Source organism: Pteronotus mesoamericanus, unplaced genomic scaffold, assembly GCF_021234165.1.
Source record: "Pteronotus mesoamericanus isolate MK-2021 breed Mesoamerican mustached bat unplaced genomic scaffold, CSHL_Meso_final scaffold_54, whole genome shotgun sequence".
Classification (NCBI taxonomy): Eukaryota; Metazoa; Chordata; class Mammalia; order Chiroptera; family Mormoopidae; genus Pteronotus; species Pteronotus mesoamericanus.
Window position 1 is genome coordinate 15,757,936 of NW_026555321.1, and position 144,179 is coordinate 15,902,114.

The following is a 144,179-nucleotide window of genomic DNA, read 5'->3' on the forward strand; positions in this document are numbered from 1 at the left end:
AACTATTAGAATTTGCAAATGACACATGGAAATAGGCACTTGACCTTTCCTGGGACATTCTGCTTTTTTGGACATCTTTCCCCTTTGGAGACCCTTCCCATTATACATTTCTTATTCACAGGATAAATGTTCCCAGAATCCCCTGATATTATGGCAAACATATGTGACAAGATATGTCAATCGAACACATGTGTAAGACAAACTGGGAAGTGGAAAAATGACCATCAGGGGTCACTGGAGTTCCAAAGGGATTAGTTGCGGCCTGGCCCCCAGCTTGCAGTGGGGTTTATAGGATTGGGTGATTGGGTGTCTGTGCTAAGTAGAAGCAGGACTGTGTTTCACTAGTGTAGCCATTGCAGCGTGGTTTAGTTTTTCCTGCTAAGCAAGCCTTGAGCCTGATTTTGTGATCTACACACTCTCTGAGCTATCTAATACCCTTAAAATTTTTCTATTATGTTATAACTAATGAATTTCCAACTGGTGTTATTTTCATCTAAAAACCCTGAGATACACCTGAAAAGTAAATGATTTGGAAAGATTGTGTGATAACAAGCTAAAATTATTTTGGATAAATTGCTGAAACCATGAATATTACATTTCAAGGTGAGGTACTAGATCAGGTTGAAATTTTCAAAAGGGTGACCAAAATCTACTTATACGAGCCTTCCATCTCCTAACCACAAGAAAGATATAAAAGGGTTAGTTTTATAGATGAAATAAGTAGAGGATTTTTAGAGAAATCCATCCCACAAATGAAAAAAACCTTGAACAAGATTACTTGGAGAACTTATTATGTGAACCCCAAGAATTTAGGGGACACGATATATCTGATTCCATCTTGGGAAGTCTAAAAGGCAAGAGATGCATTTGGTAGTTGCACTGAAGATAAGTAAAGAAGCAGGCTTCGTAGTGTGGCCTTTATGTGTGGAGTGTGTCAGAGAAACAGATGTAGAAATGCGTCCTGTGAGTCCAACTGCGGGCCATACAAAAGAAAGAGCAGAAGTTATCTTAGCTCTTATACAAAAGAACCCTGAGAGATGACAGACCATGTATAGAGAAACCGGATTTCCCTGAATAACTGTAGATCCAGGAAAGACAAAGTAACCAGCTAGAATAGCGATGGATTTGCCTACATCAAAGAAATGTACCTGCATTTAAGGTTTCTTCGTATCTTTTTGTGGCTTGAGCTCATTTACTTTTATGCTAAATTCTATTCAATTGTGCTGGTATACAACAGTTTACCCAGTCCTCTATTAAAGGACTTAGTTGCTTCCAGTTTTGGCAACTATGAATAAAGTTACTATAAACATTTGTGTGCAGATTTTTGTGTGATAATGTTTCCACCTCATTTGGGTAAATGCCTAAGAATGCAATCACTGGGTTGTACGGTAAGCCCGTGTTTAGCTTTGTAAGAAACTGCCAAACTCTTACAAAGTAGTTATGTCATTTTTTCATTCCCATGAGATTTCCTGTTGCTCTACATCCTTGTCACCATTTAGTGTTGCCAGTGTTTGGATTTTAGCCATTCTAAAAGCTGTGTAATGGTATCTCATTGTTTCAATTTGCCATCCCCTAATGATATTTAATGTTTTATATCTTTTTATAGGTTTATTTGACATCTGTATATTTTTTTGGTGAGGTGTCTATTCAGATCTTTGCCCATGTTTTAGTTGGGTTGTTTTCTTATTAGTGAGTTTTAAGAGTTCTTTGTAGATTTTGGATACAAGTTTATTTTTAGATCTGAGTTTTACAAATATTTTCTCCTAGTCTGTGGCTTGTCTTTTTACCCTCTTAACAGTGTCTTTTTAAAAGCAGATTATTTTCATTAACCTAAGTCTGACATCAACTTTTGCTTTCATGGATTGTGCTTTTGGTGTTGTATCTAAAAAGTTATCTTTAAACCCAAGCTAGGTTTTTCTCCTATGTTATCTTTTAGACGTTTTATAGTTTTGCATTTTACATTTAGGTCTACGATCCATTGTAAGTTCATTTTTGCAAAGGTGTAAGGCCTGCATCATTTTTCACCATGCGGACATCCAATTGTTCCAGTACCATTTGTTTAAAAAGATTATCTTTTTCCCATTTAATTGCTTTTATTCCTTGTCAAAGACCAGTTGGCTATGTTTATGTGAGTCTATTTCTTGGCTCTCTATTCTATTCCATTGAATTATTTGTCTATTATTTGCCAATATCACATTCTCTTAATTACTGTATCTTTATAGTAAGTCTTGAAGTCAAATAGTATCAGTCTGCTGACTTTGTTGTTCTTCTTCCCTATTGTGGTGGCTACTCTGGGTCTTTTGCTTTTTAATATAAACTTTACAATATGTTTTTCAATATCTAAAAAACAACTTTATGAGATTATGATTGGATGGATTGAATTTTTAAATCATACAGGAGTGAGCAAACATAGGTTTACATCTGTTTGTATGGAAAATAATACAATAATGGATAAATAACAATACAAGAATAAGTTGTGTTTTTCATACTCACAACTATAAACCTACTTTTGTTCACCCTTGTATTGGGAAGAATTGACATTTTAACAATACTGAGTTTTTCTTTCCCTGCTAAATCTATCCATTACTGATAGAGGGGTGTCAAAGTCTCCAACTATAATAGTAGATTTGTCTATTTCTCCTTAAAGTCTATGAGTTTTTGTTTCATATATTTTGATTCTCTGCTGTTGGGGTCATACTCATTAAGGATTATTGGGTCTTCTTGGAGACTGACCCTTTTGTCATTATGTAATAAATTTTTTGTCCCTGAAAATTATCCTTGCTTCTGAAATCCAGTTCATCTGCTATTAATATAGCCACTTCAGTTTTCTTTGATTAATATTAGCATGATATGTTCATCTTCACCCTTTTATTTTTTATTTTTTCATAGCACACTGAATTTTAGTGTTCGCCTTTTGGGGAAAGGGAAGTCATACAACTCACTTTTGGAGATACCTCAAAGGTTGTCTGTTCCAGAAAATATTTGGTTCAATTTCTTGCGGGCTCAGGCTACTGAAAGACATGTAACATTGGTCGCTCATACCCCTCTGGGCTGATGTAAGGCAGAAAGTAGACAAGGTGGTCATCTGAGACAGGTGGGCAGAGCATGGGCACGGGCTCAAGTTATTGTCGACAGAGGGAGTCGGTCCTGGTTGCTTGCTGGGGCTATGGAGGGAAGCCCGAGGGCTCTGGCAGGGTTGCTGTGTTGCCTTTCATCTGCCCATTCCCCCAGCTCACTGCTCTGGAAACACAGCTCGCTCTCCCTCTGGGCCCCTCCCACAAGGCGCTGAAATGAAAGATGTTCCCAAAGCTTCATGGACTAACCCAGACCATTTTGGGGAGCCTCATTTTCCCAGCAGTCCTTCTGTGCCAACCGCTTAGGGTGTCTGCAGATGTAGACACTGAAGTCTCCCTGGATGGTGGTGTGGGGCAGCCTCAGCCTACTTGGTTTGTCCTATTATGGTCCTTAGGTGCCGACCACATTGTGGCCTTCCCAGACCATGACCACCCCTGGACCAGAGCTCAAGTAGCTGATGAGGGCTGAGTAGGTCTTTCTCCTCGGGTCTTGTCGGTGCTCAGCCAGCGTGCTCTCTGGTGCCTGTAGCATCTTGATCACCAGCAGCTTGAAGCCTCTCCTCTCAAAACTCTAGATCTACTGCTGCAGCCCATCTGGCTTCACCTTGATCACTGGCAGCTCCAGGGCTAGGAATTCCCTGACAAGCATGACATGGCTGGACCAGGAGACCACCCCCCCACCGCCACAGCAGCCCCTCTGGCTCCTTTCACAACTTTCCTTTTTCTCTTTTCTTTTTTCTTTTCTTGTTCTTCCTTCCTTCCTTCCTTCCTTCCTTTCTCTCTCTTTCTGTCTTTCATTTATTTATAGTTTTTCGTTTCCTACAACTTGAAAACAATATGCCTAGGTATAATTTTTTAAAATATATTTTGATTTATTCTGCTTGGCATTTTCTAATTCTTGATCTGAGGTTTGGTGTCTGTCACTAATTTTGAAAAATTCTCAGTCATTATTACTTCAAACATTCCTTCTGTTCCTTTCTCTCTTTCTTTTCCTTCTGTTATTTGTATTCGATGTGTGTTATCACTTCTGTAATTGCCCCACAATTCATGTATATTTCCTTTTTCTCTGTCTGTTTTCCTTTTACTTTTGAAAGTTTCCACTGACATCTTTATATGTGATTCTTTCCTCAGTTATATCCAGTCTACTGAAGAGCCATCAAATGCATTCTTCATTTTTGTAATTTTTTTTTTATTTCTAGCATTCAGGTTTGATTGTTTCTCAGGGTTTCAATCTCTCTTCTATTAACCGTTTGTTCTTGTATGTTGTTTATTTTTTCCTTTACAACCCTTAATGTATTAATTACAGCTATTTTAAATTTGTGGTCTGATGAATTCAAAATATCTTTAAATTATAAGCCTGAATCTGATACCTGCTTTGTATCTTGACTGTGGGGGGAATGTGTGTGTGAGTGAGTGAGTGTGTGTGTGTGTGTGTGTGTGTGTGTGTGTGTTTATTGGAGCTTATAATTGTATATTGAAAGTTGGACATGGTATATTGGGTAAAGAAAACTGAGGTGAACAGACCTTTAGTGTCAGGTTTTACATTGGTCTGGCTAGGAATTAGGCTGTCTTTAGTGATTGCTGTATCTGTAGGAGTCAGAGGTTAACATTTCCTCTAATGTCCTTGGTTCTGTGTTCTATGTTGCCTTTGGGTTTCCCTAGAGACCCTTTCTTAAATAGAGTCTGAGCTTTGCTGTTTTTTCAGATGTAACTCCTTACTATTATACAAGATTTCTGTTGTAGCAGTACAGTGTAAAGAGGAAGTGTTCTATGAGTCTATTATTAGGTCTCAGTCTTTGGTGGGCCTGTGCCCCTGGACTGTGATCTTTACAAGTACATTTTAGCTGTTTCCCTCTCCCCCGCCCTTAGCTGAGACAGGAAGGTTTGAGGGCATTAGAGTTGTGCATTTCCCTTCTGCCATCTGAAAAGCTGGAGAGAACCAGTGTTAGGCGTTTCTGTTGCCACAGGTAAGTTAGGTTCCAGCAAAATGGTTTCCTTTGAAAGGAGGTCTTTGTTAAGGAGAACACAATGCCCTGGGCATATTTTAGAAAGGTTACTTTTCCCTTTGCCAGAAACAATGGAGATTTGTATCGGATCTTCACTGTGAAAAGCTGGTGAACTTCATGAGGATAAAGCTCTGAGAAGTTAGGGGAGCTTCCGAAGGCTGGGCCTCCAGTAGTTCATCTCTTAAGCCAGTCCATGTTCAGTCTCCAGCAATTGGTCAGGTGCCATTTATGTGTTCCCATCAGTTCCTGGCTCCAGGGGTTTCTGTTCCCCATAAACTGTGATACTCAATATCCATCTTTCTGTCTCTCAGTTTTGGGGCCAGTGGTTTGCCCTTGGTTTCAATTCTCCAATGGATCTAAGAAGAGCTGTTGATTTTAAGTTTGTTCATCTTTTTGGTTTTCAGGACAGGGGTGATGCCCTCCAAACTCAGCACATGTTAGATCCAAACAATTTTATCAATGAATTCTCCTAAACTTAAAAGATCAGACTCCAGTGGTATGAAAATTATTGAAATCATGAAAAAGCTATGATTTCAACATAATGTATAAATCTATTATAAAACCCTCATATAAATATCAAAGTTAACACAAAACTTGACAATTGTAGTTCCTTCTCTCTTATATAAAAACATAGAGATAAATGTCCTAAACAAAATATTTAAATGTGATAAGATAGATTTTTTATAACTATTTTTCCCTTAATATTTTTGGAGAAACAGCTTAGCTTTCCTAATAGTTTTGTTACCACAAATGAGAAGCTTTTCATTTTCAATTCTCTGAATTACTTATTCAGAAGAGGCTGGGCACAGAAGAGATATGCGATATACGTTTTCAATGAATGGATGATTATCATATATACGAAGTTCTATAAGGAGAATTGTGAGAAACACAAAAAGAATAGGGCAAGGCCACTACTCTTAAGGAACTTACAGTCTCTTGGGGACTCGGCCACAAACATAAGACTCACCCAAATTGGACTGTGATAATTGCTACTATGAAGAAAAAAAAATCACATTTCTATCTGCGCATGTGGGAGAGAGAGATTAATTCTCTCAGGCAGTGTTTATTTAGATCATGGTTTAAGAAATAGAGGGAAATGAAGCTTTCTGACTAAACTTAATTTCACAATTACCAAGAATCATAGAATTAGATTTGCACAGTAGTCTATCAGAGGCTTAGTTATTGCCAATTAGATCATAGAATTGTTTTAGAATGCTTATTCTAGATTTCAAAAATTTGATTTTAGAACCTAAATTTTCCCAGGCTTTATCACTCTGAAAGTATACTGTGTCACTTTTATGGCAAATAAACAATGTCCTCGGTATCTTGTCTCCATGTGCATACTTGAAAAACCTCAGCCTCTCAAAGTCTCATCAAAATGATTCTGGAGATCCCCAGGAAGGTTTCATCATCTTTTCTGGATCTTCTGCCCTGCCCCTCCGTCCTGACGCAGTCCACGGTTCTAGAAGCCTTGCCTTGTCACTGCTGCTAGTGCCTCCTTAACCTTCAACAGTGTTGCCTCCTACTTCTTTCTTGCAGCAAAATTGAATTTTTTATATGAGAGAGAAAAGGTCTTAGTTCCCCATACTGTGTGGCCATTTGTGAAGTGGGCACTGGTACGGCTTTGTTGTCATGAGCCAGAGTGAATCTTTCTCTCTCTCTCTCTTGCGCGCGCGCGCGCGCACACACACACACACACACACACACACACACACTTCTTTCTCCACCTCCCCTCCCCCTTTTTCTTTTGTTTTTACAGAAAACTATGTAGTTTGGAAATGGGACCATCATCAAAAACTTTCTCTGTTCTCTTTTCCCATTCCTCATAAATTTTCCTCATTATCCTTTCAGGCAAAAAAAAAAAATTCTCTCCTCTCCGAAACCAGGCAAAAAAAATCTCCAAATCCTGGAAACTCAGCTCATCACTTCCTGAGATATCTCTGATTACTTCTAACTCCCAGTGTAGGATATAAATCACCCTTCACAGACTCAGGGAAACAAGAAAAATTGCATCTCTTTATTTTTTTTTATAAATCCACTTATTTTTATTTTCAGGTCCTTCCTGCTTGATCGTTCTCCGGGGGTTCATGCCATGTTTGGGACATGGGACTATCTTATGGCCTCCCAGAATCCCATTGTCCAGACATACCATCCTTCTCTGGAGACTTACTTCTTCCTTAGGCTGCTGCCAAGGAGGTGCTGACACAGCCTCTTCTGCTTGCACGACCTTCAGATATTTCTCTCCTTTCTTTCCACCTCAAACTTAGTCTAGAGCAGTATTTTTGTAGTTGAGGAGGGGTGTCTCTCTCGCTTCTATTTTTTTTTTCAAGCTACTCTGCTTCTTCCTGCATGCTACTTTGCTTCCTTCCTTTCACCTCTCCCAAATGCATGTGATTTTCTAAAGGGTTGGGAAACAAAGAGCCAAGAAATCTGGTTTCAGTCCCGTAGCATTCATCCCCTGAGGCAATGCGAGACAGCAAGTCTGTGCTTTGAAAGAGAGGAAGGGAAAGAGGCACAATATGGGGATAATCTCATCAAAAAATTATTTCAAATATTGCTGAGCTGTATCAGCTTTGTCTTCAGCGTAGATTCTCCACTACATTTTGGAATTTTGGAATTGTAAAGACTTTTAGAGATGGCCTACTTCTATAGCTGATGAAGAGAAGGAGACTCAGGAAAAAAAAAAAAAAGATGATTTGAAGTTAATTCTGGTAATTTATTACTATGTAGCAAATCATCCCAAAACTTAGTGGCTTAAAACAACAACAATATTTATTTTATTATTTTTATTATCATTATTACCACCATCATCATCTTTAATGGTCCTGGAGTTGACTGAGCTCAGCTGGGCAGTTCTCACTTGGAGTCTCTATACATGGTTGGATCAGACTGTGGGGACTGGGACACCTGAAGGCTTGTTCACTCACACGTCTAAAAGTTGATGCTGCCTGGTGGCTCAACTGAGCGAGGACTGAACAGTTGCAGCTCCTCCAGCTTGTTCCTCTGTCTTTATGTACTCTTTTGATATGGTCTTCCCAGCATCGTTTTTTTTATATTGTGGCTTAGGGCTCCAAAGGTACATGTTGAGAGAGAGTAAGAGAGAGAGAGCTAGATGAAGCTGTGACCCTTATCATGAATTAACCTCTGAAGATAGGTCGCTAAGATTAAGACCAGCCCTTATTTAACGGTGGAAAACTAGAACTTATTTTTTGAAGGAAATGTAAAGTAATTTACAGACATGTTTTTTTTTATTTATTTTTAATTTTTTACTATGATAAAATACACATAACATAAAATTTGACATCTTAATTATTTTTCAAAGTACACCGGTCAGTGGTGTTAAGTATGTTCACCTTGCTGTGCAACCATTGCCACCATCCATCCACAGAACTCTTCTTGCAAAACAGAAACTCTGTATCCATTAAACAATAACTCTCTATTCTCCTCCTCTCCTCTGCTCCTAGCAACCAGCATTGTACTTTCTGTCTTTAGAAGACCTCATATAAGGGAATCATATACTGTTTTCCTTATTTCCCTGAGCACAAGGTGTGCACATGTTTTAAAACCTCACAGTTACATATCTTCTTCCAGGATGTTGATCAAAACCATTTAATATCTCAGATATCTAGCCTTTCCTCCCCAGTCTCTAGTTTATTCCTTTAATATATATGAAGGTCAGTTTTATATATCAATTTGTCTACATTATGAAGTGCCAAATATTTGGTTGAGCATTATTTCTGGATGGGTTTGTGAGGGTGTCTTCAGTAGAGATTAGCATTTGAATCAGACTGAGTAAAGAAGACATCCTCTCCAATGTAGATGGCATCAGCCAATCTATTGAGGGTCTGAAGAGAACAAAAACACAAAGGGAGAAATAATTGGCTTTCTCTGCCTGAATGCTTGAGCTGGGACTAGGGTCTTTTCCGACCTTTGGACTGGGACTTACATCATCAGTTCTCCTGGCACTCAAGCCTGCAGGCTCAGGTTGGAATGGCACCAATAGCTTTCCTGGGTCTCTAGCTGGCAGGCAGCAAACAAACTGTGGGACTTCTCAGCCTCCATAATTGCATGAGCCAATTCCTTATATTCTCTTTATCTCTCTGTCGTCTCTGTCTCTGTCTCTCTCTCCCCCTCCCCTTCTGTCTCTGTATATAGTCTCCTCTCATACCTTCTAATTAATCAGTAACTCCCCTACAACTTTTATTTATATACTCATGATCATTTTAAGGGCATACAATAGACACTTCCCAACTTCGTCCTTCCCAAGACAGAATTACACAAACCAAGAATATACATAATTGTAGATTATGGTGGTTTTCTGACTGGCATGAGGCAGTCCTGCCAAAGGGCCCATACAAGCTGATATAGTCAATAATAACTTTTGTTGACTGTGATATGTGGCACCTTCAAGAAGATGAGGACTTATTCTGTCCTCATCTTCTAAGAGATTAATCACCTTGGGTATATATGGGAACATAGCAGTCTATTGTTCATTGGTTTACTCAAGCTTCCACAACGTGTCATACTAAATGATACAGAAATTGTCTAGTAGCAAACAAATTGATGTAATTGTAGTAAATATGATTCTGTCCTCAAAACACTTCCTTTTTAGACTCCTTTTACTTCTCAGATTTCTTTTACTTCTCCCACATCCATACTTCTGCATAGAATTTAGCACACTGAAGAGGTACAAAAATCAATGATGATGATGTGACAATAATTTTTAATTTCATACCCTTCAACATGCTGCAGAAAAATCAAAAGAGAAATTCAGAAATGTTTTATAAAGCATATTGCATATGTCATTCTGGATACATATTTAGTGTCCTGATGCTGTAGACAACTGCTTAGTTGTTCATTTTATTAAAAAGAAAAACTGAGCCTCTTAAGAGCTAAAACTGAACCATATTTGATTTTAATGTTTAGAAAATCGAAAGGAACATTTTGGCAAGCTTGTGATTATCTCTGATTACCTTAGAGAACTCGTGTTTTAGGGAGGGGTTGGATAAGAAACAAAGTGTAGAGAATCGATTTTGTATGCTATTAACTGAAGGCCAATGCCACACTAAAAAATAACCATTCTGTTTCATACCAGCTCCCCCTACAGAGGGCTCAGTGGAAGGGAAGAAATGCTTGGGAAACCTTTGGGGTCAATCCCTGTGGAAGACCTCAGAAACACATGCTATCTGGGCATGCACATTTATCAAATGATTTACACAACTTTTTTCCTAGCCTGTATTACAGACATGACACAATTACCAGATTTATTAATTCTTTGTTGCAGGGACTAAAGATTTCCCAATGTGATGAACTAATGCATATTGCATTAACTCTAACATCTGGGGCTCTACACCCACCAACATCAAGAGATTAGCTGAAACACAACAATACAACTTTTCCCTTTGTCTCAGTGTCAGTCTCCTCCCTCCCTCCCTCTCCACATCTTGCTCTTTCCCTTGCTCTCTTAAGCACTCAACAGGCTTTTCTGAGCAAGGAAAGCAAGAAAGTGATTTACAACCTCATTTTGTCTTTTCTTGTATTTCACCTTCCATCATCACATTTCTTATTGAAACCAAGATGAATGGGGAGAGACGTATGGACTATCTATTTTCCTTTCAATCTTTCAAGTCTTTGGAGAAGCACCAATCACCATTCAAGTTGTCAAGAATTCTATCAAGATCTAGGAGCAAGGCTCAAAGGAGCACAATAGCATATGGTTCTTACATTAGACCTGGGGTCTGGGGGCTACTTCATCTTTCGGTGGGGCTAAGAGAACAGGCAGAGAATATGATGGTCATATGCCTACTGGGATCATTGTCCTCTCTCATCACACCTGCTCAGATACATACCTTCTGCCATCAGGATTTTTGTTGTCTGAGATCCCTTTGTTGGCAATACTATTCTGTTATTATCTCCTTCTTCCTTTTGTTCTTGCTGTTCAACCCTTGTTCCCTAGGATTTTGGTCCTTAAACAAATGTCTAAGGCAGGTGTGTCAATGTCTTAGGTAGGACTCTCGATCACAGTTACTTGTAAGATTCCCTTTGGAAGTTGGCCAAGTTTTTGAAAAGCAAGAAAGCAAGTGCTCTGATTTAGATGCTAATTGACACATAGCCTCACTGTCAGGGAAACAATATCATAGTCATTATTAACTGGTTACTCTTGTCCTAACTAAAAAGGGCAGCAATAGTCATAGCTAATTTGTTAACATACAAGTATATGTGCCCTAATTTGCCAGAATTTTTTCAAAACATGCCAGAAATATGTATTTTCATGTAAACTGTATTTACGAACATTGACAACTAATTCACACTTTTTTAAAAAAAGCACGATGAAAACCACACAAAACTCATCTGTAGGTGTGATTAGATCCATCGGTTGACAGAAGGTACCTCTGGTTTAAGACTATTTCCCAACTGATGTGGCAGGAAATGCCTGGAAAGTTTGTCTATAAGTTTAAACTTTTTAAATAGCTTTTCCTCTTCAGTGGACTTCCTCTCAATCTACTTTTGCATGAACACCCTTTACCTTCTCACACTATCACCTCATCAATTCAATGTCAATTCACCAAATGTTTAATCAAGTATCTCTGATAAGTGAGATATCAGAAGAGACACTGTGAAAAAAGGTAAAAGTATTAAAAATGGATTCGACTGCTGCACAATTGGCCTAAATTAGTGGTGGGTTAAACAAGACAGGTATTTATTTCTCACATAAAGCTCAGAAGTAAATTGTTTAGAGGTGGTATGTCATCTGCATGATGTCAGGGACCCAGAGCCCTTTTAAACTGTTGCTCTATTACCCCTAAGGTGTTGACCTTGACTTCATGGTCCAAGGTGGTTCATTATCTACTCTAATCAAGTAATACCAGGCTGTGCTGCAGTGGCTAATTGGCTCCAAACCTTAGTTGGCTTAAGTGGGTTTGGTGGTCCTTCTCCTCATTGCTATATATTTGAAACTACTGGCCTCCATGATCATTATGGAAAAGAAGAGAAATGGAGAAGACACATTGGGAGATAACTGGGATAATTGGGAGATGTCTTTCTGCAAGTGACACAACTCATTGCTTTGATCACATTCTGTTGGTAAGAGATAATCACGTCATCCCAGTGTATGGGCATCAGAGGATGACAATGTAGAGGGACACATGAACAATTGCTGATTACTAATATTCTTTGCTATGCCAAGATATTTAAATGAAATCTAGCAGAAATATAAATTGGTAAAATGGAGAAAATGCCCAGAAAGTACATGCATAACTAGCACTCATATTTCACTGGATAAAACTTTATCACATGGTTACTGCTAGCTACAAACATGGCTAGATGAGAAATATAGTTTTAATTGTAGGTGACCATGTGCTTAGCTAAAACTTAAGGTTCTATTTTGATAGTAAAAGGAGAAATCAGATATGAGGGAACAGCTAAAACATTTTGCTACAATGAGCTAAATTTGGTCTTCCCCCCCCCAAAATGTTACTGTTTAGGAGAGAAGATGGATATGTACATAAATGATTATATTGAGGTTACCTATACTTTGCTCTAAAAGAAATAATGTACTATGAGGAGCATAAACAAAGTTAGGGGAGAGGTATTCCATTAATGCAAACTTAAAGTATCAAAAATAAATAATAAGTTAAAGAAAAAAATTATTCCTCAGAATACCCTGGGGTCCTGGGGAAAGTCCTCCAGTCCAATAAGGGAAGCCTTCAAAGCCGAGAAGACAGAACGACATTTCCTATAGGTCTGCTTACAAAGAAAAAGGGTCACATATTGGTAGAAAAACTGGTATTTTGTTTTCTCCAACCCACATAGCCCAGGTCAAAACTTATCATTCCACTGTATTAATAGCATCGTCTTTTGATTTCAAAATGTCCTAATTTGGGCAATAATAAATAATTTGCTTACTTTAGTGATTAAAAGCTGGGTTTTGGGAGGTTAGGAGAAAAATTGGGTAGGGGAGCCATGAAATGGTAGAAGGCTGTGTGGTGAGCAACACGATCTCTTCCCAAGACCTTGTAAGTATTCATCAAAGTTACTGACTTCATGAAATCATGAGTATGGCTGGGTTTCTTATGGAAAGGAGTGAATGGGCTGAAGTCAGTATTCTAGCTGGGAAAAAATCATTCCAAGATGGAAGTAGACAGAGAATCAAAACCTGGGGGACTAAGACGAGGTCATTCTGGAAATTTGTAGAAATCCGGAAGGTACTAGATTTCACAGCTGTGAAATCAATGGCTCAAGTCAAGATTAGGCAGATGTTCAAAAGATAAGGATGTTCTGAGAATCATCAGTGTTATATTCTATATTTTGTACTAGGTACCATCTGAACAGAGTCCTGAAGGACACTTTATCTATGGACTTGGAATTCCACTTGAAGTCCGCAATTACATGGACGGTCAAAGCCTCGTCTCATACTCTCTATTAAATCAGTAACTCCTCTACAAGTTTAATTTTTATAGTCATGATTATTTTAAGGCATACCCTAGAGCCTTCCCAACTTCTTCCTTCCATCTCTAGAATTATACAAACCATCGCACATTACACTTTTCTTCTCCACTTCTCACTCATATGATCAATGATTTGGACAAATGGAATGAAATGAGAAACCACTGGTTAAAGGCACGTTTCTCACATGCCACTCAGTGAAAATGTAAACAAACAATAAACTGGCACATATGAGATCTGGGTTGAGTTTTAATCTGCAGTGACCCACAGTCTTTGTGACAGTCACTTCACCTCTTTGAATCTGAATGTACATACCCATAAAATGATATCTGGGGTCAGATCAGTTCTTGGCCAAGTGGATTTTACAAAATACTCATGCCATGAAATGTTCTGCAAGCAGGAAAAAGTTTCTATCAGAGTACATGGTGACTCTACATCACACATTGAAATGCCTTGAGAAGGTTCCTGACCTAAGAATTCTTTTTTAATTGTGTCAAATCTACCACATCTCACAAAAAGGTGCCTCTTTTGGCATTTCACATAAGCAGTACCAAGCTGGCTTCATAATTTGGATGCTTGTATGAATCAAACATACTCTCCCCTCACCCGCTTCCACCCATCCATATCCATGCTGGTTTATTTCCAGCTCTTGCTTTTCCTGGTTATGCCTAGGATAAGTTACGTCTAAAAATAATTACCCAGGTGGTTCTGGGACACTTTGTCCAATTTTTTGTACATTTCTCCTTTCTTAAGGTCATCCCTACTCCTCTACAGCTTAACATTTAGAGTGTGCTTCTGAATTTTTAACTTTACTCTCTGAATTATACTTTCTCTTATTAAAATAGGATTTGTCTGTTGTTTATTTTGTCTTTTAGAATTTTTTTTAAGAGGATGAATCTATTATGAGCTTACTTTTCAATCAATATTTTTTTCTTTTTAATATTTCCTTCTAGTTCTTTTTTTCTTGCAATTTTTTCTCTTTACCTTCAATGGGGTTACTCTTTGGTTTTGTTGCCCAGATTCAGTTGATATTTTTATGGCTCATTTCTTTATTTAAGCTGTTTCATTTGGAGGCACAAATGGTAGATGGTGAATTTCAGAGGCTCAAAGCTATTTTTGGGAGAAACCAAGTGATGAATTCTTGAAAATTTATCTGATTTTATTTATAATATATGTATTATAACTAAATGGTTTGCTTTTGATTACCAGTTTTACTAATAGCAAAACTAATTATTGACTAAAGGAATACCAAATAATTTTAATCACCTTGTTTATCTGTTGGGGTGGTCTTCTGCCATCTTAGATATGTAGACAAAGATTTTCTAGAAAAAAATTGCATGTAATCTTAGGTTTATGAAGATATCCCATATGACTATTCAGAAAAATCTCCCCCTCAAGCTAGTCTAAGAAAAAGAAAATCGAAGAAATGAAAATCTGTTTTAACAAAAGCATGGGCTGATTGTGTGATGGGTATAATCTATTACATTAAATGAGCTATTTAGTTTGAACAATATACAAATGCTGATCTTCAATCACTTTTGACCTACAAAAATGGCAATTCCACATTTTCAACCCTCCACATAATAAAATGAGCCAGCCATTAGTAATAGTTAAGTCTCTGAGCCTACCTTTTATTATACCATTTCCTCAGGGACCCAGGAACACGCTGCTCTTCTTCCTCTCCGCTTAGGTTCACACATTCTTCTTATTCTCTTCTACTAAAGTTCAGGGATAAAAGACTAAAAATAAAAATAAAAATTTCACAATTCATCTGTCACATTCTTGTAAACTTTTTTCTGATAAGAATAATGCATTTTCTGTAAAACATTAGGAAAATGCAAAAGACTAAAAACACTAAAAATAAACCATTACTCAAAAGCCCTCTCCAAATTCATTACTAACATTTCCAGATATACAGAAAAACATAGAAATATAACATTCAAATATATGGAGGAGGGGAAACTTTTCATTTTAGATTTTCCAAATAAGTTTATTTTATAGTAGTACATTGTACCATTTCTAAATTTAATATATTATTAACATTTTCAATGCCATAAATTATCTTAACATATTTTTAATGGTTGCATGGTATTCTATCTTAAGAGGTATTAAAATTTATTTAAACAATCCCTTGGATATTTGCAGGTGTATTTGGTTCTATATAACTGTAGTGTGATAAAAATTCTAATAAATAAATAAATATCTTCACCTATTCGCAATTCTTTGTTAAGAATAAACTACAAGAGGTGAAAATTGTTGGTTAAAGTTACTTGAAGTTTAATAGTTTTGATCATTTAAATTACCCCAGAGAAAAGTTGTATCAATTTATACCCCCGAAGGCAGTTAGGACAATAGCTTAGTTCCTTAGATGAGCATTTCTCAAATTGTTTTTTTTCAGATCCTTTTAATCTCTGAAAAATTATTGAGATCCTCAAATTGCTTTGGGTCATGTTGGTATTATGTATAAGTTGATATTTACCATTTAGGAAATTAATGCTGAGAATATTATAGACATATATATGAATTGATTATAAAATAACAATAATCAACTTGTTGCATATTAATAAAAGTAGCATATGAAAAATAATTTTATTTTCCTAACTTTAAAATCTCTTTAATATCTGGCTAAAGAGAAGGTTGTTGGATTCTCATATCTGCTTTATAGTCAATCTGCTTTCATTTGAAATATTCATGAAGACAGCCCCAACTCACAGAAATGTAGCTGAAAAATGAAACTATTTGAACATCCCTTTCTTATCATTGTAGAGCCTTTTCTTTGCTACTAACAGAAATTCAACAAGTGGGAGTTTTTTTAAAGGTTATTTGCAATATGGAATAAAATTCGATGTTTTATACTTTGCTGACTTAAAAATCCAATGGTTTACCTTGTACTTTAATGGATCTTACTCACCCACGATGATGGAAAGTCATGTGTTGGTCATGTGTTGAAGAACACTGTTTTTCATAGTTATGCAGATCTTCTAATCTTTGACATATTTCATTATATAATATAAAAAAAAAATCACCCGTTCGACATCACCATTGGTCTTATCAGAACAGTCCTTAAATATTGAAGAGCTGTCAAGGCACCATTGCTTTAAAGCATTAATTTTATTATTGGCCATAAATATTTTGTTTTTTTCCCCTGAAGCCACAGGCTCCCTTCATTCATTGTCAAGGCAATATCTGCAAAATAGAGAGCTTTAAATACCCACAGTTTGCCCATCATGTTTTCAGGTAAAAATGGAGGTCCTTGAATAAAAGGGGACAGTGGAGCTCACATCTCAGTCAACACAAGTGCTTTTCCTTGAGACACCCGGCAACCTCCAGTATGGAACAGATGCACTTTGAATGTTCCTTCCATTTCATCACACTGAGTACAAAAACAGCTTGCACTCAGGGGCTGAGAGTTAATGAAATTAATATTTTTACTACTCCACTAAGGACTTTCATAAATGAAACTGGGTTTTCTTTTTTCTTGCAAGTGAACGATGGTGAAGGATACAATTGCTATCAGTCGAGTTTGTTTTCATGGCCTTAATTTTTGCTAAGGCGCCATTGCTTCTGCACACGCACTGCAAGTGTTAGCATTGCGGTAAAGCACATAGTTCCTCAGGAATGCTTTGAAAGTGGTTTGGCCCCCGGCAAAGGGTAGGGCTCTTGTTACTTTATTATTATAATTATCATTGCTATCATTTCTCTCTCCTTCATAAATGGGGGTAGGAATGGATTGAAAAAGTTATTTTACACCCCACATCTCCCCAGCAATATTTACTTTAATTCCACTTACTAATACCTTAAAAAACAAAGACAAACTTCTCAACTGATTGCACAAAGACACCACAGACACAGGTTCTCAGATCCAAAGAGAAGCAGGAAGAGAAAGTAAACATACACTTACTTTAAAAAAATATTATTTATGTGTTTAAAGTTCAAATTAGTTTGGTAGGGAACATCTTATGTCTGTTTTATTTCCATATCCTTCAGCCTGACAATGGGCTGCCTATCAATTAATTCATTTAGAGAGCCATACACCACAAGAAATAAATTATTTGTCCTCTGGAGCTTGTCACAAGGGGATTTTTAAAAAACCATTAAACAGAGAGACAACTGTTCATCTTAGAAAGATGAAAGGCCAGTTCCTCCTCCTCAGCTGATTGCTTTTTGGTAAAAATTATATCTACTATGTATGGTGGTTCACATATTATAAAACATGTTCATGTACAAGTTGCTTAGTTTCTTTGAACCTCACTTTTCTTATATGTAAAGTTGGACTGATAGCAACATTTTGTGAGTATTTAATAAGACAATGCATGTGAAATGTTTAGCACTTGGCCTGGTTCCTGGAAAGGTGTCAGCAACTGGTCAGTAGTAGCAATAGGATCAGTAGTAAAAGGGCAATGCAGGAGTTGTCATTGTAAGAATTAGTAACTGAGACCTGGCAAAGCAAAGGGACCCTTTTACAGTGGCCGAGAAAGGCAGAGATGGAGTGGGCCTTCATATACAAGATATCTTCACCCCCCCCAAACCCCCCACCCAAATTCTTCCCTCTGGGCCACAGCTGTTCTTCTAGGGCTCTCAGAGAGCGTTCTCAGCTCTCCTCTTGGCTAGATTCCCTACCAGCTGACAGTGGGCTTCTCTCACACAACCTATATTCCAGGTATTTCCAGACTGGGCCTCTCCTCCCCATACATTAGTTCAGTATTCCGAGAGTCCTAACGTAAGTGGTGCATTTTAATGTAAACACAGGGTAGCAAAGTGTTTATAGCAAAGAACTTTGGAGTGAAGAAACTGAGTTAGAAACAAGCTTTCCACTTCCTATATACAAGATATTGGACAAATGACATCATCTCTTCTTTATCTGTAAAAGAATGAGGTGCTAGTATTTGCTTCATGGGATTGTGGTGAAGATTATTAAATTAGGTAGCACCTGGACACAGCTTAGCACAGGCACACAGAGCCAGGCACACGGTGAATGGTAGGTAAATGACTATTTGGTGATCAACTACTATAGAAACATTTGCTCCTCTGGGGCTGATTTTTAGTTTCCTAGACTAAATAGCTTTACTATGTTTCTCCCTGTTCAGTTCCCAGACACATCACAGAATTATAAGAATATTAGAAACTCAGGGATATCACTACACAGAATTTTCCATAACCCTCTTTCTGCTTTGAGCTCCTAAAGCTATTTCACAGAAAAGTGACCTTATTTTTAAACAGAGGGGGCAATTGAAAATCAGCGAACGGACTTACCCCCTAATGGTTTTTTTCTCAGACATAATTATAATAATTAGCATTATAAAGTGCTAATTATCTTTGGACACAGAGGACCTGCACACCAGAGACAGAGGTCCACATTAAGTAAAGTGGATTTCACTTTCTTTGGTTACGAGATTTCTCTATTTTCCTCTTTGCAATGATGCAAAAGATATTAGCCCACCAAACCCTATTTAAAAACTTTTTGCCACTTAAGGAAGCAGCTAGCCACTACAGTCAGACTCCATATTGAACTTATGAATATACAAAGAAATTGTTCCAAACTCCTCACTTTTTCTGTTAAGTGATCATTCTGTAGTTCTAGGCCAGGACCTGGGACCTGGGAAGAATCCAAGACTGTAAAGACCATAACTTTTTTGTTTAGAAGGCAAGTAATTTCTATTAACTGATGAAGAATCAACCACCCTACTCTCAGTCTTGGAAACTTTGGTGGGGCGATTGCTGAATGTGTTAGGCGTATGGAAGAGAAACTCAGTATGTGGTATAGAAGTTCAAGCTGAGGGAGATTTAAGGAATCATCTATTCCAAACATTTAATTTTATAGGGAACAAACTGAGCCACAGAGCTACTTGATAAGAGAACCAGAACTGAAAACTGGAGCTACCTATGGCTGATGCTTTCAATAGAATTTTTATCACACTGCACTGGTCTTTACGTAGAGGGCTGCTTAGGTAGAGTGATATACTAAAGTGTAGAAAAACTTTAGACAAAGGAATGAGTCATTGGTGTAAGGTAGTGATTTTCAACCTTTTTCATCTCATGGTACCCATAAGCTAATTACTAAAATTCTGCAGCCCAGCAAAAAATATATATTTTTTGTCTCTCTGCCATAAAACAAGTATAATTTTGATTTATTCACAGCCAACAGATGGCTGTTGTCATTTTTTATTTGACAATCTAAGAGAAAAGAGGTCAGTGGTCCTGACTAAATAGTCAGGTATTGCATGCTTTAAAAATTCTTGCAGCGCACTGGTTGAAAATTGCTGGTGTAAGCCTATGAAGAGCATAGCTCTGGGCTCGCTTTTATCATCTCTTGTCAGCGACGGAATAATTGTTAGTGTTATCTCGTCCTCACCTCATTAACACAGAGATATTGGATATTGAAGCAGAGTTTAGAACAGAGTATTAGTAATGAAGAACTATACGCAGCCATGGATACTCCGAGCGCTCCTGACAACTACATTCTTGCCTCCTCTTCCCCCGCCCCTCCACTTTCGCTTGGAGATACCCTATCATCCCCAAGCGGGTTCAGTATCATCCCTGGACAGCTTTATTCCATTGAAAGTTCTCACCTGGATGAGGTCAAAATTTGCCTCCTCAAAATGTCTATTCATTGGACCTATTCTGAACTTCGAAGTACTAACAAATAAATAGCTCTCGCTTAAAAATCAAACTGTCAAGTATTTAAAAATGTGAACATTATCTCCTTGTTTTCTCTAAACCAATGCTTCTCATATTCAGCTGTATCAGAATCCCCTGATGGGATTGTTAAAATACGGATTGCTGGTTCCCATCATCAGGGTTTCTGATTCGCTTGGTCTGGAGTGATACCTGAGAACCTGCACTTTAAAAAAATGTTCCCTGATGCTCCCGATATTGCTGAATTAAGGATGACAGCTTGAGACCCACAGCTCTAAGCTGTTATACCTGTGGATGCTTTCCTAACGTGATGCCGTTCCTTTTGTCTTTTCTAAATGCTTTAGAAATTGGGCTGTTGCCTTTTTTATATGTTTTACCTTTGTTCAAGTTTTCTTTAATGAACATATATGACTTATCTACTTGAGGGGAAAAGGTGTACTTAAAAAATAAAGTTAAATAAAAGTGTAATTGTCAATATAAAACAAGATAACTAAAAAAGAATCTGTCTCATTATTAGGTTTTCATAGCCTGTATACAGATTATTTGAACTAGGATGCGTCCATCAGTGAACACTACAGTGATTGGGGGAAAATATGGCTTTTTGGTGTTAGCTTTATTTTTACACTCAGGCATGTGTGGCAACAGGAGAAAGCCTAAATCTGCAAGCAGAAGATCTGATTTTGAAATCCAGGGAACTGGATTCCAAGGATACAAGTGGTGTGTTCTGACTGTGTGTCTTTAGACAACTTTTTTGTTTCCTCACTTCCACACAGCAATAAAATAGTAATAGCTGTTCTTTATATATTCTATACAGAAGGGAAGGAAAGCAAAATAGCACTTGAATATCTAGAGAGGCTTCGCAAATTTTGTTATTATCTTTAATGTTTATTCACATGGCTCCTGCTTTCACTTTCTTATTTGAAATTCCATTTTGTGAGGGGGGAAAAAAATCAAGTAAGAATTCATTCACTTATAAATGCTTCGGGCAAGAGCCCGCCACTGACCAAGTACTTTGCTTACCTCACATCACCTAACTCAAGTGAGCCTCCTGTTAAACCAAGTTAATGATTATGCACTGTCTCCCAGGAATGCCAAGTCTACCGCCCATGAGCACGCTCACTCTGTGCCTCTCGGCTCTTCTGATAAGACAACTGTGGAGATGAGACTTCAAGTTCCCCTTGGAGGCCGCATTTAATACATGGGTTTTAAATGGGTGATTCTACCCAAGTTTTAAATGTGTACTCTTTGTTAAGAAGGAATGGCAAGGATCAGATAATATTTATTCGTCATGACTGGGAGCTAAAAACCTCCAATTTTCTAGAAATGTGACTTCCTGGTGAAGCTCTGATTCAACGAATCATAAGACAAGTTTCGGATGGCAAGGCTGAAGTTGTTTTTTACTACTATAAAAATTTCTACCAACTACTGAAGAAAAACATGGGGAGAAAATCAGTTGAGTGGACTGCGTGTTCCTTCTCAAGCGTGGTACAGACATATCTCATACAACTCTCTCTGGGTAATGCTCTGGGAAAGGTCTATCACTTATTTTTGGACAAATCCTTTTTATTCTATGTAACCACTTTTTTTTAAACCAAAATGACACTAAATATACTTAAGAAGTGATATTTTGGCATTACTGTTTTAAGCAAAGATATACTCAACAATTTACTCCACATGAGTTTCTAATCAGAAAAAAACCAAATGCATCTGTTTGAATTGCTCCCATTCTTGGCTGAGCCTGAAATAATCTGCTGGGTATATGAATACAAGTGAGAAGGTTGGGAAGTGTCCTATGTATGTCTCTTTATTCTGTGGTGTGTTTGTGTGCTATTTCCACATGCTTTGAAAGGCTCTCTGGCTTAACTTTTATTTTCCTTAGCAGATATTTTTTTCTCTGCACTCTAACTTTATTTTTAAGTCCAGTTTGAATTCAAGAAAACCATAAGCTCACTGATGGTTAAAAACAATTCATGAAGAAAGTGATGTAGAAAGAAAAATGTGTTTTCCAAAAAATAAATCCTTTGCAGCCCTTCTCCATTATATACAACTTTCTTTTTATTTTCTATTTTTATTTGTTTTATTTTAGTTTTTTTAGAGAGAGGGGGAGGGAGGGAGAAAGAGAGGTAAAGAAACATCAATGTGAGAGAGAAACATTGATTGGATGCCTCTCATACGTGCTCCAACCAGAGACTGAACCAACAACCTCGGCACATGCCTGACCAGGAACGTTGAGGCCCAACCAACATAACCACATCGGTCAGGACACACACAACTTTTTATTAAGTCTTTTCCCCTTATATTGAGTACTATAAAGTTACAATTCATTATATTTTAAATGAGAGCTATACTTATTAACCTTCACATTAATTTTTGTTACTTGTACAAGCTTGTTTTCATTTTTCAATTGCTGTATTTGTCAGATGAATTTTTAAATTGTATGTTTTAATGTATATTGATTTTACTTATATAATTCAATTGGTATATTTTGGGTATAATGGGTTGGGATGGAAGATGCCATCATTTTTCTACTTAAAATGAAAGAAATCTTTTTACTTAATAACTCTTCCCTTAGAGATAGAATTTTCAGAAACATATGAAAGTCATTAAGCAAGGTATTTGTGTATATTAAAAATACACAGTGAAAAGAAGCGATAATTTATCCAAGGAGAGGGATAGAACTTTGGGCCTCAGTTGCCTGATTCCTGGGATGAAGCAATTTTTCATCCATTGATATTTTTGTTGGACTTTCCTCTCCCCTGTTGGTCTCTAGGTCCAATATTTACACCTGAATGATGCTCAGCTGTTTAAAAGATAAGCTGGCTGGATCAGCTGCTGTCTCAGACAGTCTTTAAATGAATTTCAGCATGTCTTCAGACAGTTATTTTTTCTGTGTTCAATTTTGTTTATCTTCTTACTTAACTTTTCAAGTGCTACTATTTCCTTTTTAAATGTGGTATTCAGACATGCAAACATTATTGAGAGAGAGACTCTTACTAGCATAATTGTACATTTTCTTCCTTTTATATTGCAGATGGAAAACATTAAATCTAAGGAGAATAGAAATCTGCTCAATCAGATATTGATAGTACAATTTCCTTTAAAAATACTTACCTGTGAAGAATAAAAATACTGAATTTTTTAAAGGTGGCAACTTTCCATCATTTTTAAAAAGAACTAAATGGCATAAGGAGTTAGAATCCTGTCTGCTGTGAGCCAGACTTTCTTGCTGATGCTGTCCCTTCCCTTTTGCAATTTGATATTTTAGTTAGGGATTTGGGTGAGGTGGGAGGAAGGAGTACTCCAGTAAGCAGTATATTGTAATTTGGGGATTAGGGGAGTACTTGAAAAGAACACAGTGCTCTGTCTATGGCTTAGATTAAGTTTTAGTCACAATAATTACCAAAGCATTTAATAGGTTTATTAAAGGATAATTGACAAAGAGTAAAATGTACATATTTAAAGTATATAATTTGATAAATTGATCTACTTATAAACCCATTAAACCATTGCCAAATCAGGATAGGGACCATAGCCATCATCCCCAATAATTTCTTTGCCCTCAAACCTGGTATCAGACAATGATTTACCTATTTTCTGTCCCTATAGATTAGTTTATATTTTTTGGTGTTTTATATAGGTGGCATTATACACTATATACTCTTTCTTGTCTGACTCCTTCTATCCTGCATAATTATAGATTAATTCATGTTGTTGCATATTTCAATAGTCCATTCTTTTTTATTGCTAGTCTTTGCATAGACATATGCTTTCATTCATTTCAGGTAAATAAATATGAATGGGACTGCTGAACTATTATGATAAGAGTATACTTTTAAAGAAATTGATCAACTCTCTTCTGAAGTGGTTGAACCCAAGAAAAAAAGTTTGAAAACTGCCAAAATACTTTAAGTAATGGTTTTTAAGAAGGTGGACAGACAAGGTAAGCAGGTAATTGGGCCTGTTACTCTATTTTGACCAGATAATTACTTTTAATTAAAAAAAAACATTCAGGGAGCACATGAGATTTCAATGTTTTTTTTAACAAAGAGCGTGAGACTTTAATTGAAGAATAATGTGCAGAGTGTTAGGAAAACTAAAGTTTTATTCAGCTGCCATGTTCTCAGTGGTTCATATGGAGAACTGAAATTTCACATAACTGAACATTTTGAAGTTTGATAAATGATAATTTTTGCTATAATGATAATTCTGATTCATGATTCTCTTCAAAAATATAAAATTTGCCAGTTAAAAAGAGAAATTATTTTGTGTAATAATTTCCAATGTAAAGGTATTTTAGTAGACTAGCACTTTAATTTCCTGAGTCTTTCTTCCAAACTGGAATCTTGGTAGAAGTCTTTGAAAAATAGTAACATTCAACATTCTCCCTTCTCGCTAACAATATGGTTCTGTTAGAATAAAAATGTTTCTTAGACACAAAAAATATATAATAATTTTGGGAGTTTAGAAGTTAAAATGAAATGAAATCTAGACAGTTGGGCTCATCAGGGCCTTTAGGGAGAAGTGGCTAGCCTAAGAGACCTGTGACAAGAAATGACTAGGTGCTGGCAGGAGAAATGGCTCTTACCTAGCTCCTCTTCTCTCACACTGGAAGTTCACACATGTGTGGAGTATAATTTTAAGGATCTCCAGAAAGACACATGATGTATTGTATTACTTCTTATTAGCTCTTTGTGATATTGACTCTTCATTGTCCTCTCTAATCCTTCTTCCCACTCCCACAAAAATTCTCACAACCAAGTCTTCATTTAATTTCAGGGTATCCATATCCTTTCAGGCAAAATTTCTCTTTGACTACTCCTAGAATTATTTGTCTAGCCCAATCACGCATACTCTTCCTCTGCAATCTTGTCCCTATAAAGGTGGTTATCACTAATTCAGAATGCAATTTCCAAAGTTGAAATCAACTCCATTGACCCAAATAGCTGTCTTAAAAATCCCTAAAATCACTGTTGTTCAAAGATTGACATATTGTCTTCGTTAGCCCAGATGTGTGTCCATCATAAATCCCATCAAAGAGCTGACTATTCTCTCCGCACTGTTTTGAAAGTCTAATTTAAATGTTACTAGCCCAGCAGTAATACAATCTAGATTGTTAACAACTTTCAGACTCAGAGATGGTTCAAATGACCATTATCTGGTAAAACAGATACACGGTGAAAAGTAGTTTATTATGGTCCTGAATTTACAAATTAGATGTTCTCAAGCCTTCATTTCAGAGCTGGCTCTTTTTGGAGCAGTGGTGATGGATAATAATCATTGTTATAAATAATAAAATTGTTTTAAAATGAAGAATGAAAAATAATTATTCTTAAGTTGACAACTTTAAATTTTTCAGTCTTTCACAGCTATGATGAGACCAAAATTGTTGGCGGCACTATTAGCCTATAAAAAAAACATATGAAATAATAATTTACTTAATTTACTTTTGTTTTTTAACTATCACTGCCTAGAATGTATGACAAGTCCATCTTTCTAGATTGTGAAAAAGCCTTTGCTTTTAAACCTGAAAAGAAGTAGATGTATTTGAGATTCATATATTTCTCTTGTTAAATATAAATGTAAGCATGTAAATATATTTTCCTTATATATGTCATTATATACAATTACATATGCAATTATATATAATGTATTACATATACATTTAGCATATAAAATGTCCATGATTGCGAATGATGGTTCTTGCCTTGCTCGTCTCAGAAGCTCAGGATTATTACTATCTGAGGAAAGTTCACTTATTAGACCAATGTTTTTCAAATTTCAGGTTTATACAATAATTTTTGTGGCAGACAGGACATAAGGTGCCTCCCCTCCCCCAAAGCCTCCTGCTTCTGGTATTAACACTCTTGCACAATTGCTTCCATGTGAGTGTGTACAGAAGCTGGGATGTACTTCTAACCAATAGAAAGTCATAAAGGTAACGGCATCGCGTCCATGATTATACATATGTGATTACATTATATAAGATTGTAGTATTTGTTTTACAAGGAGATTCTTTCTCTTGCTGGCTTAAAAGAACAAACAGCCATGCTGTGAACTTCCCTAAGGGAAGGGTCAGATGGCAAGAAACTTGGCCCCTTGGTTCAGCAGCCTGCAAGGAACTGAATGTTGCCAAAACCAAATAACTCAGGAAATGGATCTTTTCCCTGTTGAGTATCAGATGAGACCACAGCCCAGACTGACACATTGATTGCAGCGTTATAGAGGAAATAGCTAAGCTTTACATGCATCTCTGACCCACAGAAACTGTGAGAAAATGAGAGTGTGTTTTTTAGCTCTTAAATTGCAGTATTGTTACATGGCAACAGATAATTAATATGACATGCTATGAAATAAATCTGGTAAGTTGTAGCCTGCAATTTATTTTTTAATTATTTATTACCTTATTTTTAAATTTTATGTAATTTTGAAACCTACAATTTCAAAACCAAAATAGAATAGAGTAAATGAATCAATCAGAATGAAGTATAAGCATATTTCATTAAAATTTTACTTTAATAATAACTTACATATTACTGCATACACATACCAGTATATCCCTATAATGAGTCATGATATAATGAATTTCATAATGTAGGTTTTAATACAAAACTGATTTAAAAATCTCTAGAAGAGACCCCTTGAATTTTAAACATGTATATTCTCTTGTGTCTTTGAAGAATTTACAGGGCCTATGAATCTTGCCAAAGCAGGATTATATGAGCAGCCAGTGAGAAGGTAAAAATATGGAAGACTATGAGCATCTATTATTACATTTAGAGATTTTAGAGGATTGTTAGGAAGGTTATATCTGGTGTAAATTACAGCATTACCTCGTGTTCAGTAGTTAAGTTTTAAACAGACAGAGACAAAACTAGGTAAGACTTTAGGTTCTTCCAATTTAGGCCATTTCCCCCCCAAAGTGAAGTACTCATCTCACAGGTAATACTGCATGATTTGAGTTTGCACATAGACAATTAAATTTTTTTAACATTATGCATCTATCTTAATAAGTATTAAAAAATGGCAATGTTACTGTTAAGGTTGAGACTAATATTACATAGTGACTCCCTATCATCTCTGCTTTCTTTTTAGCAACTCATTACATGCATTTGTGATGGTATGTGTATAAGTCAAATCGTGATGGTGACTTGCAAATGTCTGAAACTTGAAAGTTAGGAAACCCTTTTGCAGGTTGAACACTGTTTTAACAGAAGAATGGAAGCCCTGAGAGGTCAAGAAAACTAGTCTTGCTCAGTGTTACTCATAGAATCACACAATGAAGAAAAGGAATAAGCTATTGCCTAAGTTTACATAATTATAGACTGCTTTGAATTAATTAATTTATACTGTAGGAATGTATACGTGTTTGTGATCTGGATAAGTGTGTGAGGGGGGATATGAGGTGTCTGTATGCATGTTTTCAGTTATTCTTTATTCTTGTGTCAGACATTGTGCTAGATATAGTCAACAAGACAGCTAATAGGGGATCATAGTTAGTATCCCAATAATAAATAAATTGATGACATTAGTGATTGTTAGAAGCCTCTTTTGAGAGTCATATAAAAGTTTCAAAAGCACATTGGCTTTCACATCAGAAAATGAGAGTTCCTATTCTATCTCCACTGTTTACTGACCTTAAGATCTTGGATTGTGAAACCTCCGTGAACTTCATTTTCCTCACCTGTATAATAGAGATCTGAGTCCCTTCTTCACTGAATTGAGTTTGTGTGTGTGTGTATGTGTGTGCACACATATATACATATAATGTGCAGGGTGTATTAGCGGACTGGAGAACTAAGGAAGAGCCAATGCTACAGTTCAAGTTCAAATCCATTTGCCACACAATTTCATTCTGCTTGGGGGACATTAATCTTTCGCTCTATTCAGATCTTCAACTGATTGAATGAAGTCCACCCGTGTCATAGAGAGGAACATGCTTTACTCAAGATTCACTGATATAAGTGTTAATCTCATCCAAAAACACCCTCTCATGAACATACAGAATAATATTTGACCACCTATCTGAGCATATGGCCCAGTCAAGTTGACACATTATAATTAACCATCACTAGTCTACCCCCGGCAACTTCTTACCCATATACATCTCTCAAACCATATTTTATCTTCAGCTAAAGATATTAACAAAGGCATATTTCTGCCTAACATGATGTATTGATAATTATCCTACGTGCAAGTCAAAACACAGTAATCCTTTCCTCAGAAAAAGATGCAAAGTCCTTGGGTGATGTCTCACTTTCTCCCTGATATCCCATGACTTAAATACTATGATGTAAGGTTAGCAACATGCAAATGCTATGATGTAAGGTCAATACATCTTATATAACAAAAGGATAAGAGGAAAAAGAAAACATTTATGTACTATTATATTATATAATATATATAAATTATGAAGATTAAGTGAAATAAAATATTTATGGCACCTAGAATTTTCTAGCACATGACATGTTACTAAATGCCATTTCTCCACACAGTACTGTAATTTAGGATCAGTCTCTAACTGCATAGTGTTATACATTAAGTATGATGAGAATTAGGTGGTGTACAAGTGTGGGCATAAGATTTTGTGTGTGGTGTGTGCCCACACATTTTGGTAAGTAACAGATTACATGAGCAGTAATTAGGTATCTGTTTGTGGTTTGGTTTTTTTGTGTACAATATCATTTTACTGAATTTCTTGCATTTTAGACCATGTAAGCACAATTGTGGAATTCTTGGCAGAGGAAATAAGGGCTTTTATATTTGTAAGAATCTGAAACTAATTTCTTAAAATTCAACATGAAGATATTGAAATAGGCCCAAAAGACTGCATGGGAATTAGGTAGTTATATACCTATCTGACCTATTTGTCCTAAAATGATGTTAATGATAAGTATGTGTGTGCACACATATGCATATATACACATATGTATAAATGTGCATAAAGAGCTGAATTTAAATCTCTTGCAATTAATACCTGAAATTTATGTAATTCTTTCCAATGTTCAAAATAACTGTGTATTCACAAGTCAATTGAAAACAGTATGTATGTTACCCTTGTTCTAGCCTAGCTAATCTGAAATATAAAGAAAAATATTGGACTGAACATTTAATCCAGATATAAGATAAAGAGTTCTATCTCCACATACCTTGTATTTATATTCTTTTCCACTTAAAAAATGTCTTTTCCTCAATAAGTCAATAAATATATGTCTATGCTAAAATTCTATTTCTTCTTTCATAACACTATCGTAATTCTACTGCATGAGTGTAATATGTAGCAAATATTTTCTCTATTAATTAAAGTCCTTCACTTTTGGAATGATTTATTTAAAGCTCTCCAAACCTCTCATGCTCTTTAAAATAGTCTCCTCACATAGATATACTTAATTCGGTACTTGATACCAGAAAAATTAAAAAAGTATTTATTCAAATGGGTTTATTTTGCCTTTTCCTCTTCAGTACTCACTATCCTTCCACCTTGTAAGCTCAAACAAATACGATGAGGGGAGCATAGTGTCACTCACACATCTGCACACAAGTCTATAGAAACTCTTCCATACCAAGAACACTGGTCCACATTATATCTTTCCTCCCATCCGAAATTATGATAATCAGAATGGTAAATGATTAAGATGTTAAATTCTGCTTTCTCTTCTCCAGTCATTATGCTAAGATCCCAGAGATAAATAAACTTTTAATAGCGTTTAAGGAAAGAATAGCGGTTCAAATCCATCCAGTCGAGTTATTCTGAATTCAGTCTTTCCATGCCTTTCAAGATCAGCTATAGCTGGTTGTTTTCACAATTTCCTGATTAAATCTGTCAGTAGATTTTCTACTGCTCATTCTGTTATTTATCCAGAGCATTAATGAACTTCTCTACTTCCTGTGGATCCATAAATATTTCTGTTTTATTATCAGAAACAACCCTTAATTGGACTAAAAATAGGATTGTAGATTTATCTGCTCCACCTAAGTAGTGAATTAACTTTTCTTTCTCCAAAGTCACCATTTATTTATTCATTATTTACCGACAATTATTGCGCACTTACCACATGCCAGGCACTGTTCCTGGGGCTCGGGATTAAATGAGGCAAAAGGCAAGCAGGGTCACTGCCCTCATAGATCTTAGGTACAATCAGAGAGGTAGTTAATGAACATGTCACCAAATAAAGCAGAAACTCCCTATTATGGAAAGTTCTACAGGAACATAGAAGAGGGAAGCGGGAGCGTGGTGACTAGATGGAGGTGAGGAGAAATGTTTGCCAAGGAAGAGTAAACTCAGAAGTCCTTTTTGAAGAGCTAACATCAAAGCTGATGCCAGAATAATGAGAAGGTGCCAGCCAGGCAGAAATCCAAGGAAGGGATTTTTGTAGACAGTGGGAACAGCAGATGCAAAGGCTCAGAGTCAGAAACTTGGTGTGTTTGAGGACAGTAAGAAAAAGACATGTGTTTGGAATGAAGTTAACAAATAACTACCACTAAATTGAGATTAGTAATTTTTTAATAATAATGGCTAAAATGTATTGGCCCTAAGTATGAGACAAGTACCAAACATACTCAGTCATTATCTCAGTTAATTGGAAAGATAACATCATAAGGAAGCTAACATTTATTATTTCTATTTTACAACAGACTAAATTGAGGTTCAGAGAAGTGAGTGAGTTGCTGAAGGATATTTAATTAGTAAGTGGACCAATCCAAACTAAACCAAGCCCAAGTACTTAACCAGTAAGTTACACTGCCAACCTGACATGTTTTCTACTAAATATTTGAATTACTTTGACCTTGCTTAATGTATTACTTTTGCAACTAGAGTATAGCAACTTTTGTTTCAGGAATACTATACCTCCTACCTTCAGCATCTGTATAATACCTTACCTACTAGGAAGGAGCCAGCAATATGCTGGTAACTTTAGCAGCTAATCCCAGTCTTCTCCCAAGAAAGCACTGATTTATGGGATTTGTTGATTTCCATGGTGTAAACACTCTCACGATGGCCTATTTCAAGGTAACAATGAGTCATCACCTAAATGTGTAGATTGAGAAGAGATGTGCCCAATCAGCTCCTCTGAGCCAGTACAAACAAGCACCAATGTACCACTGCTAGGAGATGCCCAATGCTTATTCTTTTGAAAGACAACCTACTTGCAGGAAAAGACTTTGGAATCCCTTCGATACAAGTCAGAATCACAAAGGCTAAAACAAAATGCATTTTATTACTCTCCATCCTCTAAGTTTCCAAGTTGGGAGAAAGGTAGGAAGCAGTGCATGAAAAAAAATGGATGTCTTTTCCCTTGATTTGTGCCAGTGAGATTTGTATCATTGCCACCTGACACATTTTGCCATTGAGTTTGCACATTGTGGAGCGAATCGTCTCTTAGAATGTAGTGCACACAAATGGTTACTTCAAAATGAAGACGCGCAGCACCTGAGGTACCTATACAAGTTCAGGATGATTTTGCAAATTGAGAATTTAGGAGACCAAGCCCCTGGATGCAGTACCTAAGGAACTGTTTTACAACTTGGAAGCCATTAGACAATATGGACCCTTTATGAATGAGCAGGAATCTTTGCAGTGGGGGTGGAGAAACTGCCTTCCAAGTGCAAATTCCAACGTGGAATCACCAAATAATAATTCATGGCAGAGATACAACATATGCTCTCATGATAGAGTGGGAGTTACAGGACACAGAGAGCAAGTAAGCAGCAGAAACTCCGTGAGTTACGGCACCTCATTGCCATTATAAAACATCTTTATTGGGCGGCAAAACGCAATATTTTGGTAGAAGGAGATGAAGTAGGTAGTCTAGATGGCTCACTTATGGTAGAATGTGCAATTTTACAGCTGGGATATGCCTCTCTGCTTTGTGCCTTCTCTGACTCACAGCCTATCCTGAGCAGGCGTTGAGTATACACAGTTTAATCCATAAAGCAATCAAGGTGTTTAGCTAGAACTTGGGAAATGGAGGATTTTATGAAAGGGAAGCCTATATTTTCTACACGAAGTTCTCAAGTGCCATTCTCTCTCGCTCTTTTTAAAAGTTCATTTGATTTGTGCAGCTTTTGGGAAGCTGTGTTCGTGGTCACCACCTGTGTTTTCTTGGGGCAATCAGATTAATTCACCTGAATAAAATACATTTTTTAAATGGTTAGAATTTCAGAGGTGCTGCCATTTTTTTAAAGGAAAGTCTTAATTCTAAAAACACATCATTGGAGTCAGGTACAGAAGCCTAATGCCCTCGGATCATTGAGGCTTACAGCAAACATCTGATTTATTTTCCACCCATCACGCCAGAGAGGTTGGCTTATAGACCCATCAGAGAGATCCATATTCAACCCAAATTTTTACAGCTAAAAAGAAGTTGTCCAGGAAAATCCTTCAGGAAGGTTAGTGTGTGAGAAGAGATTTTTTTTTTTTTCCCTAGGAGCAAAAGAAGGAAACTCATACTCTCAACAAAAGGAACTTCCAGTCTACTGTCTCTCTGAGGACGAGTGAGGAGATTTGAACTCTTCAGCTGCTTGGCAAACCAGAATATCAAAACAACATGAGGAAGTTTTGTAGCCAAAGAGAGAAGTCTCAGGGACTGGAGATGAGACTAGAGCCCTTTGGTGAAAACATACAATATTTAAAAGTCTCTACTCTATACCTTATCATTTTCACCAACATGAATATAATTTCTCTATTCAAACATGTAAGAGTGAATTTGTATATTCATTCTTTCTTAAATGACTTGCTAGTTTTGTTGAAATGCCCCTTTAAAGCATTTTGAATCTTAATCATATGTTGAGGTGTGCTTTTTTTTTTGGAAGATGAGAGGAGGACATCAATTTCATGATATCAGTGATATGACTCTAGAATGTCATTATTTTTCTTTTATAAATTTGATCAGTAAAAAAATGCCATAAAATGGTTGTGGATATTCTCTAAAGGTGGTCTCCTAACATCTATGTTTAGAAAAAAAAAATGTTTCAGGGGTACTTTGAGTGGATATACATTGCTGGTAAGTCTTCTTTATTTGTTATTGTCTTTTAAAAAGCATGAAAATGTCTTTCTTATTTGGAGTTCTTTTCAGGAAATATGGACTCTTCTCTCTCTGTCTCTCTCACTACCTCCTGGCTGCACTCACTTTCTATGCTATTTGTGTATCTGCATTATTCATGCTTACAAGCCCAGCTGTAAAATAAAAATAGAGGGAATGAATGAGTTCTAAGGATCAACATAAAAATACGGCCTGAACTCCAGCCAAACCTTGAATCCAATTTATTGTGCATGGTTCACCACTTTTTTATTTTATACAAAATTCTATTAGCCAAACTACTTCTCTTCCAAAAACCTCGTGATCTGAAATTACACTTTATGCCTAGGACTCTTCTTAATTAAACTAATAACAACAATAATAGTCCACGTCTTCTGTAGATCACTAGAATTCCCATAAGACCTGGGAAGTTTTCATAGCAATCAAAAAGGAAGAAAAGCACTTGGTTTTGTTTCTCTGTTTCGGAAATTTAGATGCCTTTATTTTTATTTACTCACCAGTATGAAAAATATTGTGTGGTTTTCTTTGAAGCTATTTAAAAAATTAATACAGAATGGCCCCAACTTTTCTGTGCTAATGTTGTGGGAGTCACAGCCCTCAGAGACCATCCTAGGCTGGCGGCTGCTGCTTCTTATACTGGTAAAATTGAAAAGCAAAACACCATTGATACAGAGAAAAAGCATAGTCAACTTTATATCAGATTTCATTGTTCCTACTAGGGCATGCTGCTTTCCACACATAATAGTGACTGATCTGGGTGATCTTTTTCACTTAGGGGGGGAAACATTTTAAACTCATTTTATCAGCTTCGGAGTTTCATGTGTATATAACAGAGAATTATATATATGACAGGGCTCAACACTTGGACTAAGAGGTCTCCAAGTCTGGGATGAAAAACATATATAGTTTGCTTGCAATTTGAGCCTTTGTAAATTTTCCTCTCAAGCTGATTCACATGGCTGAGTAGAAAAATGTGTACTCCTCATTGAACTCCAACCGGCAGCTTCCTAGCTTTCTGCCGTCAATTGTAGTAAAATCATTGTCAATTAATCAACTGGAAGAGCAAACACCTGCCCAATTTATTATTATTTTTTTACAAGTAATTAGGGGGTCCAATAAAGCAGCAGGAGTAGATACATTTTCAGGTAAAAGCATATGTCAAAAACTGCATGTTTCTAAGTACTCCCATACAAGAGAGAGAGAAAGGGAGAAATATCTCTTCTGACAACAAACAACCACAAAAAATTCTGAAATGTGCAACAAAGAGGCTTGTCAAGCAACAATCTTTATTGCCTGGGATCTTAGCACCTGCAAACACATTTAAGAGCATCATGTGTGAGAAATGTATGTAGGTCACTGCTGTTGTGTAGGTGGCATGGGTACCGTTAGCCTGGGTACAATGAGCCATTATCTACCAGTTTTATGCATTTTTGGTCAGCCAGACAACAGAAACAGACTCTAAACTTTGTGTGTGTGTGTGTGGAGAGAGAGAGAGAGAGAGAGAGAGAAAGAGAGAGAGAGTGAGAGAGGAGCAGCCGGGTGGCAGAAGCCCATGTACACTTGCACAAAACAGGTGGTGTTCTAGTTAGGATGCCATATTTGCTATTTAGGGTTCCTGTGATCTCTGGAAGGATGGGTAAGCTATAGGGTGCGTGGGATGAATCTACACAAAGAATCCACAGCTCTCCAAGCCTACAGACTCAGTGCGACCTGGCACTCCGTATACCGAGATGGGTTATCTCAGCAAGCCTGCCACCGAGGCTCTCTGAAATTTGGGTTACCACATTTAGCAGTGGGATTAGAGTGCATAATACCACAGATAGGAGATAATGCCTCAGGCGTGCGGCTGTGGCAATGTACGCCTCACAAGAAGAATAATGGCAGATTCGGGGGCTGGGGGCGATGGAGGTGAGGCAGGACGTGAAATGGGTAATGTGACGTGGCTTGCGGCTTGCTAGTGGCTGTCATGGCATACCAGCTCCCACAGCCTGGTGCCACACCTATACTGACAAAACCAAACAAAGCCATAAAACATACTGTGCCTCCATCCTTCTTTCTCAGGCAGACAGCAGTAAATCAGAATTTACTTTCCTCCACAGGAGTCCAACAGCACATAAAAAGGGTAGAATTTATTTTTATTTTTTCCCTTACTTTTAACTGTTCTTTTGGTGACTGAAGTGATAGGTTAAAATTTTCTCTCCAATAGCACCATGTGAATTTTTTCTTAATGATTCAGTGCTCATTGCTTCCAGTGGCCAGAAGCTCTCGAAGTATTTACGAACCGAATTGCCACCTCACCAAAACTTCATTTCTTCACATTTTTGTTAGTGAGCTTCATTTCTTACTTTATTTCTGTTGTGTAATCTCCCCAACACTTGTGCAAGTCCTGGACAAATCTGGTAGAATTCCGAATGAAACTGATCCGTGATAATTCTTGGTAGTCCAGCTGCCTCAGATTTTGAACCTGCTTACATTTCCCATATCCCGGTATTTTCTTCTGATTTACAAGGACCATTTAAATGCTATGTCAGCTCACAAGGGTCATTTCACTTGTCTCAATTTTCTCATAAGAAAAAATTTCTTATCATAATCTATTCTCTACTCATGTTATTGGGTTGTTATGAAGCTCAAATGCAAAAAGGTATTGCTCACATAACTGAAGTATTTCCAATGTAATATTGTAGTCTCTTCTTCCTTCTCCAAGGTGCAACTCTCCTTGATCTTGGAAAAATGTACCATGAGATTGGAGTACCTAAGAGTCATAGACTGTCCAAAAAGTCTTAAAATATATTCTGAAATATAAAGATGTGTTAGTCATCAGTGTTATTCCTAAATGATTTTAGGGTCACTGCCTTTGGGACACATGTTAGGATTACATTTTCTTGTATCCTCGTGCTTTGGCTGAAACTCTCTCACTAAATTTGCACAATTAATTGTGATCAGAAGTGCCGTGAATCACCTCTCATCCAGGGCAGTTAATGGTCAATGTGTGTATGAGACTTTCCAGAGCCTTCTCTTTTCCCTCCAGCATGACAACTAGTCCACTTTATATACTAGCTTTTTCTTCACGTTTGGTGCAGGAGTGACTATTATGAACACAATATTCCAGCCACTCCCTAGGGACATGCCGGACATGGAGCATGAGCAGAAAATAAACCTTTATTAAAATAAACTGCTTGGGAAGCTTTTTGTTACGTCAGCTTAAACTAGCTTATTCTGACTATTAAACTCTTTCACTGGGAGGGCAATACATGTGAAGTGAAACAACAGATGTAAGAACACCAAACAAGCTTGGGAAAAGCTAGTTTGAACAAAATTAAATAAGACTACTTTAGGTTGTTTCAGATTCATTAGTGGTTGGTTTATGAATCTATACAAGCCTATTATTGTAAAGAAATGGAAACATTTGCCATGGAGTACTCTCTATCTAAGGATATATGTACCAAGGTGCACATGCCTGCTCTCTACTTCATCACCAGGCTTTGTCCTCATGCGACTAAATTAGGACACGCCTCTCTCCTTGATAACACTAGCTGCTGGTGTGGTGCTGGCTTCAAAGCTGCTCCAGGTTCTCTGTAACCCATTTATTTGAGGAAGTCTATAAATTCATTCTCTTCTTGAATGTTAGCTAGTTTTAAAGGCAATTGTATAATATTTCGCACATGGAAGAAAGAATGGTGCTATTCTCTACAAGGTGATATTTTTTAAGGTAGACTTTGACATTTTTCTGGCTCACTAAGTTCTTTTCTTTTTCTGAATAAAAACATGCACTTTGCTTATAAGAAAAAATATATTACCATACGTGCTACAAATAGAAGCCAGCACACCAAGAAAGTAGCTGCTGCTAAAAGCTGGCTAATGGAAATGTAATTTGTTAGTTTCAAACAGAATCCGATCTACATGCACATGCACACAACACACATACACACAACACACACAGCACACATATACACAGAATTTTTGCCTCACAACCCTTTCCAAGGTTGAATTTATGCTTCTTTATCTGGCAGACCTTTTTTGCTATACTTCAGAAACTGGAAAAATCCATTGCATTGAAATCTAAAGGTCACTCACATATGAAGTCAGTAGCTATGCTTTTTCTATGACTTTTTTTTTTTGATGTGGGATGATTGTATAGATGCCACCCTAACAAAGCATTCTGCCTGTCCGCCATGTGCTTGCTGTATTTGGAGAAGATTGAGTATCAGGACTTAATTCTCAAAATGTTACTCTGATGCAAATTGAAGCCATTCTATTTCAAGAGATTCTAATGGTTTCTTTTTGTTTTTTCCAAACTCACCTTCTATTTTTCAAGCTAATTTTGTCTGCAAAGTAACTAGTTAGGTAAAGCATCCATGTTTCCAAGACTTAGGCTGCAGGCGTCTGAGATTAAAGTCCCAAATATTTTAGAGAAAAGGAGGTGGAGGTGGAGAGAAAAAAGAAAAGAACAAAAAAGGAAAATGTAAAAGGAAGAAAAAAAAGAAAGAAATGAAGAAAGGAAGGAAGGGAGAGAGGGAGGGAAGAAGGAAGGAAAAAACCCTGCTCATGGACTCATTTACTTTCTGAATTGACACATGAGCAGCCCAGATCTTATCAGATAATACACACATTTAGAAATCCTTCTGCACGTGTCTATGTTCCTACCGCCCATTCTGCCTAGCTAAAACAACATCTTTTTTTTTCCCCAAAAAATCTGTTTCCTTCTTACATAGTCCAAATGTTAGAATGTGGTTTGAATTTTTTTTTAACATTAATTTAAACAGTATGGGAATAGATCAGCCCTTATAAGTCTAAATAAATCTTCCTTCGACATATATAATATGGTGCTTATTTGGAGGGCTAATGGAGTTGGAAAGAAAAAGTGGGAAAGAGTTAAATACAGAAAGAATAAGCTCCATGGGAGCTTTTTTAATATAAAAATTTAATTGCTGCTTTTCACCCCCATCCAACCTATTTAGCAGAAATTTACAACAAAGCTCTAAACTGGTTTTTATACCAGCACTCCAAATGTTTAGATATTTGACCTGATCGGAAAAAATGCAAATAACACAGTGCCACTTAGTGGAAAGGGGGAAATCATTGTGGATGAGAAAGGAAGTCAACAGGCATCCAAATATTCTGGAATTACAGATACAAGTCATGTTTGACATTCAGATGCTTTGCCTTTTGATGGCTTTCAATCACATTAAACTTCTGCCACAATAATAAGTAAATTGTGTCATACGCTATCACAACAAACATTTCCAAAAAGAGCACGGTTGAATCCATTCAGCACTGGTAGTGTAGGAACATTCTAAACTCTATTTGCTCAAGGAGAGAAATTTTAGTGACTTCTTAAGGTGAGACAGTCTCATAAACGGTTTGGTAGCTATGTGAATTATGACCAGACACTTCTCATGCTGGGCTCCACAGAGCCCCTTTCATCTCTGCCTTAAGGTAGAAGTCACATTCTTAGTCAAGCTGGTGAATCATTCACTTGCGTAGGTCTTAAGGACCTTGAGGAAGCCAGTGCTGGGGCAGAAGCACATCTCTCCAGCTTCTGGTCAGGCAGGGACCAGGACCACCGCTCAGGTTTGAAAGCTGAGCCGAGTGTTTTGTTTCCCCTAGCAATCAAGGTCACTCTCTAAGTGAAGCTTTTTGTAACTATTGTTGCATTGCCCCTGGGGGTAAATTTTAAAATACCTTTTGGTATCTCTCTGTGTAACCATCTATCAAGCTATCAAGTAGCATTCCTTTAGTCTAATATTTTGCAAAATTCACAGCAGGCTTTGTCAAAAGCACTGACTCTATTTATGTATCTATAACTTGACACACCCAGTAAAGAGCATCAAGGCGCTTTCCCTCTCCCACTCCCTCCTGTTCTCTGTTGGAGTTAGAGCTTATTTATCTAGCGGCTGAAGTGCTCTGAAAGTCTGCTTCCTCCCACCAGCTCCTAGATTCCCAAGACTCCCACAAAAATGCTACCTTTGGATACTAGGTTTTTTATTTTGACAGCCAACCCCCCTGGACACATGCTTTAATCCTCACCTAAATAACCCAGGGCAGGATATATTCAAAAGTATACACCTTACATTGGGCGGAGTTGTGATCTTTTCAGGATAGGAGGTGCTGAAGCAAAGGCAGCAATGATAGTTACACAAAAAGTATCTGAGACATCCCAGACAGCACTTGGGGAGTCAGCAAGGAATTAAAGATGAACAGCACTCACAGCTCTTAATCAGAAGCTCTTTCTACAAGAAAAAAAGAGAAATTAAAAAAAATGTTCCTACATTACCTACAGTGTTGTTAATGTAACTTTCTATTTACATAATATGCAAAAAGGGCTGTCTGCAAACTGCAGTAATCTATATGGAATGAGGACAAAAGATACTGATTTCTCTAAAATGTTCTTGTTAAGGAATAATCAAGAAGTTAGAACCTCTAATCTTGCAGTCAAAGCAGAAGTTTGGGGGATTTTTTTTTCTCTTTTTTTCATTTTGCTCATGTATATACATTCATATCCACAGACGAGTTCAGACAGATTTACAGATATCAAATATATCATCTTTAACATTCAGAAACTAAATTAAACTTCAAAGAAAAAGTTAAAGTTCTCAGTAAAGGAAACATGCATTCGCTTTTGATATAGCCTTAAGTACTTCCAGCAAGTGTGCTCTGAGGTGTCTAAGGAAAAGTTAAGGATGTATGCGTGTGCGTGCGTGCGTGCGTGCGTGCGTGTGTGTGTGTGTGTGTGTTCCTGCAGGTATAAAAGGTGGAGAAACAGGGAGGGTGGGTGCAAAGGGAAGGAAAGGGATGAGGAGAGGAAGGGAGCGAAGGAGAGGGAGAGGAAGAGAGAGGATAGACTAGAGTTAACTGGAATGGAATCAAATGAAACATTGGAATGGAGTGGAGTGGAGTGGAATGGCATGGAGGGCAGAGCAAGGCATAGTGAAGAAGAGAGAGGAGGAGAGGGGGAAGGAGAAAAGGAAGGAGTAAGGGAGAAAAACATTCCCAGATGCATTTTCTAAAAGACTGGAAGGATCCCTGAACCTTCCAGTCTTTTAATCAGTGTGAGTATCATCCATGTGTTACAACACAGTGAGCATAAGGAAGCTTCTGGAGAAGGAAATTCCAAGAACAAGACTATCTAAGAATATGTCCAACTGCTTGTTAATTCTATCTTCCATCTCCAGATGATAATAAGGACAATTTTGGTTGACATCAACTGCTAGGGGAAAACATGTAGAGAAAACAGTCTCTAAGGCAACTCACCAAACTAGCAAGGGATGACTAGATGAAGTCTCAGCATGTGAAATTGCATTTGCAAGCAGCCACCTAGAACACAATCTTATTGGGACCACTTTGTAAACTGCTGCATTTTATACCAGCATGAACTTCCTAGAGCAGGGAGGGTAAGATTCAATGAGCTGACAGTCCAGAAAGGCCACTGAATGTCTTACTGACTTCCATGTCCTTCAAGTCCAAAAGTATGCTAAGTTCAGGGGTAAAAATGTGAACCAGAGAAATTTCAGACTGACAAATGCTTGTTTTAGGACTAGATTTGCTCTTAGATCTTGACTTGGAGTTTTACCTGTTGATCAATTTCATTCTGAAATATAACGATAACTTTTAAAAATTCATATTAGCCTAATATTATGTTTCAAGATTTTCATTATGGATATGGTTCAAGCTTTCCGCAATGAAATGGCAGAGTCATAGGTTTCTATGGTTGTATAGATTTCCTGGTATGAACCCCAGATCTAGTTTGGACCAGCTCTGTGTTGGTGTTCAAGTATCAAATTACTCTGAACCTCAATTTCTTCCTTTCTAAAATAAGAGTGATCATATCTATAATGTCCATATCTCACAGAGTCTTCATAAGGGTCAAATGAGCTCATCTTTGTGAAATATCTTTGTCAATTATGATTAGCATTTCCATAGGGCCATTTTTAAATTTAATTATATGTGAGGCTGATAACTGGTGACATTTCTGAAGATTATACATTTTGAAGTTTTTTGTAGCATACTTTTTGGCCTATAGCAGGTCTCTGAACCACAATGAAATATCCTATCTACCACCAACTAGTCAGGATCCTAAAGCTGAGTGCTGCATTCTTTTGGCCAGTATTATAGGGCTTTAAAATGAGCTCTTTATTGCTGCAGGTGCTGCTCTTAGCACTTTATATGAACATTTTGTTTAATCTTGCTGAAAGTCCTACAGGAGAGGCTATATATTATTATTATCCCCATTTTACAGATGAGGAAACTGAGGCTTAAAACGTATTAGTCTAGGATCACCCAATCAGTGACAAGCGAGGCCATAATGAGCAGCAAGTCAGATTCTAAAGCCCAAATTTTTGTCCACTTGTCATTTAGTTCATCTTATTTTTCCCCTCCTCTGGATCCTATCAAATGTTGTGCCAGGAAAAAGAAATGCATTTGGAAGATAGCATGTAAGAGAGAAATAATAATTGTGTGTATAAAGCAAATTAAATATATGTGTATAATATAATATTTCAAAAATAAAAGCTCTATGTGTATGTATGTATAAAAGCTCCAGGTAGAAAGAGAAAAAAAATGTGAAGATGGTCTGAAGAAATATATGCACATCAAACTTAAATGGTGATGTGAATAGATATTAGTAGGAAAGAAGTTTAAAATTTTATTACGTCTTATTTTTTTAAAATAAGCATGTATGATTTTGCTTTTAAAGAAGTTAAAGAGTGTGTTATACAACACTCTGACATTTAAAAAAATTCTATGTGTGGAAAAATTTAAATAAAGGGACAGCTATATATTTGAACATCAAAGTATTCACTCTTTGCTCCTCCATACTGATTTAATATTAAGTCTTCAGCTTCTATAAAAGCCATCATGAGAAAGACCCCCTACTCTCCCTATAGAGTGTTTGTCAGGACATTATTCATTGTGTCATTCCCTTGCCTTGTTAGCCCCATACACTTACTAGAACCTGGTGCCTGGGAAAACTATGTTTCTTCTAAACTATTAATGTGACTTCTTCTTTCTAAGAGTATAGTAGATAGTACAACCATCAGGTTTTCTCTGTGCACGGATGCTATAGAGCTCATCCAGATTTGTTCTTTCAATAGAATTGTATTGATCTTTATACCCCATTTAATGATTTCCCACATCTCCCCTCAGGCCTGGTTTCCTTTTTTCTTTGCTTTTCTTACTCTTGCAGATATATATTCTTTGTTCTAAGCTTTTTAAAATTATGTTTACAAAGAGGCATTGTATGAAGTTCTTAGTAGTAAAATAAAAAAAGTTAGTTATGCATTTAGGAGGTAGGGCAATGGAACTGTCTAAAAAATAAAAAAAATAAAAAGACTCCCATTATGTTTTATTTATAGACAAAAAAAACCCTGAACATAAAAACATGTTATCTAACCTTTTGGATAACAACAAATAGAAAAATATAAATAATTAGGAAGTATGTCTAACCATGACAAACTTGGTAGGGTAATCAGTAGAAAATCACAGAAGCTCTATATTTGCATGAATTGCAGTCAACTAGTTCAGTTACTCAATTACATTTTTGAAATTGGACTATAGATGGCTTCGACCATGGATTAAAATTAATGTCTGGGTTCTGCGGGAGGCTTAAGGCAAGTATGCTGCAGTTAAAAAGGTGAATTACTGAGGATATTTGTCAGAGAGGGGTTGAACAAGCCTTCTCAAGATGGATTTGAAAGAAACGACCGAGTTGAACAAATTCCAGAGAGATCTGGGCTTTGTAAAAGATGGAGATGTGATCTGTCCTATGAAAAGAGACAAATATAAGACAAGAGGCAGAGACAAAAAACTCTAGCATGTATCTAGCGAGTATCACTATGGATCATGTTCCATGCTCTGTGCTGTGTAATTGTGGTGAAACAGACTCACGTTGCAAAAAAAGGGCACATGATAAAAAGATGGATAGATGAGTGCAGACCTCCCACAAAAGTTGCCAAGACTTTGGGATGAAGGCAAAGGAGGGTTTTTGCCATAAGCATGTTACTGGATCAAACTGGGAAAGTGCTTGGATGCTAAGAAGTTATTCTAACTTTCTTTTCTCCTTTAGGGGATTATGGAAGATTTTTATCATCTGATGTAAGACAGTAAGAGGAGGAGTCATAACAAAGGAGAGGCCATTGTGTCATCAGAATATGAAGATACTTGAAAGCCTAGCATTGAAAATGCTATTGATTCAGAGTGCTAGTGGATTGGGAGGCTTTCTTCACATCCCTTCCTTTGTCACTTTATCGACACATAAGGGGAGACCCAAGAACTATGTGGTGTTGCATTAGATGTTCTCTGTGTCCTGTGCTACATTCCCTCAGTTCAACTCCTAACCCATGCAGCTGTGGTGGGCAATTTGTGCACACCAATGATGGCCCGCCACGATCTGCCAACTCAGCATCTCTTTGCCTTCCTGTCCTAGGTCTTCACCAGAAGCCAAAGAAGTATGCTCAGGAGGCAATTAGATGCTCCCTGGAAGTGAGGGGAACTAACACCCTTAGGAGCATCCCTCAACCAATGAGGAGTGGGTGTTAGTGAATATTTTCCCAGGCCTCTGGTCCTCAGAGGCACAATTCTGATGAACTTTCTATACAGTTCCTCATAGTTCCCCAGCTACATTGACTCCCAATTGCTCACAGCAATAACCAGCTCAGTAATGTACAGTTTATTAACTTTGCTAGTTTCCCATCTTACTCTCCCCTGGTCCCTCATCCCTGCTGCCTGGGGTCACTTTGCACATAAATGTATCCAACTTTTTGTGTTGCCTTTGCTTTTGAAGGAACCCAAACTAAGACAGAGCTCAAGATGGTTCTCTAGATTCTATCTTTCCTACTACTTTTTACTTCCCCAACTTATTTTGGCTCTAATTTCATAGCAGTGAATCTTGTTATAGTTCTGAAAAACCCTAAAGCTACCTCCAGTTGTTAGAGAAGCTCTCAGTCAAGAATTCTGCCCCAGAAGAAGGCAAATATAACTAAACAATAACAATCTCCCTTCACCCAATGATAGTAACAGCTAAATACTTTCAATTATTGGCTATTGCCTTTAAGACCTTTATTGATTTTTATTTAATTTTTTTATTTATTTGAGGAATAGAGGGAAACAACTATTTGTTGTTCCACAACATTCATTCATTCATGCATTCATTAGTTGCTTCTTTTATATGCCCTGACCATAGATTGAACTCACAACCTTGGCATATTAGGGCTATGCTCTAACAAACCGATCTACTCGGCCTGAGCAAGGCCTTTATTGATTTTGATCAATGACAAAAGTTAACAATTGCTTTACTTAGAGATGTTAATGCTTCAAGTTGGAGGTGACTGGTGAAGTGTTACTCTTAGAATGCCATCTGAGTGAGAATATTTTTCTTTATTTTTTAAATTTAATGTTTATTGTATTTTTCCCAATACCATTTAGTCCTCTTATACCCCCTCCCCCCAGCAATCACCACGCTGTTGTCCATGTCCATGAGTCCTCTTTCCTTTCGCTCAATACCTCTACCCCCTAATCTCACCACCGTCCAATAGCTGTCATCTGAGCTCCATCTATGATTCTATCTCTGTTTTGTTTGTTAGTTCAGTTTGTTCATTAGATTCCACATATGAGTGAAATCATATGGTATTTGTCTTTCTCTGACTGCCTTATTTCACTTAGCATAATGTTCTTCAGGTTCATTAATATGGTTGCAAAGGTAAAATTTTTTCTTTTTTATAGCTGAGTGGTATTCCATCGTGTAAATGTCCCATAGTTGTTCTATCCATTCATCTACTGAGGGACACTTAGGTTGCTTCCATATCTTGGCGATTTTAAATAATGCCACAATGAACATAGGGGTGCTTATGTTCTTTTGAATTAGTGTTTTGGGTTCCTTTGGATATATTCCCAGAAGTGAGATCACTGGGTCAAAAGGCAGATCCATTTTTCATTTTTTGAGGTACCTCCATACGGCTTTCCACAGTGGTCACACCAGTCTGCATTCCCACCAATGGTGCAGAAGGGTTCCCCATTTTCTACATCCTCACCAGCACTTGTTTGTTGATTTATTGATGATAGCCATTCTGACAAGTGTGAGATGGCGTCTCATTGTGGTTTTAATTTGCGTTTCACTGATGATTAGTGACATTGAGCTTCTTTTCATATGTCTATTGGCCATCTGTATGCCCCCTTTAGAAAAATGTCTATTCAGGTCCTTTGCCAATTTTTTAATTGGGTTTTTTTTTTGGTGTTGAGTCTAGTAAGTACTTTATAAATTTTGGATATCAACCCCTTATCAGATGTATTCGCAAATATGTTCTCTCATTCTGTGGGCTGGCTTTTTATTTTGTTGATGATTTCCTTTGCTGTGCAAAAACTTTTCATTACAGTCCCATTGGTTTATTTCTTTTGTTTCCCTTGCCTGGGAGATATAGCTGAAAAAAAAATTGCTATGAGCAATGTCCAAGATTTTGCTGCCTATGTTTTCTTCTAGGATTTTTTTGGTTTGGGTCTAAGATATAAGTCTTTGATCCATTTTGAATTTATTCTTGTGTGTGGTGTAAGGAGGTAGCCTAGTTTCATGTTTCTTCATGTATCTGTCCAGTTTTCCCAACACCATTTATTGAATAAACTTTTCTTAGTTCATTGTATGTGCTTGCTTCCTCTGTCAAATATTAACTGACTATAAAGTTGTGGATTTATTTCTGGGCTCTCTATCCTGTTCTGTTGATCTGTGTGTTGGTTTTTATGTCAGTACCATGTTGTTTTGCTCACTATGGCCTCATAATGTAGTTTGATATTAGGTAGCCTGATTCCTTCAACTTTATTCTTCTTTCTCAGGATCACTGTTGCTATGTGGAGCCTTTTGTGGTTCCATATAAATTTTTAAAATGTTTGTTTTAGTTCTGTGAAATATATCCTACCCTTCATGACAGCATGGATGGAATTGGAGAGCATTATGCTAAGTGAAAGAAGCCAAGTGGTGAAAGACAAATACCACATGATCTCACCTATAAGTGGAACTAATCAACAAAATGCATGAACAAGCAAAATATAACTAGAGGCATTGAAATAAAGAACAAACTGACAGTAACCAGAGGGGAGGGGGAAGGAGGATAATGGGGGAAAGAAGAGAATGGGTCATCAAGGAACATGTATAAAGGACCCATGGACAAAACCAAAGGGGTGTAGGATTGAGGGTGGTTGGTGCAGGTGGGTGCAGTAGGGGAAAATGGTGGCGGGAAAATGGAGACAACTGTATTTGAACAACAATTAAATAAAGAGAAAGAAATACATCATTGGAATCTTGATAGGAATTGTGTTGAGTATGTAGATCGCTTTGGGTAGCACAGATATTTTAATGATGTTAATTCTTCCTATCCATGAACACAGCATGTGTTTCCACTTATTTGTATCTTCTCCAGTTTCTTTCTTCAGTGTCTTATAATTTTCCATGTACAGTGTACAGTGTTTTATATAAAGTATGTATAATTTTCCATGTATAATTTTTCATTCTTGGTTAGGTTTATTCCTATGTCTTTTAATCTTTTTGAAGCAATTGTGAATGGGATTGCTTTCTCAATTTCCCTTTTTGTTAGTTTGTTATTGGCATATAAAAGTGCAACTGATTTCTGAATATTAATTTTGTATCCTGCTAATTTGCTGAATTCATTTATCAGTTCTAGTAGTTTTTTGGTGGAATCTTTGGGGTTCTCTATGTTATCATATCATATCATCTGCAAATAAAGACAGTTTTACTTCTTCCTTTCCAGTTTGTATGCCTTTTGTGTCTTCTTCTTGTCTGATTCAAGGACTGTGGCTAGGATTTCTAGTACCATATTGAATAAGAGAGGTGAAATTGAACATCCTGGTTTTATTCCCAATCTTAAGGGAACGCTTGTAGTTTTTGCTCATTGAGTATGATGTTTGCAGTGGGTTTGTCATATATGGCCTGTATTATGTTTATGTATGTTCCCTCTATCCCCACTTTGCTGAGATTTTTTATCATAAATCGGTGCTGGATTTTATCAAAAGGTTTTTCTGCGTGTATTGATATGATCATGTGGTTTTTATCCTTCGTTTATGTGGTGAATCTCACTTGTTGATTTGCGAATGTTATACCAGCCCTGCATTCCCAGAATAAATCCCACTTGATCATGGTGTATGATCTTTATGATGGGTTGTTGTATTTTGTTTGCTAATATTTTGTTGAGGATTTTACTATCTGTGTTCATCAGTGATATTGGCCTATAATTTTCTTTCTTTGCTGTGTCTTTATGTGGTTTTAGAATTAGGATAATGCTGGCCTCATAAAATGAGTTTGGAAGCCTTCCCTCTTCTTAAATTTTATGTAATAGTTTGAGGAGAGTGTTAGTTCTTCTCAGAATGTTTGGCAAAATTCACCTGTGAAGCCATCCGGTCCACGGCTTTTGTTTGTTTGGAGGTTTTTTTTTTATTACTGCTTCAATTTCTAGGTGTAATCTGCCTATTCAGAGTCTCTGGTTCTTCTTGGGTTAGTTTTGGAAGATTATATGTTTCTAAGAATTTATACATTTTATCCAGGTTGTCCAGTTTTTTGGCACATAGTTGTTCATAATATTTTCTTACAATCCTTTGCATTTCTTTGGTGCCAGTTGTTATTTCTCCTTTTTCGTTTATGACTTTATTTATTTATGTCCTCTTTTTTTCTTGATGAGTCCGGTTAAAGGTTTGTCAATTTTATTTATGTTTTTAATGAACCAGCTCTTGGATTCATTGGTATTTTGTATCATTTTTTTTAGACTCTATTTCATTTGTTTCTGCTCTGATCTTTATTATATCCCTCCTTCTACTCACTTTGGGCTTTGTTTGTTGTTCTTTTTCAAGTTCCTTTAAGTGTGACCTTAGATTGCTTATCTGAGCTCCTTCTTATTTTTTGAGATAGGCCTGTAATGCTATGAATTTCCCTCTAAGATTGCTTTCCCAGTGTCCCATAGATTTTGGATTGTTGTGTCCTCATTTTCATTTGTTTCAAGATCTTTTGATTTCTTCCTTGAGCTTGTTGTTGACCCATTCATTGTTTAATAACATGCTATTTGGCTTCCATGTTTTTACATGTTTTTCAGTGTTCTTCTTGTGATTGATTTCTAGTTTCATAGCATTGTGGTCAGAAAAGATCCTTGATATGATTTCAATCTTCTTACATTTATTAAGACATGTTTTGTGTCCTTACATGTGGTCTATCCTAGAAAACACTCCATGTGCAATTGAAAAGTATGTATATTCCTCTGCTTTGGGGTGAAATGCTCTGAAGATATCAATTAAATCCATTTGATCCAGTGTGTGGTTTAAGGCCACTGTCTCTGTTGATTTTCTGCCTGCAAGATCTATTCATTGAAGTCAATGAGGTGTTAAAATCCCCAATTATGACTGTATTTATATTGATCTATCCCTTTCTGTCCATCAAGCTTTTCTTTATATATTTAGGTGCTTCTATGTTGGGTGTGTAAATATTTAATAGTTATATCATCTTGTTGGATTGTTCCCTTTATCATTAAGTAGTGTCTTTCTTTGTCTCTTACTGTAGTCTTGATTTTAAAGTCTACTGTGTGGAATATAAGTACTGCTACCCAGTTTTTTTCTTTTTCCATTTGCATAAAATACCTTTTCCCATTCCTTTACTTTGTTTGTGTGTATCTTTCCATCTGAGATGGGTCTCTTGGATGCAACATATATATGGATCTTGTTTTCTTATCCATTGAGCTGCCCTATGTCTTTTGGTTGGAGCCTTTAAGCTATAAACATTTAATGTGATTATTCATAGATACATATATAGTGCCATTTAATTGTTAGACTGTTTTCTTTTTTTCTTTCTTTTTTTGTTTCTTCTTCTTCTCAAAGCAAGCTCTTTAACATTTGTTGCAGTGCTGGTTTGGTGTTGACAAACTCCTTTAGCTTTTTCTTGTCTGAGAAGCTCCTTATTTCTCCTTTGAATTTAAATGATAGCCTGGGTGGGTAATGTAGCCTTAGTTGTAGGTCCTTGCTTTTCATCACCTTGAATATTTCATGCCACTCCCTTCTGGCTTGAAATGTTTCTGATGAGTAATCAGGTGCCAGTCTAATTGGTGCTTCCTTGTAGGTAACTCCCTGCTTTTCCCCTGCAGCTTTTAGGATTCTCTCCTTGTCTTTAAGGCTTGTCATTTTAATTATGATGTGTCTCAGTGTAGGCCTCTTTGGGTCCAACTTGTTTGGGACTCTCTGAGCTTCCTGGACTTGTGTGTCTTTTTCCTTCACCAGATTAGAGAAGTTTTCAGTCATAATTTCTTCAAATAGGTTCTTGATCCCTTCTTTGCTCTCTTCTCTTTCTGGCATTCCCATGATGTGGATGTTGTTTTGCTTTATGTTGTTCAACATGTTTCTTAAACTCTCCTCATTTTTTAAAATTCTTTTTTTCAGTTTGCTACTCTGCCTGGATGGTTTTTTCTACCTTGTTTTCCAAAACATTGATTCGATGCTCTTCTTCATCTAACCTACTGTTTATTCCCTCCAGTGTATTATTTAATTCAGATATTGTATTCTTTATTTCTGATCGGTCCTTTTTTATGGTTTCTATATCTTTTTTCATGCTGTTGAGTATCCTTATAATAATTACTTTAAACTCTTTATCTGATAAATTGCTTGCCTCCATTTCATCTAGTTCTGCTGGAGAATTCTCTTGTTCTTTCATTTGGAATCTGTTTCTTTGTCTTCCCATTTTGCCTGCTTCTTTATATTTCCTGTTAGTTGCTAAACTAATCAGCTGCTAGGCTGATCAGCTGCTAATCTAATCAAGATATGATCAGCAGGGGGCTTAAGCACCACCAGGTGAGGCAGTGATTCCTGTGGGCAGGGCTATTGTTTCCCCTCAGGCTGATGCCACTTGGAGAAGAGTGGAAAGAATGCCCTCAGCAGTATGGGGGATAACTCAGCACAGGGATCCTGGTAGCTGTTCCTTCAGTTCTCTTCCTACAGCCACCAGCCCTAGAATCTCAAGCTTCTCTAGTCTACTCTGCCCTCCCTCTGTTAGAGCCCAGGGTAAGTGTCTGCAAACAAAATTTTTTGTGTTGGCCTTTTAGGAGGTTCTTTGCATCTCTAGACATTTCTCCCTGGCAGATAGGAACCCACTGGTTTTCATAGCTGGATGTTATCTTGTTCCCTTCTGGCTCTGGTGCTGTAGGCTGGGGAGCCCTACTTGGGGCTTAGATCCCATAGTTCTCAGGGGGAATCCCCCAGCCTCTGAAATATCCTTCCAGAACTTCAGCTGCTGTGGTAGCCCAGCCGGCTCTCTCGTGCCTCCTTCACACTGCCTACCAGTCTTGTGGTGAAGTGGTTTCTTCTGTCTGTCCTTGGTTATAGGGCTTCTCTTCAGCTAGCATTTGGTTGGCTGTTCTGGATGATTTCTCTACATTTTCGTTGTAATTCCAGATTAGTTCTGAGAGGAGGTTAGTTTAGCTTCCACTTATTCCTCTGCCACCTTGGATCTCCCCCTTTTTCTTTATATTGAGAGACACAGTTTTGGTCTATACCACCAAATAACTCTACCTTCCAAAGGAAGGCCTTTTAAAGAGATGGTATATTTATAAAAATAGAGTAAATCCTAATGTACTGTACATAAATCAAGGAGGGAAATGTTTTACATTTATTATGGGTTTCCTGTTTACATTTCTGTTCTCAACTATAATAACATATTTATTTGAACTAAGATACCCTTATTTCATTAAACTCACAAGTAATTATGAATTTCAATAAGATGCTTAAATGTGTAAAGTAAAACAAAATCTTTATAATATTAGCTAATGAATTTAGATACTATTTTCATGTAGCAATCAATAGCCACTCCCAGCATACTTCTGAAGCATTGAACCACATTGTCTTTGGGCATAGTTGCTATTGCAGAAATAAAAAACAGAAATTGATAATATTAAGCACATGAGCTTCTGAAAAGATGCTGTAACTCCAAAGCAAACAGATAATAGTTTTGAGAAAATTAGCACTTTTTTAAATTCTCATCTGAGGACTTTTTTTTCCCCCATTTCTTTTAGAGAGAGAGAGGAATTGGGGGAGAGAGACAGAGAAACATCGATTGGTTGCCTCCCATACATGCCCTTACCTGGGATTGAACCCACAACCCAGGTATGTGCCCTGACCAAAATCAAACCTGCAACCTTTTGGTGTGTGGGACAATGCTCCAACCAACTGAGCCGCACCAGCCAGGGCAAGAAAATCACCATTTTTGAGTATCAAGAGGCTGTACATTTTGAGCCTCAGATTCTAAGACCATGACTCAAAGTAGAGTTACAAAAGGACATATTTTAGTCAAGATAAGTTATTGCCACCAGCCCAAACTAGATAACATTCATACAGGCTGGCCAGAGAGGGAAGAAAAGCCAAAAATGAAGCAGTAGATTTAATGCATGGGGGTTGTCTATAGAAGAGGCACTGTATTCATTTTCAGTCTCAGTCTCAGATGACAAGGTAGAGGGCTGGCCATCCCTGATGATTAGGTGCAACTGTATTTATCCTCAGATGCCAGGGAGGACAGAATCTGAACACGCGGGTGAGAATCTTCCCCTGAGGCCATGATACTTCGTGTTCCCCTTGAATTTAGCTATCAACGAAGGATGAGAATGGAAGCAGAAAAATTTATAATTTAGCAGCTTTAAACTTGAATTGACTAATTCATCATTTTTCAACATGGGGAGACTTCTTTGAAAAGTTTGTATTTCTAGCTTATCTCATAAAATAAGAAGATCTGGCAACACCAGGGTCTTCTTCTGGCCTGGAATGTTTCCACTGCAACTGGTATTACCTGCCCCCCCTATGCTTAGTTCTCCAGTTTGCCTCAATTCCTACCACTGCTTAGTGCTTTACTCTTTAACCGCTTCTCTTATTTTCATGACTAGTCTAGGGGCTGTGGGCATTTAAGTGCCTATCTTTAAGTTTAGAAGGAAAAACAAGGAAAGAAATTTCTTGAAAGATACATATTTATCTGCAGAATAGGAATTAAATTTATTGGATTAATTTGATCAATGAAGTTACCACTTCATGCCCATCAAATTCAGAAGATATTTTACCTAAGAAGTCAATGCCTGCTTTTCTCATAAAGAGGTTGCCACTTACACCTCATGAGACAGGCAAAATAGAAGCCTAAGTACCCTATTGAATATAAATAGATATAATAATAATTACATACACGCATGTATACATGTATGTATATGTGTGCATATATGTGTGCATGTGCATATGTGTGTATCTGTGTGTATGCATGAATTAGTTACCTTAGAACCCAGCAAGTTTGTTGCTATCTTTCTATAGCAAAGCTTAGTTAGAAAAGACCCAACTTTCAAGTTACAATTATGAAAACAAAACTGCTTTCTGCTTAATTTTGTAGATACCAGGTTTGCATACAGCATTAGCCATTTTCCTGTACATTTCCATTAGTAATGTCTTTGCTGATTAGTTTTTTCTAAATTAGCATGTTTATCCATTAGCATATCAATATTGCTGCCAACCATCCTCTTAATTTTTAGTTTTCTTGTTGCAATAAAAAAAAATTTTGCCAATAAAGGCAGGCATTTCTTAGAGCCTTAATTAACTTCAGCACAATTCCTTTTTGCTTCTTTAATAATAGTGTGTAATATTTACTAAGATTATAGATTTTGCCTTATTCAAAACTACCACTCACTCAAATAAGCACAATCTTCACATTTTTTCGGGTTTGGCATTAACATAGTCTCCTCTTGTCAAGAGAGTTTCTCTGATTTCTGGAATGCTTTGAAAATACTGTAAAATTTTAAGATAAGAATTTTTCTATGTGATAATTGAAATAAGGTGGATTTTCAGTAACCATGTGAAAGGAAAAGGATGACCGTCCAAACCAAAATTCTCTTGGCAAAGTCTCTTTATCCATATTGTCTCACCGCACATAAGCAGAATTCTGGCTGACTCATAGCTTTGATGTGTACAATTACATAAATTTAGAGTCACCTACATAAAATAACTAACACTATGTTTAACAAAGTACACAGGAAGCAAGTTAAAATATACAGTCTGTTAAAGACTCCTGTCAACAGTGTTATTCAAGGTAGGTTCTTTTGACTACAGTAATTAAATATCTGCAATAATTTTTTTCTGCTGAGTCTGAGAAGACATTAAAGTTATGCTTACCCAATTCCAAGCACTGTCTTATTAAGGTAAGTGCTGGTAATTATAAATCTTTACATTTAAGTGTAGGGTTTTTTTTTCATACCTTTCTGGTGATTAAGAAGAAAAATGATGAAGAAGTTGATGATGTTGATGACTATATCTCTTATACTGTTTGTGGGGATGTAAATTGTCACTATCTTCCTTGAGGGCAATTTGGCGACATTTCTCAAATGAGAATACCCTTTGACCTAAAAGTTCTACTTGTAAGAATTATTCCTAAGGAAAAAATTGAGGATGAAGGCAAAGATGAATGTGCAAACATTTTTGTAATGGGAAAAATGAAAAACAGCCTTAATACCCATCATTAGAAAATTGGTTAAATTATGAATATCCAATTAATGGAATACTAGGAAGCCATAAAAATGGATTGAATAAACCCTGTGCTCTTTCTCTCTATATATATATGAAAATAAAATAGGTTATTATTTAATATTAAAAGTTGAAATACAGTTACAGAATAATATATATGATATAGTTAGATATATGAAGATGGACTCAAAAAACCAGAATTTATTTATAAAAATTATGTATGTATTCTTACATGTTTAATCTTCAATCACTTTCAAAATACTCTCCATTTGATGCAATACACCTATCAAGATGTTTTTTGATATCTTGATATCAAAAACAGTTCAAAACACTGTTCAAAACAGTTTTTGAATTCATCTATTTTGATGCCTTTTAGTGCTTCTGCCATTTTTTGTTTTACCTCTCCCACACTGGCAAAACATTCCCCTTTGAGGACTTTTTTCATCCAGGGAAACACAAAAGAAGTCACACAGGACGAGAAGGGGTGAATAGGGAAGCGGGGGCAGAGGGGTCATGCTGTTTTGGGTCAAAAACTGCTGAATACTGAGTGTGGTGTGGGCAGGTACGCTCCTAAATCACCCATCATGAAATGGGCAAACGTATTGAAAGAGCCTTAGAAAAGGTTTTACTGAAGCCAAACACAGGCTTTTACAACAATGCCAGCTGGTACATCATCAATACAGGTGGATTCCTAGAGCACTCACCTAGCAGGGGAAGCCTATACTACGAAGGGCCCGCCTTCCAGAAGATAATTTTGGATTTTGTAATATATGTAAATAGAAAAGACTGTAAAGATGTAAACTAAGCCATTAAAACCATCACTTTCTGGTAGTCCAATTATGAAATCATTGTCACTTTTTTATTTTATTGACTTCTCTATTGTTTAAAGTTTTCACAATTAGCAAGTTTTAGTTCAGAAGTGTTCATATTATTCATTTATTGTGGTGCTGTGTTACAGCACTCAAACACTCATTTTGCTCTTTTTACTTTCATCTCCCTTTTGAGGGGATTTCTTGCCTTGTGCCGCTTGGCTGAGGACAGCGCCTACCCCCAACAAGGGTGACAAAGAGGCCGGAACTTTGCTCTTTTTACCCAGAGCTACAAGGCACACACATGCCACTCTTTGTCCCAGGATTTTGATGCTGAACAGAGTGACTCAAAGGCAGGAAAGAAATTAGCTATAAGATTCATTGTAGGGGCAGAGGTGGCACGAAACCCAACCATTCCTCTGGGTGACCGTGACTGTGGGTCTGGATGCCCAGCTCCTGGGATATTCTTGGTTCTTGTCTGTCAAACCTGCCAATTCTTTGGACTCTGGCTATGCTTCTAATTTATCTCCCTTTGCCTGGTGGTGGCCATGGCAGAGTCTGACTGATATGCATGTTTGCTTTATGAACAAAAACACTATTTTCTATTTATTAAATGAAAGAAATAGCACGCACTGTTTAGAAATTTTTTAAAAACATGAATAATAAAAAAAAAGCAAGAGGAAGAAAAAGAAGAAGGCAATTTTTAAAAACCCTTGTAATTTTAAATGAATAAAATAGGGGGCAACCCGATAAATTACATGGACAACATGACAAGGCTGAGAATAAAGGTCAAAGTGCACGTCTAACCATGAACGCCTGATTAGTATACTTAGTGTATGTCAGGAAGCAGTTCCCCTCTATGTTTCACTTTTCATAAAATAAAACAAGGGCTTTAATATTAAGGGTTTAATTCTTATTGTTCACTGTAGATTTATTGAAGTATGAGTCCCTTGAGGAGGCCAGGTTAATTTATTTTATATGAAACAGGTTATCTTCTGTATTGGAAAGTATTATATTTTATTCACTTTTGAATTGCTAAACTATCCAGCCTTATATCTTTCCCTTCATAAGACTATATAGATTTATGGGGTCACAAATAATAATAGATTTATAAACAAATAATATTGAGATAGTTTATATCATGACTTTATCTAAGCTGGAGACATAAATGCTCCCTTTTTGAATACCTGAATAATTCAAATAAAGCTATTCTTTAAATTTTCCCAGTATTCATATCTAAGAACATAAAATATTTTCACAATACAAATACATTTACCAAGAGCAAATGTTTAAACAAAAGAACTAGGGTTCTTAATGAAACACCCTCAGGAAAATGTTTAAACTTTGCCCTTAAGTTTACTTTGTTCACTAATAGGCTTCTATTTCAAGTAGAGAGTAGGAAGGGTAAGTTCAAGAGTAGGAAGGGTAAGTTCAATGTGTTAATAAGAAAAAAGTAATAATATTTAATTAATTCTGGCTGAACACACATGGTTTAATATACTTGGCAATATCATTCCATCACATGATATGATAATTTAATGGAACTTTTTTATTTAAATTGCTGGCAAGTTTATGAAATTATAAAGCAAATAGGCCATGCACTTGGGTGTAATTGACTGTATAAATGTGTTTTATACTATACTGTTGGCAAATTAGCCAATCCCTGTCACAGAATCAATTATTATCTAGCTGAATTCCACAAACACAATAGCAGAAATATTGCATTTATACAAAAATCACCATGATTGTTAATCTTACATTGTGCATCTTAAAGCAAGGCAATAAACATTTATACACTGGATAATCGTCTTAAGATAATGCTACTGCCAAATGATGCACATTTAAAGATTCCTTGTTGTTGGAGACAGTCATTTGGGTTTTATTTGTGCTTGCCTCTCCGGATCAATGAAGGGGATAATGGAAGCCTCAGTGGCTCAAGTCAAGTAGGGGTTCAAGCATTTGACCTCCATTTAAGAGATGCACACTGCCCAAAGCTAGCATAGCACAGTACATGCGTTCCTTACTCCGGAGGCTTTAGAAAAAATGACAATGTCATGTATTTAAACAGAGCTTTCACTTCCCAAGATCTCTCATGCACACTCAATCTTGTTATCTTTCTGAGTGAAAAACTGTATTATGGATGACCCAAAGAAAAGCTCTGTTCACTGCGTTTCTAGTCCAGCTCAGCATAGGCGGCCCAGTTTATTTGAAACAGAAGGAGCAAAAAGCAGGCTCCCACATGCTCTTTTACCTCTTCGCTTGTCCCTACAATGTCCCTAGTCTAGGCTGCTATAAACTTCTGGTTGGAGAAACTCTTGAAGCCAGCTTCTCAGAGTCTGAAGTTGTCACGGATGCAGTGGGCTCTTGAGATAACATGTTTTAAACAGAATCTGATGAGACAAAAGTGTAGTGTCTCCTGGCTGTTTGCATTCATGCCTCATAAGAAGCCTGTGAAGCTTACTTCATGTCTTATGAGAAAACTGAGGCTTAACAAGTCAGAGAGATTTAGCTAAGATTGTACTTACACAAAGTGACAAGGTCAGATGCCCATCCCACATAGGCCGATTCAAAATTTTTGTTCTTTCTGTTAAGACAATAATCCAAACAGCAAGACCCTCTTCATGTAGATGCTGATAAAAAACCAAGCCTGAAGACACAATGGTAAAATGGATTCAATAAGGAACCCAGTAAGTATATCCCTTACAAGAATATTTTTCTCCTTAAAGAGGGTACATTCTTTTTCCTTTGATCTTTCAGCAGGAGGATATTTCTTTAAAAATCCAAATGAAGTATGTTATCTCCTCTTTTTTATTTTTTATATTCACTTGAATACATTTTATAATATGCCTTTTGTTTTAATACAGGTTTTTCTGCTTTGTTTTAAGCATCTAGACATCTCTTTCTTCTGAAAGATTTTCTTCCACTCTAAGATTTTTTTTGTTGTTTTTTAAAGGCCTTGATTTAAATCAGTTTCTCTCTCATTTCATTTTTTTCCCTCCCCTTTACCGTTTGAATTTCTTCAGAGCCTCTCTCTCACTACTGTTAGGTTAGTCAAGCCACACTGCTCGGAGAACTCTGCCTACCAGCAATTTGCTCTACAGGCCCTGAGGAAGACGAAAGGCAAAGGGGAAAGAAACTCTGGCATTGAAATAGCGGGCTTTCATCTCTATTTGGCTCTGTGTTTGTATGATGTTTAATTAATATTTGACAACAGTGAAAAGCATTATATAAATAAGCCTGGCCTCAAGCTACAACTATATTTAGTATAAGTGAATGCATTTTTAAAAACTTAATAGCTTTTACCATGAGACTGACCCATCTTTAGGATATTCAAAGAGCCAGTAAGCTCTTAGAAATCTGCAGAGGTCATTCCATGCAAGATCTTTTATGAAATAAATATTTGTTGAATGGCAAAATTTGGTCTTTGATCACTTTCTGTTCCTTGCTTCAGGAATAAATGGGAGGTAGTAGAATATGACTGTGACTTTTATGATAAAACAAAGGTAGCTCTTAAAAAACTTCAAAACAATCATAGATGATGCAACAGATTTTCTACATAGACATTAGTTTAAAAGTTTATATCAAACTTGGATCAACTGTAAATGTAATTTCTACATTCTTCTGAATATCTTTTTACAGTCATGAAATTAAAGTAAAATTTTTTCCATTTACCTTGCTCTCAATCTGCAAGATAGTAAACTCTGATAAAAAGAAAAGCAACAAATGCTACCACCTCATCAATAAACATTTCAGGTTTAGAAAAGAGGGCAACAATAAATTGTCCTTGAAATGTCAAGAAGAGCTGCAGTGATGTGGATTAAAACCTGCTTCCATCATGGATCTTTCTTCTTTTTGTTGGTGACATCATGCAGACATTATTCAGAAAATACTTGTTGATTTATTTAGGATCTTCAGTATGTGAAGCATTCAGATTCTGCAATAATGTTTTTAAGTGAATGATGAACAGCTTGAGCTCTAACTGTCTATTAGAAATCTTTGACTAAATATCCCAAAGTCATTCCACCTAAAATTCCAAAGGTACAAAAAATCCATATAGTCTCCCTAAATCTGGCTCCTCTTGATTTGGGGAAACATAGCTACCCAATCTAGAAATCATCCTAGTTTAGAAGCCTAGTCTAAAAGTGTAAAAGTCATCTGAACCTCTTTATGTAAACCAAAGAACCCTCTAATCAATAAGTCCTCAGGACCTACCCATACTGTCTCACATAACCTCTCTCCTCTCAGTTACACTTTCTGTAGTTCAGAAAATTTTTCTCATATCTAGCTATGCAAGCAGTCCCCTGACACAATGCAAATTTGACACTTTCCCAATTCATTCTCCACATGGTCACAAAGTTTTTTTACTTAAAAACTAATTTTATATATAATTTCCCTGCTTTGAAACCCTTATGATGTCTCCATTTCTGACAGGATAAACTCCAAGCCCCTTAGTATGATGATGACAAGGTCCCTCCTGATCCTGCTCACTGTAGCCGTCCTTCCTTGTCTTCCAACAAACCTCCACACCGAAGTCACTCCCACCATCTTTGACATGATGTTGTGCTTGGAAAGAAGACTCACAAATATTTCCATGACTATGTATGTGTTTTTTTTTTTACAAATTAATCCCTGCAGGTCTGAAATTACTCATGTATTAAATGTAGCTAAAAATATTAAATGCTTTATGTGGATGATGTGAGGATTAAAATTAACTAATAAAAGTAAATTGCTTGAATAGGCTCTGGCAAATGGCAAATTTGCAGCAAATATTAGCTATTATTGTGGTTATTATCATCCAAGTATTACTTTTGGTCTTGGAAGCTTTATTTCCTATATCTTCCTAGAGAAATTGGATTCTTGAAGACTACCCTCTTTGGGAAGCCCTCTGTGATTTGGCACAGAGAATTACCCCTTCTCTGTGCAAGATGGGCAAAAGTAAGTTTATAGTTGTGAGTACGTGAAATATAGAATTTATTCTCATGTTACTTTGTATTAATTATTGTATTATTCTCCATATAAACAACTGTAAATCAACTTTGCCCTACCCTGTACAACTACAGTACTTTCTTCATTAAGGTAGTAGAGGCTTGCCTGATATAAAATCAAATACTGGTTTAAGCATTTGTTTCCTCCATTAAATTTTTATATTTTTAAGAATCAATGCAAGGTCTCATCCTCTTTTTTTTTTGATCCCTTAGAAAGCTAACCAAGTGCCAGCCATTTAGTAGGGGCATAATAACTGATTGCTGATTAAATAAAATGTATATGTTCCATGACATTGGAAAACAAGACTGATGCATAATCTGCCTAAAAACTTAATTCATTTTCTCCCTCAGTAGGTCTTGTCTAAGCTCCTGTTCTTGAGCACCTCTCTTAAGTGAGATGAGAGATTGGTCTGGTCCTATTGTTTTCTATGTCATACTTTTGAATGAAATAGAATGGGTAGAACAGAAATATTCCATCTTACCCTATCTTACATATATTTTCTGGGTTTGGGGTATAGTATCTCTGTGCTAATAAAATTCAGAAAACATCCCATTTATTTACATGTGATTCATGCCAGAGATCTGCCAGAAGAGTGTAGATATGAATTTAAAAATGTTGTGATTCATTAGTCCCCATATAGAAGTAATTATCTATGCCCATGAGATTCTTCCAAAGGGACAACATGATATTTAAAACAGGAGAATGTATAGCTCTCCCACATATTTACATTTTTTAAAAAGTCAATCATGTTTTTTAAAGAATTGTATGGAATATAAGGGTGCCCTGAGGTCTACATAATTCCAATTAATCTTGCTGAATATTACCTTCTGTAGAGACTCCAACTTGATTGGCAATCCTAAGGTTGACCAATGGGTGTGGAATGTTAACTTCTCAGGGTGATAGCCCTTGCAAATACAGAAAACGGTTCTTACACCTTAGGTTTTCTTCAGGACATTTTCTCTACCATGTTTTGGTGCTTCTCAAGTGTCAGAGGGAATGAGAGTTAATTTAGAATGATTGATGATTTGGCAACCATCAAATGAGAATGAGTCACTCCTTCTCTACTTGGCAGTCAAAATTCAATCTGGTTTCCTGCTTTCTGTAACCCATGAAAATAAAATTTTTTCAGTTTTAGTAAAGGTTGTTGAATAGTCTCCTTCAGGCACCTCAGCTGACTCTCCAAAACTGGAACCAGAAGAGGCATATGATAGGTTACAAAGGCTAATAATGTACACAATTTTTTTCACAGTTGAATATTAAAATGAAAATGGGCTATTTAGGCTAGCCTATTCAAGGCAACCTTAACTATTTCACCCAGGTCAGACAATGATTCAATCCCAGCTGCTGGGGATGTTTTAATTAGCCCAAACCTTAACTGCCAGTCCCTGCCCACACTCCGTCCGTAGCCAAAGGACCCAAGTTTGAAAGGCTTGTCAAGTTATCAGTTTATTTCAACAATATCCTATACCTCAGTGTTTCTCAAACTTTAGAATGCAAAGACTGTGTGGATCGTTTCAAAAGGCAGATTTTGATTCAATGGGTCTGAGTTGGGGGCTACAATTTTAACAAGCTCCCAGGTAATGTTACGGGTCTATAGAACATGCTTTTAGTACAAGTGTCTGAATGCAACCTTGGACCTGGGTCGATCCGGTTATACCACTCTGGGTCCTTCAACTATGCAACATGCAGGCAAAAATTAGATACTTTATAATAGAGTAAGGCCAACACTTTGAAAAGAGAAAAGTGCTCCAGAAGTCATTTAGAATTGGAGAGGCTTAGAACTGAGAGATAATGTATCTCTTAATTTCTTTATTTTATAGATAAACAAAAGCCTAGACTTGCCCACGATTTTAGCCTTTTTCAGCATTACGTCAGCATTTCAAGAATAAGGAAAGAATTTATTAGAAGTTTAATTCCCCGTTTCTCAAACCAAAACCATTCTGGTGACACAAGGCAAGCTTTAAACTCCTTAGAACAACCCAAGTAATGTGCCCACCATCCACCTGCTGGGGCCCTGCAGAGATTGCTGTTTGGGCCTCATTCAGATCCCTTGGTGTGCCCCTTCCCCTGTTGCTATGAGTGCAGGATGTGGGGAGTTTTGCTGGGTTAAATGCGAGGCTCCTGGCCTGGAAGCTACTAATCCCTACCCCCACCCTCAGCTCCCACCCCTACCACCCCCAGACTTTGATGAATGAGCAGATTATCTTGGGATCCCAAACCCCAACTCCACCACCTCAAGGAGAGCTCAAATTTGTAGTGCAACTCACACTCCAGGATTTCCATTTGATTAGGTTGGGGATGATCTCCAACTGAATTTACCTCCTTCCTTGGTCTGCCCCCTGCCATGCCTGGTTTGCTTCACTCCTCTTGTCTGACAGCACTCTCCCAACACATCACTTAGCACAATAGTCCTCATCCCAGGTTCTGCATCTAGGGAACTGATCTGAGATACTAATGTTATATCACTTTATCAAGAAATGCCATTATTTCCAAGAAATGTTATTAGATTCTAAAAGAAAAAAAAAAGAAAAGAAATAAAACCATCTAAATGACAGAAAATTACCCTGTGATATGGTGGTAATAACTATTTCTTGAGTTACTCTCACTCTATTTATGGTTTAGAATAGAATAATTTGCTTACACTTAGTAGAAGGAATTATTGATGTTGATTTTTTGCTTAGATAGGATAAGATGAGATAGCTAGGAATATTTGCTAGGATAGCTGATGCTACCCGTTCTTCAGCCAGAGCCAGTCCCTTCTACTCACCTTCTGAAACCCAAAAGTGATGAGGCAAAAAACAAATGGTCACATGGGCAGGGCATACCCCAGGTTGTTCAGGTTCATACTGATTAGCTGTGTTCATAGTGCAGAGTGAAGCAATCATCTAAGAAGGATGTCTCCTTACTTTATCTTGTCTTTGAATGAGTGGGGGAGTTATAAATAAAATGTTATTCAAGGAGGTGTATAAATAAATTGGCATAATTAGGTGTCATAATTAGGTGCCCATTGCTGTTCCAGACACATTTACATAATTGTCAGTGCTGCAATGAAAATAATTGTTTGCCAGGATTGCTTCTGTTTCTTACTTAGTGTAGTTTGTCTAAGTGGTTGTTTAGAAAATATTCTAAACTCTGATTGTGGAATCATGTACACACACTTAGATTTTGGTTTGTTCCTCAAAAGAAAAGCAAAGTGCAAATAGCTCATATTCAAGAGCTTTATCCATAAGTGAAATCAAGAAAACTTAGAAGTTTTTACATATATATATATATGAAGAATTATGTATATATATTTAGACAAATAAAGTTTGCTCTAAATTTCAGCATTTAAAATCTAGAGCTTTCTTTTGAGCATTACATTTTACTCCTTATTAATGAGTAACTGTCCAAGGTTAAATGAGATGTACCAACTGAAAATAAGACAGTATGCTTCTGTCTGAGAAAGGAAGGTAGGGGAGATATGCTCCTGTTGCTTAGATCCCTTTATTAATTTCCTGTCTTAAGGTCTAGACTTTCAGAAATATTCTCTGTATTGCATTTTCTCCAGCTGTCCCTCACATCCTTCAAATATTTATGCAGATGTCACCTTCCCAGAGGGTCCTAGTTTGGCCACCCATTATTTAAATTTGCTTCCCCTAACACATGTCTTGCCCTGCTCTGCTTTTGTCATTTCTCCATTGCACTTACCACCTTCTACCAGTCTATAAAATTTACTATTTAATTACGCTTATTGCTTATTAGCCTCTCCACTCTAGAAGGTAATTTCTATGGGGCAGGGACCTTGCCTTTAAAAAAATTGTTGTAAAAACAAAAGCCAAAAGGAATTTATTGGCTCACATAAAAGTCCAGGAATAGTCAACTGTAGGCATAGCTCTATCCAGGAGTTAACATACTATCCTAAGAATATGATATTTGTTTCTTCATTTTTCTTCTTTACTTTTCCTCTTCATCCTAAGGCTGTGGCAAGATCACCTCTGGCAACTCCAGGTTTCTTTCTACCAGCCAACAAGTATTAAAGCAAAGAGGATGTCACCCTTCCGTTAGCTCCAACATAAGACTGAAGCCTGGCTTTCAAGTCTATTTCTGAACCAGTAACTGTGACCAGGGGTGTAATAGCCCTCATTGGCCAGGCCTAAGTCCCTTGCCCATGCCTGGGGTTGGGTATGGGATCAACTCCTCCTAAACTACACGGTGTGAGGTTGAGAATGGTGTGGCTTCCCAAATGAAAATCAAGGTGACACAGAAGCTCTTGTATTTGTTAATTATGCTTCTCAGCTGAAAATATCAGTTATATGTAGATTTATATATGTGATCACATATATCGGTTATATATGTGATTTAAGTATTTAAGAATATTTTTATTCTTAATTTTGATGCTTATCCCTAAGGAATGACTTATGGATTCATGAATGGCCTCATACACATTTCCTTCCTGACTGAACAAATTATTGTAGCAATGAAAAATTCACATGATCATCTACACCCGAAGAGCTGAGTTCCAACACGTTTTTCAGGCTACGGACTGATGTTAATGTGCTTCAAATTATTCTGAAGGATTTGCTATAAACTACTCTTGATTACATAGCTGCTAAGCCTGGCACTTAACTCCATCATATGTATTCTTTGTTACAAAAATTATTCCTAATATTAAGCAGAAAAGGCATAACTTTTTTCTTCTAACTGCCCTGTCCTACCACTAGTAATAAGGAATGCCTCTTTTGCTTGTAACTTCATTTAACTTTTAGGTAGACAGTTATATTTTCCCTCAGCCTTCTTTGACTAAAATATCCTCATGCTCTTAACCTTCTTTCTCAGGATTGTTTTCCAAACCTTTTATAATTTTTGTCAGTCTCTTCTGAACTACCTACAGCCTCTCTTCTTTAAAAATACAATGTCTGGTATCCTCACCTGAAGCAGAACCATTTCCTCACAGAGCAGAATCGATTCTTTTGTTTAAGGAGTTGGGGGGGAGTATTGTATAAAGCTTCTTTTTCTCACCCACAAGTGGGTTATATTATTGCTTAACTGGTATTCCCCAGTTTTACAGCTATTTGGAAATTTACCAATGTCATCATCAGACCCTTGCACAGATGTACAAAATATAATGAAGCAATTATTTAAAAGAACATAAAAGTAATTGTTGTTTGTTATTTTTTTTTAAAAAAAAACACTCTCCAAGTTGATCCAGCTGTTAACTCTGACCTGCTTTCAGCAGGAAGTTTACATGAAGAGACTATAATATGCAGGTGTGGACACTCCTTGACATAGAATTTAAGTTAAAGAGAATTTAACTCAAGATATTTGTTGTGCTATTTAGCTTTGTTCATTTAAAAAATTCTTCCATTATTCATAGCAGGACTTTCAGAAAATGCAAACGTATGCTTTTCTCAATTACAATAGACACTGAAGTATCATACAATTACACAAGGGGGAAAAGAGTCCTAACTAACACCAAATCACGATTCAGAGGAACCTACCTGTCATTTTATAATTAATGTGCTGATCATATTTTCATCGTTATAGATATGCCACAATGTTATGTAGTTCCCCTGTGAAAATATGTCCTTTAAAGCATATTGCAATCCATAATGTATGTACAATACCATTATAGTTTGATTGTCTAATGTAATGTATTGTCTGAATACACACCCACATTATGTAACACACTTACTGTTCCACCATCCAACCATGCTTCTTTAATGAAACTCCAAACCTTCACACAATATCAATCTGCCAAAGAAAGAAGTTCCTTTGCAGGTGATATAAGCAAACTCAGCTGCTTCCCTTTTAAACTTCTAGTTTCCTTTTCTATAATCAATCTAGTTGCTACAACTATCTATGTGACAGATGTTAAATGGAGAGATGCTTAATTTTCCCAAGGTGTTATTATATACTTATTTTATGTTCATTTGTTTCCCCTCATCTAAGTGCTTCATTGAAATGAAATTTCCTCCATGACTATTGTCTTGGGTTGCAAGAACTCCACATCTCATTCCTAAATAAGTCTTCCCGAACCTAAAAAAAAAAAAAAAGAAAAGAAAAATTACAGTCCTATAAAGATAAATCCTTTTTGCTTTGTGCCTGCTTTTCTAGCTAATAGTTGGATCCATATTTCCCAAGGAGTTATACCAATAAAAGTTCCATGAGATAGTCTATGACCGACCTATCCTCCAATCAAATATGGATGGGAAGCTGAGTATTCTCTTCCCCTGTTAGAGAATAAAGTTATGTACATATGAATAGTAAAGGCTTTGAAAACTTCCAGAGTAAAGAAACTGGTTTAAGGAAGCATTCCCCAACATTTTGGGTTTCACACATTTTTACTCCCACATAATTCCTATTAACAGTCCTAGGACACCTCCTGAATACAGTTGTTGGTTTGCAACAGTATTTCATCCAATCATACTTTCACTATCCATTTTCAGGCACAGTCTTCTATATCCAAGAAAGTTGATCAATAATGTTTGCTTAATCTATAGATTAAAAGGTGAAGATGGATAAGATGGAACGATACTCACCTGAGCTTAGGACATGGGAAGAGACAGTGCCCATGATAATTTCTGGAAGGGGGAAAGATGGGGATAAAGAATTATTAAGCACTTATTATACTCTAGACACATTTTCTCTTACATATTTTATATATATATACATTCATTGATTCATTCCACAAATATTTATGGAGTATCCTGATGATTCTAAGGTCTGGGAATCAGTCCAGAACAAGGCAAATTCCTCATTCTAACGATGCTCAGATTATCACGTTGAATCTTCAAGAGGTAAGGACTTTTTATCTTCATTTTAGAGATGAGAAAATTGAAGTTCAGAGATACTTCAGAAGTTACCCAGGGTCACAGAGATGGTAAGTCAGCATGAAAAGCCGTCTAGAAACTCTTAGCAGACCTCCTCATGAGGCTCACATCCCACTCCAGACCCCTGTGTGCCAGGGAGTTCCTGCGGCTGTCCGCAGAGGCCCACGGGAGATGAGATCAGGGAATACCAAGTGGGAGACAGCTCATCAAAAGTATCGTCCTTCAGATACTTTATTACCCGTTTGGCGCACCTTCTTTACCAACTGTCTATAATAATAAGAGGAGTCAAACCTGGAGGCATATTTACGTGGGTAAATAACACTCCTTCCTTTCCAAGACAGCTTTGCATCAGCATTCTTAGCAAGCACTTTCATCCTCGGTTTCCAACCTAACTTTATGGGGAAACTTAATCTATATATTTACAAATCACTCTCGGACAGCGAGCCTTGAAACCCATCTTTAAGTTCACAAACCCTCTTATTCTTTCTCTGCAGAATATGCTGTATTCAGAAGTTCTCCCCAAGTCTTTGGCCCGTGGCTTTCAGGGGGAAACAGACTGGCTGTGAATACTAGGTTTGAATCCCTGATTTTCTACTTACTTAGAAGATATGAAGCATTCAACCATTTTTTTCTCTCTCTTCCCGGCTTTCACAGTACTTTCTCCTGCTTCCTTAAATTGATGACACCCTTTCAGACTCGCTCTCAGTAAAGGATTTGAAAGGTTTGGGGGCACCATAGACCCTTTGTGTCACCTGGCCTCTCACGGGGTGAATCTCCCCAAGGTCCTGCTGAGCCAGCTGTGCCTGGGCTCCTGCAGAGCGCTCTTCCTGGGGAGCCTTCTCCACACCCTTGGCTTTACCTCTTGCCTAAAAGCTGTTGACCCCGCAGTCGCCAGGCTAGCATTTTCTGAACTCCAGACCCTTGCTTCCAACAGCCGATCTGGCATTTCTGTCCAGAAATGTGCAGGCACCCCAAATTCACCCTGCCCACACCTGCTGCCCCTCAGCATTCTCCCTCTGAGGCCCATTCTGCGACTTAGCAACTCTGCAACCTTGCCTTTTCCAGGAGCGGGAAATTCATGTCTATATATCTACGTCTCTGCCAGTTCTGACCATGACGTTTCAATCGTGGCACCTCTAGGTTATTAGTAAGCTTGCATTTTCTCTTCTGTCTACCCTTCTAAACTGTGGGCACCTTGAGGACAATTGCCATGTCTTACCTGCATCTACATTTCCAGTGTTTAGCAGGTGCCAGACGCATTGAATATCAAGTGAGTGATGTTTGCCTGAACGAATGTATAAATATATAAAGTGGGACTAAAGGTAAAAATCATTGATAATTACTGTGAGTAATTTCCACTAAAAATACTTACATTTCAGGAGACTTTCAAAGCCAAGTTAAAATAGTAAAACATTAGCAACATTTTCTTTATTTAATCATGTGTTCAGCAATTGTTCTGAAGACCCTTATACATAACACACAATAAAAAACAATATGGGAATATTCATACAAAAAAAATGGTTTAACTATGAGGTTTAGGACTCTTTCTAAATATTTAGGTAGTTTTATTTTTTGATCTCTTGGATTAAGAGGCAAAATACAGATTTTAGGTTAATGTCTGTATACTTTTTTGTTATATAGTCACAGTATTCTTTTGGTAAGACAGTAGAGGGAGGGAAGTGATAGATGGTGACCACATTCTTTCTCCAAGATCAGCAACTGTCGGGCATGCTTTCGCATGTTTGGAACTGCTGGACCCATCTCTTTCAATGTTTATTCCAGCTTACTGGCGTTCTTTGTCATTAATAATACAGAGTCTATAGATGGTCCTCAAGTTTGCACAAATTCATTCTGGGATGATAGGAAAGGATCTTCGAATTTGAATTTCGTTGTATTATCCAAGACAGAAGTTTATCTACATATTAAATACACCTAGGTCCTAAAAGAACCTCCTTTTCTTTATACTAAACGACAGTAATGAGTTTGTAGCTAAATTTCCGAAGTTTTCTCATATATGAGTGAAAAAATCATAAGCCTCCTGGTCTTTAAGATGTTATCTGAGTTATGCAAATTAACACATTGTAACCTCACAACCACCTTCTGAAATAGGTACTGTTTTCATCCCATTTATAGTTGAGGGAATTGACCCGTGGAAATGGACCCAGGCTCAAGAGCACACAAGTGGCCTGGCCAGATTTTAGACCCAGGCAGCCAGATTCCCGAGTCTGTGTTCTTAACCACCAGGCTGGGCTGACCTCACTCTTAGCTAGATCTGCTCACAACTTGGGCTAAGGAACCTCTCTAAGGTTTACTGACATAGAGTAAAATCTCCTTAATTGTAGCTATTATCAATCAGAACATTAGGGCATATTTCGTATCTGACCTGTTATTGGGTTGTATCAGTCAGGCTCACTTGGGTAAATTGAGGTTAGTTTAATAAAGAGATCATAAAGAAAAACCAACAGGGAAAAGAAAGCCCCTAAGCCAGACGACAATTTAGGGGAGACCTGTAGGAGGCAGTAGAGGAAGCACTTTCTAGAACCTTCCGTTCCAGAGGGCTGCCTGAGAAGCATGGTGGCCTTCAGTGGAGGAATCATCACTGCCAACACTTGACCTGGCAGGGAAGGAACCACAGTGAAGAATACCTAGACCTCCACCTCCTCCCATTTCCAGCCTCCTGCCAGTGTCCCCTGGTGACCACCCCCAAAGGAAGTCAGACCCACAGGAAATCTGCTTGGTGTTCTGTACAACTTTCTAGTATATGGTTTATGCTTCCGCCATTGCCTCCATTACACAAATGTGCGTTCATGTGTGGTCTGCTTCTGTGGAAAATGTTTTGTAGACAGAATTTTAAATTAGGCACTGTAGACAATTTCTAGGCTAAAGGGAATCATTCCTACCATCCTTAGGTAGTTCATTCATTTTAGGTTGTCATGGGTAAAAACTGAATTTATTTACTTGTTCTTATTTATCTAACAAACTCTTACATAACCCTTGCTAGGCACTATTATTCTAAATGCTCAAATATTAGCTCACTTAATTTAATCCTAGTAAGGACTCTATGAAATAGGTGCTTTTTAATTCCTGTTTTACAGATGAAGAGATTTAAGCAAGGGGTTGAGCCCAAGGTCACACAACAATAATTACCAGAATCTGGATTTGAACTCAGGTAAACTGACTTCAAAGTAAGAGTAATTATTAGCAAGAGCATTAAACACAGCCCACTTTTTATGTATCTATTGTGGAGGGCATTGCCTTTTCTTCAAAGTAACTTTGTTGCAAAATCATTTTTGAGTAGAATTTAAGTGCGTTAACTTTCTTTAGATGCTGATTTGGGCAAACTGAAAAAAAGAGCCATTTTTAAACAATCAGAGAAAGTTAAACAGACACTGGGTATTTCATGAATTTAAGGAAATATTGCAATATTTTTCAGTGTGATAATGCTTTAAAAATTCTTATCTTTTGGAGAAATATTGAAGGAATGCATTCTCTGGGATTTAAAGAGTAGGGGGAGGGGTTAAACAAGAATGGTGGAATGTTGATTGTTGAAGCTGTGTAATAGGTACTTGGGGTCCATTTTGCTTGCCTCTATTTTTTGTGTATGCTTATAATTTTTCATCATTAAAACAAAATTTTTAAATACTGTCAATTCCTATAAGGATATTTTAAGAAGACCATAAGATAGGGGAACTTCTTAAGTCTAACACAATAATAATATCGATAGTTATTACATTAAGCCTTTAAAACACACAGGCTTAAAGCCATGTCTTGATTTTTAGAGCAGTGATCTGAATTTGGTTAGTATTTCCATATATTCGTGTCTATTATCTATTCATGTCATCTATATTCATGTCTTTCCCACATGCCCAAGTGATCATTTTTTACTATAATTGTGGTAAAAGCCTTGTAGTAACAATAGGTTTGCTTTCTACAAAACTAAGTCCACTGGAGCTCTGAGCTGACATTCTTCCTCAGAGAGAGTGCCCTCAAGCTGAAAACAGCATCCCTCACTCCCAGTTGTGTTACCCTCACCTGCTTTACCTGCCTGGGATATTGAGCTGTTGAAGATTACCACCTGTGAAGCCATGTTTCTTCTTAGAACCTAATGTGCAGTACATTCTTTCTCGGGTTCATGCCTTTATATACATTGGAGACACTGCCTGAAATTTACCACAATCCCACACTAATCCATTTCATCACCTGCTTCTACACATGCTTCCTTACCTGGCTAGATTCACCACATCCTTCAATATTCATTCCCTTCCATTAGGCTTTCCCACTGGTCAGTTGGGGCTTGCTTATCTGTCTCACTCACTATGTTGTGTGGTCCTTGGGGGTAGGCATTGGGTTTTTTAAGTTTGCATTCTCATTTGCTACCATAGTTCCTGAGATATAAAAGGGCTAAATAAACAGTAGCCAGATGAGTAAATTACAATATTTAAGTCTTGCTAAAATACTATACTAACCAGAGTTAAATTCTTTCAAACGAATTTCCCAATATGCCCTGCCACCCGTCAGTAACCTAGCCTTGTCTTCTCATTTCTCTATGTACATATGAGGTAATACTTTCCTAATTTACAATCATAGGGCTCCTCAAAGGGCTCCATGCGTGACATAGGTACAAACTAATTAATCACATGGTTTTTAATTTTTGCTAGACTTTAAAAAGAATCATGGAACTTAGAGCTGGAGGAACTTAGGATAATCTAATCCTACACTTTCAGTAATGAGGAAATGGAAATGCAAGGAGGTTAATTGACTTGCCCAAATTTATACCAAGGTTTAACCTCGGTCTTTTTCCAAGAAAGTCAATTCTGATTCTACATTTTGCACAGAAAAAGGTCAGCACATTGGCATTCCTTTTTAAGACCTAAGACACAATTTTGGTGATGCCTTCTCAGAAGAAGAACATAAAATTATAAACATTAAATTTAGTACCAACACAAATATTTATTTAGAATGAGAAAATAGCTATGATATATATTAAAATGCTGAAAAATCCACAAGTATCACAAAATTCTGAAAAGCAACCATATTAGTATAAATTAATTATATAACAGGCCTCTTTATTAATTCATTTGGGATTATTCAACTAATGGTCTTAAAAGAATCTCTGTTAATAGTATGACATGCTAAGAGATCTTCAATTAAAAATAAAGTTTGAGGTTGACATATATGTCTATAAATAAAGAACATTTCATTTCTCCAGGTTACAAAGATGTTACCTTTGGAAGTTTCTGCCAGGTATTCATGTCTAAGTCATACCAGAGACCTCAAGTAGACTTACCTCAGGCATGACTAGCTATCAGAAGTGACCATTCATTCATTCATCAGACATTTATGAGTCCCTATCAGTCACTGTTCTGGGCAGGAGGGATGGAAAGATGAATTAAGCCTCTTCTCTTACCCCTGGAAGCCCCGGTCTACTAGAAGAGATGAGCACATAAAAAATTAGAAGTTGATGCCATAGCAACTGTAAGAGGAACAGAGGGGAGATGACTGGTTCTTTTTAGAGGCAATATGGCAGGGAAGTATTCTCAGAGGAGGTGACTGTGAGGTGAATCTTGAAAGATAAGTAAAACAGGAAGAAAACTCATTATGTACAAAGATGAAGAGCCAGGAAGAGGGATGTCGTGGCTCAGTAAGGGCTGGAACAGAAAATGTAAGGAAGGCAGTGTCATGAGCCAGGGCTTGAAAGACAGAAAAGGAGAGGAAAAAACCGCATGTACTAAATATCTTCAGTCATAACTAATAGGTGATGAAAAGCCCTTTGTCTTTTGCCAGGCTGCTGTAACAGAATACCATAGACTGTGTGACTTAGAAAGCACACATTTATTTCTGGGGACTGGGAAATCCAAGATCAAGGTGCTAAGCAGATCCGGTGAGGACCATCTTCCTGGTCTGAAGACAACTGTCTTGCTGTATCCTCACATGGCAGAGAGCAGAGAGAGGTGATGCAAGCTCTCACTTGTCTCTCCTTATAAGGCACCAATCCCATTTGTGAGTGACCCACCCTCATGACCTAATTAACCCCAAAGGCCCCACTTCTTAATATCATCACACTGGGGATTAGGACTTCACACATAAATTGGAGTTGGGGGAGACACAATCAGCAACTCTTAAGAGTTTTAAGCAGGTAAGAAACATGACTTTGGTACTTATGGGGAGGGTTGACTAGAAAAAAGAAGGAGAGGGGAAACTGTAGGCCAGAAGATGACCAGATGTACATTGAATACTCTGGGCAGGAAAGGGCAAAAAGAAAGGTAGTGATCAAGGGGATAGAGAAGAGAATCAACATGAAATTATTTGTAACAAATAAGAAGGGCAGGACTTAGCGATTGATTATATGTTGAAGGTGAGCTGAAAGGGAGGAATTGGAGATAAGCTTGGGTATTGAAGCATGGAATTATCATTTACAGAGATGAGAACTACTAAATTCATGTAGACATTTCAGCTGATGTTATCCCAGTGCTTTCTTATTTTTTATTTATTGATTTGAGAGAAGGGGGGAGAGAGAGAGAGAGAGAGAGAGAGAGATCGTTTTGTTGTTCCACCCATTTATGCATTCATTGTTTGTTTCTTGTATGAGCCCTAACCAGGGACTGAACCTGCAACGATGCTCTACCCAACTGAGCTACAAAACCAGGGCCAATTATCCCAGTACTTTCTTAATATTTAAAAATATATATATTTACTTTTTACTTGCAAAAATGCCTCATTTAGGGTAAAAAGTAAATAATAACATTAATAATGATTCCTAAATACTTTAAAAGACTTCATTACTATTCTCTATGTTCTCTAAATATGTTTTTTAATATTTTATCTGTTTCATGTTTCATAAAATTAGGTCCCATATTTATCCACTTTACAGCTGTTAAGTTTCGCGTGTGGATATCTTCACTCTTGTAGGAAACTCTCTTGCTATTCAGATTTTAATATCATATGGTTCCTCGCTCCTTTAAGTTTTCTGATTTGTTCTAAACTGTCCTTTAAAAGAGGGCCCCTGTCTGCTATCATTATTTCTGCTCCTCTAACCCAGTACTACTCCCACAGGTAATTAGTTCTTCAAGCATTTTTTTCAAGGGGCTAATTTTTCTGTACCATCCAACATGGTCACCGCTAGTCACATGTCACTGTGTATATTAAAATTAAAAATATTAAAAATTCAGTTGTTCAACTGGCATTTTAAGTTGAACATTTCAAGTACTCAAACATCACATGTGGCTAGTGGCTACTATATTATATAGCTTAGACAAAGAAGATGCATAATTCCAGAAAGTTCTATTGTACATCATTCTAGAAAGTACTATTACAAGTTTTGGACTAAACCATTATTCTTTATGATCCATTTGAGTCTTTGTGACCATTCAGGATACTAATAGATTTTTCCTCTAATTTTCTTCACTGAAAACTCTGCATGCATTTTTACATAAATTGTCCATGGTGTTTTGCATATAATTTTAATGTTATCATGAAAATAGTGAAGTTTGAAATATTTAGGAAGTAATTTGGGGTCCAGTTAGAAGAGACTGTCAATATCAAAAAGATCATTAAGATATAGCAGTTCTCTCTGATAAGATTTCAAATTGTCACCACTAGTTTTACAAGGGAAAAAGTACTTTGCAATATTACACAGTCCATCTTGGTTGATTTGTCTCCAGTGAGAAATAAATTCTCCCTGTTTGCTAACTCAGCCAATTGATATGCTTGATTGACTCAAGAGAATTTATAGTCTCTTTCTAAAAATTTATTACTAAATGAATCACTATAGTCACAATTTCAGGATTTCAAGCAAACTTTTATCCAGCCATGCCACATTTATTTCAGTGGTAACTAGAGTTTCATGAGTATTTTCTCTCCAAATCCATTTCTATCATGGATGTCAATATGTCAAAAAGTAGTTAACCTAAAAAAAAAAAAGACAAAAACTATTAGTGCATCACCAACTCTGGGTACATTTTAAAAGTGAATCAATCTCCTTTATGAAAAGACTAAACACTGGTAATTCATCTACTTAGAATATCCAAAAGAGAAATAGGTCATCATCGCAGCAAAAACAATAAGCATAGCACTATTTGGAAGAATCAATAGTGTCATGATAAATGAAGTCCCCTCTTGTGTTGCTGCAACAAACCTCCTGTGACTGGGAAGGTCCCAACTGACTCCCCTCCAACCCCTCCTCCCATACATTCATTCCCCAGGGCTGTCTCAGAGACTCCGCTAAAACAAGAGTTTAGGTCACATAAACCTGAAAAAATACATAATTACAGCTACAGTCAGAAGTAAACCAGCCCTTTCTGAAAGGACACCCCAATGTAGTGACTGCTCACTAGATCTTCATCATATTTTCAGCTGCATTGGCTCTATTGTGCCCCCACCCTACTTAGCAAGTGTGACGGACACTCAGTGCTGGGAGAACTTGATGTCATTCCTGCTGACAAGGACACTAATAGACTATACTATTCTTGTGCCATTCAGAGGTGCATTGAACAAAGAAGCAAGTGGCCAGACTGTTCAAAGTTAACTGCAAAGAGGGAAAAGAAAGTTAATGTGACACACTGCAGTGTTCTCTCTTAGCATGCAGTTGCAAGCTTTGAAAGTCCCGTTAAGTATCTCTTTTTTAAGATAAATACCTATTAAGTAATGTATATGCACAAGCTGAAGTGTTAAATGGTTTGTTGAAACCTATTAGAGTACACAAGATGATAAACATAAATTATAGCTAATATACTGCACCAGTGATTTTTAAACATAAAAATTACTGACACTGTAAAAACACACTTGAGTCATCGTAGCAGCATAATAGCACTAATCCATGTTTATCCAACCATGCACTTTTCAAAAACAACACAAACCTCTAATAAATGCTTTGGCTTCACCTTGACAACTTATATGGGTTATTGCCTCGTTCATGCCTGGATAACCATGTGTTATGACTTAAATGTTCTTTAATATCAATTTATGCCTTGAAGAAAAAAGATTGAATAACATAGTGTACATATGGTTCAATTTATTACAGCAAAACAATCATTTTAGTTTGAAGATATTTTCTCATGGTGCATATCATAGAAATCTTCTTCAATAGAGCTCTCAATAAACCAGATTTTTTATGTCACAATAAATGAAACTAAGGCAGCTAATTGTTGCTAAGATTCTAAATAGATGGGTCTATTTGGCTTCCTTGTCAATCAAGAAAAACATTCCTTAACACTTGTATTTCTGGATTCTAATGTTTCTAATTGGATTTTACACTATCTGATTAATGAGGTAGTTTATAGGCTATATTAAAAAAAACCCATTGATACTCAAAAAGTGAAGGAGGAAATTGTGGATTGTAAGCATTATTGAAGAGTCACAAAGACGCCAAGAATCATAGTGGTCACAAAAGACAAAGGGGAGGGAAGTGGAGATAAAGAATTGAATTCTAGAAAGAGTATAAGTCAAAATTGACTGTGATAATCTCAGAGATTCTTCTAAAACAGTGGGCAATGGGCAAGATACTGTTCAATTCAGACAGTATCTCTCTACCCCACCCAACCCTTGTCTCACGCACACCAAAATTACAAGTTTTGTAACTAGATACTTTTGCTTGACCCTGGTTTGGTAAAGCATTGGGGCTGGGTCACACACTCAGTGCACTGACTCTAAAGCTCCATGTGCTAGTGAGTTTGGTGGGTTGGTAGAGGACATTGACTCTGTAGATATCTATTCCCTTAGGAATAGTTAGTCCATCAAATCAACAGTTTTTCATAGAAAAGAAAATAGAACCAGCATATGTGCATAGGGCTTATAATAAAACAAAAAACACTACAGCAATTTTAAAATAAATTGTTTAATCATTTACTTTTTAATCATTTTAATCATTATTTTTCAATGATTAATCATTAATCAGATTTAATCATTACTCTTTTTTTTTTAATTTCCCACTTTCCCTTTGCCAATCAATAGTGTTTTTTGAGAACTTACTATGTGATATTGAGGATGAGTAACGGCCACTTTTGGGGTGGGGAAGGGGTGGAAATAAAGATTATATTAGTGTCTGATAAGTGATATAATACGCTCTTGCAGGGAAGTGTTAGAAAAGAAAACTTCATGGAGGAGGTAGCATCAGTTGCTGATACTTGAAAGACACACATAAATTAGTGTGAAAACGACCCATGGTCCCACAGAAAGCAGAAAGCAAAATGCAAACAAACAGAAAGAAAAGACATGTCTTTCTTGAAATATAATAAAATCCAGAGGCCCAAAGAACTGTATCCAACAAAGGCTAGGTAATGGATGATTCCACACACTCAACAAACTTACTTCCAAACAAGGTTTCTTCAAGATACATGAGCCATTACCTCCATCACTCTTTACCCCTAAAAACACTAACTCTTCTTTTCCATAATGAACTCAGTTGCTGTGTATGGTCTTCTCCATAACCACTTACTTTCTCTTACCAAATTATTAATTAACCTTGTATGTTAAGTAGGTAAAAGTATTCTTGCAACCAGATACATTTTGCTAGGCATTCTAGACAAATCCATTTATGAGCAAGTCATTAAAAAATCCAGTCAAACTGAACTCTGTTTTTAATAATTGGCTAATTTTCCACCTAGTTCCCCAAGCTTTTGATTACATGGTTTTCTCCATCTAGAAGTCCTTTTGCTTCCATCTCTACATTCTCAAATACCACGTTTAGTTCAAAGCCATAATCTCATCTCACTTCTACATGGAAGCCTTCCCTGATTGCCAATGACTTCAAGTAGCCCCTCTGTTTCTTCTCTATTTCTATAGCTCTTTCCTGAAATTCTTCTATAGAACTTACTGATTTTTATTCTGCACTCTTAGTATTTATATTTGTGTTTACTATTTTCCCTGATGGACTCTAAACTCTTTGAGGGCAGATAAGACCATTACCTCTCCCAGTCTGTTCTTAGTGCTGGGAATTCTACCTTAAGCAGTATAAGTTTCAACCAGGCTTCTGTAATAAACATGATTGATTTGCTGATAATTTTGAGGTTTCTTTCTGTTAGTGCTATAGGAAAATTATCTTGCAAAACTATTAATGGAACTGTAAATAGAGATATTTATTTTGTATCCCATTACTATGTTAAAAAGACAGCTAATTTATAATTATGATTTCTTCCATTTTAGTTTTATTCTTAATCTATCCAAAGGGACTGGGTTGTACATTTCTTTGATTCATTAATACGTAGGGGAATTTAAAACTCCAAAATCTATGTCTGTCTTGTCCATCCTTGAAAGTATTATAGTGACAAACTGCAAGTACCAAAATATTGTCTCTTAATAGACTAAGCCTGTGTGTGTGCCCACTGGAATGCAGACTTGATCTGCCTAATCCTTCTCCATTACCCATTAGCCCAGCACACATATTCTGGGATGAAACTCAAAGTCAATGACTGTTTATCATCATTAGCTCCTCCAAGCGATGATTCACATGCAAGTCCAGATACTGTTCACTACAACTCCTCCAGCCGATCAGCATCCAGGTTTCCCATAGAACATCCTTAAGTGATTCCAACTTGAGAAAACCCATCCCAGAAACCAAATGTGGAGGTCTTTAAGCAGCATCTGAGTAGACCAAACATTCTATATTTACGACTCTGTATATTTGCATGGGAACAACACGTGCAAATATACAATTTTGTAAATACCATCTATTCCTATAACAGCAAAAAGTATGTGATTTGAAATGAATTCACTTTGGAGATGGGGTGGGAGGTGTATGACCTAACAGTAACAGAGTCTTCATAGTAATTTGTAAGACAGCTGCCAGGAAGTCCCTGGCTCACTTGAAGAAAAAGTTATCCTTCCTCTTGTACTACTGGGATAGTTTTATATGATAACCAAAAGAGGACACCATCCAGCAGATTAGAACAGGACCTGGAAGAAAAATCACTCATTTCTAACTTTGGCAATGCTGACAATTTGTTGGGCTGATCTTTGAAAAGTATTTGTATTAATGTTTTACAGCATCATTTTCTTCCCTAAAAAAAACCCAGGAATATCACAGTAGGTAGTGTTTTCTGATTTTCTTAAAAACACATTTTCATCACAAAATAATTCATTTATCTCTCATGAAATTTTAAAGTCATCTTAAATAAAATATTCTATCACAGTTATTGAATTTATTGGGGTGACATTGGTTTGCAAAACCATATAGGTTTCAAGTGTATGACCCAATAAAACATCATCTGCACACTACATCGATTGTGATCCTATGTTCCCAGAAATCAGCTTTTAATAACAGGGTAAGAATCCATCTACTCTGTTGAAAAAGCAAAAACAAAAATAAGTTAACAAAACAGTTAACTTTCATCATGGTCCTTATATTTTAAAAGTGTATGAATCTGTACTTTTAAGCTATATTTAGGAGTTATATAAGCAATGGCTTTGGTTTTATTTTGCATAATTTTTCCTCTTCTGGTTTAAAAATCCTCATATGCAGAAATGCAATGTGCATTTTGCATATATTTACTCATATATACTTGGGGGTGAAGTTTACAAACTCATCAGGGTAAAAAAAAAAAGTCCAGACTCATGTAAAATTCTTAGTGATATTTATCTTCATGATTGTCGCTTCTATCATTTCATCTTGTCTTTTCTAGTTCTAGACATGGTCCTGTATCAAAACTCAATTTCAGGCTATGATGTCATTTATTTAAATCTTAATATAAATTTAAGATAATGTGTTCACTTTCCTATTATCTTATATGTCAAACCTAAACTCAGATTTGGAACATTTGTCTCCTGTTAAGGGATTTAGAACACCAGGTGATGCCTGAGTAATTCCTAGGGATGGGAATGAGAGTTGGTTGGGACAAGGAGGCAAGGCATGTTCTCCAGGATCCTAGAAATACAATTTCTACGGTATGTGCATTCAGTAACAGAACCTACCTATATTAATGAGAAACCCCACATCGTTCACTTTTATTTATATGTGTTTTATACTGTTAGGTTGAGTACATGTTGGAAATAATTTTTGAAGTTGATAAAAAATATTTTCATCAAATTACAAATTTAAAGTGATGTCTTAGAACTTCCTTTTCCTCTTTTTTAATATTTCTAGGTGATGAGAAGGGACTAAAAATAATAAAATGGCAAGAGCAAGGGTGATCTCAAAGGCACATACTTCAGGTTCCCCTTCTCTGAATCCTGTTATATTTTTACCTCAATTTCCCTTGAGTGAACAGTCTGTGTAGAGATAGGGTTTATCTTCTTTACATTCAGTTGGTTGCATTTCCTGCTTAAAATGTCAGCTGGATTGTCTCTGCGCCCTGCCTCCCCCATCTTTTGGTCTCCCAGAAGCTGTCTGCTGCTTTAGGCAAACTTAATGATGGCAGGGCCGCAGAGCCAAAAAAGGAAAAACACCTGTGGCCAGTCTAAAGTTTAGTCCTGAAATAGACAGGCAATGGCCATCACCTGCCTGCTGTGTGCGAGCTCAATCAAGTCTATTCATCACAACTGTGCAGATAAGGGCTTTTTTTCCCCACCCACCCCCGTCCTTTTTTTTTCTTTTTTCTTATTTTGCTGTTGTTTTTGTTGAACTGAGTGTGATAGGAAGAGAACAGAACATAGCTAAGGAATGGTGCCCTATGCCCAGCTCTGAGGGGCTGCTGTTTAGACACATTGTAGGGAAGTGGTCATTCTGGGAAAAACAAAAACAAAAAACAAAAAACAAAAAAAAAAAAACATGACCCACAGACTATTCATTCTGGAAAATAAACTTGAACTTCCTTTTCATATATTCTACTGTAACAGTTCCTTTATGTTTCCTGAGGAAATTAGGAAGAAAAGAATGAGGACTAATGACAGCTAAATTCAATGAGGACCTGTCCTGTGTTGGCGAGCATGTTAGCAGCAGTTGGACGGGTGCTTTTTTGTCTATGCCTTGCCATGGCAGGAAAAAAAAAAAAAAAGGAAGGTAAAACATCGCACACTATATCCACCATTGCAAAAAAATATATCATTCCATCTTAATCTTTCTGCAAATTTTGACTTTTTTTTTATTCCAAGTGCTTTATGAAACACTCACTTTCCTTGGCTTTTGTGATTCCAGTCTCTGGTGTTTTCCCAGCCTCCTTGGCTGGCTCTTCATTTCCTTTGCAGATTCCTTTTAGTCTGCTCATCTTTCGTAATTGCTGTTGATCCTAGCCCTAAATTGTTTGTTTGCTGCACACTGTCCTTAGGAGATTTCTTTCATCCACCACAAAGCTGCAAGTATCCATACATCGACAACCACCCAAAGCAGTCTCTCCACCTGAGATCTCTCCTCTCCTAAGCTCCACCCCAGTTCAAAGGGCGGCCACTATGTTAGCCAAGGAAATGCTTGCTGACTTCTTTGTGAGTCTAATCTTTGTGATAGAAGTGCCAAAGTGCCACTCTTTCTTCTGTAAAGAAAGATGTGAGGCTGGAAGTTGGGGGGAAAAACCTACTTTGTGAAGTAGTTGTAGGAAGAAATCTACTTGCAAAAAATGTAATAACAGAATGATAGATGGAGACTGGGACTTAAATAAAATAATAAAATTACTGTATAAGCTGTAGACCACCTGCTGTAAACTTCTACTATTCTAAGAAAAATAATTGCTCTTTTTGGTTTTATATAGTTATATGTATACAGAGAGTTACATGTATATTTAGATATAATATTTCTTTAAATGAGAGAATCATATTTAACTTGGAGGTAATGGTCACAAAAATTGATTATTCATTTTGCTACAACGGCTATCACAACATATTCAAAACAGGAAAAATGATTTGGGCTCTATTTATTGAGTGAAGTCAGGAATTAATTACTGTAAGCAAGAGAGTCTCATCATCATCAGCACACCCGCATCTCATCTTTCAAATCTATTCAACTAAAAATTTAAAATTATAACTTCTATGAACTCTTAAATTAAAAATTCAAATTATAAACAATTTAACAATAAATGGCATTCTACAGTAAGGGTTTTCTATTTTATTTATGTATTAATTTATTTATCTATCTACCTATATCTATATGGACTCATGAATTCTAATCTTATTCAATAGCATATGATCTGTTATCATCATTATTTATTTTGACCTCAAAATTATTCCAAATTTGGCCAGTGGCTCTCTTGTCTTTTTGACAGGATTTAATCATTTTTGAAAACTTCTTTACGTATTAGCTCAAGATATTTCAGGTTTGCTTTATACTTTTCCTGCCACAGCTCTGGAACTATACACTTCTCAGGGAGCCCTGGTTCCTTTAATGAGTAATGCTATTTAGAAACCAAGCACTGGGTGCACTCATTACTCTAAGCGTGTCATTGCTTGTAGGCCCTTGCAAAGAACAGGATTCATGCTACTCCTGCCTTCTCACATTTTTGATTCTTTTCTCTGTCAGTGAGAAACCTGGCTCCCTTCACTCACAATATATTTACTAATTTCCTCAAGCTTAAGAAGTTGTTTCAGAATCGCTAATCCATATTTCTCTGAGAAGCAACCCTAATAACTAGAGTTCCATATTTATTTACAGATCTTCACTGTTAAAAATATCAAGTTCATGAAAGACAAGGCTGAAAAAATGTCCAGATTAAATGAATTTTAAGAAACATGGTAACTGAATAAAATGTATAATCTTTCCTTACATTCTTGAACAGAAAAAAAAGTGTATTTAGACAATTAGTGTGATTTAATATTGGCATTAGCTTAGATAATATTATTGATTCAATATTATATTTCAAGATTTGGAAACTCAATTACTATTATGAGTATAGGGACAGAGTTGTCTGTAATTTACTCTCAAATTGTTCATAATAATATGTGTATATATTCATACATATACACATACTTATATGTATCAATATATACACAAAGACATACATATGTTTATATAGACATACATGTAGAGAGTGAAAAATTTAAAATGGGGCAAAATGTTAATAATTGGCAACTCTGAATCAGAGGCATAATGCAGTTATTTGTACTATTTTGTAATATTTTCTGCAAATTTTAAATTATATAAAAATGTTACAGAAAAAAGAAAATAAGAAATAAATGACACTGCACATTTTACATATCAACTAGCTTGCTCACAAAAGTCCTTAAGGGAAATTTATAACTTCAGGATCACACAGTAGAAATAAAGTATGGACATAAATGAGCTAACTGACAGTGAAATGAAATGGAAAATTTTCAACAAAAACTCCAAAAAATAGAAGTAAAGATAAAAAAATAGATGCAGAAATTAAAGAAATAAGAAAACAAGACCAAAAACAGAAAAATAGATCATAAGTATTAACCAATAAAATTAAAAACTTGTTCTCTGAAGAAACCAGTAAAATCAGCACATATATGGCATGTTTAATTCAAAAGGAATAGTGCTTGTGCAAGACAACAATGTTAGGGGGAATAACTATAATTACAGATATGTACTGTTAGACCAATAAGTTTGAAAAACTAGATGAAGTAGATGATACAATATGAAAATATATTTCCAAAATTGTCTCAAGAAAACAACAAAAATATGGATAGTATAACAAAATAAATCTAGGAGTTGTTAAATGACTATCCCAATAAGAAAGAGATATTTAGGTTAGTGGGAAGATTCAACATTAAAAAAATGTCAGTTATCACCCAAAGCAATCTACGGATTTAATGATTCAATGCAATCCTTAAAAAAAAATACCAATGATATTTTTCACAGAACTAGAGCAAATAATCCTAAAATTTATACAGAATTACTAAAGACCCCAAATAGCAATAGCAATCTTGGTAAAGAAGAACAAAGTTGGAGGTATCACTCTACCTGATATCAAACTATACTAAAACATCATGGTATGGGCACAAAAACAGACACATAGATCAATGGAACAGATAAGAGAGCCCAGAAGTAAATCCACACCTTATATGGTCAATTAATCTATGACAAAGGAGGAAAGAATATGAAATGGGGTAAAGACCGGATTTTCAATAAATGATATTAGAAAAACATAAAAAACTGAAACTAGACCACATTCTTACACCATGTGCAATAATAAATTCAAAACAGATTAAAGATTTAAGTGTAAGACTCCAAACCATAAAATTACTAATAAAAAACTTAAGTGGTAAACTCTCTGACATTGCTTTTAGTAAAACTTTATCTGATATAGATCCTCAAACAAGAAAAACAAAAGAAAAAAAAACTAATGGGATGACATTAAACTAAAACTTTTCACACAGCAAAGGAAACCATCAACAAAACAAAAAAACAACCTACTGAATGACGGAAGATCTTTGCCAATGATACATTCTACAAGGAGTTATTATCCAAAATTTATGAAGAACTCATACATCTTAATATAAAATAAGACCCAAACAATCCAATTAAAAAATGGATGGAGGACCTGAATAGACATTTCTCCAAAAGGGTGATAGGGAAAGCCAATAGATACATGAAGATATGTTCAACATCACTAAGTTTCAGGCAAATGCAAATTAAAATCACAGTGATACATCACCTCATACCTGTCAGCCTGACTATCAACAAGTGGCTATCAATAAATCAACAAACAACAAGTGATGGCGAAAGAAGGGAACCCTCATGTATTGTTGGTGGAATTGCAAATGGGTGCAACCACTATGGAAAAGAGCATGGAAGTTCAAAAAATTAAAATTAGAACTATTACCCTGACTGGCATGGTTCAGTTGGGTGAGTGTTGTCCTGCAAAGTAAAAGGTCACTGGTTTGATTCCTGGTTCAGGGCACAGGCCTGGGTTGCAGGACTGTCCGCCACTGAGGCACTTATGAGAGGCAACCAATTGAATATATATAAAATGGAATATTATTAGGCCAGAAAAAATAATGAAATATTAATATCTGTGAGAACAGGGATGAACATAGAGGGTATCATGCTAAGTGGAATAAGTCAGTCAGAGAAAGACAAATACCATATGATTTCACTTACATGTGGAATCTAATAAACAAACAAAACAGACATTTTCATACATACAGAAAACAAACTGATGGTTACTAGATGGGAGGGCTTTGTGGGGACTGGGTGAAAAAGGTGAAAGAATTAAGATACAAATTGGCAGTCATAAAATAGTCACAAGGATGTGAAGCACGGCATAGGGACTACAGTTAATAATATTGTAATAACTATGTACAGTGCCAGGTGAGTACTAGATTTATGAGTGGAGTCACTTCATAAATTATATAAATGTCTGACCACTATACTATATACCCAAAACAAATATAAAATAATATTAACTGCCAGCTGTAATCAAAAAAAAAATTTAAGTGTTAATTATCCTCAACATAATCATAAATTTAATCTTATCTCAATAAAAATTCCATTATATTTTCTGTGACTTGAGAATTTAATTCTAAATTTATATTTAAAAAGAATGCATATAATTATAAACAAGATCTCTTGGAAAATAAGAAATATTGAGAGCTTCTGTTTCTAAATATTATGCCATATTATAAAGTTATGGTAATTAAAGTAGAGTAGTATTAATGTATACAAAAATTAATTAGTGGAAAATAATAGAAATCCTAAACATAGATTGTACATGGAAATTTTTTTATATTTTGCATGCAATAAAATAAGCCAGTTATGGCAATTGACTATTATTTTAGAAAAATATAGAATAATGATCTGAAACACCTACTTCTTATGATTCAGATAAAGAAAGTCTGAAATAGATTAAATTTATTTAAAATTATAAATCCATCCAAAAAAAACTGCAGAAAAATGTGTTTAGAACCTTGGAATATACTGAGCCTCTTAAACAATAATTAAAAATGCCAATATGGAATAAAAAAACCCCTGATATTTTATATTTGAAGAAAATGTCAGAAAGACAAATAATACAAAAAAACTATAAAAGTTTACAGAACAATTTCACATCAGTGGTAATACATTTGCATTGTTTATAACTGAAAAGGATTAAAAACCAAACAATATTTTAAACTGCTAAAAATTACTAAGAAAGAGACAATCAAACTAACAGTAAAATTGTGAAAGGATATGAACTGACTATTCACAGGACAGGAAGTACACAGAGGTGGCAAACACTTAACCGATAGCGTTATTAAGAACCAGGGAAATGCCAAAGTATACAATGAGACTGACAAAAACTATGAAACTTTGTAAATATTGAGGTGCTGAAATGTGAGAAAATGGGTAGTTTTAATAATTCTGATAAAAAAATCAATTTGTACGGCCATTTTGACAAGGTATTTCTGAATCTTTTAAAATGAAATAAATGAATGAATTTCCTTTGACCCAGGAATTTCACTTCTTATCCTCTACTCTTGGGAGACACATGTATGGGTGTATAAAAAGGCACAGGCAGTGATGTCTCCTGCAGACTTTTTGCGATAGCAAGAAAATTTAGGGTGAAAATGTTCATCGGAGTGAAAAGGAAAAAAAAATAAAATGATATAATGGAATTTAATGTATGATTTGTACTGAATGTGGTCAGTTTATGTAACTGATGTGAAAGTATCAGGGTATATTGTTGAGTGACAAAAGCTACTTACAGAAGAATAAATATGATATTGTATTATTTATTTAAAAAAAACTCATTCAAAATAAAACCACCTACAACTATATATCTGTGTGTGTGCGGCATGGAAGAAACACTTACAATACTACACTGATTTAATGAGCAAAAAAATCTTTGGTGTCCTTTGGAGCAAAAATGTAGGGACAGAGGTGATGATTAAAGTAATGGCATAACTCAATCTGTATTGCTCACATTTATATATATTCAAACAGCACTGTTGTAATTGAATTTGTTTTTAATTTTTAAGATAAAAACAGAAGGAAGTTATTCTGCCACTTCTACTAACCATGTGTATTATATCCACATAAATTGGTTAAAGATCCCCAAGTTTACTTTCTCTGGTAGATTATCACACAAATATTGTCATTTCCATATCTCGATACATACATACAAACATACATACACGTATGTGTAGCTAGGTTGATTAAAAATTAATGTTTACAATAATCATGTATATTTAATTTTATATATTTCTATTTGTAAAAAGTTGAACTCAATTTTTTCCATAATTGAATCCTATTTTCAATGCATTAACAGGGTATAGTTATTTAAAAAATATTCTAAGGTGATTATTTTGTAAGTAAGCAAATACCCCATAAAGTGCTTGACTTATATATGTGAATTTTATTTCTTAATAAAAGACAGCCCTACAGGGAACTTGGCTCTCCCTGCTCCCTGTCTTTCAGATAAAATATAGCTACTTTTTACTGATTATTTTTATTAAATATTTTGGGCCAGCTTATTTTTATAAAAAGCACTGTCAGAATGCAGCCTCATTATTTAAATTTCAAGTATCATCCATAGATTTCTTTCTGAATTATCAAAATCACCTTGGAAAACTGTGTGTTTTGGGTGCAATTGCCATATTAGTTTTTATATTTTAATTTTCTTGCCAAATATTTAAATATATTTGATAACTACAATGCACGCTGAAGGATTTTAAGAATGTGTTCAAAGGGATTATATTAGAGGCCTCAGAGTAACTTACAGATCTGGAGGGGTTTCTGAGACTAAATGAATTCTTAGCAGGTTTATGAGAAAACCTTTTGGAAATATTTTGTAAGTTTATTTGTTAATCAGCAAACCTGATTTCTACAATATTGCTCACAGTGAATAATTAGCTATTTTTCATGGCTATAAAGCTTAGTTAAGAATGATAAATTTTAATTATAGGTTTTTATTGTTTTTAAAGAGAAATGATCCAAGAATGTAAGATTTGCCTTAAAGTAAAAGGTCACCAAATTCCATTCTCTTTAGAATACAGGTCTTTGCCTATAAATAGCCAAATCTCTTTAGACTTTAATGATCCAAGTCATGTGTTTTGCCACCTTGTGGTAGTTAGAGGTAAGTCAAATATTATAAATTAGTATGAATGGTTATATTCTTGGGCAAGTGGAAGGTAATGCCCAGCATATTTTCCTTTTAAATATCATTCTTTGTCTCTATTTGAAATCTTTTGATAACTGTATCATCAGATACAAACTTTTCTCAAGGATTAGGAAAAATAAACAAAGCCAAGAAGGATATAAATCTATATCCACAAAGTCACCTTCATAGTACATTTGAAACATTTCTATTATTTGAAAGAGAAAAGTACAAAGAAGACAATAATGTAAATGAATAAAAACTTACATGAAAATTAATTAAATTTGACTAGTCACATGACCAAACACATTTTTGGATACCCAGTGGAAGTTGGTAAAAATGTTTTTGTGTTCCACTAAATAATGAAAGACAGTCACCATTTATCTCTTACAGTTGTCTAACAAAGTACAAAAGTAAACCTATCTACTCAATAAATTGCCTTCACAGCTCAGGTGAAACCAATTAAAACACCTCAATGATCATACATTAAGAAAATATGCACAAATTTAACATACAACAGATATAAAATAGAAAATGGAAGTGTCCCATACTTTCATACTCAAAAGAGAGCATATGCAAATAGTTTGATGTGTATTCAGTCAGATGTTTTCCAAAGATAGGGGTACGTAGATAAATACACATTTCTTCCAATTTATCTTTACTGTTGAAGATTCACTGTGAGAGAATATAAATAGAAAAAACAATGTAAAAAGCTAAAGAGAAGCAGATTAGGTCAGAAGATGGATAATTCCAGGGAAATAGGAACAATGTTGCAAAAAGATTTCTTGGAATTAGCTGATTGGCCAATTCGAAAATAGAAAATAAATGACATTGTAGCACTTTTATTTGGAATTCATTGATCATTGCCAATTACTTCCACTAAAAACAAAAATAAAAACCCTCGCAACTATTGACTCTTTCCACCAATAGTGCATTTGAGATTTTTAAAAATTAATTGTGCTCAGAATCTCAATACATCCATAAAGAAGGGAACCGAAAGCACATAGTAGGCGATGCCCGAGCTTGGGTGCTCAGTGAAGGCTGGTTAACACATCGAGGTGCCCTGGAGTCATCAGTGGGACTCAGGGTTGACAAGACTCCGAGCAGGACAGTTTTGCTGTTAACCATTTTAGCATGTGCTGACATTTTTTAAAAAACGTCTACCTCTTAGTTTCTCTGTTTCGCTCTCTTTTCATCCATGATACAGGAATACTTGTCTTCATGAAATGACTTGCAAAGATTTTGTGGTCTCTAAATCATGTTAAAATAGATGAATCTATACTTAAAAATTTAAAAAGCAAGTGATGTATAGCAGTGTGAATTGAGTGTCCCTTCTTCTTTGGATGATAATGTATTGATGAGAGTTAGTTTGGGGATAACTTCATTATTCCTTACACCAAACCATTAGTGGTCCTTTCTCATGAGAATGGGCTCAGGTACAAAATGATTCTTAATGCTACATAGCAGGATTTCTATTGCATAAGGAGTAGTTTTTAAACAGTAGAAATGTGCTCTGCATATCTAAGATGAGACCACATGCCACTGTGATAACGTTAATGTGTATATTTCTTGTATCACCAAGAAAAACTAAATCAATTAGAAATTACAAGAAACCCAAATGTGTATGAGAAGTGCATGGTCTAAATCTGACTGCACAGAGCTTCAAGAAAAGAGGTGAAGTGGATTGCTGTGGTATACTTTCCAGAGCCCTCCTTGGACCAAGACACTCATTTCCCCAGCTCCTAGGAGAGTTACTGGCAGATGGCTCACAAGCAAGTCCCACTCTATGAGTTGCCACCTACCAAATGGGCTTCTTCAGCCACAGTTAAACCGCCTCTTCAAAGGCAGCCCACATCCAGTGCTGGGTCTATGTGGATATACAGATGTTCGCCTCCCTTGCTTCATTCAACTCAGGACCACTCTAAAGGGCCGCTCCAACTTCAGAGATGAGGTTCTGCTCACAGTTCAACCTCTCCCTCTGCTCCATCCTGCTGGTCTCACACTGTTGTACGTGTTAGTCCCAATAAATTTCTTGCACATAAACCTCTTTTTTTTTCCAAAATCCTTTTCTAAGGAACCCGATCTGAGACAAGATGCCATAGACTTTCACATTAGGAGCATTTGCTTTTCAATGGCTGATTTGAGGTGGAGAATCAATAAATATTACCGAAATTTGACAAATTGAAGAGTGCTGTAAAATTCTATTACTTAACATTATGAAGGAAATAGACAAATAAACATAGAAAATTGCTTAAAAAAAAAGAAAAAAAAGAACTTTACCTGTGGGACTGTGAAATGAAAGAACCTAGCTTTTTGTAATGAAACCTTCTGTACATGCAATATGCATGGATTAATTTGAATTGTTTAAGGATAGGAACCTTAAAAAATGCATGTTTTTGCTTTCTACTTTCTAAAATAATATAAAAGTCTATGAAGTATAAAAAAGTCAGACTGAAGCCAAATCAGAGGATTTACCTCTCTGAATACATAATGGAATTATTTAAAATTTGGTTTCAAACAAACGAGCAAAAGCCTACCAAATCACTACATAAGGAAGGAGGTTAACTTCACAGTCTTCAATGTCAAAAAGTGGCAGCAAAGAAAGAGAAGGCTGTTGTATGATCTTGTTTGACATACCTCCTGATCTACTTTCCAACCTTCATCTCACAATTTTATAAATGCTATCAAAGGAAGATGTATTTTTAAAAATTATTGAAAATCCCTCCTAATATTTTCCCTCTAAATTTCTGCTCACCTTTATTAGAAAAAAGTGGCCCTGGCTGGTGTGGCTCAATGGATTGAATGTCAGCCTATGAAACAAAGAGTCACCAGTTCGATTCCCAGTCAGGGCACATGTGGACCTAGGCGAGGTCCTCAGTAGGGGGTGCATGAAAGGCAATCACATATTGATATTTCTGTCCCTCTCTTTCTCCCTCCCTTCCCCCTCTCTAAAAGTAAGTAAATAAAATCTTTAAAAAAAGAAAAAAGAAAAAGTGTACCAAGGAGGTGAACAGAGAGTTCAGGGGACTATGAAGTGAAAACCCTGTGAGTAAAAGCTCTTCCCACCATGTCAGTGTCAAAAGCTTTCTTCACCATTTTTACAGCCTCCATGCTGAGATGAGAGAAAGAATCAAAGCTCAGTGTTATTTCTCCTAAAAAAGAGGACACTCCTGAGTCGTGATGTGAAGCTTAGTACCAGATACAAAACATTTCGGGAGAGAAAGCAGAGTCCAGGTCATCCTGCAAAGGGAGAAAACAGCTCCGCCATAGTTTCCCACACCGCCTCCCTTCCGCCCCGCCCCCCGCCCCCAGGACCCCCGGCCCCCCACTGGAGGACTGTAGTGATAAGGAAAGGACACAATGCACAGTCCTTAAACTGTAACTTGGAGGGTAAGAGAAATAGACCTCAGAAAATAATAGTAAGTATGTCGAAGAAAATATACTCACAATGAATAACAATGAGATCTTGAGGGAACTTCCCATGTTAAGCAAGAGGATGAAAACAAATGGGGTGAGAAATCGCCTAAAAGAACACAGGAGAAGGAAGAAGAGCAGGAGGAGAAAAAAGAAAGTAAGGAAGGAAAGGAGAGAGACAAGGAAGGGAGGGCAGGAAAGTAAGTGGAAGGAAAATAGCACACAAAAGGACTGGGAACAGTATTTCACGGTTGGTTTAACATTCACAAATTGATCGGTATATTTCACCATATTAGCAAATTAAGGGGAAAAAAAGCCATATGATCAGGTCATCTCAATAAATGCAGGGAAAAAAATCATTTAACACACCCTAGCACACCTTCATGACAAAATTCTCAGCAAACAAAAGAGAAGAGATCTTCCTCAAGACGTTCCACACACCATGGCCTCTTTACTGGGTCCAGAGAGAGGATCGTGAAGATCCACGAAGCATAGCAAAAGGAAGGCGGTGTGACAGAAGGGCAGGCATCACTCAGCTGCACCTGCTCCGCTCCCCTTTCCTAGGTACGCTTGCAGGCCATAGCCTTGCTAGAAAGCACAGTCACCTCTCACCAGTGTGGACCAATGGATTAATTCAAAAGAGGAAAGGCCAGGTCTTTTGAGTTGAAACAACATGAAAACTCGCCCAATATGGTAATGAATGACTTACCCTCATTTTTTTAAAGTCTCTATAACCCTAGAACTCTATCCAGTGTCTTCCTCTTCTGAACTGCAATAGTGTTTGTATCTCCCTTTCTTAGGCCATTTCTCTGACTTTTATTTATATTAATAATTTTATCATTTATCATATAAAATGCAATTATAAAGGACAGAAACATGAATAAGTCTTGATTCTAAGCCTAACTCGGTCATTAACTAGCTATGTAACCTTGTAGAAATCTCTAGCTCATTGAGTTTCAGTGTCCTTTTCTAGTACCATATTTTGCTGTGTATAATGTGCATCCATGTTTTTTCTGTGCATTATACATGGGATTATTATATCCATTATACCCATGGAATGTAATCATTATACCCATGTGCATCCTTATTTTTTCCTCAAAAACTTGGGCAAGAAAGTGAGCACTATACACAGCAAAATACGATAATTGAAGGAGTTAGAATTAACTGTGAGGTCTTATTATATCCTACCAGCTATAAATCTGTGTTATGAATTTTTAAACTTAAAAATGATTTCTCTTTATATACATGAATGGTGCCATTGCTGTTTTTCCTGGATGCCCTTTTCACCTTAAGGACAGGGGGTGGGGATCCAGAAAATAGGTCCCCTATAGAAATTATAGCAATGACCTACCCAGGTGTTTAAAGTAGGACACCTTATGGGTACTCCCACAGGCCTGTGGTGAGGTTGAAGATCAGAGGACCTAAGAAATTTGTGGAAGATAAGAGTGTCACAGGTGTATCTACAGTTAAAGAAGTCTGTGCTGCAGTTCACTAAGAAGTCTGGAGGGTAAGAAAGGAAGCTGCTGAATTCCATATACCCTTTCTAGAGGCTGAGTTTACATGAGAACAGTTGCCAGTGTGGGACCAGCCTAATGATTTTATCTCAGTTTCTGTCTGACTTTCCTCCAGTGAATCTTGTAAGGGAACCAGCTACCTGATCCTTTAATCCAGCTAACATTTTAAAAAAGAAGATTCAAATTAGTTTTGCTTATTCCAGATGCTTTATATGCAAATGAGCTTCAGAATTGGTGGCAACTAAACTGTGAAGTGGACTCCGTGATCTGTAGGAGGAAATACTCCTATCTGAGCACCCTCCCAGAATGAGGGGAGTTTTTTTGTTTTTTTGTTTTTTCTCCTCATTGCTCATGGCTTCCTTTCCTCCAGGGAAGAATTCCAGAATCTTCAGATATCCACTCTGACTCTTTGATCCTGGGGAAGAACTCTCTGGATTCCTTTTATGTATAGTTGGCTTCAAGTTTCCCCCAAACAACATGTGGATCACTATCTCTGTCTTTCATAAAAAACATTACCTATGCAGTATTAATCAGAGTTTGCAAGGCAAATATTAAGATCATTCCTTGGGGCAATCCAGTGGTACAACTCTGCCATTTTATTTTCCCCTTTGCAACTCTAACTAGACAAGGAAGACTGAAACATTGAGCTAGGGATTATTTATTTAAAGCCACAATCCAACACACACAGACTCTGGATAAAGATTGCTCACGTTCCTTTATAATAAAAGTGGCACCTTAATGCAGAGCAGTGTGGAGCCTCAAACTTGCCTGTGGGCCAGCTTTTCCATCTTCCCATGTAGCCTGGCATTTGCCCTCTAGCATTCCCATGTTTCCTGGCTCCAAGTAGAAGTGCTCTTAATTTCACATGATTTATTGGGGACAAGTGGGAGGCCCATGTGATCTAAGTCTGTTTGTGTTTGGCTCCCTGTGTCTAAGGGGTGATTTTAAGATAATATCTTATGTTGTCAAGGAGGGACAGGCAAAAAAGAAATGCCCACCTGCTGTGGGGACAGAGCTCACTGGTGTTTCCCGCAGCTGCATGGAGCCATTTTCTACAGCGATGAAAAGACAGAGAAGCAACTCTGAGGACAGCAGCTGAAAAAATGGACTGGCAAGGGAATCTGCGCGTTTCCCATGGAGTTATTTGTTCAAGGGCAGCCCTGTTGCATGAGTCAAGGACAGAGGACTAGCCCTACAGAGGACTCGAATACTGGTGATGGGATCATTGACCTCCCTTCCTCTGTAGTTCTGCTCCGACAGCACTCACCTCTGCTACAACACATTCCAGATTACACAGAAATTACATTTTTTTATGATTGTCTCCAGCATTAGCCCACAAGCCACTTATAGGAAAAAGTCAGTGTTTGTGCTAAGCAGATATTAAACAATCAAGAAAAATGTTAAATGGATATGTGTGAATGAATTGAACTTTTTTTCCCAGCCAAAACATGTGCATACTTACAGAGGAAGGTGTTATATTTAAATAGAGGCATCTAATAAGACTCTCTTACACGTCCTGTTACGACCAGTTCTCTTTGCATAGAATATGAGATGAAACAATTAAAGCAGAACAGTCCAATAGGACTTTCTGTAGTAACAGGAATGTTCTCTATAGATGCTGTACAGTACAGTAGCACCAGCCACTTGTGGCTACTGATCATTCGAAATATGGCAAGTGTGACCCAGGAACTAAATTTTAAATTTTACTTAATTTTAATTATTTTAAATTTAAATAGCTACATGTGGCTTATAGTGACTGTATTGGATAGTACAGATCTAGAGACAGTCTTAGGAAAAACAGAGCAAAGAAATATACTGCCTCTTGATGCTTTTCAGGGGGGAAATATGTGTTTGCTGGCATATGTGTGAATAAGTGTGTGTTGGGGAGGGGTTATAAGTGGTTAGTATTAGGTTCACTATCAACATAGAAAAATGTTAAGAGCATAGTCTTTAGAATAAGCCAGAGCTCTGTCTGAGTCTTTGGTCCTGCCACTTACTGGTTATATGATATTGAATAACACATCACTATTATAGGCATGCAAAACTGTCCTGCCTACCAAATATGTTAGGATGGAAACCTTAGTTTTTTGGAGAAGATATGATGAGGAGAAAGCATGTCAAAGTTAAGATAAGATATCATTGATAGAGTGATGTCATCAAGATGGTGACACATAGGTCATTTCTGACTTCAGACTCCCTCATAAGAAGACCAACTAGGAACTATATACAGACAAAACACCACTGTGAAAGTCCTGAAACCCAGGGGTGAGGCTGAAACTCAGAGACAGTGACGGATCACATTAGAAGGGTTACAGGGGTAGCTACTCCGTGACTGCATTGCCCTTTTCCCCAGGCCAGCACAACACTGAATTTAGAAGCCGCCTCCTGCTGAACCTGTGGATTCTCTGGTAAGAAAAGAGTGAGTTTGAGGTGAACATACAGCTAGCCCAGTGTTGTGAGGTGCTTCTTAGGAGACCCACTTCAGGCTCACCTCACAAGGATCACTGGTGAACTCTAAAGGACTCTATCACTGGGGATCAGATGGCAATGATGAAGCAGGATGGGATGCAAGGATTATAGCATCTAGACTTAGATCTTGGTAGATGACATTCCTGCCATTGGCAGAGCCTGAGCATAGATCCCAGACAGCTGCTCTGGCCATCTGCAGAGCCAAGCAGGTGGCCCCATCTGGCTAGGGAGATCCATTAGCAGTTCTCTCTGATTTGGGTTCCTACCCAAGGGGCCACACTGGCTGTAGAGCCTACTCTACTGTCCCACCTGGACAGGAAACCAAATTTATAGCCCCACCTAACTTCTGTCAAAAACCTTCCAACAAAGAAAATCTGAGAAAGTTGAATTTACATTTTCTTTACCTTTGTCTTGAGATGAACAAATCTGATAAGTACAGGAGCTAAAAGATGGCTATCCTCAAGAATTGGTTTTAACCATAAGCAAAATGAGTGAAAATTCTGATCTTCTGTTATTCTTTCTACATTAGTGTGTATGTATTCCATTAAACTAGTGTTGGGAATAGGGATTTATTTTAGAAAGGCATTAAACTATGCTCTGGGCCTCATTATTCTCCAACCCTGGATGGCTTGGGCATGTATACTCTCTGCTCTCTGATCTTTAGGACTTAGAAATAAACCAATTGGATCTGAGTTACTGGACACAGCAGCTTAGAAAGCCCACATGACTTTCAGACTGTGATCAAGCCATTGGGAACCATGACTGATACTTTTTCAGCTTCATGCTCCCAAGTGCCTTTAATGTGAAGAAAGAATAGGGTTGGTACCCTGTTCTTGCACGTGCCTTTGGGCACAATGTTAAAGATCAAAAATCTTTCTCTGAACTACCTCTTTTCTTTATAAAACAAACAATTTCCCACACAGAAACACCTGCACATTTTTAAGAACCTCTATCAACCCAAAAGGGTTGGTCCATTAATCAACCGAAGTTGACAAATATGTTTAGCATTCTTCACATGCACGCTGAAAAGCATTGTGGTCATAGATCACTATCTCATCTTTTTTTCATTGCTTCAGGCACCTAAGGAAACAAGTCCCTTCCATTGATATCTCTGCATCATATTCTTTCTCCCTAGCAATAACAACAAATAGTTATGCTTCTTGGGGAACAAAATTAAAAGCAAAAATTTTGGACAAGTTTGGGTTTGTTGCAACAAATATTTCAGAGAGCCAAAATGAGTTCTTAAGTGTTTTTATTATGACGGATGTATTCCTATATTTTGGAAAAAGATGTGATCATCATCACATACATTCACAAACTTGCTACATCTTCCTGGTTAGGGGTTGGATGCTTTACAGGGCAAAATTTTAGAGTTATGTGTTGAAGAACTGAACAGAAAGAATACATAGCCTGTACAATATTGAAGCACATATTGAAACAGAGGTAAATAAAAATGGTGAATGTTTTTTTTCTTTACATTTCTAAGACTTTGCATAAGGCCTGTTATATATTTATAATAGTTGCTTGATGCCTTGGGAATGGGTTAAATGTTGAAACATTAAAGAAAAAAGAGACTCAGGGATGAATTTAGATTTTTAAGACCCTAGCTTTGAAAAGATGGTAGGCTTTCTTATGTAATTCAAAATAATATAAAAGCAATTCTGAACTGTAAACAAGAGTAAAGAAATCCAATAACATTGAGATTCCTCCCATGGTACTTTTTAATAAGATCATAAAATAAAATCTTACTAAATATTTTCCTAATTTTTTGGTGGCTCTGCTTTGCTGATATCCTAAGCATGTGCTTGGTTTCCTACTGAGCGATTTAGCCTTGAGGGGCCAATAGCCTTTCATCTATAGACTTATTCACTTGTTCATTCCACAAGCTTTTATTGAAGGTCAGTTTTTTGAGAGACTGGGAATTCATAGAAAAAAATCAAGCTCTTCTCTGGAAAGGCTCCAAGTATAGCAGAAAGGTAAATGTATGCATAACAGCAGTAGTATGAGAATTATAAAGTTCTCAGCAAGGTTCAAAAGGAGCAATGAAGAAAAAAAGCAAACTCAAAGAGGTCTTTCTGGAAATGAGACCAGAGACCAGTTTAGAAAACAGACTCGCATGGACAATGAAAATGGGTATTCTAGGCATGTGACATGGCATTGGTCCTATAAAAGAAAGGGATACTCAAATGGAACTATGAGAACTGTAGTTGGTCCCGATTTCAGGGGATTGCTAACCCACTTTGACATGCTTTCTCCTCATTGTTTTGTTCTCAGGTTTGGTACCTTACAATCACCTTACATTCTGCACTGGATTTTTTAAGGGCTGTAGAGGTTCTTAAGCTACCTCGCCTGTTTAGATTGCATCTGAACTTTTGGGTTACCCTAGTTAAGACCTTTATAATAGATTACAGTTTTGACAATCTGACAGTTGGTATTTAAATATCTGGTAACAGTCCACATGTCCTTTTGCTTTGGTTTGTATGATAGTCTCCTTTGTGATTAGAATATAATCAGATGAGAGAGATCTTTCCCTCTGTCCACATTTAATATGTCAGATTTATGTAACTGTAATGCTCCTCTTAATTTGATGTGCACATCCTGGACACGGTGGGGAGGACATGCATAGATTTAAGTGATACACCTGGTGCCTCAATGTCTGAGCACCTGGATGCATCTGGGGACTTTTACAGAGCTAATTGGCAGGTGTTGTACATCACAAGTACAAAGATCTCCCAAGCTTTAAGAAATAACCACTTCGTGGGATCCCTAAAGAGAAACATTCAAGGGTGTCTCCATTTTATTTGTTAATTATGAAAAGTAGATTGTCATGGTGATAGGACTGGGCGAGATTAGGAGAGGTATGGAGACAGTAGAGTGTGGAAAAAGGTGCCTTCCATTTATAAGCATCAAGAAAACTTTATTCCTTTCACTTTGCTTGGGATATTCTATTCTCTCAACCTATAGGGGAAGGTGAGCATCATATTTCTCCATGTTCTGCATGTAAGACTGGTCTTTTTCTTTTCTGGTATCAAGAAAACCCAAGGTATGTCTTGGCCACTGGGAGATGGAGCTAGGGAGCACACATGGATTATCGTAGATTGAGGGCCAAGAAGTCCTGGGTCCAGTAAGAGATCAATGGGCAAAAGATCATGGGGAACAGCAGGTGAATTCGTACAGCCCTGCACAATGGCGGAGGGATAGCAAATGGAACCATACATAATGATACACATTACAAACCATGCCAAGAATTTATACTTTAGTTAAAAACTAGGCAATGGAGATTCCCCTATGGGTTTTAAATTGGGAAGCCATATGATCAGACCAGTGTTTCAGAAGGTGTAGCTTACCTGCAATTTGAAACTGCAGCGTGATCTCCTCACACAGCTGGCAATAAAGATGACAAGGCCATAACATAGAAGTAAAAGGGGATGAGCTCCTGAATTAAGGCAACAGAGGCATTAGGAATGAAAATAACAGGAAAGAAATCAAGGGCACCCAGAAAACAAAACAAAAAAAGTATTTGGTGACAGAAAGTGGATTAGGAAAAAATATATAAGATATCTTTCTTCTGGCTTTAGTAAGTAGGTTGATGAGGGTTGAGACCGGTAAACCAAATAAGGAAGAAACAGAAAGTTTCTATATAAAGCGCAGAGAAACAAAGTGATTCTGAAACAGGAGAACCTATATTCACTTGTTTATTTACTTTGAAAGTTTGGTTCTTTGCTTTTACACTGATATAGGATGGTGGTCTTCTCACCACTATAGACTGTTAGGCCTGACATTCTCTTTATCCAGCACTGTGGGCTTAAAACTTTGAATTAGTTGCTAAGACTTAAAAATAAGATGCACTTTACATTAAAAAATGCATGTCTGCTATTGAAAAACTGAAACATCTATGTGGCTGGTCTAAGAGATGCTCAGATAGCTGATAAATATTATTTCTTGGTGCATCTGTGAGGGTGTTTCCAGAAGAAATCAGTATATAATTCAATAAACTAAGTAAAGATGAACCCCTCTAATGTGGGTGGGCATTGTCCAATGTGTTGAGTGTCTAACTAGAGCCAAGAGGTAGAGTAATGGTGAGTTTTCTCTCATTGCTTAGGCTGAGACATCCTTCTTCTGACCCAGCTCTTGTGGTTCTCAGAACTTCCAACTTGAACTGAATTACACAACCAGCTTCCCTGGTTCTCAAGTTTGCAGATAACAAATTGTGGGACTTCTCGACCTCCGTGATCGCATGAGCCAATTCTTATAATCTTGTCTCTCTCTGTCTCTGTCTCTTTCCTTCTCTCTTTCCTGTTGGGTCTGGAGAACTCTAATACAATCTGCTAGTGCACCCTAAATCAATAATCCCTTTAGATTGGACAAGTGCCATCCAATTTGGCACAATCCCCACTACTCCCTGTTGTCTCTGTGACAGGCCTGTTTCAATCATTCACATTTCCTGTGTGGGCCCTGGATGTAGCAGATGCTGTCAAAGCCCTACTCTTAATCCCTTAGCCTGCCTGGGACGTTGCCTTCCGACAGTTCAGATGGCTTCCTGTCTCCCTCTGCCTGAGGCTGCTCTCTTCCCAGTGGAGTGCACTTGGCACATCTGTAGACCAGACCAGATGTACCAGAGAGTTACTCTCCCCCCCAATAACCGTCGACCAATGTGGGATGGGAGTTGTTGGATAAACACCCCAGCTTCTTTGCCACCCTAGTGAGGCAATTTTGAGGTGTTTCCAGGTAGTCTTTCAAAGAGTCCCCAACAGGATTGAGCTTCAGTTGCCTACCATGATAACCCACCCATTAACACACTTCATTAACCATGTTCACTCTCCTGGCTCGCTTCCCCACATTTCCCATGCTTCATGGCACTACCTCCAGAATAAGTTATTTGCACCCAAATTCTGTCTCAGGGTCTGTTTGAAAGAAACTCAAACTAAGACCAGACCTGCAACCAATAAATTTGTCATCTCTGATTTAGACCATCTTCTGGGTTCTAATTGTTCTTCAAGAATAAGTTTCAGTTTCAGGTTGTCAGGAGGCGAAATGACCAGAGAGGAGATGGAGGCTTAACAGTGATAAAAATGACTGTAATTAGAGGCGGTGGAGGCCTCAGGCCACAAATGATTTGCCTGAGGTCACAGGGTATGATTGATTCAAATACAGGATGAGCCCTCTCCCCTGAACCTCTAGGGATAGCACCCTCATCAGCCAAATCTAGCAACTGCCTGTTTTTGAAAATAAAGTTTAATTGGAACACAGCCAGGCCCATTTGTTTACCTATTGTCTTTGGCTTTCTCACTTTCTCTGCAGAGGTGAGTAGTTGCAACAGAAAACCATCCAGCCCACAGAACCTGAGAGATGTACTATCTGGGAGCAAACATTTGCTGACCCCTGCACTGCATCATAGTTGTCTGGGGGGTGGGGTGGGGCACCACACTCCTGGGCTCACTTACAGGGAAAGCAGTTAAGAACAAACTCTCCTCTTCACGTATCCTCAGCAGAGCAAGTACTGCACCTTCCTCCCTCGTGTTCAGTTGGCAGAGGATGTTTGTGGCACAGCCAAAGTATCAGGGCTGCAACTCTGACTTCTCTTGATAAATTAATTTATTATTTAAGTACATCTGCCTGTTTATTTAAAGAGGTGTAGAGGCCTCCACTTGTGCACTTGTGTGGAGGAAAACATCACACTGGGATGTCAAGTGTCACAGCAATTAGTCAAATGGGGAAAGAAGCTACTCTAGAATGTTCAGGGACACTGTACCTGATAATCTTTAATTGGCTCAACATTACAATTAAGGTAACTTCAAATGTGTTATAACCTTAATAATGTCAACATGTTTCCATTATCTCTGGTGTACATATTATTTTTAACCTACTTCACACACAAGAATGTATTAATGCAGTTTTTGGCTGCCAGCAGAAGGGCACTCTAACATGCTTGTGAAGGGCTTAATAACCTTGTAGAAATGTTTTACTGATGAGTATTTAAAAATTATTGGAAAATCACTCAGTGAGGATTGAAAAAAATCTACTACATTGTCATTGGCTGGAGGATAGGTATTCATGAGGAGAGACGCAATGAACAGAAAGACAGACAAAACTAATGTTTTGGTGACAAAGGAAGCCAAGCAGAGTGAGGAGGGGAATATGGCTGAATTAGAAGTCAGAGACCTGGGCTTCTAACTCTGGCTTTACAATTCACTAGCTGTGTGATCTTGGGAAAGTTGCTGAGCTCATCTGAGAGTTAGTTTCTACATCTCCAGCTAAAAAGCTCTGCCTGGTTCCCGGCAGTATTCATATAAATGTAATTAATTGATGCTGGTGAAAGGCTTGTGTAAACTGTACAGAGCTATGCAAATATGCTTTATTATTGCATGGAGCTGGGAACAAAATATACTGGGACAATGAGTGATGCTGTCTTCTGTATTCATTTACAGCTTGTGTTTCCAGTGGAATTTTAAGACAAATATGAACAAGAGGAAAAAGACAGAAGGGACAATTCATTCCCTCCATGTTAGAGATGCTTTGCCAGAAAGGAGAGCTATTCAGAGCTCTCGACCCATGCCCCTGCCCAAGAGGAAGGTGGGTTCTTAGAGGGAGAGGAGCCCTGCTGGGTAGCAACCAGAAATTGGAATTTGTGGGAGTCGTGTTATTTCATTCTGTGCTGAGAGTAGCCAATGACCAGTGGTTAGCTTTTATTTTCTTATTCTGGGAGCAACTTTTCCAACCCTGGGCAATCGCTCATGTCCCCTCCTCCTTCACAAACTCTTTGGGGGAATGCATAACCCCGTGCCTGGATTATTGAGGTAAACATTTATGTAACTCCGACGCTTCCACTGGTGTGAAATTACTGATACATTGGGATCCTCCATTTTCCCTAATTAGACCAGTGAGTGAGGGATTTGCAGAAACAATTCCAGAGACTCTCACTTTAATATTAACTAATGTGCACTTGGCCTACTTTTTGATTTTCCCACTGAACATATAGGGTCAGTTTCTCATCTTGCTCGGCACCCCTGTGGAGCATGCTCCAAGCTCAGAACTGCAACGTTTTCAAGGGCGGTGTCTTCCCTCCCTTTACCTCTCTCTTGTCCTTTGCCTCCCACTAGGATTTGGGACACTGTCCATCCAAGGACACAAGCTCTAGTTTCATGTGGCTCTACAACTATTTTGATAGGCTTGTCCAGTAATTTCAATTAAAGAAATTGGAACCACTCAGTTGATTTTATTATGTAAACCTATATGACTATCGTGTGTGTGTATGTGTTTTATACAGGAATTGAATTTTGGACTTACAGAGTTCTCTTTATTCAGAGAGACTTTTGGGAAGGGAAACTAGGAATATAAAAAGAAATACTCTATGAGAATACAAGTGAGATACAGTGGGGAGAATGAAAATTTTTGTGGAGTCAGACGAATTACATTTCAATTCTAGCCCCTGCACTGACTTCTTTGTAATCTTCAGCAAGTCATTTTATCTGAACTCCACATTCCCTATCAACAAAACATGGATAAAACTTAGCTCTTAATTTAATTGGGAGGCTATAATAATATGGATGAATTGCCCCCTGTATCCTGGCTTCCGGGTGGGATTTGTTAGCTGAAAAACTCTCATCCAGAACAACTTGGTTAACCATTGGTCAAGATGACTTTAACTCTAACTTTCTTTCCAACCTTCATATTCCATCAAGATGTTGTCACCTTTTCCAAACTTCAGTTTGGCAGGCTGGGAGGGAAGTTAAAGTTAAAGCTGCCTGAAACCAAGAAATTGCAAGCAGAGTCAGCTTTTTGAAAACTGTGCCGTAAGCACACAATTCTCAGCTTCCATTTTCTCTGTAAAGTGGCCCTACTCATCTTCAGATTCCTTCCTCCACCCCGGTCCTGCACAGTCTCACAGCCCACAGCAGTTCTGATACAAATACCTAATCCTCACCTCTGGGCTGTTGCCCAGCTCCATTCGAATGTGGCTAAATAGGGGAAAGTACTTCAAACCCTCCTTCTCCGGGAATGGCTTTATTACCTAGCATTATAAACCTCGGAGGGAAATACTTTTCTTCAGGGACATCTTTTCTCAGATTCCATTGCTATGCCAGCTATCTGGTTTGTCCACCCTGCAAAGCCAGTTTTGATATAAGATGTGACTGTCTCTGCTATACTTATTTAAAAAAGGAGCTTCGGGGTCAAACAGATCCATGCTTTCGTCTTGGTTGCATAACTTCTTTGCTTCTCTATCTTACACAACTGACTTAATTGCTCCAGTTTCCCATATTTATATGCAATAGCCATCTCAGGGTTGTTTTAAGAATGCTAAGTTTCCTTGAGATAAATCACCTTTAAAACCAATGACACCTCTTATTTTTTTTTTTTTTTTTTTTGGTTTTTTTCATCATCATTGTATGGTCACTAGACTCAGTCTGAACCTCAAGACTACACCACATACACGCGCGCACATACACATCCGAAGTTGCACCCGAAGGTCCTACTATCTTCCCAGCAACAAAGCAGTGTAAAAGCCCGTCTATTGTCACTGGTTCGCGGCCACCCATTGCCTTGGCTTCTTCCGTAACCTTGCAGTCCATCCAGGGGCTCTGCTGTTTTCCAGTCATACTCAGGTTGTAAGATGCTTTGGTGAGAATGGGAATTCTCCTGCCTAGAGTTCACCCTTGTGCCCCTCACCCTTACATAGCAGAGGCCAGAGTGTCCACTCAGAATATTAAGACGTCTTGAGACAAGTCAGTCTCTAACCTCTTCCAGTCTTGGAAAAACCTTTCTCTATCCCTACTTTTTTCATTTCTCTTCTTTTGGCCTAAAGTTCATGTTTCTATTACCACCCCATGTTAGGATTGCTAGGACTTTGTGAAATACTAGAAGGACTAGACACACATCTCCTGAGAGAAAGGAGAATAACACCTAGAAATGAGTGTAAGAAAGTGTATGTATAGAATAATCCTATGCCGTAATTAACACCGTGGTCATCACCAGCATCACTATCATCCTCATCCTCACCATCGTCATCATCATCTATGCCACCAGGAACAGGAACTCCTTTTCAAGAATCATGACACTTCACAATTCTTGAAAGAAGACAAAGATGCAATAGTCTGGGAGATTTTATTATTTGTGTGAACACAAAGGGACACATATAAGACAGATAATGGGAAACTCTAAGCTGGCAGGCACTCATTTCTGATTAAGGCATATAAAGCTACCAAGAAACCCTTCCCTTGCACAATGCTTCAGTCTTTTCTCCAAGTCTAATCTTCTAACACAAAACTGTAACTGTTATCATACATGGGGGAAGGGATAATATTATCGGAATGACTAAATAAATCAGCTTGCCAGTATAGTTTCAGCTTAAATTTTAAAATGTAAGTGGCTTCTCCTTGTGAGCTGGTAGCAGTGAATAATTCACATTAAACTAGGCATCTTGGTGATGGTGCTTTCTCTATTTTCAGATAAATGTTAGCTTCGTGTAAATCTCATTTAGCTAATGAAAAGTAAAACACTTTCAAAGACAAAGGCAAGTGCAAGTTATAACTTTGTCCCCGTTTAATAGATAGGGAAATCCACATAGAAGGCTTAATATTGTTAATCTTGGAACAGAACAATTCCAGACCTTTGGTGCTTACAGGAAGAGCCCAAAATACTCTTCCAATTCTGATTAAATAATAATAGCTGCTATGTATGAAGAGATACCTGCTTAGCACTGAGATAAGATCTTTACAAACAATAGTTCAGTTAATCTTTACACCAACTTTGAAAAAAAATGCTACTGCATTTCAGAATGGCTACACCAACTTTGAAAAAAGAATGCTACTGCATCTCAGAATGGCTACACAACTTTTCAACGGCACCTAGGCAGGAAGTGGTAAATCATGACACAACCAGTGTCTGATTGAATCCAAGATCCATGTTCTTAACTACTGAGCTACTTTGCCTCCCCCTTACTAACTGCTTCACCTTGATGAAAGCAGTAAGATATTGTAATACCAAATGTAGTTAGTGACAACTGCTGTTCTCCCCAACCAATGCTTTCAATCTTTTTCTACTTCATTGTTTCTCATTTATTCAATTCAGTACAATACCATAAACTCGGTTATTTTTCAGTCCTCCATCTTACATTTCCCACACCCAATCTGTTGACAAACATTTTCTTTCTATCTTGCAAAAAGTACCTTTAGTTTATCTCTCTCCCCATTAGCTTAAGTTCTCATTCTTGTTATTTGTCATTTAGATGTTGAGCTAGTTCCTAGGAAGTTTTCTTTGCTGATCTTTCCTACTTTCATCTGTAAGAAAAGTTGTAAAAGACTAACAAATTGCTGAGCACCCTCCCAGGTTATTTCTGCCTTTTATTGTCTTTGACCTATTTATAATTTTTTTTAAAAGCTAATTTTTTAATAGATTTTATTTATTTATTTTTAGAGAGGGGAAAGGAGGGAAAAAGAGAGAAAAATGTCAATGTGTGGTTGCCTCCCACACAACCCCTACTAGGGACCTGACCCACAACCCAGGAATGTGCCCTGGACTGGGAATCTAACCAGTGACCCTTTAGTTCACAGGTCAGCACTCAATCCACTGAGCCACACCAGCTAGGGCTATTTACAATTCTTTAATTGTACATAAATGATAGTAATACAAATGGATCCAGTCCCTACACATGCAAATTATTCTGCTTGGTGAAGAAACAATTGACCTCTTCTTGCTCAAAAAACAAAACAGAAAGAAACAAAAGAAAAAAACAGTTTTGCATCTGTAAATTTATTTCAGTAATCCTTATTGAGCTATTTTTACGTTGTACTTTGAATTCTCATTTGAACCAGTTCAATTCAGTACAATATCATAAACTTGGTTTTACCATCTCACCAGTTCCTTGATTAATAAGTAAAATCTTTGACATGTGTTTACCTTTTATTTGTAGGAGAGTCATGGTTTTATTTTCTAAAGAAACCTTTAACACAGAACACATCTTATTTGACCTTGCACACAAATTTAGGTGCAAGAATTTACCTGGAGGTTACTCCAGAAAACTACAATGATGATGTGGGGAGAACAAGACAGATGAGAAGGGAAAATCAGTCAAGGGTGTGTTATAGAGTTGGTTACTACTGTGGGCACTGGGACTCAATCCTGCTAGGTGACCCTGTGAGGAATCATGTAGAATATGTATCTTGGAATCATCCCTCCAATGGGTAAGAAGCTGGGACATGTCTCTTCCAACCACTGTCTTCTATAGTTTGAAGATTGCTCTAAGGGTATCAGCTCCCTTGCACTTCCCAGTTATGCTTTCCACAGCTGTAGAAAAAATTGTGAGGCAGAAAAGTGAAGAAACGCTGTTGTGTGCACTGGAGGTGTGAAGCTGGAAGAAATACAGAGCTGATTATTTTGGGTGCAATAAAATTAGGTGGGTTGAGAGGATATGATGCGGGGCACAAAAGCAACTGCTAGCAATCTACCCAAACTGAAAATTTTAGTCTTCTTTATTTCAGCACCTTTAAATGATTTCTCATTGCCTTTAGGATGAAATTCAATGACACACATGGCCTGTCATGCTCTGGCCTTAGCATTACCTCTCTCCCTTCTCCACTTCATCCCCTAGCATCCATCTTTATTCTAATATGTGCTGTTTCTTTTGCTATTATCATGACTTGGTACATGTGTTCATGCTATTTCTTCCTTCTCCTTTCTAGCTAAGTCATCAGTAGATGTCATTAGAAGTGTGAAGTAACAACCCACCTCTTTTTCACTCCCCACAATATATGACATTTCCATATGTCATTCTTCTGTGCTTTCCTTCATCAAATTATCAATTACGCTATATTCCATTTGCCTCTTCTCTCTCTCTCTCTCTCTCTCCTGAGAGTTCTTTGAAGGCAGAAGAGACTATATTTTTTATCTTTGTATTACCAGTGTTCAATAGCTTCTCTCCCATAGTTGGCACTCAAAATGGTTTGTTGATTTAATTAAGCACCTACTAGATACTTGTCTGTACTGATTAGGGTATACTGTAAAGAGTTTACATAAGTCAGGAAAGGTCAAGTTATGCTATAAAAGCACATAACTGGGAAATCCCAGTGGCTTCAAATTACCAACTTTTATCTCCCACTCACACTACACATAATGATCATATATGGACAGAAGGCATCTTCTCATAGCAGTTACTCAGGAACCCAGGCAGCCAAGTAGCTGTTGTCTGGAGTATTGTTCGTGGCTTCACCTAAAGGAAAAAAGAGCTTTTGAGTATTTTACACTGGTGATTAAATGCTCATTCCAGGAGTGACACAAGTCACTTTTGCTCAAAACTCACAGGCTGGAAGCAGTTACATAGTCACATCTACCTAGAAGTATAGCCACAAAAAAAATCTCCATTTCTTTAACATAACCCTTTCTCATTTCTGTTCCTCCACTCCCTTCCTTAATCATTAAGATTTTGGTCAATGCAAACTGTCTTAAAACAAAGCCTCAAGTCTGTTGACCACAGAAACAGAGTTCTGGTCAACTAAGACAGCACCTTAACCTCAGTTGTATTTCAGCCCAGGCACACAAAAGCAGACTGACCCTAGCAACCACAGCTCATGAAACCAAAGAGGACACTGTGGTTGACATCAGGACCTGCTACAAAGATCAACTATTCCCTACCCTGGTCCCAAACAATTAGTAGAGCCCAGGACCCAAACTCCCTTAATCACCATAAGTAATACTTTTCTCCATGTATAATCTACCCCTATGTGGGCCAGCAGAAACAAGGTTTTAGAGAGCTAGTTTACCTGTGACTCCAGGCTTGGCATCATTTCCTTAAAATAAACCTTTACTTTCTTGGCTGCAAATTCCTATTTACATCTTATTGGGCTTTGATGCACTCAGGCAAACAGACCCTTTTAGTCCAATAACAAAAGAGGGGCCAACCCTGCCTGGATAGCTTAGTTAGTTAGAGCATTTTCCCCATACACCAAGATTGTAGGTTCAATTCCCTGGTCAGGGAACAAATAAGGAACCACGAGAGACTGCATAAATAAGTGGAACAACGAAGTCAATGTCTCTCTCTCTCTCTTCCTCCACCCCTGCTTTTCTCCCTTCTTTCTCTAAAATAAATAAAAATTAATATATATGTGTGTGTGTGTGTGTGTGTGTGTGTGTGTGTGTGTACATATAAAGGGAGGCTAGAAATATAATCCTGCCATATGTCCTGGAAGAGAAGAGCCGGAATTATATGGTGATCATTATAAATGACTATCACAAAGTTTTGCTCTAGGTTGCTATAGGTTAAACTCTGTCTGCCCCTGAACCCACAAGTTGAAATCCTAACCCCTAGTATCTTAGAATGTGCCCTTGTTTGGAAATTGGATCATAGTAGACATAATTATTTAAGGTGAGGTCAGACTGGAGTAGGATGGACCCCTAATCTCTACGCCTGGTGTCCTCATAAAAAGGGAAATTGGACACAGGCAAGCATACAGGAGAATACCATGTGGACATGAAGATGACCATCTTACAAGCCAATGTGAGAGGCCTGGAACAGATATTTCCCTCACAGCCCTCAGAGGGAACCAACCCTGTCAACATCTTGGTTTTGGTTTGTCAAGGAGGAAAAATTTCTTTGTACCCCTCTAAGTTCTTCTAGTTGATCTAACAATCAAATTGACATTCCCCTGATTAGCTGGAGATGAAACCTTCTCTATACATGGGAAAGACAGAGGAAAACTGAGAAACTCTCTGAAATGACAGAGGCCACCACATTAAGTAACATCTTCAGTTAAGAAAAAAGAAGATGTTCAGGGTGGGAAGTCACAGTTATGGGACTTCACCAGGAAAAGGCACAATAAAAAAGAACAAGGATGATGTGCAGATTTAAGCCCTTGTCTTCTCCATTGATAAGAGTTTCTAGAGATAAAGTCATCTCCTCTTCCTGGTAAAGGAGGAAGACACCTTGCAGATGGAAATTTACCTTACACATACAAATGTCTCTTTTACAAAAGGGTAACTTCTACTTGGTTTTCAGAGCTTCTGTTAAAAAAGGAAACAAAAAACAACAAAAAAAAAACCCCAGTTCTAAATAATCTTTATTCCAAATAGATATATTTTGGGATGACAAATTCTGTCCCTTTATAGTCTGGTCTTTGGAACTTCCCCAAGAAATTTTACAGTCCAGAAGCTAAGTTGACAGATCACTCCATCTCACTGAACCAGTCTCCCATTCCTGAGAATAAGTTCAGTTACATAGTTGTGTCGCATTTCATTCATTACGGGGATCATGCAAGTGGGTTCCCAAAGGTAGGTCTACATTGTGCAAGAAATCAGGTAGTTCATAAAGCATTTCTATGGAAACAAAAGAAAAACAAAGGTTAATAACCAGAGCAGACTATAAATTAGTTTCTGAGCCTAGGGAGCAAGATGTCAAGGTCAAAGTGTCTTCTGCAGTTTGAAACATCTCAGATGATGTCATTGGGTGTTTAGGTAAGCTTTCTGAGTGGCCCACACAACAGCAGGCACGGGGAAGATCTTCTAAACATAAGCTATTGTGGTAATTTCTTTGCAATTTTTCATATCAAGTCTTACACATTCAGTTTGTGGGGTTTCATGGAAAAAGCCACTTTTGTTCTAAATCAAAGAGTGTGAGAAAATTGAAAACTGTAGTTTAGAGATTTGTTGCCAAAAGAGGAAACTAGGAAAATTCATAACCCTGTCCAATTTACAGGTAAATAACAAAAACCTCAAAGAAGTTAACAGGACTAGAATCTAATATCCACGAGTGCATATTATAGTTTCTACTGAAACATAAATTTTCTCCCTATAATTACCTTGATATTTTAAAACCAAAGATAGCCAAATAAGACTAATTTGTTTGCGAACTAAATCTTGCTTCAATAAACTTGGCCCGTTATTTACAAAAATGTAGCAAGAATAGCAATTGATCACATGGGCTCTTCTAAATATGCTTCGCTGAACTTGTTTCATCAGGAATCTCCAGATTGAACTTTTAACAACATCTAAAGTCTAAGAAGCCAAGCCAAAAGCTTGTGGGATATCACTCATAATACCTTATATTTGGGTTAATTTCTCTCTTTTTGAGGTCTTTCAAATATTCTGAGGTTCCTGTGCTTGCCTGGGAGTGACCTTTTTACTCACCTGGTAAGGCTGCCAGGAACCCTGTAAGCAAGGTACCAGGCTGACTTTCTAATGGGAATTATTAGCTCCATAAAAATCTTAGTTCCTTAAATCTTTCTAGTCATACCTGATTCTATGCCTCTCTATCTCAACAATGACATTCCAGTCAAGGCCTTGGTGATATAACCAATGTTTCCACCCGTGTCCTGTTGCAAGAACAGATCCCTAGTGAACTTATATAAATAACCATATTATTATGAAAATAAGAATATTCACCAAAGTGTCCAAGTTCCAAAGGGATCAGGTAGGGAGAAAAAGATAAATATTTTAATTTTGCTTACAAAGATATAATTTACCATATTGCTGTAGGTCATAGGTAGTTTAGGGAAAAATATTGTCTTATGTCTAGGAAACAAAAATTAAAGAACCAATAATATGTGAAATAAAAGGTCATACAAATTATAATTCTCTTGATTATTTCATTTAGCCCCATGTAATTAATTGTCGTTGATCTTGATCTTTTCTGAGCAGTTTTATGGAGCCATCAGTTTCCCTGGTTTGCTAATTCTTATGCAGCTCAATGGTATGATCTGGAAGTAATCAGAAACCTGTACTCAGTGTTCTTTCTATGATTTTTATTGAATATGAAGCACTTTTGCAAACACATAAAAGACAATAAATGTAAATGACAAAAGACAAAAATGACAAAGTTTAAAGATCAAAGTTCATTATGATACAATCAATAAAGAAATTTAGGTATTTTTGGGAGACACATTTTATTATTGAGATATAATTGATGTATAGTATTGTGTAAGTTTAAGGTGTACAATGTGTTGATTTGAGACATTTATACATTGTAATAAGATTACCACTATAGCAATAGTTAATGCCTCTGTAATATCATATAGTTATTATTTTTTTCTGTAGTGTGAACAAATAAAACCTAGTATATTAGCAACTTTGAAGTTTATAATTTAGTATTATTGACTATAATCACTATGCTGTGCATTAGGTCCCCAGAACTTATTTATCTACTAGTTGCAAGTTTGTACCCTTTAAACCAGGGATCCCCAATTCCAGGCCACAGACGGGTACTGGTCTGGGCCTGTTAGGAACTAGGCTGCACAGCAGGAGGTGAGCTTGAATGTAATGTGCTTGAATCATCCCGAAACCATCTCCCCTCCCATCCACAGAAAAATTGTCTTCCATGAAACTAGTCCCTGGTGCCAAAAAAGGTTAAACAATATCTCTCCATATCCCACCACTCCATCCCAACCCCTGGTAACCACAGTTCTATTCTGTTTTCTTTGGCATGTTTAGATTCCAATATTTGTCTATGTCTAACTTAGCTCACTTAGCTTAAATCCCTCAAAGTATGCTAATTTTTTCTTTTTATATCTTGGTTATTGTAAAAGATGCTCCAATAAACATGAGCATACAGGTATCTCTTCTATGTCTATATGGTCCTCTTGGTCTTTGAATTTTTCCTGTTCTTGTGGTTCTTTGCTTTCCCAGTCTCTTAATTTTCTGCATACCTTCTTTTATGTCTCCTACCCCAAATTCTTATTCTCTTCCTTGCTAACTAGAATATACCATTTTAATCCAAACTTTTGTGCATATATGTTCTAGGGAGAAATGTATGGAGAAATATCATGGCATATATTATATTTAAACAAAGATGTTTCAATTATCAATGTCAAGCATGATCCTTCAGACGTTTAAAGGCTATACATTTGCTAGCCTCTTTTGATTAACCAGTCATTACCACAGATTCACCTTAGCTGAGCCAAGTAGGTAACGACTATGCACTTAACAAGAGGACTTCCCTTGAGTTCTCTTTTCCCAGTTACTCTTGGTGAGAGATAGGAGTTGCGGCAGTGGTAGTGTTGATGGTGGTGTTAGTAATGGTAGTCGGGATAGTGGTTCATAACATGTCTGTAAATGGTGGAATGATTTCAAAGCCCTGTATCGTCTAGGCTCACTTTCTTGGTAAGTGGTATTTTCTACACATATTTTGGAAACAGAAATGTCCTAATCTAAGTGTGCTTATCTCTACTATTTTTATATAACTTAGTATTTATATAGAACCTCAAAATAATCCTGACTACCTATCTATCCTCTATCCTCTATATTTAATTTTTAACTTTATTAGATAGAAAATAGGAGAAAACCTCCAATGAGAAAACAGAAGGTTCATACAGCAGAAGAAAAACTATTTTGGTAAGGAAAATATTTCCATATTATATGTTGAAGAGGTCGATATAAACAATAATGAGTTAAAAATATTTTAAAAATTAGGCACAGTGTCACTTGCCAGTGTTGTGTTAATTAATGCAAATATAGAACACTGTATCAGTTCTTGCTTGAATTCTACCAATGTACATCTGGACAGTAAATATGTTAGTGAATAACCCTAACACACTCTCAGAAGATTCTTTTCCCAACTGCTAAATCGTAGAAAATCACTGCCAGCATTCTAGGCTTAGTTTTATATGTTCAGAAAGATCTAAAGGAGCCAGTAGAAGCCTACAGAAGTGGTGTGGCACTCTCTTACTCTTGGTATGTGTATAAACTTTATTACCCCATAAGAGGCAGAGAATAGAAATACAATCCACATTAATTGAAAACTTATGGAAGAAGTAGCTTTTATGCTAGTTATATAATTTAATTTTATGAGGTAGGTATTATTAAAATGTCTGCTACAGACAACTGTGTGGTGACGGCCAGAGGCAGAGGGCGAGGGATGAGTGGAAGATGGCACAGGAGGGAGAAGAGGGACATCTGTAATAATGTCAACAATACAAATAAAGGGGAAAAAATGTATGCTAAGAAGCCTTAGTTTTCCCAAAGTGGACGAAAACAAGCTAAGTGAGAATTAGAGTTAAAACAAGGTTAATGTTTTTTTCAACGTTTTATGTTAAGGTTCCAGTTCATCATTCCATGATTGACTTTTTTATCTCCAGAAGGATTTCAACATTAACAATCTCAATTTTTCTAGTGAACAGGGAATAAAAAATTAATGTTTGCATTTTTAAAACTTCTTCCCCCACACTATTAAGGAGAATTCTGTGTCTGCCAGCATATATCTTGAGTTTTTCTTGTATAATAACAGGAAAAGAATTGAGGGAGAGAACAGCAAGTCACTGACAGAGAAATTGACATTAGAAAAAGCAGAGGGTTAGTGGGAGAAGAGAAATGAATATATCCAAATAGGGGAAAAAGGGAGTAGAAGAAAACAAAGCCAGTGTAGACTGTGTTGTGCTGGGATGCAGTAGTGGAGAGGGAAATTCCATTTAGAGAGAATAGAGAAAAACTTAGGACCTAAATTATAGAAAAGAAGAAGTTGTCAAGGTATAAAAACTTTAAAATATGATGATATCAAATGATATTTTCCATCAATATTTATAAAAGACTTTTTACAAGAACCACTTAAATTGCATTTCAAATTAAATGTTGGACTACTTTTTAAAATGTATCTCACATATAAACTAGACCACAGAGTTATTCAAGTTCTGTGTGTGTATGTGTGTAGTTTACATTACTAATATAAACTGTATCTTCTTTTCTGTGAAGATAACAGTATTCTTCTTCTATATGACACTGGATATTTCTCGAATTTCCAGGCTATGTTCCTGATCATTCTCTGTTCCTGATCTTTGAAGATGTCACACAGTTGACTCTGACTCACTCTACATATAGGGAAAAATAAGAAACAATTACACTTGCATTAAGATTTTAAAAACATGCAAAATCCCCATTCTGAACAAGGCTCTGGAAGACTATTGAACCTATAATGAACTAAACATAAATCCAATATTAATTTGGAGTGGCAGTGTGAGGGGCTTTGTAGATGCTCCACTAAATGAAAAAACCATCTTTCCAGTTGAAGAGTCTTAGCCTGTCAATACATATACTGTTTTCTTCCTCTCCAGAGTTGGACTTAATTAATAAGCAGACCCAAGAGTAGGAAGATGAAGATTAAAATGTCATCTTAATTACTGATAAAGCTATTTGTAGAACATGACTTAAGTGTGTGTCCAAATGGGCATGCTAAGTCTTCAACCCTGAAAATATGTGATTATTTTTTAAAGATGTTATCTATTACTATGTAACCACCAATCTTAGTGTGTTAAAACAATGTTTTGTCATTTCTGATGATTCTATGTGTTGACTGAACAGTTCTTCTGCTCCATGTAGTATCATTTGGGGTCACTCCTATGGCTGTGCTCAGGTGGCAGACAGGTTGAACTGGATGGTCCAAGGGAGCTCTTTCACATGTCTGGAGCTTTTGGTGCTGGCAGTTGTCTGTGGTACTTTAGTTCTCCTCCAAATAGCTCCTTATCTCACATGGTGCTTCCTCTCTATATCCTTTCTCTACAGCAGGAAAGCCTGGACTTCCATATAGCATGGCCATATTATAAGAGGGGAGCCATGGAAGCTGCCAGGCCTTTAAAGGACAAGAACTCATAAAGCATCACTTCCAATGCAGTCTATTGGTATAAATGAGTCAAAGGCCAGCCCAGATCAAAGGGTGAGGAAATAGATTCCAATTGTTGATAGAAAACAGGCAAGCAAGTATAAGAAGAGGAGGAATTTTTGGCAGCCTGTTTTTAGGGACAATCCAAAAACAGATTTACACGCCTAATCATAAGTATAGCTGGATAGCATCAGGGCTGTTATCCCTGATCTGGGGCTTCTGACCACAAGGCAGACAGCACACAGAAAACGTACATTCTCCAGACAAGTGGGCTCAAAAGAGAGGAGGAAGGAAAGCCCTACTCAAGGAACTCCCAGTCTTTTCCCCCAAATTCACCAATCAGATGAGTTCTCCATCCCTGGGGTAAGAAGGAGGAAGAGAGTGCAGAGGAGCCTAAAGTGTTTATTCAGTAGAGCCCCCTCCATATCAAAGTATGAGGCAATACGTGATCCACCTAATCACCCTGGAGAAGTCATGCACAATGTTTGCAAAAGAAAATACCAGGTGTGATGAACTCTACAACTTCCCATTAGTCAACATGGCCGAGGAAAGCACCAGGAGGTGGCTGTCCAGGGCAAAGGGAAAAATGAATGGGTTTTCTTTTTTGGAGATGATCTCAGCAGTACCTGGGCTACCTTGCTTAACTCCCCATGGAGTTTTTATAAAGATGCCTGCTTTTCTCCTTCTAAAACAGAAGTTCAGTTTAAGTGCATGCTTGTGATGCCTAAGGATGATTATTTTAATAAGAGATGGGAGTAGGGCCCATGTTGCAGAAGGAATATACAAATTCAGATACAGAAAGCCCCCAGAGTTATGGCCAGGTCAGGTGATGACGCCCGGGGTCCACCCATCCTGCTCAGGGGTAGCGAGGATGTGTATGCTTCCACCACCTAATTAATGAGGCAAACTCTGGAGTCTGTGGATGCTGACTCCCAGTGAGTACATAGAGTAAGGCAGGATGCTTCCATTTAGATTTGCTAATGAGTGTAATTTTATTTTATGCCATCTTCTCTCCAAAGTAATTGAGGTTTCACAACCTGGAAAAAAAATAGTGGGAGACTAGGAATATCAGAAACGGTCTTTCTCCCCAAGGTAATTCACTGGACACCAGAATTCTCAAGCAAAAGAAAATAAGTAAAAAGTAGAAAAATCACCATTTGGTGCAGATTAGAGAACGCTTCTTGTCCTCGTTTTGAAATCCCACTGGACCTAGAACACTCTATGCTCAGGGACTCTCAAAGTTGTTTGTTCTCGTTGAGCTTATGTTTGTTTTTTATAAAAACAGTAAATTTGAAAGCATGTTTGGAGTGAGTTAAGATGTAAAGATATTTTATCAAGCTGTGCTGAGTAACTAGCTAAGATTGGAGGTTATAACAACAAAGGTTGGATAAAAAGTGAATCCAGGTTCTGTGATGCAAAGTTTTTATAGTCTAGGGCACCCTCTTTAAGAAACAGAACTCTAATTAAGAATGTAAGATTAGGGCCAGGGACTTAGAAGGGACAATGTAATTGCGAGACCTTAAAGCTTGTTTCACTGGTTTTATGATAAATTGACCTTTTGAGGGAGCAAAATCTTATTAAAAACCATATAGAACTGATCATTTATATTAGATTTTGTGTAAAGAGGAGCAGGACTTTTCTTATCATTGGCATATGTGTTTTATAACAGAGAAAAAAATTATAGATGATATACTGGTTACAGGTGTATTAGTACTAGGGCTGCTCTCATAAAATATCATAAACTAGGCAACTTAAACAAAAGACATTCGCTGATCACAGCTCTGGAGGCCAGGAGTCCAAGAGAAAGGTGTCATCAGGGTTGGTTCCTCCTGAGGGCCGTGAGGGAGGACCTCTTCCATGCCTCTTACCGAGCTTCTGGTGGTTTGCTGGTAATTTTCATTATTCCTGAGCTTGTTGGTACCTCACCCTGATGTCTGCCTTCACTTCACATGGTGTTCTCCCTATGTGCTTCTCTGTTCCTGTCCTAATTGCTCCTTTTTATAAAGACACAGTTATATTGGATTAGGACTCACCCTAATAACTTCATCTTAACTTGATCATCTGCAAAGATCCCATTTCTGAATAAGGTCATATTTACAGGTACTGGGTGGGGGAAAGGACTCAACATCTTTTGGAGGGAGACACTATTCAGTACTTAACAATGAGTGACACAGTTTTAACACCATGGACTATCTTAAGAAAATCAGCATCCTCCTGGGCAGATGCTCTGGCATACCCCTTTTATCCTCCCTAATCTAATAAGTGGACATGTGCTCAGAAAATTTTAGAAATTATCATTTCATTGGCATAAAACTAATTTGAAAGTACATCTAAGTTTATTCCTTTCACTGTGTTCCTTTAAAATGTTGTCAAGGAATCACCTTCTTGCAGATACTCTTTGTAGCTCACTTACCCTCTGGTTGCTCCCCCCTCTCCATTTCTCCCTACTCCCCTATGCCTAGGAAGACTGCGTTCATGGACTACATCAACTGGGCTCTCAGATCCTATGACTCCAGGCTGGGTTTAGTTTGTGGGGACCTGTAGGAGGAGACTGGAAAGCAACAAGAGGGTAGGATCCATGGATGTATTCCCCCAGTGAATTCATGGTCTAGCTTTGACTCTCTAATGAAGACCGCTGCTCTCCTCAAGGCCTCTGACTCTACAGAACTTTCCCTCAGGGTTCTAGTACTTCTCTCTCCCCTGCTACCTTTCTCTCCATTTTAGACCTTTGATGATAACAGCTCAGCTTTTACTAAGCCCTAGGGGAGGACTCTGCCCAGTGTTCTTTTACATCTGTACCTTTTTTTTTAAAATCCTCCTAAAGTTACTCTCTTTTAAGTGCCCCACCTGTTTTGTATTGGGACCCTGACTTATACATCCCTCAATTTATAAATTAAATCACTCCTTCTGCCTTTTTGGTGTATAGGACTTAGTTCTATTTATCTAGAAAATCATACATAATTGTATCCTGTATATATAAATACCAGCTTGACTCTCCTACTAGGCTAAGAGGAGGCAACTATCAAGTTAGACCACTGCAGGGGCACCATTTGTAACAATGATATTCAACTCTTTCAATTTAGAATTCATATACCCAATTACAGTGACTAAATCTGGAATTGGGTTAAGTCTGCTTCCTTCTGTTTTCTTTCCCCCTATTTCTGGCAATTAACCTCTAAAAGCAGCCAAGCTAACTAGCAATGTTTAAGTTCATTTCAGGATGATATGTCTTCCCTATACAATACAGCACTTATAGAAATAAAGCTTTTGAAAAGATATAATCCTCGTGCTGGCTCGGTGGTTCAGTTGGAGCATCAGTCTGTACAGCAAAAGGTTGTGGGTTCAATCCTTGGTTGGGATTGCAACCGATCTATATTTCTCTCTCACATCAATATTTTTTTCCTCTCCCTTCCTCTATCTCTAAAATTATTAAAAACATATTCTATGGTGAAGATTAAAAAAAAAAGAAGAAGAAAGTAAATACCTAATCCTAGTGAGAAAAATATGCACTCTTAGGAAGTGTTAAGTTCATTTTATATACTCAGTTGTATAAGAAATACTAGTGTCTTTTCCGTAAGTCAGTCCATTTAATTGATTTATGGGAAAATTTCACCTTTGCCATTTTTCACGTTCCACTTTTGGAATTTTACACTGTGATAAGGTGTTTGAAAGGGATGCTGTGGACCTAGGAATGGGTCCTTTGCCCACAGAGTTCTTGCCATGGCCTCCACTGTCCTGGAAGCTCTCTGTTTTATCTACTTCAGGTTTAGGGCCATGGGATCCCTCTTGGGACTTCCTTTGCTCCCATTGGCCTAGCATACCCGATACACCATTCTTTTCTGAAGTCCTTCTCCACCCTCAAGCTATATGGAAGTTCTGTTGCAGTCCTCCCTCTCTCTTTTGAATTTCCAACCCTCAGCTGAAGTGAAATTTCTTCCTCTGTGATTTTTAACATGACATCTTGTCTATAGCTCAGTCCTCTTTCTTTGGCTTTGACATTATCTGCTAAGGTCCCCTAACGTCTTAACAAGGTAAAACAGAAAAGCCGCAGGGTTAGGGCTTCCAGTTTGATCACAGGGGCAGAGGAGCAAGAAGAAAATAAAGGGTGAAAAAACTCTCCACAGAGATTAGCATTTCAAAATATTACCCTACCATAATATCACATATTGGGTTGGAGAGATAAGCATGTGGTTATGAAGAGGAAATGAAGCAGGACCCTGGAACTAGGGAGGTTGGGACTGGGTTAAGAATTAGCTGCTGGCAGATGGGCAAGGCAGCTGAGAGAATGCTTAGTCAGAACCAAGTTATCACTAGGGCTTTTTAATGGTTGATTCTGTTTATAAGTATTGACTTCTCTTTGGACAGACAAAGAAGTTCCTAAGGAGAGACACGGACTCATGTAAACTAGAGAGGGCAATGTGATTTTGCTATCATTTTGTGTACATTTATATATTAATTGCATGATTAACATGGTAGGAACCCAGGACATAATTCCTTAGTTTAACCAGAGATTTCCTAATAACAAGAAATCAGCAACCCACCTGCCAAAAGCATCTGTGGAAAAGATTCTACCATAGACCATTGGAGAAATCCCCTGCAGTGTCTCTGGTTGACTCTGCTTCTTATTTGCACCTGCATGAAGTACTTGTTCCTAGTAACACTGGCTTCTGGTGGCACTTTCTGCCATTTCCACTTTTGCTTGACTATCCTGAATTATCTGAAGTTGCAGTTCTGATTCCTTGTAGTATTTTTGTTACTCAACAAACATGCAGATTCACCAAATGGAACTACTTCAGCTCCTCCTTTTGTTCACCTGGTCCAGCATTTTAGCATTTCTACATCAGTGATTCTCCAGCCTGATTGTGCATCAGAATCACCTGGGGGACTTATTCAAACACAGATTGCCAGGGCTTACCCCCAGAATTTCAGTGGATCTGGGATAAAACTTGAGAATTTTTATTTCTAACAAATTCCCAGGTGATGCTAATGCTTCTGTCCCCAGGTGATGCTGGCCTAGTAATGCCAGAACAAAAAATGCTGTCATTTAGAAATGGGACCCTCAGCCCTGCTCTCCCATTAAAAAGCAAAGTGTTTCAGTGACAAAGAGATCTTTCTATTTTCCTCTGGTCAAAATTTTTTTCCAGCCTGTGTGTTTTGCTACAGTCTAGTCGAATGGGAGAACATACAAATTTTTCTCTAGAGTCACTTTCAGGTCAGACTTTTACCACTAAATACAATATGAATTATTTATTTACTAAATATTTAGTAAACACTCACCTTCTGTGATAGATATTGTGAGATATGCAAATAGGAGACATACTGTGTCTCTTATGAAGGAGGTACCAGTAATACTATATAGGCAAAAGCAGGTGACTTTTAGTGTCCCAGGTCTACGTGAATGCCTGTCTCTGCTACAAGTGATGCTGTCTAGGGCTGTGCAGGGTTTGCATTGCACAACCCAGGGCCACATCTTAGTTAAGCCAGAGTTACATTTCAAGGAATTGTTTTCCTTATATGATTCTAGCTGGGATTTGTCACAAGAGATATTTGTATAAGATTTGAAATCAGCAACCATTACACCCTAAGTTCACTGTAGTGTTACATGCACTGTTGCAGCTTGTTCACATTGTCACTGGTCTTGTGGATCCCCTCATAGGTAAGCATGGGCAGCAGACAGGCCACAACTCCTCCAGTCCCCATGGGAGCTCCTGCTTCAGCTTCTCTAAGAACTGGGGCAGGTGTGTCTATAGCCACTAGGTGAAAGGCACCAGCTCTTCCTGCCCACTTCCTTGAGGTTAAAGGCAATGAGACACACGCATGGGTTCCAATTTTTCCTCTGGGATCCAATCTGTCTTCATGGGATCCATTTTCTTCCTTGGACGGTCAGTTTGTTCTTGCTTTCCCCCACTTTATGTAATATTTTCTTAGCACTGCCAGCCCTCGTCTCCCACAGTGACTTCTACCCCACATCAGACAAAAAGGCAACAACTTTCCATAGACTCTTTATTAGCTCTCACAATTATGTAAGGCCTAATCTCTACGATAAAACTCTCGTTTCATATTACTCTTCATGGATCCACTTCTCTATCAAATTCTGACTGGTATAGACATTATTTACATAGTATAGGACATGAATGCTACTCTTTGGAGTGTTTTAATGCACAACCTGTACAATCATATGCATTAGCCCTGTTCTAACACGTGTAATGTAAATGACCTTGGTCAACCTAGGGAAGTTCACTTAACTTTAATTTGCTCATATATAAACTGGTAATAACAATAAGTAGTTCAGAGTATTATTCTGAGGATTAAATGACCTAGCATATGCAAAACATCATGACCCCTCTAACTTAATGCAATCATCTCATCCCTAGTTGTTATTCTCTATATCATTATTCTGTTTTATGATCTATGTTCTTTCATAAGATATAAACTCTATGAGAAATGTGTTTTTCACACTGACTGGTGTGGCTCAGTTGGTTGGACGTTGTCCGACCAAGCAAAAGGTCATATTCCTGGGTTCAGTCCCCTGATGGGGCACACCCGATCTGTATTTCTCTTTTACATCGCTATTTCTCTCCCTCTCTTTTTCCCTCCCTTCCCCTCTCTCTAAAAATAAATAAATTAACTCTTTCAAAAAAGAAATGTGCTTTCTCTACCTTGTTTACTGTTGTAGTTTCAATGCTTGACCCCAGTGCATGCTTTGGTACTCAGTAAAATGATGGATGGCCAGATTGAAGAAAGAGGGTATATACATGAATGAATACATGAGTAAGTAAACGAGTAAAATGCCTAAAAGTGTGGCTAGCTCATCGTGAGAACTCAATATACAGTAGTATTCTTTTAAGAATTTGTAAACTGGTAATGGAAATTGCCCATCATTAACTACAATATGCAACAGATCGATAAATGAGGGGTATATGCCATAAAAATGGGAGTATAGCATTTGATAACATGGGGAAGTCCTACTTAGTTAAGTAATTAACCAAGGCTAAATGGATAAGAAGACACTTCTTGGAGCTCTTAAATTATGGGTACAATTGTAACTGGAGAGGTTAGATTGGGGAGTAGATAAAAAGGGGAGCAGACACAGGTGTTCAGCAAAGCATAGGTTTTGTTAGAAAGACAAATGAACTTTTTACCTTGGAATATAAAATTAATAACAGGAAACTTGTAGAAGACAAATAGGATAGAATGGGGAGGGAAATGAGAATCCAATCATGAAAGCCTTTTAATTCTCTCTAAATGCTTAAAATTTTATTTAGTTGAAGAGTATTTCACTAACTGTGTGTGCCACAGAGCACCAGCGATTCAAGATGCTCTAGGGGGAAAAAAAGAAAGGTGATCCTGGTCACCTGACATATCCTTTATCTTCCTCTTGGAATACTACAAATATATTAGCATATTTAAGCCTCAGGGAAGTCTTTCAAGGAACTATTTAAGTTTTGTTAAGCCAGTAGTTCCCATATGAATTGGTGGAAACTGTCCATGCAAAATGCACATCAATGTTCAGTGAAGTTAGTATCAGATGAATAAATGTTGAGAAGTGCTCTACCAAGGTCCTGTGGTAGTTATCAGGGGAATACAACAATAAATATTATACATTCCCTACCCCAGGAATGTAGTGATGTGCAGGGAATAAAGCATATGATTTATAACACGATTTGGATGTGGAGAACCATATGATCAGAATAGGGCCATAGACATAGTCAACACGAAAGTGCAGATAATAAACTTAAAAGTGTTGAGGAAATGAACACAGGAAAACCAGTTATAAAATTCCTAACTATTCAAAACGGAGGCAATGAAGTTTTGGGCTGGGCGTTAGCAGTTGAATGTGTTCCTTCATCTTTTCCCCTCTGGAAATGATTTGGTCCAGGCTCAGGTGAGAAATCTCCTAAGGCAGGGTGGGGCTACAAAAAGGTAGAGGGGGCACTGTCATCTGATGAGTTGAACAGTATTCAGGAGAAGATGGACATTTGGGATCTAAACCTAGTTCAGAATATTTTTACAGCTCATGATTTTTCTCTGCATAGACACAATGAAGGTGTTCTTCCTGTAATCAAATTTTAGAAGAAAAAAAGCAATTCTTATTTGCCATTAACGTTCGCCTAATGCACAGTGTCAGTTTACATTCAGAAAAGTTGGCCAGGTAGAGCTAAGGTAGACTGAATTCTTAAGGGGTGATGGAGGAAAACTGGATTATTCCGGTACTAAGGTAATTTAAAAATCCATAATAAATAAAGTAATGAGATTTTCGGAGAATCACTTAAGCAGGGGGAAAAAAAATGTCATGAAGTTACTAAATCTATAGCAGAATAGGTTGTTTTTTAAATTTTAGCTCTTAATTTATTGAACAGTAATTTCATATTTATTTTCTGATAAAGAATCAATCTTTTCTGTTTTTATGTAAAATCTAAATATTGTTTGCTATTTGTATAAATTTACTGCTAAAATTTTAGTGTTTAGAATCTGCATAGGATTGCACATTAAATGGATATTGATCCAACATTAGGAATAAAAATACCCATTAAATTAATCAATAAGGTTTAAATTCCTGATGAACTCAGCAGACTAAGGTGGGGTATTTGTTTGTTATTCCCTTTTCCAAGCAAACTATTTCACGTTATAGGAAATAATTCAACATTTGAAAGATTATAGTGGGGAAAAAACAGCATTGGTAAAAGCTGCAGTTTGTAATTGCAAAGTTAATTATCTTTCCTAAACCATCAGTTGTCACTTAGAGAGACCAGATTCTTGCAGACTCTCCAGGGACTGCCTTTATTTCATTCCTAATGGCTTGGGACCCACCATTTTGCTGTCTCTGAACATTTGGTCACTGAATGCACCATTTATGGAGTATTGTTTAATTAAGGACAAATTAAGAGAACTGTGCACAGAATTTAATTTCATAGACTCTGTAAATTCTTTTAAAGAGGATACTAACTATAGGCATGATAAGTTTTCATTATCCATTTCTTCTATAAGGTATTGACAATTTATTGTTTGCAACAGTTCCAAGTTTTGTTTACTCTTCAGGGGATTTTGTTGGCACTGTACTTTTCGTGCTTCACAGAAATCCTGCGGAGACATCCGACTCTACGTTAACCCCTTCGGTTTCAAATCAACCAGATGCAGAAGCCCACACATGTTTGAAAACTTGCATTTATTTTTGTAAGGAATGGGGATTTATGGTAAGGGTCAAATGAGAACAGACATCATTAGAAAATGTGCTTAATGTTCTAGATCTTGGGATATAAAATATTTCAAGTGGATAGCCATTCATTCATTCTTCCATTTGACAAATATTTATTGAGTGCTTGCCATGCACCAGGAAATATTCTAACAAAGAATGTACCACCTACTGAAATATCTGCAGAGATTTCTAATATTTTCTCTGGTCCAGTTAGAAAACATAGCTGCCAATAGCTCCTAGATTTACAAGTTATATTCTAGCAACTCCAAGACATACATTCTCCTGTTCCAATTCAAAATTCTCAAGCAGCCACTCATTGGAGAACCTTAAAACCAAGTATCCTCCTGAATGAGTTCATTATGACTTAACAAGAAAGATCTCTTGGGGGCACTTTGATGAACTCTTTCTATGACAGAGATTCAACTACAGATTAAACAACAAATATGGGAAGTGGTGACAGTGGGAATGGCTTGGGGGATGGGTTCTGTGTATTACTTTTGAACCTGGTTGCTCTTAGTAAAATCATCGGAATTTTTATTCTAAGAACTGAAAAGAACGCGAATTCCCTTCAACAATTAAATGTTAAATAAAGTTTGGTATTTTTTATATAATGGAATATTATACCACAATAGAAAATAAATGATTTGCAGCTACACACATAATATGTATAAATTTCACAAACAAAATAATTTTGATTGAAAAAAACCACAAACCAAAGTGTATACTGTATAATTCCATTTATGTGAAATTAAAAAATAGACAAAGCTGGCATTTAGTAATTCACACTTAAGGACTAAAACTATAAATAAAAGCAAGAAAAAAGATTATTAATAAATCAGGAATATCTTTGGAGAATGATGGAGTGGTTATTGCAAGAGCATATGAGGAGGGTTTTGGGGACGTGGCAATGTTCTGTATCTTGAATGGGAAGGAGTGACATGGGTGTTCACTTTGTGAGAATTCACTGAATTATATATTATGTCTTGTGTACTTTTCGCAGGGAAATTATGACTCACAATATAAAAGAAGCCAGTATTTCTAGCAAGGGGTCTTGGCCCTTGCACCCTTCCCCAATTCAAAGTTATCTCTAAAGAGAAGAAGGAACAATAGAACCCCAATGTAATTCTATGTCTCTAAGAGGAGAAGAGCCTTAGGTCCTTCTACTACTCTAGTGGTCCAGGTGATATCAGTCTCATCAACAAGTCTTCTTACTACCATAGATCAGGAGCATAGAGAAGGGTTATTCACCCTATTTGCCTCGATGGACTGGCCTGAGCAGCCCTGCAGAGACCTCCTGTGTCACCTCTGGTCATGGGCAAGCACCAGGTGACCATCCTATTGAACGAGGATGGCATTCTGAGAGAAAGCTTACCTGAGGAGTTCATGTGGTAAGGAAATGGGAAAGAACGGCAGTGAGAGATCAGATGGGAGATTCTCACTTGGAGGAGGGAGGTTGTTGGAGACTTCTATTGAGATGGTTTGTTTTAAGAGATGCCCTGTCCCTGCTGTTTCTGGACTATACTTCGAATACAGAATCTGTATTTATGTTTGGAGTGCCTGGGCCTCAGAGTCAAGCTCCCAAAATTCCACAGACCTACATCCTCACAACTCTTAGTCCTCAGGATTCACTAGACCCACGGATCCCTCCTGAATCCCCCAAACCAGGGAAATTTTTAAAATCTATTTTTATATGGGGTCTAAAAGGTGGCCCTTTTCTCCAACTCTAAACTCCTCATTGGATATATAAACTTTTGAAGAAAACACCCAGCAATGATATTGTAAACATCTTTAGGCACCAAAGCACAGAACCTGGGGCCTATTTGAATTAAGAATAAAAATAGAAAAAAACACAGGCAAAACAAAAGTAACAACAAAAAGCTTAACATCAAAATTTTAAATTTAATATCCACAGATGAGCTTTTAAATATACTTCCCATTTAATCTAATTAGAATTGGCTGATAGCAACAAAAGACATCTGACACGATAGTTGAAACAAATGGATTTTTTTTGGGTTTTTTTTGTTTTTTTTTTTTTTGTTTATCTGGGAGTGTCAAACCTTTTTGCATCTCTGCGTCACACTGGAAGAAGTAAAGTTGTCTTGGGCCACACATTAAATACATAGCGATATGTAATCACAAAAAAATCTCATAATGTTTTAAGTAAATTTATGATTTTGTGTTGGGCTGCATGAGGCCCATGGGCCACAGGTTGGACTCCAAAGCATGAAAGACAACAGTTGCTTGCATGGGTTCAGCAGTGATACATTGTCAGGGCCCAAGGCCATTAGATATGTTAACTTCTTCCATGTGGTCACAATGTGGCTGCTATATATTAACTATCACAACCTCATTCAAGGCAGAAATAAGAGGAGAAAAGTGATGGGAGAGTGGCACCATCCCTTCTTGTAAAGAGAGGGAAATATCAAATTATAACCAGTGGATCTCTGCTTATAAAATTCATCGTTCAAACCCAAGTTCATTCTCAACTGGAAGAGGGATTGAGATGTGAAGATTTAACAGGGCTCATTACATCCCCATTGCCAAGAAAGAAGAGTGAATTGGATTCTGAGTCAATAACTAAGAATATCTACAGCTCTAGTATAGCAACTTATTATTTATGAAACAATTTCACATCAATGGATAATCCTGACTGCAGGGATAGAAATCACTTAAGAACAATTATTTAAAAGTTTTTCAAAGATCAACCTAAATTATAACAAAAGCAACTGCCTACTTAATTTTAGAAAAATTTTGGAAAGGCCTTTGAGTTTAAATGGGGAGCCATATCTCTACCCAAGGCACTAAATTTGTCAATGTGTGTTTATTTTTTAATTTACTTTGAAACATGTTTATATAACTTCTATAAGTTAAGTTCTATGAGTCTGTAGAGTTCTTTGTTTTCAAGGTAAAACTGGAGTAGGGGAAGAGGAATACATTTAAAAGGACCTCTAATTTCTTGAATGGCCTCATTTTCTATTTTAATCTAACACATAGTTTCCAGTATATGGAATCCTGAAGTTTTAGCATAATTACAACACATGCGTTTCTCTTTGCTATTGTAGCAACCAGTTCGCAACTAATTTTTCTCCAAACTTCAGAAGCCTTTCTTTTGTAAAGATAGTGCTATTCTTTACAAAGTCAACATCTGGCCAGCATTGCTTCATTCATGAAAAAAGGAGATAAGTAGACCAATGAAAGGAAAAACACTCTCTTTTTGTGTGTTTGTGTGTATGGGTGTATGTGTACACATGCGTGCCTGAAGTGGGGCCAAGACAGATTTTATAAAAATTTGAATCACTGAATACAACATACAAGGCTAGATCCTTGAAACCTGCATTTTTGCCATCACTGAAGAAATAAGATGATAAACATTTGGGTGTGAGAAAAAAAAACATAAGAAATCAATAGATAGATAGACATACAGATAGGTAAGTAGATAAAACCCTGATATGTACCCTCAGATTTGCAGACGTGCACACTCAGACTTGCAGCCAGACAAAAGCGTTTTTTTATTAACATATTTCAAAAAGAATCCCTTAGCCATGAACTAACTACTAAAATATTTAGATAAGATTGAATGTATGTAGAGAAGGGGAAGGAAAGAAAGAGGAGGGTGTGACAGGGAGGAGAAGGGAGAACTTGGAGGGAAAAGACTAAAGGGCTTATACATAAAACGTCAGCTGAATCATCATTAACATATTGCTCACCCAACACTAAAATGCTATAGAAAAATTATACCAAACCCAAAACCTGTCAAATGAGATTTAGCAGCACAGTTCAGAAGTTATCCCCCATTGGGTAACTGTCTATAATCTTGCAACAAACCCCATAAGTGTTCACGGTAGTTATTCCATATGCTAAGGGTAGCATATCATTTCAGAGCTGTCAGTTTTAATTTCGGTTTTATTAATTTTACCATAAGCCTACAGACATATATTTCAGAAGGCATATATCATGAAGATCATAAACTCCCACAAAGAAGCTGGTTATAGTTAGGTTATGTCACAGGTTTGATGAGAATTAGATTCATCAAGAGAATAGTCAGAGAAGGTTTAATGTATATGTCAAAGCATGCATGAAGAAACTAGCCTTTCCACAAATTGGCAGTCAGGACATGTTCAAGTGATTAAAAATACTTCAGTGAGGTTTTTTTTTTTTTAATTAACAACACATTGTGTTACAAAAATATGAGCTTTAAAGCCAACTTACGAGCTTGTGATGAAGGGCTTATCTTAAAAAACTATTTTTATTTCTAAAAGTACTGCTCCTAACATCAATATTTCCCAGTAACTTGATTATTTTTTGATAACTGGAATCAAACCTTTCATAGCATATTAGCAGGCATCTTTCTGTCGCTGATTGGCTGGTGTCTATGGGCTTTAAAACACGTATAAAATGAAACAGCTATTGTGGTGAATTAAAGATGGCTACAAACTTTTTGACACTCATCCCAATGAAAGATAGAACCTATTTCCATACCCTTGAATCAGAGGTGACTTGGGGACTTGTTTTGTCCAATGGAATCTAGTAGCAGTGACTCTAACTTTCATGGCTGAGCCTTAAAATATTAGCCTTAAGGAAATCTTAAAATAGACCCATCAATAGAAAAGGAATCATGAAAAATTAAATCTCAAATATGATCCATTGGTGGTTGCTGGACCCTTTGATTACTATGACATAAGAATTTAGAACACTAACACTTGCACTTCTATCTCTTAGAATATTCCCTAGGAAGCCAACTACTGTGTCAAAAGTCCAAATACTCTTAGATCACCACATTGCAACAAAGCCCAAGTCACCTGGAAAGAGAGAAGTTACCTGGAGTAACTTCTGCAGTGCCAGCTATATAAGTGAAGCTTTCTTAGACTTTCCAGTTCAGCTATATCAGTAGCTGAATGCAGCTAAATAAGTGGTTCTAGGTGACAACATACAATAGAAACACAGCCCAGGAGAGCGCTGCCCAAATTTCTAACCCACATAATAGTGAGAAACATTAAATTGCTTTTTTTTTCTGCCTCTGTGTCTTTAGGTGGTTTGTAGTGTGGCAATACATAACCTACACAGATCTTATATATGGTGCATGTATATGTATGAGGATATACAATACATATTTGTGTATATTTGTAATTTAAAGAGAAGTGATGCAAAATATAACTTTTAATAAGAGATTATGTTTGTATATCCATAAGAAAACTAAAAACATGTATATTTTGGGAGATGATCACAAGATAGATAGAAAATGCAAATGAGAAACTTATCACTATGTACCTTTTAAGAATATTTTAAATAATATGATTGTACATTAACCACTTACAATTTTAGAAGTAAAATTTCAAAAGAATTACTCAGGCAGAGAGAGAAAGGACTGATTTGAATGCTATGTGTTTTTTTTCTTTTTCTTTTGACACTATTGCAGATGTCCCCATTTTTCTCTCCCGTCCCCCTTCTCCCAGCTCCTGCTCCCCCGCCTCTGGCAGTCACAAGGCTGTGGTCTGTGCCTGTGGGCCATCCATATATGTTCTTTGCCTAATTCCTTCATCTTCTTTCATCCAGTCCCTTCCCCCGACCCACTCTGACTGCTGTCAGTCTGTTCCATGTACCCATGTCTCTATTTCTATTAAACCGGCTTGCCAAGTGGTGCTCTACCAGCAATGGCTTGGCTTTGGACATTCTTCTTGCAGAGATTTTATTCTGAGCAGCCTTGATGGCAGCCTTAAAGTAGTCTTCACATAGGCTCAACAATGAAAATGCTGCCATGAAAAAGTATTAACTCTCAAATGTGACCCATTGGTGGACACAGATTATTGTGACATAAGAATTTAGTCCCCTAAGGTCAAGAAAGGTAAATCTGTTCATTCCGATGAAATGTTTAAACTGAGCATTTGCCCAAAAGAAGCCTCGATTTTATGTTGTAAGTAAACTTCATCAGCTTTTAGTAAAGATCCATATAAATCATCTAAAATCTACAAAATGTTCAAGTAATATTTAAATAGCCCAAACAAGAAGCCCTTTTACAAAGCAGACTTTTATAAGGTGTGTGTTTGTGTCAATGTTTACATAGATGATTACAATGCTCTTCATTGTAATCTGATGATTTTAGTAAATATTTGTAATCTTAGCTTGAACATTTCTTCGGAGATAAAAGACAGCTTTTAACTGGATTTTTTAAAATCACAAATCAGCTTAAACTCCTTCTCTACCATGAAAGCCGAACATGTTTCTATCTTAGTATAGAACACAGTAGCATAATGATACATCTTAATAGTAGAATAAACTCTAGTTTATTTTAATTACTATGCAATCATTTAAACAAACAAACTGGTAGGAGTATTCAATTAGTACTACTCTGCAAACTTGAATGTGAATATAACTCAAGAGAGGCGCAATCCTTCCCTCATAAAACTTTCGTTCTCAGGGTAGATTCCTGACTCACACCCAGGGAAAAAGATTTTTCCTATACACCCGCTCAGATATTCCTGTGTCCATATTTTATCTTAATAATTGCTTTAAAATACCTTTTCAATGTTCCACCTTTTCAGACTGAAAGTAAAGAATAAAACACTTGAAGAAAATTTACCTTTCATAATAAGCAATCAAAAGATTTAATGCACATGTGTACACAGACATACACACACACACACACACACACAAGTTTTAATAACATGGTTTTCAACCACATAAAAAAATTGTGATTGTAGTCGGTATAAACTTAAAAGCACAAAAAAAAGTTCACCTGAAAAGATATGATTAAACGTTTGAGAAAAATGAATATTTTATCCAAGGAGAGAACTACCAGGGTAAATTTAGCCCCAAAGCAAGCATTTTGCCCAACATCCTTTGAGGTAAAAGCTACCCAGGTACCTTGTTTGATTGTGTTTACTATTTTGTGCCTCTTCCATATTCATGAAAAGAAATTCAGCAGGGGAGCTGCTACCTCTTCAGCCAGCGCCTCGGACTGATTACATGCAGAAGAGATCTAACACCAGCTCAGAACAAAACACCAAACCTGGCTGGACAGGTAACTAGACCCACACACCAGAGCTGTGCATAGAAGTCCTAACCCCAATTGACTGACAGACAGGTAAGAAATAAGACAGCTGGTGTGTGAACATCTGTTCTGTGGCATTATCTGACTGATGCAATTTCTTAGAAGATTTTGAAAGAAAGGGTAAATGAATTTTTGAGGAGCATTTGTTAAACACTCTTTACATTTTTGATTTCTGTCTCTACTTCATCAAACACTAGAGAGAGAAAGAATAGGAGAGAGTTGACATAAACATCTGACAGAAAATAAATATGACTGGGACCAGTGTCTGGACAAAGATAAGTTTAGAAACATGGGAAAAAGAGAAATGACTATTGACAAAAAGACATAGTCACATTAAACCTCATTGGTAGCTAGGGTCATGAGGTTGATTATAAAAATAAAGTCACCTACATTCACATTACCTTTTACCAAAATAATTTTTTTCTGATACATATATTACTTTTTGTCATTTGACCCTCATAATATGCACATGAAAAAAATAGAGAAGGGCTCTGCCATCCCTCTCCCTAGCTGTGGCATGTGCAAGAAGCAACTGATCAATATTTCTCTCACACATCGATATTTCTCTCCCTCTCTCCCTTCCTTCCCCTCTCTCTAAAAATAAGAAAAAAATCTTTTAAAAAATAGAGAAAGCATTTTTATCTTCATTTTAAAACTTAGACAAAGATCGAAAAGGTTCAGTGCCTCATGTAGTGTTACCCAGTGCAAAGATTTGACCCTAAGTCTTTTGTCTCCGAGGCCTGGCTCTCTCTCCACAATGATGCTTTTCGTCTCGCTTTTATCATGAAGAAAATGAAAATAAAGGCCATATCCCAACCTGGAATTCAATACGGCATGCTGCCTATGAACCATCAAATGCTGCAAAACATTAGCAGCGCTTGTCTAAAGACCTTGTCTGCATGCTGCTTCGGGTTCATTTGGTTTGGTCTGTGGTACAGATGTGTCATGCAGGTCAACCACTCACCCTCCTTCGTGGCTGGCCTCCTACCTAATGTTACTGCCTGAAGCTGAGTCCCAGCAATGGATGAAGTCAGAAACTGGAAAAAGGCACAGTGTTGGCTCCTATGTAATGGATTAAGCAGGAGAAAAACACCAACGGTAATTAAAAATATATCTTGGTCCTGGGTTAATATTTAGCATCTTGTCCATTAGTGTACTGGCTTGAGGGTTCACAGCCTTTGTGGTCACACCATTTGAGGGTTTTGATCTGGGCATTGCGGTAAACTCCAAACATTTGTCAGCACTCACTGGGGCTATTAATAGAAAAATCTACAAAGTTTTATTGTATTAGATATTTTTTCAGTTTGGTATATTTTTCCATGGGAGTAAGGGAACCACTGCCTTTCTCATTTAAAAATTAAAAAATCTGTGCTGGTATTCCATTAGCCAAAGGTATAATGATAAGTTTCTCAGCTAGGTGTAGCACTAGGGTGTTCTCTAAATAAAATTCAATCATTTTATTCTAAAGCAGATATTACCTACTCTGTGCCAGTCATTGTGATACAAGATTAATAATACAAAATTACAAAAACATTTCTTTGGCTATTTGTGGATTTTTATGATCAGAAAATAATTTAATCTTTCTAGTCTGCTTACATAAATTCACCTGTGTAATGATTAATTCATTCAAGAGACACTTGTAGATCACCTGCCATGAGAAAAAATGTTCTAGAAGGTCATTGAGGGATCTTTTCCAATTCAAACTTAAGAGCTAAAAATAGGAAATAAGATTCATGTATACAAACAAAGCTCTGGAACTGGTTTCTCTGCTCTGATCTCTCCCCGCATCCGCAGCCTTCTTCCACCCCCAGGGAAGTACACTGTCCTCTTCATTGGTCCGAGAGAGGCCTTTGGATCATGTGGCTGCTAGTGTGACCTTCACAAGACCATTCTCCCTCAGCAACCCCCTTCAGTGTCTGCTGCAAAACTGAATCCACTTACAGATCCGTGAAGAAAGTGGGGAGAGGGACTCTCTATCTTACTTGTGGCACTTTTTTCACTTACCTCCTGAGACAACATTTCAAATGCCCGAGTTTCCTAAGTTTCTCCCTCAAAATAATCTCAACTTTCACCTAGTGATACAAAATCACTAAATTCAGTAGCACACACTGTTTTACTGCACTTTAGTCACAGTCTGGGTGTTTAAGCCAAGTTAGATATTCCAGCTGGACTGTGACAGAAAATGCTTTGAGACACATCTACTCCACAGGCAAGACAAATAGTTATTTGGGTTGATCCTGGAGTCCTTGAAGTCAGAGCACAGAATTCTGGGAATTTAGAACCAGACTCATGCTTGGAGATCATCTAGTCCAGCAGCTTTCAAGCTGGAGTCCTTCAGAGTTTGCTCTGGTGGTAAGAGATCCAGGGTGGACTCAAATTCTGCATTTCCCAACCTTGTTTTTACACCACTTGGGCCTGTATTATATACACAGTTCCTACAAAAACTTTGTTGGATGAAGGGCTCTGCTGAATTTTTATTTTTTAGTTTTCAAGCCATTGATTTAATTCAACCCACTCATTTTACAAAAATAAAAGTGACTTGATCTTTGTTACTAGGTGAATTAACAGGACCCTTTCCACTTCAGTTTGCTGCCTTTCTTGGGGTCGCCATTATGAGAAAGGAGAGATTGTTCACAATCATTGTCAGACACAGCATCAACTGCTCTGTAATCAGCCAAGGGCACTGTGCTGAGAAGCCATCAATTACCCCGAGTAGTCAATGAGAGTTTGCTGTTGTAAAGGGACTCGATTGAAGATAATCCATAAAAAATCAATTACATTATTATTTCTTAATTAGGGCACTTGACAATATAGCTTTCCTCAGCAAAGCCATCAGTGAATAAGCACATAAATACACATAAATAAATGCCGCCTCCATCCCACTGAGCTCCTCGATAAGTTCACAGTGACCTTTATCACCAAGCATTCTTTCAGGCGAGAACATTTATGTATTTAAGAGAATTCCTAAGCTCTTTTTCTCTTTTGGATGGAAAAATGAGTCCATCACAAGTGCTAATAATGATGGTGGTAACAATAATAATAGATTTGTAGATTATTAAAGTAACACTTAATATTTGTGTAATGCTTTCCAATGTACAAAGTGCTGTCACAGTTCATTTGCTCTCTTTGAGGCAGAGGTGAGCTTGAAATATGTCTTGAAATAATGCCAAATGCCCTTGTGCCGATAACCAACAAGGAGGTACCTTACCAGATGAGACTATTTTCAGTGACCCTTTTTCATTCATCCTCTACCTTATCCTATTTCAACTGAATTTCTCCCCAGCTTCTGAAGCATGGATTTATCTCTCATTTGTAGCCTTGAAAAAGTCCTTTGAAGACAATGTTGTATTGGTTTCATTGTTTCATTCAATAACTATTTGTTAGATTTCCCATATGCAACAGAAATGATAGAAAAAAAAATGACTTACAGAGTTCATATACCGGTGGATAAGTGACTATAATTCAGTGTAAACACCAAATATCTACAGACTTCTTGGAGAGTTGAACAGAGTGCCTTAGCCATAGGTGGAAGAGGGTAGAAGACTTTCTAAATGAAGGTCCAACTAAACCGAGACTGGAATAATGAATGGAGGTTAACAAGACCAAAATGGAGTGAAATATCGTGTTCAAAGGTTCAGGAAAAAGAGAGACTATGGCATAATCTTAGATCTAAAAGCAGATCAAAATGACTGGAGCTCAAAATGGGACTGGAGATTTCAATTAGAGTCCCACGTAGGAGTAGGGAGAGGAGAGCTGTGGGAAAAGGTGTTCCAGGCAAAATGTTCAGCATAGGTAGTCGCACGGGAAAAGGAAAACAGGGACTGAACAAAGTTGACTATGACAAGTAAAGTCTGAAGGATAATGGTAAGCAAAGAGGATGAAATCAGAACAGATCACAGAGGACCTTGCAAGACATGGCAAAGGGTTGGAGCTGTATTCTAAAAAAGTATTAGTCAGGGTTCTCCAGAGAAACAGACCCAGTAGGCGCGCGCACACACACACACACACACACACACACACACACACTAGAAATTGGTTCACACATTTATGGAGGTCAAGAAATTTCCACAATCTGCCATCCAAGCTAGAGAACTAGGAAACCCAGTGGTATAATTCCATTTGATTCCAAAGGCCTGAGGTGGGATGAGTAGTTGGGGCTTGGTGTAAGTATCAGAGCCCAAAGTCTCAACAACCAGAAGCTCTGATATTTAAGGGCAGGAAAAGATAGACATCCGAATTCAAAGGGAAGAAAGAGAGAGAGAGGGAGGGAGGGAGATCATCTTTCCTATGTTGTTTTTCTTCTTTGGTCTTTTGGACCCTCAGTAGATTTGATGAGGGCCCCCCCTTACATTGGAGAGGGTGAATTTTCTTTACTCAGTCTACTGATTCAAATGTTAATCTCTTCAAGATGCAGCTTCATAGATACACCCAAAATAATGTTTCTCCAGCTATCTGGGCATCCCTTACCTCAGTCAGGTTGACACATAAAATTAACCATCATAAAAAGCAAATCTTATTTTTGTTCTGCCCCAGGATAATCTCTCCACAGCAATGGGTGTTCTTTTTAAAACATCCACATATATCCCATGTTTCCATCTATCTTAAAACATTCCAGTGGCTTTGGGATAAAATCAGAATTCCTCACCATGGCCTAAAAGGCTCTACAATATGTGATCTCACCGCTGCTGACTTCTTTGACCTCATCTCAAAGCTGTCTCTCCATTGCTCATGTTGCCCCAGTCACATAATTCTTCTGCTGCTTCCACTAGCATGTTATACCCCTTTCTGCATGAGGAACTTTGCATAGGCTGTCCCCACTGCCTGAAATGTTCTTCTCCAGATCATAACATGACTGAACTTAGCATAAACATCACCTTCACTAATGCCATCTCACAGAGGTCTTCCTCTATCACTCTACTCTCAGGGTGCCCTTAGCCCACCCTCCTGTTGTTCTCTTGCATAGCATTCCGTTGTACTTTCTGTACAGGTGTTTTACTGTATTAGGAAGGGAGGGCTAGATGGCCTTCCTGCACTATCAAATGTTAGAATGATGCAAATACAATAAAAGTGTAGTTCTCACATATAATAGCACACGGTCAGTATGCCTGATTGAAGGGTGACTCTTCTACCTGCAATGATGCAAAGACGCAGAATGTTTCCATATGGTGGCTCTGCCCTTCTCTAAGGCTTCCATTCAGGTGCTGAGATGGAAAAAGAGACTTGGCCTGGAAGTGAGGCACATCGTTTTCTCTTACATTTCTTTGGGGGAGAGTGAGTCCCATGATCACACAACCAATTGCAAGGGCCACTTCCCAACTACAAATGCAGTATGCAAAGAAAAAGCTTGTTTTAGTGGACAACAATCTCTGCTACAGTAACATAATTACTATTTAAAATTATCCTGATTATTTATCAGTTCACTAATTATAATAGTTGTAGGATTATTATTTTATTCCCCCATCAGAAATTAAGCTGGGCTTCATGATGCCAGAAACTTTTTCTGTTATAGATATCACTATGGTTTCATTTCTTAGAATAGGGCCTAAGAGAGTAAATGATTAATAATTACTTGCTTAAAAATATGTTTGAGCAAAAGAATTGCTAGAATTAACCTTGGTCTTCATCTTCAAATCCTATGCTTTTCTTCATCTTCAAATCCTATGCTTTTTTTCCTCAGCTTTCTTGAAAAGAGAACCCGGAGACCTGGCTGAGTTGTAAAGAAATGCAGGTAACAGAATCAGTGGCTTCTGAAGTTCCACCCAGCTCTGAGATTCTGTGTGTGTGTGCCCCTCATTTCCTCTGTAATGTGAAGAGGAGGAAGCTTGCTCCTGAGGAGATGGGGGAGTCTTGCATTAAATAGAACAATGACTTACATAATTGGTGGTTTGGCTTAGGGCTGGGGCACATTATCAAAGCTGAAATTGGCCTTAGTACAGACCCCAATACCTTTAAACATGCAATTAATTCTGCAGGGCTAGTTATAATGCATCTCCTGGGAAAGGCAAGGAAACAGGAAAGAACTGTGCTTTGAACCAATGAAGGTCTTTCTGTTACTCCAGTGCAACAGAAGAGCAATACCCTTAATTGGTAAGGTGATCGTACTGATTTCCTTGTTGTTACTACAATTCCAGGCTAGTGTCTGGTATTTAGGAAGGGCTCTATAAATATAAATTGAATATACACATATTAGATTTAAAATATTAATGACAATTAGAATATTTAAATATGGAAAAGAGAAAAAACCAATCAGGAGAGTTCCTCAATGTGCTTATAATGCACTGATTCTTCATCTTTTTTAATTGTTGACACTATTATGGATGTTCCCCATTTCCCCTCTCTTTGTCTCCCTCCATCCAGCCCCTTCCACCCCCAGCCCTGGCCTTTACCACGTGGTTGCTTGTGTCTATGGGCTATGCATATATGCATATATGTTTTTTGGCTAATCTCTTCCAGGACCTGCCCATCCTGTCCCCTCTGAGATCTGTCAGTCTGTTCCATGTATCCATGCCTCCAGTTTTATTTTGTTCATCAGTTTCTTTGTCCATTAGATTCCACGTATGAGTAAGATCAGGATTTTGCCACCTTGATTGTATCTACAGATCAGCAGGATCTCACCAAGTCCCTTTGCGAGGACTAATTCCTCTGGAGAATTTGGGGAAAAGAGGTATTTTGGCTTGGCTGGTGCAGAGTCCTAATCCCTGTGTCTCTTTCTCTGCTACTTCTAACTTCTAAGTAACAATACATATCTTGCACCTCATTCCTCCAGCTAGTATTGTCTCCCTGTCTTGTCACCTGCCAGGAAATGGCCGCTCACTCTCATTTCTCTAAACACACCACAGCTGTTGTATGTATTAGACTCTTACTGCAAAGATAAGACAGGGTAGCACTCAACAAGATCCAACCTAAAAGTGAACCCTAAACTCTTGAGAATTCTACTCGCCCAAGCACAGGGGCAGTCACTTTGTTAAACTCATTTGCCTCCACCTTATAGGACCCGGGATTCTTTCTATCTACTTGTAGAGGGTTTTATTAGTACTCTACTACACTTAGGTTATCCCAATGCCACTTTCTGTGGGCTTCCTCTGGGCTCCAGTGCTGGCTCTGTCCTCACTGGGCACCATCCAAAGAAAGAACCAAGCCCCTCAGGAGCAGCTATTAACCAGTATGCAAAACACCCCAGCTCCCTCCTCTCAGCACCCCAGTGGCATGCAGGAGTCAGCTCACAGCAGTGTGCAAGAGCTCACTTTACATTTTCAGGAATTTTGTGAGCCAGTGGTTAAACAGTCATTACTGAAAATTTAAATAGGTATATTTCAATTAAGCAAATTGTATTAAAGCAAGGTAACAAATACTCAAGTGCCTTACTTTCGAATTATTTTACTAGCTTACTTTCAAAATATTTTACTAGATTTTACTGTTACCTGTGCTCTTGGGATAATTTATAGCTACTATGTCTGGATGGTGGAAAGCCTATGTGATGGTCTACTACTGTGCACCTTTCCCAGCTCCGTACTTAGTAACATTGCCTTGGTAGCTTGTAATAGTTAGTCCAGAGAAGTTGGTAAATGCTGCAAGTCAGGGCTCTTTGTATCCCCAGAGCAAATCATTAAGCATTTCCCAGTACACTCCTGTGTACCACTGAGGTGCACATGCTACACTGGTTCCCAGAGTTCCCCAGTGGGATTCAGCTCCAGTTACCCTCATGTATTGTGTACCTTCATGTTGTTGTCTCCATTACTTGCTTTGCCTACTGATGTTTCCTGAGATCACCTCCAGAATAAATCTCTGTCTCAGAATCAGCTTCTGGATGAATCCAAACTAAGGTAGGCCTGGATATTTCTCTGAGGATTCATGAAGACCTCAGCCAGGTCTCTGGACTATGGCTGCATATCCAAAATATCCACCTACCTCCTTAGCAAAGAAGGGGCAGAAGCTCTGAGATTATTTTTCTCAAAGATTTTCCTAACCACCCTATATAAAATAGCATGCTATAGTCACTACCGTTGGTCCTGCTTCATTTTTCTTCATGGTACTTGTCAACAAATTGCATAATACTTGATATTTATCTGTTCATTAATTTACCATCTGTATGCTCTGCTAGAATGTAAGTTCTATAAGGGCTAGTTCTTCATTTATTTGCCTCTAATCTCTACATTTGTGATACAGTCTAAACCCTATACTATGTTTGATGAAATCTAAGTATCAACCAATCCATCCCATAAAATTGAATCAGACATAGGAGATATAAAGAAAAATATGATGTATCCTTGCCCTGGAGAAGTTAAGAGGCTAATGGGAGGAGGAGACATATCAAATAATGACAGTGCACTGTGTTAAAAGGTGTAGCAGTGGTCTGGTCTACGTCGATGAGTCTATTTCCTTACCATCTGGCAAATGTACTATTGCTTCTTCACTCCAAGCACCACTGTCTCAGCCCAGGCCTCCTCAGTTGCTTTCCTTGTAAATGAGTGCTTCCTCCAGGAATTTAAATATTCCGTAGACTGTACCAAAGCAAGCTTATAATACTGCAGCTGTGATCATGTTTTTTTTCCCTCACAAAACTCTTTGAACTGTTTAATATTGCCTACAGAATAAATGCAAAACCTTCAACTTGCTACGGATACTTCTTCAAGGTTGTTCTACCACCTTTTACTTCTCCAGTCATACTCTTTACAGCTGAACTTCTTGCAATTTCCAAAATAAAGAAAACTTTTTCCCTTGCTTCTTTTTCTAAATGGGTGGTCCATCCTTTCCCCCTCATTTTCACAGCTGCCATGAGCACCATCGCATGGTTGCTGGGTGACAATTCTCCATGGATGCCTTTCATTGCTGCATGTCTTACAAGGGAGGTACTGATTGTCTTTGGTTGGGACTATCCTTTCTAGGATATTTATATAGCTAAGAGACTTAGAGGAGAGAGATAATGTCTCTCCCTGGAGAAAAGGGTATTTGCTTACTGCTCATTATAAAAGACTTGGTGCCCTAAACTTAGGATCTCTCTCCTGTAACATAGACTGCGTGTGTTCAGATGTCCTCAGATCCTCTTTAGTTCTCCTTTTGTAAGAACTGAGGCTCCAGGACACAGAGGAAAAATTCACTAGTATGCTGGCTATTTTTATTGTTAGAATAAACTGTCATTTGTCTCTGATTCAGGTATCTCATATTTCCTACTGTCACCCAGGCAACTATGGCAGAATATCAGCTTGCCAGAAGGGTAAAATCTTAAACTACATAGTCCTTGATAATAGTGAACTGTTGCTTAACTTTAAGACTTAGCTGAAGGATCATATTGTGAAAAGGAAGGGAGGAAGGAAAGAATAAAGGAAGGAAGGAAGGAAGAAGGGAGGGAGGGAGGGAAGGAGGGAGGGGAGAAAGAAGGAAAAGATGCATTTAGGAAAGGAAAGAAAATACAAAGTATGCAAGGGAGGCTATGATAGTCTCCAAAGATGACCCCCATCTAGTCCTTTCCTAACTTTACTTACATTTTGCTCCTCATATCAAGAGATTGAATTTAATTTCTGTCCCCTTATATCTGGGCTGGTGTTAGTATGGAAGCAATTATGTTTTGGAACTTCTAAGAGTAAAATATTGGAACCCTTCCAGCCATTCACCTACCACAATGTGAAAAACCTAAGCCCCATGGAGAGGCCATGTACGGGAACAGGGGTCAACAGCCCCAAGTGAACTGTCCCCTCAGTTGTCAGCATCAACCATCACCCATGTGAGTGAGCCATCTTAGACACCCGGCCCAACCAAGCCTCCGAAGGACATCAGTTCCAGGCATTCACTTGAATGCAACTTCGTGAGAGACCTAAGGTGAAAACCACCCACCTAAACCTGGTCAACCCACTGTACCTTGAGAGATAATAATACATTGTTTAAACTGCTAAGTTTTGTGGTAATTTATTATAAAGCAATAGATAAATGGAGCAAAATAAGACTTCATCAGGCCTCGCTCACCAAATAAAATACATGAGTATTTTAAAACACACTCCAAAATTACCATTGTCAACAAATTTATACTATTCTGATCGTGGTGGAAAAACAGCAAATTTCTCAGATGGTTATCCTCTTCAAAAAGCTTATAAAATACCTTCAGACATCACCATAGCCAAAAGCACGGATCAATTATTTCTTTTTTTAGAGAGTTCAGAATAATTGGAAATAGCAAAGCCTTTATTTTCCTGGGGACATGCCTGTACCAGTCAGGGTGATCCTGTTAAGTTTTAGTTTGTGTTAGGGTGCAATTTTTTTCTGACTCTGGAATGTGAAGTGCACAGTCACAGTGGGAGCAGAACAAAGTGACAGTTCTTGCTTTTCCAACATGCACGAGGCTTTTCTCATCACTCACTTGTTGTGACATACATCCACATGTTGTTTGATGTAAGATCACTTTCGTTAGAATATTATCTTTAGAAAATAAAGGCTGTATATTACAGGGAAGTTGTTCTCAAAGTTTAGAGGAAATAGTCATTTGGTGGGCTTGTTAAAAATCCAGATTGTGGGTCCCACTGCAGATTTTTTGGTTCAGTAGTTCTGAGATGGGGCCTAAAAATCTGCCTGCTTTTCTTTCTTTCTTTCTTTCTTTCTTTCTCTTTCTTTCTTCCTTCCTTTCTTCCTTTCTTTCTTCCTTCCTTCCTTCCTTCCTTCCTTCCTTCCTTCCTTCCTTCCTTCCTTCCTTCCTTCCTTCCTTCCTTCCTTTCTTTCTTTCTTTCTTTCTTTCTTTCTTTCTTTCTTTCTTTCTTTCCTTGTCATGTGGTTCCAATTGGGGTGCGTTCTTTTGTTGTTGCTTGTTTGTTCCTTATTTTTAAAAATTTTTCCCAGCTCTATTGAGCTATAATTGATATACGACATGGTGTATGTTTAAGGTGTACAAATTGATGAGTTGATATGTGTATATATTGCAAAGTGTTTACTGCAATAATGTAAGTTAATACATCTATCATCTCAAATAGTTACCATTGTGTGTGTGTGTGTATGTTGAGAACTTTTAACATTTACTCTTAGCAACTTTCAAGTAGCTCCTTGTATCCCTTTATCTTTCTGTGGTATCAGTTTTAATGTCTACTCTTTCATTTATCATTTTACTTATTTCGTCCCTCTCTTATTTTCTTGGTTAGTTTAGCTAAATATTTGTGAGTTTTATTTTTTCAAAGAACCAATTCTTAATTTTTAAAGTCATTGCTATTGTTTTTCTATTCCCTATTTCATTTACTTCTCCTCTAATCTTTATTATTTCCTCTCTTCTAATTTTGGCTTTAATCTGTTCTCCTTTTTCTGGTCCCTTGAGTTGTAATGTAATGTTAGGTTGTTTACTTGAAATCTTGTTCTTTATCTATGCAATAAATCAGCTCTTAGGTCTGCTTTTGCTGCATCTTATCAGTTCTGTTACTTTGTTTCCATTATTATTTTTCTCCAGATGTTTTTCCACTTTTCTTTTGATTTCTTCTTTGATTCATTGATTGTTCAGGTGCGTGTTTTTTAATTACCATGTATTTGTGAGTTTTACAGTTTTCCTTCTGTTAGAAAATCCATATCTCTTATTAAGTTCCCAGGTAGAGCTGCCACTGTTCTTCCAGGGTTCACACTTTGAGAAACACTATATTAGAGGGTGGTAGTTAAGAGTGCTGCTGCTGCTGCTGCTGCAGGAGATCACCTGGGCTTGAGTCCTGCACCTGCCACTTACTCTTCTTTTGATGCTGAGCCTCTACTGTTTCATACTGAAATAGGAACAGTGAGAATAATCCAAATTATAGAGTCTTTGAGAATGTCAAACAAGAGAACATATGTAAAACTTGTAGAACAAATCCTGGTATATGGTAAGCACTCAATAAGTGCATTTGTCCTTATTGACAAACAGTTTACTCAAAACTAATCTAGACTAAATCTTTTACTAGGTAGTAAAAGATACTATCTATTAATAAAAATCAATGTTGACATGTACAATCTTGTGCCAATTTTCTCTATAGGATTTTATTTTTCTGCTTTTTCCTTTGGTTTCTTTTTATTCTTGGTCTTCCTTTCAGGTTGTATCACAGAATTAAAACATGTTCAAGATTAGTTCAGTAGTTAGCTTGCTCTCATTGACTATCTTATTTCAAGAACAACAAGCAACGTAGAACAGTGACTGAACATCTTTTTAAAGGAAGTTACCTCCTTTATCATTTCTACACTTTAGTACACTTTCCTATTACATATTAAACACTCCACCAGTCACTTTTTTCTAAAAGGAACAATAAGACAAAAGGTTTTTTAAAAATAATTTTATAGGTTTAATGTTTACCTGTTACTGCCGGAAATATGAAGTGCTGTCAAGAGGAAATGTCAGCAGTACCAAGAAGTGTTTACATAGGAAAAATGACTCTCAGAATTCTCAACAACTGCAGAGCAGATTTTATTTTGCCTGACAAGACAACCAAGTATTTTCCAAATGTTTTTACTTCTTATCAATGCTGAGCTACTCCCACAGCTTATAACCATTTGCCCGTAAATCAAATTTCAGTTTAGATATATTTGCGTTGCCCTTTTGCAAAGTTTTATTTTTAAAGATTTTGCCCACAAAATATTCTGTATCAGTATAAATTATAGATAAACCTTACTTAAAATTCAACCTCCTTAGCTGAACTTGCCAAGCCATTCACAACAGCACCTTATTTAACTTCACAGATTTCAAAACTGTCACTTCTTACATGTTTTGTGCTGATGAATGTTTAATAATCAACTCTAAAGAAAAATAACAACAGCACATTAATAAGTTCTGATTTGTAGTGTCTGCCAATTTTCCAGGTGTAAATACTTCTACAAGGGCCAATTTCAAGTTACTAAAGTGGTATCAGTGAATGCAAAGACAGGAAGAGACGTGGACAATTGGCTCTCAGGAGTGAGCTTGTGTGAGCCGACACTGAGTATACCACTGCTTCTAACACACAGGCATACTTCAGTGTTGTAACCATAGCAGAATATCTATGATTTTACGAATACCATAGGCACTTTCAAGCCTCCCTGCTTTTGCTTATGCTGTTATTATCTATCCACCTGTGTATCCTACTTAATCTATTAGTTCTGGGGAAAATGTTAAATCTCTATAGTTTTGCTACTTCCCTCTAAGGGAAGAATTAATTATGCTCTTTTTTTAAAAAACAACTTTATTGAAATATCTTTGACATATAAATCTGTATATATTTAAGGGGCAAAACTTGCTATTTTGATATATGTGTATATTGTGAAAAAATCACTATAATCAAGCAATATAACTTATCCACAACTTCGACACAGTTACCATTGTGCTTGTGTGTGTGTTGAAAAGATTTAAGATCTATCCTCTGAGCATATTTTAAGTATATCGTGCAGTATTAACTGTCATCATCATCATGCTGTACATTAGATCTTCAGAACTCATTCATCTTGCATAACTGAAACTTTGTACCCCTTGACTAACATCTCATTTCCCCCACCAACCCTTGCCCTTGGCAATCACCATTCTATAATCTGCTTCTATGACTTGACTATTTTAGATTTAATATTTAAGTAAGATCATGCAATAATTGCTTTTATGTGTGTAGTTTAATTACTCCTTTTTGCTTGTTCACTTAGCACTTAGGAATACTTTAATTAAACACCATCACATTGCCTGTGTGTGCATGTGTTTGTGTATGCCTAGCACAGTTCCTGGCTCACTGTAAGTAATCAATACAGTTATATTGCATTAGGCAGAAAAAGGGGCTCTGAATAAACAAAGACCCAGAGTTTAAGAAAACAAATTAA

The 144,179-nt window shown here is 37.2% G+C and overlaps 1 protein-coding gene across 1 annotated transcript; it reads right to left on the reverse strand.

Moving 5' to 3' along the window:
* Positions 1–3,117: 3,117 nt before the first annotated feature.
* LOC129087897 (nucleoside diphosphate kinase, mitochondrial-like) lies at positions 3,118–67,337 on the reverse strand. Its single transcript, XM_054594987.1, is given in 3 exon segments — positions 3,118–3,280; positions 3,362–3,606; positions 67,170–67,337. Coding segments are annotated over 3 exon segments (576 nt in total).
* Positions 67,338–144,179: the final 76,842 nt, after the last annotated feature.